We start from the raw sequence: 125,549 nt of genomic DNA, 5'->3' as shown, positions 1-125,549 counted from the left end.
ATTCTTACTCGGCGTAAACGAAAATCGGGCAGAGTTTCCTCTATAAATCGGACAACTGGGGATTTTCCAATCCCACTCAGAAGCATTTCCTGATAAACAGTTTATACAACATATCAATTCAGAAATACCAGATATCCAAATATAATCAAATACCCATACATGGGCGCATGCATAACATGGCTCCGTGCCACTAAATCTAACAGCATGCCATCAAAACATAAACCTATCTGAATACTACATCATCATATAACGTTCCTGAATACTCAAATGTACATGCATCAAACTGATAGACATGTACAAAACATATACAGGCCATATACAAAATAAAGGATCAATATCATGATCCATCAAATGCGAAAATACTAAAATACATCAAACACTCCAAAAAGGTAGTAGCCTACAGCCACTCAAAATCCGGTCTGTCAACTGCCTCAGCCACGTGTCGTGTCCCTGCCTAGTGAGGACTCACCGGAAATCTGGGCCCCTGAAAATGTGTCCCCAAAGAGGGGTGAGATTACAAATCTCAATAAGCTCCAGGTTTATAGAGAATTCTCCATACCCCTGGCTCACTCCTGCATGAAATTCAGATACAGAGTATACAAATACAACATATAACAGATATCATAACAGAACAGAGCATATATCCATATCATATCAGAGATGTGCGCCGTCATTCCCAAGGGAGGACCCCAAGCGGAAATCAACGCACGTGTTCCCGAGGGAGGACCCCAAAGCGGAACCAGACATATCAGAGGAGTACACCATCAGTCCCGAGGGAGGACCCCAAAGCGGACGTCCGGGTACTATACAATCAATGGCCAGAGATTGTTACAGAAATCAAATTACAGAAGTCATAAGCATACATTTTATCGCTTATTTTCCTTTCTTTATATTTTTGCCAATTCTATGCCAATACACAAGTCTAGACCTCTATACACCCGTTGGCGTTCTTTAATTTAATCAAGCATTTACTTAAGAATTTTTCACATAAATCATGTTATTTTTCTTTAAAAGTCGCGGGCGTACCCTTAGGGACTCAAGGTATTTTTCAACCATTTGTCAAAGCATTTCACTTCTTAGCTCATCCATTGGTATATTAAAATGCAACCCATTTTATTAGAATAAAATGTAACCAATATATATATACCCCTAAACATCCTATAGTTCGCAACATAGAGCAAGTATTTGTAGGATTTTTTCTAACTTTGGCATTTCCACCAATTAATCCATTTACACTACATTCCAACATATTTTACCTTTTCAAACATACAATAAAAATTTGCATGATGAACCCTATATAAGCCATGAAGGCCGAAACCTAGGGGAAAAGTGCACTAGGGCTTTTCAATTTTTTTATCACAAATTAATGCTTACTAAACACTATCATTCCTATACAACAACAATCCATCATAATTTTCACCTTCTAACATCAAATATTTCCCACTCAAAACATGCTCCAAATTTTCAAAACATAGATCACAAAATAATACCATAGAAATAGAGGTTTCTTACCTCTAATCACTTGTACAAAGCCTAGAGAATAACCTCCAAGCAAAGCTCCATCAAAAACCCACTTTTTCTCCTCCTATGAATAGTAATCCGAAAATAAGAGGAGGAATAACTCTTCACACACTCAACTATAGCTCAAATGGATAGGTGCAATGGATTCCTTGAGTGGTTCCTAATCAATTTCAAGTGGTGGGTCATAAGATTTGGTTGAGAATTCAAGAAGAAATCAACAAAACAAGCAAAACCCTAACCCCCCCTTTTCCATGGCTGAAGCTCGGCCCTTCAAGAGAGAGAAGAAGAAATTTTTGCAATGAATAGTGATTCATTTAAGTGGCCAAGCTATTTAGGCACATGTGGCCCTTTTGTCGGATGTTTTTCTATCGCGTATTTCACTTAAATTTACCGGAAACTTAACTTAAAGCTACGGATATATTTTTATTTTTCTAAAGTTATTTAAATTAATTTTTATTTCCTAAGGAACAATATTCATAATTCACAGTATGGTTTTTGCACCGTTTTTAACGAAATGCACTGTGAACCACTAACTGTACTTTATTTAATTCTGAAACTTAACACTTATAAACTTATCATTTTCTTGGGCCTATATTGACTTGCTTGGCATATATTGGACTTTCTTATTCTTATTTCATCAATTATTTATTTCTGGACTCTACCGGTTGCTTAAACAGCAGTACAAAATACCCGGTAGAAACACTATTCACGAGATTTTCACGGAAAGTGCCAGACTATACAATTTTTCGTTCTGAACTCATATTTGTCATCAGAATTTTCAAATTATGTTCCTAAAATTATTTTGCTCATTTTAAGCTCTACCGGTTAATTCACAAAACTGTAAATTCTCCGGCAGAACGCACTGTTCATAACATAGTCATGATTACAGTCAAAATACTCGAAATCGCTCACTGAATCTAATTATGGCATTTAAATCCTTAAATTAAATCTCTAACTAAGATTTACCAGTTAGGGTCATTATATTCACCCCACCTTTTAAGGATTTTGCCCACAAAATCAAATATCAAATATACATATACCTGACATCAAACTCAGGATATCGCTGGAGAATTTCATTCTCCCGCTCCCAAGTGGCGTCCTCAGGAGTCAATCCTTCCCATTGTACCTTGATCATGGGAATAGTCCTGTTTCTCAACACTTTTTCATCACGTGCTAGAACCTTAAACGGTCCCACAACAAACTTCAAGTCTTTTCTTACTTCGATATTGTCCGGCTGTACAATGTGGGATTCATCCGGCACGTATTTTCGAAGTTGACTGATGTGAAAAACACTATGCAAATTTGACAGATGTGGAGGTAAGGCAAGCTGATAAGCCACAGGTCCGACCCTTTTCATAATCTGGTAGGGCCCAATGAACCTAGGACTCAACTTCCTCACTCCTAGAGCACGCCCAACACCCGTAGTCGGAGACAAACGGATAAATACATGATCCCCTTCTGAAAATTCCAGGGGTCTATGCTTTGCATCATAATAACTCTTTTGGCGACTCTGTGCTTTCTTCAATCGATCCTTAATCATCATAATTTGATCGGTAGTCTCTTGGACCATATCAGGCCCAAATAACTGCCTCTCTCCAATTTCTGACCAACAAGTAGGCGCCCTGCACCTACGGCCATACAAAGCTTCATACGGAGCCATGCCCAAACTGGCATGATAACTATTATTGTAGGAAAATTCCACTAGAGGAAGATATTTATCCCATGCATTTCCCTGCTCTAAGGCACAAGCCCTCAACATGTCCTCCAGGGTCTGAATAGTCCTCTCAGTCTGACCATCAGTCTGGGGATGATAAGCCGTGCTCAGCCTCAACTGTGTACCGAAGGCCTGTTGCACTGCATCCCAGAGTCTAGAAGTAAATTTAGGGTCCCGATCACTAATGATACTTTCAGGAACACCATGAAGTTTCACAATCTCTCTTACATATATCCGAGCCAACTGCTCTGTGGAGAAACTCGTTTTAACTGGTATGAAATGTGCAGACTTTGTCAATCTGTCAATAACTACCCAGATGGAATCAAAACCAGCCTGAGTTCTCGGTAATGCTACTACAAAATCCATAGAAATACTGACCCATTTCCATTCCGGAATATCCAAGGGCTGCAGTAATCCAGAAGGTCTCTGATGCTCAATCTTAACTTTCTGACATGTCAAACACTTACTCACAAATAGAGCAATGTCTTTCTTCATTCCCGACCACCAGAAATTCCGTTTCAAGTCTTGGTACATCTTGGTAGCACCAGGATGGATAGTGTACTTACCCATGTGACCCTCAGTTAATACCTCATCTACCATCTGACCTTTTGGAACAATGATCCGATCCTTGTAAAACTTAAGACCGAACCTATCAGTGGACACAAAGTCCTGCTCTTTCATAGACTGAATCTCTTCATCAAGCAATTGAGCCTCTTTAATCCGCTCAACTAATGAATTCAGGACTACCGTAGTAGTCAATAAATGTGGACTATCTTCTGTATTCACAGGAATGTGGAGATCCCTGAATTTCTCAATCAAGTTATACTCGGAAATCATCAAATTGGCCATACCAAGCGTCTTTCTGCTTAAAGCATCAGCTACTACATTGGCTTTACCAGGGTGATATTGCAATTCAAAATCATAATCCTTCAGAAATTCCACCCATCGGCGTTGCCTCATGTTTAGCTCCTTCTGATCAAACAGATACTTTAGACTTTTGTGGTCACTGTAGACAATAAAATCGGCCCCGTATAGAAAGTGTCGCCAAATTTTCAATGCGAACACTACGGCTGCCAACTCAAGATCATGTGTCGGATAATTCTCCTCATGTGGTTTCAACTGCCGAGAAGCATAAGCGACCACCTGACGGAACTGCATTAACACACAGCCTAACCCAAACTTAGAAGCATCACAATACACCACAAACTTACTTGTAGGATCCGGCAATATTAATACCGGAGCTGTAGTCAACTTCCTTTTTAACTCTTGAAAGCTTACTTCACATTCTTGGGTCCACACAAATGGGTTCCCTTTACGGGTTAACCGTGTCAAAGGTAAAACCATCCGTGAGAATCCCTCAATAAAACGCCTATAATATCCAGCCAAACCAAGAAAACTCCTGATCTCTGTAACATTTTTAGGACGTTCCCATTCTACCACTGCTTCAATCTTGCTCGGGTCCACTGCCACTCCTTCAGATGAGATGACATGGCCCAGAAATTGAATCTCAGAAAGCCAGAATTCACATTTTGATGGTTTAGCATACAACTGATGCTCTCTCAGAATCTGCAAAACAACCTTTAGATGCTCAGAATGCTCTTCTTTACTCTTTGAATATATCAGTATGTCATCTATAAAGACCACCACAAACTGATCCAGATAGGCTTTAAAGATCTGATTCATATAACCCATGAAAACGGCTGGTGCATTTGTAAGCCCAAAAGGAATAACCAGATACTCATAGTGCCCATAACGGGACCTGAAAGCTGTCTTCGGAACGTCATCCGGCTTTACCCGGATCTGATGATACCCGGACCGGAGATCAATCTTAGAAAATACAGTCGCACCACGCAACTGATCCAACAAATCATCTATACGCGGCAAAGGATACTTATTCTTAACAGTAACCTTATTCAACTGCCGGTAGTCTGTACATAATCTCATAGACCCATCCTTCTTCTTAACAAAGATCACCGGTGCTCCCCACGGAGACACACTCGGTCTGATAAAATTCTTACTGGACAAGTCTTCAATCTGCTTCTTCAATTCAGATAATTCTAGAGGTGACATCCGGTATGGGGCAAGGGAGATAGGTCCCACACCAGGCAATAAGTCAATTGCAAATTCAATTTCCCTCTCTGGAGGAAAGTGCGGAATTTCATCCGGAAAGACATCCTCAAACTCAGAGACAATCGGAATAACAGAAATTGGCTCCTTGTTGACGCCAACCAGACCTCCCAATAAAACATACCCGGAATCTCCTTCCTTCAAGGCCTTTACCACCTGAAGTACAGACAAATAAGGAGACTCCATTTCTTCATCATGAGATGAGACATAAATGGTTTTACTGCAGCAGTCAATCTTCACACAGTACTTGGACAACCAATCCATCCCCAGAATTAAATTCACAGAAGCAAGGTGCAAGACAATAAAGTCGGCAGAATATTCCCTGCCTTCATACTTGAATTTCACATTTTCACAAACATAGTCTTCATTAAAAACTCTTCCCACAGCCGTAACAATACGCATAGGAGTTTTCATTTTTATCACATGCAGACCAAATGCTTCAGCTACATAATCAGCAATAAAAGAATGCGTGGCACCAGAATCAAACAAAACACTAAGCATTTCATCATGAATAGAAATCATACCTCGCACCAAACTAGCTGACCTCTCAGCCTCTTGCTGAGTCACTGCATATACTCGGGCAACTGGAGGTGGGAGAGGTAGAGATGGTTCCTCAACCACAATAGGAGCCGGAGTGGCCTGAATAGTAGAAACCTGTCCCCCATTAAAGGGGCAGTCCCTAATAAAATGCCCAGGTTGGCCACATTTGTAACACAGTCTTTGCTCTTTTCTGCAAACCCCTGCATGAACTTTACCACATGTAGCACATAGAGAAGCAGGCTTAATATTTCCAGGCTTAGAATTTCCCGCCTTTTGAACTTACCATCAGACTGTCTAACCTGCAACCCTTTTCCTTTAGAATTCCCAGAGGTGTTTTTAGGACCAGAATTAGGAGCAGATTGGTCCTTATGCTTCCTTCTGTAATATTCTTGAATATTTTTACACTTTTTAACAAGTGCAGCAAAAGTATCAAATGAGTCACCTGCAAGTTTTTCAGAGATGTTATCATGTAATCCTCTATGAAATTTAAAAATCAAGTCATCCTCTGTAGGTGGAGCTCTCTGGAAATGAGAGTATTTGGCCAGCTTATTGAACTTATTCAAGTATTCATCAATAGACATCTGACCCTGCTTTAGTTCTTCAAATTCACCCTTCTTCCTTATCCGGGCTTCAGCCGGAAAGTATTTCAGCAAGAATTGCCTTTCAAATAAAGGCCAGGTAATAGCATAACCCTGACATTCCAAGGGCAGACGGGTATTTCTCCACCAATCAGCTGCATCATTCTGCAACATATAAGAAGCATACAACACTTTCTGCTGATCATCACACTCCATGACAGTAAAAATGCGATCCAATTCTTCTAACCACTGAATTGCAGCAATAGGATCAATGCCTCCTTTATAATTTGGTGGTGCATGTTTTCGGAAGGCATTTAGCATTCTTTCTCTTTGCTCTCTATTAGTGGCTGGCTGTGCCACGCCACCCCTGTGACTAGATTCTTCATTCACATCATGATTTCCTTCACCCTCCACAACAATGGGATTTTGAGGAGGAGGAACAGGCTGTTGTGGTTGTGGCTCAGGCTGTGGCTGTGGACCTGTGGCTGTGGACCTTGCCCACCCGCCCTCACCTCAACCAAGAGTAATCTCATCATTTCAATATTCGCCATTCTGCTTGCTGCCATCATTTCTTGATTGGCCAACCTATTAGCCTCTAACAGATCTTGATTTGCTTTCATCATCACTTCAAGCTCTCGCTGCCTAGCTGCAGCCATATTTTGTTGCATCTCAGTTAAGGCCATTATCATTGGATCTGGCTGTGAAGTATTTCCCCGCGGGTTAAGTCGGGGTCTTGCCAAATCTGCCAATATTGGATCGGTCGGGTCAATAGGAGGATCAGAAGTCCTTCTTGGGCGAACCATAATTCTGCATATTTCACACAAAGGAATGAGTTAGCTACGCTCACACTCGGTGATCAGACATGCATATCATAGTATTCCAAGAAAACTCAAGAACATAACAACCCGAACAGTTCATGCAATATTTCACAGGCTCTCCTAGAGAAACTGCTCTGATACCATAAATGTAACATCCCCGTCTCGAGCCGGTTCAATTAACATACATATGATACAAACAGAAACAGCGGAAGACTTAACTTACAAAAATATGAGCTAACTTTTTCTTTTTCTAACTTAATTCTTACTCGGCGTAAACGAAAATCGGGCAGAGTTTCCTCTATAAATCGGACAACTGGGGATTTTCCAATCCCACTCAGAAGCATTTCCTGATAAACAGTTTATACAACATATCAATTCAGAAATGCCAGATATCCAAATATAATCAAATACCCATACATGGGCGCATGCATAACATGGCTCCGTGCCACTAAATCTAACAGCATGCCATCAAAACATAAACCTATCTGAATACTACATCATCATATAACGTTCCTGAATACTCAAATGTACATGCATCAAACTGATAGACATGTACAAAACATATACAGGCCATATACAAAATAAAGGATCAATATCATGATCCATCAAATGCGAAAATACTAAAATACATCAAACACTCCAAAAAGGTAGTAGCCTACAGCCACTCAAAATCCGGTCTGTCAACTGCCTCAGCCACGTGTCGTGTCCCTGCCTAGTGAGGACTCACCGGAAATCTGGGCCCCTGAAAATGTGTCCCCAAAGAGGGGTGAGATTACAAATCTCAATAAGCTCCAGGTTTATAGAGAATTCTCCATACCCCTGGCTCACTCCTGCATGAAATTCAGATACAGAGTATACAAATACAACATATAACAGATATCATAACAGAACAGAGCATATATCCATATCATATCAGAGATGTGCGCCGTCATTCCCAAGGGAGGACCCCAAGCGGAAATCAACGCACGTGTTCCCGAGGGAGGACCCCAAAGCGGAACCAGACATATCAGAGGAGTACACCATCAGTCCCGAGGGAGGACCCCAAAGCGGACGTCCGGGTACTATACAATCAATGGCCAGAGATTGTTACAGAAATCATATTACAGAAGTCATATCAGAGCAAAACATATCATGTTATCAAATAACTCTATATGAATGCATCTATACAAAGCATCTAAATCACAGTCATACAGTCCAACCATAGTTCACTAACCATGGTGGAGCACTCAAGTAGGAAAAGACTCCTTAAACATAGAGCTTACCTCTTGAAGCTTTACCAATACGCTTACTTGTGGAACAAGTTACTTTTATCGCTTCAAGAGATTTCCGATCCTTCTCAATCCCTAGGCACACCTAGAGAATAATTTACAATGCATCAATAAAATGATGCAATACCATGATTATTTCATAAGCATACATTTTATCGCTTATTTTCCTTTCTTTATATTTTTGCCAATTCTATGCCAATACACAAGTCTAGACCTCTATACACCCGTTGGCGTTCTTTAATTTAATCAAGCATTTACTTAAGAATCTTTCACATAAATCATGTTATTTTTCTTTAAAAGTCGCGGGCGTACCCTTAGGGACTCAAGGTATTTTTCAACCATTTGTCAAAGCATTTCACTTCTTAGCTCATCCATTGGTATATTAAAATGCAACCCATTTTATTAGAATAAAATGTAACCAATATATATATATACCCCTAAACATCCTATAGTTCGCAACATAGAGCAAGTATTTGTAGGATTTTTTTCTAACTTTGGCATTTCCACCAATTAATCCATTTACACTACATTCCAACATATTTTACCTTTTCAAACATACAATAAAAATTTGCATGATAAACCCTATATAAGCCATGAAGGCCGAAACCTAGGGGAAGAGTGCACTAGGGCTTTTCAATTTTTTTATCACAAATTAATGCTTACTAAACACTATCATTCCTATACAACAACAATCCATCATAATTTTCACCTTCTAACATCAAATATTTCCCACTCAAAACATGCTCCAAATTTTCAAAACATAGATCACAAAATAATACCATAGAAATAAAGGTTTCTTACCTCTAATCACTTGTACAAAGCCTAGAGAATAACCTCCAAGCAAAGCTCCATCAAAAACCCACTTTTTCTCCTCCTATGAATAGTAATCCGAAAATAAGAGGAGGAATAACTCTTCACACACTCAACTATAGCTCAAATGGATAGGTGCAATGGATTCCTTGAGTGGTTCCTAATCAATTTCAAGTGGTGGGTCATAAGATTTGGTTGAGAATTCAAGAAGAAATCAACAAAACAAGCAATGCAATGAATAGTGATTCATTTAAGTGGCCAAGCTATTTAGGCACATGTGGCCCTTTTGTCGGATGTTTTTCTATCGCGTATTTCACTTAAATTTACCGGAAACTTAACTTAAAGCTACGGATATATTTTTATTTTTCTAAAGTTATTTAAATTAATTTTTATTTCCTAAGGAACAATATTCATAATTCACAGTATGGTTTTTGCACCGTTTTTAACGAAATGCACTGTGAACCACTAACTGTACTTTATTTAATTCTGAAACTTAACACTTATAAACTTATCATTTTCTTGGGCCTATATTGACTTGCTTGGCATATATTGGACTTTCTTATTCTTATTTCATCAATTATTTATTTCTGGACTCTACCGGTTGCTTAAACAGCGGTACAAAATACCCGGTAGAAACACTATTCACGAGATTTTCACGGAAAGTGCCAGACTATACAATTTTTCGTTCTGAACTCATATTTGTCATCAGAATTTTCAAATTATGTTCCTAAAATTATTTTGCTCATTTTAAGCTCTACCGGTTAATTCACAAAACTGTAAATTCTCCGGCAGAACACACTGTTCATAACATAGTCATGATTACAGTCAAAATACTCGAAATCGCTCACTGAATCTAATTATGGCATTTAAATCCTTAAATTAAATCTCTAACTAAGATTTACCAGTTAGGGTCATTATACTTCTAGTTATGAAGGGGGAATTGGGAAACCTCCCATTGTGTAATCCCGTAGGCACAATGGGCATCCAATGGACCCCGAGAGGAAATGGAAAACCAAAAGGGGTACCTTCATTGACTTGCAGCTTGCTTTAAGGTTTGCAAGGCCCTCATCATCAATGCCAAGGCAGTGCTCAAGAACCAAATCTTCTAGATGTTTTAATAGGAGGATATGAGAAAGACATTTTTCTGTTATCTGCACCATCAACAAATTGAATGTTGAATTATTAGTGTTAGTGAAAATTCCTCATGTGTATTTTGATAAAAATCACTATAAACCTGCACATGCATGCTTCAACATAAGCCTGAAAAAAGGCTAAATGCATGTGCTGTTGTCTTAACTCTTGTATAAGAAGCAATAAAACAAAATAAAAACAAGGTAGGCTAGGCTACATGGTTATCTTTATGAGTTGGCTTTATCAGCAATAACATGATAACTACATCGGTGTCCAAGATGCAAATCACTACTAAAGCAACCAACCATCTCAATCAATATTGGTCAGAGCTTTGCCATTGAATCTGGCACTCAATTAATAATCATCATTAATGGAGTGAGACTTTCCACAGATTAAAACGATCACACATTCACAGTAGTAAAACACTCATGAGGCATCAAACTAGAACAACAACAGAAGCAGATTCAAAGTCAATTTCCATTGCCATTGGAACCCCAATCTCCTTGGAAATGACAGAAAGAAGAAAGCACTTCTCTCCTAAACATTTCATAATCATTAAAAACATCCGGATTTACTAAGCTACCAGAAAGAGGATCAAATTACAAAAAAAAAAAAAGGTACAGAGAAAAAGACAGTTACCGGCAAGTAAGAAAGATCCAAACTCCGAATGTCCTTGCACTTTATGGCAATCAAACCAACCCCAAGATCAGTGACACCAATACACCATCTTAAGCCAACAGACTTCAACTTAGTACACTTAACAGCTATGTGCCCAATCCCCATGTCCGTTATTGATTTACACCTTGTCAACGACAACCTCTCCAAGTTTGAAGCTTCTGCTATTGCCTTAGCAGCTGAGTCAGTTAGGTCTGTGCGATTAGACAAATCAATCTCAACCATGTTTGAGCAATTCAAAGCCAAGGAAGACAACCCCACATGTGTGAAGAAAGTCCTCGACCCAGAAAGGTTAATGGACCGCAAGGAAGAGCTCCATGCCAGTGATACTGAATCCAACATGTCATCATCCACGCAAGGACATAGTGAGAAATCGAGGCGCGAGATTGAAGGGTAGCGGTGAAAGGTTCTTGGAAGGAATTCAAGGCGACGTGGCTTCAGTGCTCTGCGGTGGTTGGACTCAAGGGATTTGAAGGACTTGCAGACCTCAGAGAATGATTTTCTGACAAAAGGGTCGTCGTCAAGGTGGTCAAGGATCATGTACAAGAGTTCCTCTGTTAGAAGGTTGAAGATATTGGTGATTGTTGGTTCCATGTTGTTGTTGTTGTTGTTGTTGTTCTTATTCTTCTTTGTTGGTGAATGGTTGAGGTGGAGCATCAGAATGAGAATGTTAATTTTACATGCAAGATTCTGATCGTAGCTATAACCGTTAACAGAAAACAGTGTCCTAATCGTGATTAGGAGTTTCGGTTAAGTCCTTAAGAGTTTTGGTTGCAGGGGATGATGATGAACAAGTCAGTGTCGTTGACTTTTATGTCACGGGAGTTTATTGTTGTTATGACCTAATTACCCTTGTTGCAAATTTTTTTAGAAAATTTATTTTAATTGTAATTTAAGTAACACTACAATTTTTTTTCTTTTTTATACTGAACGATTTTGATATCGAATCTTACTAAATCATTATGTTTGAATTTAAATTCACATTCTTCGTTAAACTTTATACTTCCTTGCGATAAAAAAACTATTGCAATCTTTTTTTTTCTGAATATGAATAATGGATAAACAAAAAGGGCAAAGTTTAATGGAGATGAAGATATACTTTTATATAAAAATAGCTAAAAGAAGTTGGGGATATATTTGACATTGCAAAATAGAGCAAATGAATGCTATATGGCGGAGTGGCTTTCTGAGGTAGGATAGTACAGCTCCAAGTCCACATGGTACGGCGACCACTACAACGTATCTTCACTCATTACGTTTATGGAAGTGAATTTGTTTGAACTCGATCACTTAAACTCGTGTTACTTTTACTATTTATTGGAACAACTTTCCGTTTTTTTTTTAAGTTCATTGAGAAATGTTTTAACGAATATTTATACTTACCACTATTTTAGAGTTATAACTCTTATTATCTATTTGATTATTGTTAGATTAACTTGAAATCAATGATTGAAAAAAGAGAAAAATTAATTGCTATTAATTTTAAATTGATCCAACAATAATCAAATAAATAATAAGTATAATAAGACTAAAATAATGATAAGTATAACATTAACGTATTTTAAACTACTTATTGCTAATCAGTCGATTGTTAAACAACCGGTGATTGAAATCAACTTTGTTTAAAAGGTTTTATTTGAGTACTAGATGGACAAGTTTCGAAACACCACTTTTTTTTTTCAACAAATAAAAAAAAAAAAAATCAAAAAAGCCTCCTTGTCTCACAATAGTCTGGTCTCCTTCATGCCCAAATCTTTGGACCCTGTTTGTTATACTTAGAAGGAAATGATCCCACTTAAAATGATATATTTTCAAAAAATTGATAATATGTTCTTAGACCCAAAAAAAATAAAATTGCAGACAAAGTTCCACCGGAAGTGTCAATCCAGTTATAAACCATAGCCAGGAGTGAAAAGGAAATTGAAGCACCTATATAGTACCAGTTGTAAGACATTGATTTCAAATTTTGTATACAGAGAAAAAAGTTTTCATTTATTAAGTTTCTTTTAGAGCAACTGCGAAAAAGAAAACTTGCATGAAACCCAGAGACTTCATTTTATTTTATTTTTTTTGTTTATTTTGCAAGAACCGCAAAACTGGAATTTAATCAAGGCTGAACAATTATAGCTCGTGGAACCTGGCTTACAAAATAAACAAAGGACATTTTTGCTAAGAAAATTAAAATAAATCACATACAATCAAGACATATTATACCATCACTATCTCAATCTTCCCACAAATATGGTTGAATTCTCACTTTGCACCTGCTGGTTTCTAACTTCCTGTTAACTTACAACTTCTCAATTAGTTTCTTAAAGATCTATACCAGTACAGTTTGCAAAATCTCTTCAAGTACCCCTTCCCAAAATACAGGCAGAGTTGGAAAAATACTGGCTGATGAAAAATCAATCAGCTACTTCTTAGCAAAGGTTATAATCATGGGATTCTGAGGGGTGATTTTAAAGCCATGAAGAGCCTGCATGGCCATGGATGATTGCACCTCATCTTCAAAATCTACAAACGCGATACCTGGCTTTGCTTCAATCAAGCGTACTTCCTTAAAACCCGGGTATTGTTCGAAGAGCATTTCAAGCATCCTACCAGTGGTTTCATGAGGCAAATTCTCTATGAACAAAATATTGTTAGGAGCAGCTGTTTCTTGAGCACCCGGCCCTTGGCGGAAAGTTGGCTGCAGATAAAGTAGACAGATTATATGTTAGTGCAAGAAATATCACAAAAGATAAGCGCAGGAAATTCAACATTACTATCTTATCCACAGACCAACAGTTAAACTGAAAGATGACTGATGGCCCAATCTCGTAAGAGGGGAGGGGAGAAATTGCTACAACAAAGCCAACGTTCTTACCAGAAAGAGAAAATCAGGCACTATAAGCAAATTGTTAGAGGAACTTACCGTTGGGCCACCATTACTTGCACCATGTGTTCCATTAGCCACAGAAGATTGTTGTCCTTCCTCAGCACGCCGCTTTCTTTCAGCTGTACAGGCAAAATTATGCCAGTCAAATTCAAACAATAAGAAAGTACTGCCAATTAAACAAAGGACCTAATTTTGATTCTCATGCAACAAGATCGGAAAGTGATGATGAAAGGCAGTTTAAGATCCTTAAACTATATAACAATGTCAGGTAAACAAATAATGTCCAAATGTTGAAGTTTTGATATTATTCTCTTAAAAATGTTTAACATGGGTATCCCGTAAACCACTCCCCATTAAACCCCAACTAGCGAGGATGGGATGAGGCCTTGTATAATTGCAAAGAGGCTATTTCTCGAATTCAAACTCGTGACCTTTCAATCACAAAGGAACAACTTTACCACTGCTCCAGGCTCGCCCTCAATTTAACATGGACATTACATGGCAATACTAATTTGTTTACTCTTTTCACACACATTAGTAAGTTGGAAAAACATTATCCATGAATGACAAATTTAAAATCTTTAACAAGGCATAAGCAGCAGCAGGAATTTGTGTATGAATCATAACTCATACGCATAAGATCGAATAATGAATTTGGAATTACAAACATGATATAATCCACTACTAGGAAGCTTTAGCTCACAGTAAACAATAACTTTAAAACAGAAAATTCAGTCATATTATTATCTTTAAGTCAAGGAAACCTGAGGATGATAGTTTGCTCAAATTCCCAGGCCAGGGAAGCATATATGCCTCAGAAAGCTTTATCAGCAGCATTCAAGAATAACACCAACAAAGGACCATTGGGTTCAAACCACAGTAAAATTACTTACATACTTTCAACTTTTAAGGAGCATTTTCAACTTTTTTTAAATGAAATAAATTATTTCTTCTTTACAACTGTGGATGCCTCTATCTCTATGTAGTTCTAATGACTAGTATTGGAACGCCACAATCCTATTATATATGATGTTTCAGCCATTTCAAACCAACATTACCACTTTAAAGGGACGGATAATAACTGTGCTTACAAGTGAAAGAAATCTAAAATATGAATTCAAAAAATGAGCAAGACTTTGGTATGAAAGGAAACAATAAATGACTATTGTTCACCTTTTTCCTCTTGTTTCTTTTTCTTTTCCCTTGGAACATAACTTCCCTCTTCTTTAGCAATACAATCTGACTTTGATTTTGCATATTGAATTCGCTGCATCAAATTATTTACATATAAAGCTTTTAGATGCATCTTATTGATCGAAAGATAGACAAATGAAAATACCAAGTAACTTTATTGAAAAGGGGGGAAAATAAAGAACATAGAATACATCATCCATTCTTCCACTCTCATTCTTGATAATGAACATAATGCCAACAAGACAATAGTGTTTGGGTAAAACAAAATCAAACAAAATATTTAAATAAGAATTCTAACAAGCAGGCATATTTCAGCACAAACATAAATATATGATAGACTATAGACAAGTAAGAGAAACTACAAGATGTGAAATCAAAGACAGTAAGATAACCTGGAAAGGCAATTAGAAATGGTTCCAAAAAGTTTGAAATGATATATAAGTATATAATAGATTTATGAATATAACTGTAATGAAATTACCAACAGCACTATAACTTGATTACCATAGGTTTTTCATAAAACGGGAAGTTTTGCATTTGTCGAACTGCATTGCTGGCAGCAGTGACTTCACTAAAACAAACCCATGCCTGTCCTCGAAGCTTGGGTGTCTTTAGAGCAACAACATCCAAAATCCTTCCATATTGAGAGAATAAGCAATACAGAGATCTCTTCAACTCTGCCAGATTGACAAGACATAGGTCCAACATCAAAATCATTAAAAAAAAACTAAAGTCATACCTACAAAATCAGCAAAGAACATATCTAATTACAATATCTGAAATGCAAAATCATTGGCAAACATCAAGGCCATTATATATATATACATATATATACATACATATATACACATAATGTATATATACATACATATATATACATATATATATATATTTTCTCAAGTTGGTGGACGTCCAACTAGGAATCATGATCATACAAAAATGGGTGAAAGCATTAAATGCAAAGAATAAATGAGAATCAACGATCAGGATTACTAGCTGGACATCCAAGGAGAAATGTTTTTACCTATATATATATATTTTCTCAAGTTGGTGGACGTCCAACTAGGAATCATGACCATACAAAAGTGGGTGAAAGCATTAAATGCAAAGAATAAATGAGAATCAACGATCAGGATTACTAGCTGGACATCCAAGGAGAAATGTTTTTACCTATATATATATATATATATATATATATATATATATATATGAGGTAGGATCATTTGACACCAGTGTCAAATTGAAGTTTGACACCTCATCTGAGAGCCGTTAGATCAACAAAGATCAATGGTGTCACATGCTTACAAATCAAAGTCATTAATCTTTTTTGATCTAACGGCTCTCAGATGAGATGTCAAACTTCAAATTTGACAACGGTATCAAAGGATCATATCTCTCTCTCTCTCTCTCTCTCTCTCTCTCTCTCTCTATATATATATATATATATATATATATATATATATTACATTATTTTAATGTTAAGTTCCATGTTGTCCAATTGAGACATGCCAAATCCAGTGAAACTTTCTTACACAACAATGAAAATCAATAAAATTTTCAGCATAAGAAATATAAGAATCAGGGAACCTAAGCCAAATCCACAGCTACCCTAATTCCGCAATAAACTCAAACCTAGTTGAAGTTTGTCGGCGCTACTCTCCTGACACCAAATTATACATCACAACTCACTTCAAAAATTACAGGCAGTAGTTGCAACCTCGTCAAGTTCAAAAATCATTGTAAACCCAGAATTAAACGACAGTGCAAAACATGGGAACACGGGTTTTAATGTGGCAGGCACAGATAAAAGATCTGAAAGGACGTTACCGTCTTTCTTGACCTTCTCGTTGATATTCTTTATGTAAATGGTCTGGTTTGGAGGTATGTCCCCTGACAGCATTCTGATGGAGACGAATGAACAACGCTTAACGGTGTAGCCCTAGTTTACTTGAGAGTCAAATGTTAGAGACGATGACGTTCTGTTTTGGGGCTTTTCAAGGAAATTCAAATTTCAGAAGGTGGGCCTGGCCCATCTTCACTAACCAAAACCAATGCCATATGATGAAATGGGGCTAAAATTTATTTTTAGTTCTTGCGTATATATTTATTTTTTATCTGAAAAAATATTTAATTTAATTCTTATATATATAGTCATTTCCAATGTCCTTTTTTTTCTTCTATTGCTATTATAATACTGAAAAATTGCTTTAGAGTTACATTAAAATATACGGATTAAATTAAAAAATTTATCAACTGAAAAGATCAACAATATATAATAATTTTTTGTCATTAATGTGTAACTTTTTAACCCCTATGAGTTAGGAGAATTCAATTTTATCATATATCATACCTAATTGAGACCCTGTAAATAGAGCTCAAATATACTCATATAAAACGCTAGTGACAGACATTACAATACAATAAAAAACTATTCCTCTATTCCCCTACCTTTCTCTTTTATCTATATTTTATTCTAGTTATTTTTTTCAGTTTACTTAATTTACCTTTGATTATTTTGTAGTTACCTATTATTTTACCCTCATTTTAATTTGGTCCCGTCATGAAACCTAAATTAACATATTTTTTTTAATCATTACTAATCTTCGGCTTCTACACAATTAATGGTGTTGCATAGATAAAGGGACAACAAAAGCGCATTTAATTGAATTGTTGAATCAGTTGTTATACAAAATTGGACAAGTTCAAGAATAAATGTATTAGAGGAAAACTTAGAATAACATCTGTTTAAGCGTGTTCATTAGTTCGGTTTAACTTAATTATAAATACATAAATTAATCAAAACTAATTAAATTAGTTAAGTTTAATTTGCGTCATTTGATTTGATGGAGTATCCAATCTAACGAAACCCAATCAATGATTGTTTGATTAACGGGTATTACAGATTTCAACCAATCAACCCGATCACTATGTATTTCATCAAAGTGATATACATTCACTTCTCTCACTCAACTACCCATTTCCCTCTCACATTCAAAGGCACAGTTTACTCGTTGCCATGCTTCCTTTTTTATTTTCTTTCTAATTGGCTAGGTTTGGTTTGTTTCTTCTTCTTATTTTTACCCTTTTCTCTTGAACCTTAATTAATTTGACATGCGAATACTCTTATATTTAATAAGAAAAAGTAAAAAAAATCTTACTTAACATGGTTTAAACATATAAAAAGAAGATTAGCTAGTATTTTTTCTATTATATAGAATAAGGATTCGTTTTTTTATAGTCAATGTAAATAACTTATCTACATTGAACCCAAAACGACGCCGTTTTGAGGCGGAAATCAAGGTATTTTTGTAATTATAATTTATTTCGGGGTTATAATCGTCTTTTTCATTATCATTTTTTAATTTTTCAACCCAAAACGATATCGTTTTGGAAGCGAATATAGATATTCACTGTAAAAACATTAAAGCCATAGAATAATTGATCAAAAGCAAAATAGTTTAGTAATTAAAGGTAAAATAAACTAAAAAAAGAGACTTTAAGTGAAATTATTAAAAAATAGGCTGAAAATTGATTTTATAGCACAATAACACTGTTTGGTTCATATAAAAAAAAAGCGCTTGATTGTTGATGTTGTAATCTTTTACTTCTCCAAATTAAGGTCTCTATTACCTGCATTTTTTTCTTTAATTTTCACCTTTGCGTACACAACAAGCTCTCACCTTTTGTAATATACATAGTAGACACTTCATTATTTATTTATTTTGTACGCAGTTATGATAATGATAAACCAAGGCCTTCCAGGCCGTGAAAAGAATCATAAATTACATGCCCACAAGCCTTACAGTTGCAAATAAATATATAGCATTTTAGTGTTCCCCCCATCTAAATGTCCCATTATTATTGCTTTTTACAAGTCTCAGTTATATATATTGAATATACAATGTTTTTGTGTTTATTTGGTGCTAGAATCACACCCACATTTGCCAATATTGCGCAGCATAAAATTAAAATTTTCATTTTTTTATACACGGCATAGCGACCCCGATTCTAGATATATGGAATGAACATATATACGCACAGAGTTATATAACTTCAAACTACCATAGTCGTTGAAACGTCACCAAACTCAACTTTTTCAATTTTTAGTATATAATATACATGTAAACCTTCCTTAATATATACAAAAATTGGGATATGTTTGAAATTAGTTTTCAAAGAAAGGGTCTTATTATCGCTTGTGTTATATGCTCAAGTGGTGATCTTACGTTTCATATTAATACTCACATTAGCCTAAACATGAACCAAATTAAAGTTGACCCGATTGAGATTTCATCCACATGATGACAATCAACGATATTGTGTCTTAACAAATCTGAGAAGGCACGAAACTTGATTATGATAAGTGATTAATATTTATTTAACCAGTCATCATTTCAACAAACCAAACCATGAAACCAAACATATAGCAGACAATATTAGAGTAGACAGACCAAACACACACGATTCTTTTAACCTAAATCACATAAGTTACGTAACCAATGGAACACCACTCACATATAGAGTGAGCTTTTGAAACCAAGGGTTCGAAGCAATGGCGGACCTAGAAAATTATATGAAGAGGGGCAAAAATTTTAACAAATCCAACTTATAGAATTTTAAATAAAATATAATTTAACAAGTATACTAAATTGACGAATTTAACATAGATTATTTCATTGCCATTGCCATGTCAACAATGAAAAGTAGGAGAATCACATTCTTAAACCAAAAAACTTGTACAGCGATCTCAAGAGATGCACCCATTAAATAATTTTAATAACAAATATAATCACATCAACATCAACATCAACAACACCTTTATCCCAAATTAATTGGGGTCGGTGGTAGATGAACCCACATGAAAGATACAAAACGGTTGAAAAAAAGTTAAAAAAAATAAAAAAAATAAAAAAAGTAAAAAAGCCAAAAATAAATAAATAAAAATAAACAAATAAAATAAAAATATAAAATAAGATAAAATAAAATAACAATATATGTATATATAAATAAATAAAAGTAAAAAAGAAAGGGACAAGAAGAAGTGGGGGAAATGAAGGGGAAAAGGACTAAAAAGGGACCATCTGGAACATAGGAATAACAGCGGGTCTAACCCTCCACCATACTTATAGCTTTTCTTCATTCCGTTCTAAGACATACTGTCCGCCAATCTATATCTCACTCCATTAAATCTTCTCCAGGACCCAACAAATATAATCACATAACTAAAATAAATCCAAAAAGAGGGGGAAGCTCGTGGAACCCAAATTAGGCAAACATCTAAAACTAACATCATAAAGTTCCATAATGCCCACAGCACTACAGACCCATCTACTTCAATTATCAAGCACCATAAAGCTAAACAAATAAATTCCAAAAATTATTGCAAATTATAATTATTTTATACCCATTTTTTTTCTTTCACTTTCTGTTGGTTTTTGAGCATTCGAACAGCATGAAACTACAAAAAGATCACAACTTTACAAAGAGAAAGTGAAAATACTCACAACAGGAAAATGAGTATCAAGCTTCTTTCTCATGCTAACAGATTTTGGGTATCAAATGAAGCAAAAGAAGGAGACTCAGAAAGTGAAATCGAAAGCTTTGAACAAAAACACTGTACCGATCGTCAACAAGGTGAAATCAATTCAACTCATTTCAGATCCAAACGACACACAATGCTAATTTTGTTAAAGTAACCCACTAGTTATGAAAAATAAAATATACTACGTAATTTTTTGGAGATATAGACATTTTTTTCAGATTTTAGAGGGGGCGACCGCCCATGCACGCCCCCATGTAGGTCCGCCCTTGGTTCGAACCTCACTTTCATGGCAACCCTTTTTTTGCTAGATTGCGAGAATAAGTCCAGGAACAGACTCATCACAAAGCTTGCTCTGCCAAATGCTTTGACACATGGAAGCAACAGCAACAACATTTGAGGAAGCCACCGTTTGGGACGGTGGTGCATGCAAACCAAGCTTAGTAACCGTCACCGAAGTGTTCACATACTCTCTGACCTCAGTGATTATTCCATCATCAGTGGCAGTCCACGCATGCACCCACCATACCAAGTTGGTCTCGTCGTACCCTTCAGCAACGATCACTGATCCAAACCCTACTATGACATCAGGAACCAAAGGCTTTGATGATGTAGAAGATGAAGGGGATCCTGTTAGGAGTGGAATCAAATGGTGGCGATGAGATGGTGGGCCATGGAACCACCATTCCAAGTCTGGGGCTAAAAGGCGATGCATTGTGTCTGTATCTTTGGAGATTAAGGCTTTGTATAACTCTGTGATCACTCTCTCGTTGCGATCCGATCTTCCTCTAGGCATTTTGTCTCTTGAGTCTGCCAGCTCCAGAACACCAAGAGTAAAATGAGTAATATAATTAATTTGTTGATTAATGTTTCCTTTGCTTTGAGAGAGAGAAGGATTTTAGAGTATATGGTAATGGAAGTGAAGGGTGGTGATGGGGTGTTCTTATATTGCGGTGGATTTGAGATAAGTGATGGGGACAGATGAAGGTATATATATATGATAGAGTAGTTCAGTCCACCACTTTGTGAAAATTTTACACTATTAATAAGGGCATTGATAAGGTCATATACCATGTACTCGATCGGTTCTTATTCAAAATCAATTACCTGCTTGAGAAAGTGGTATATAATGTATGGGTTTTATAAGAGTTATGTTATAGGAAAAGTGATTGTGTTATGTTATAGAGATTCGTTTTGCGTGCCGAAGTTTTTTTTGTTTTTTTTGCTGCGGGTCCCACAAAATATTGTGTGTGTAAGAAATTTTTTGTGGTCATGTTAAATGATAGATGATAAACCCATAATGTATATATTATAAATAAAAGGAATATGGAACAATCAATTCCTTTTATGGAAATCTAGAATTTTTTTTTGTTACAAATAAGGGACATAGCCCCATATGGAAAGCCGGATTTGAATTGGAAAAGAAAGTGATAAATGACCGGAAGAATGAGAGACTTAAATGATTGCACAGTCCTACTTAATTTAACGAATAACTTTATTTTTACCCTTGATTTATTACTTGGCGTGTGTGGTTTCAAATTTGTCACTTAAAACTCATTGTGATTATAAAATCGTATTATTTAACCTCTTGTGATTTCTAAGTATTATGTACGTATGTCCATTGTGGTTATAAAAATGTATCACTTACTCAAGGGATGTAGCTCATTTGGCAACACAAATTGAGTAGGTGAGGAGAGAACCTGAATTTGATTCTCACCAAATACATCTTTGGAGAGAGGTGATGAGTTTTAACTGTGACTAAGTCCTGACTCAAGATTAGTCTCATAGCCAACTAAAAGAGTTGAAACTTGTAGAGATACCCGAAAAGCCAACTCTCTTCAAAGACGTAATTAATTAGGGTCGGTATATATAAAAAAATGTATCACTTAGCTAGGTCTCTTGTGGTCTTATATATATGTAATTTTTTTTCATTTTTCTTAAATTTTATCTTGTATTATTTTTATATTTAAAAATAAGATCACAGGGGGGTTTAAGTAATATATTTTTGTAATCATGATGAGTGTGAGTAAAAGTTTGAAATCATGGGAGGTTAAATAATTAACTTATTTAATCACAATAGGTATGAGAGATAAGTTTAAAATCACAAGAGGTCAAGTGATACAATTTATACCACATGAGGTGAAAATGGAGTTTTCTCTTAAAATAAAAATTAATCTTTTATATTTTCCTTCTACATATTAATTAGAGGCACTATTAACTATTTAAAAAATTTTATTTCATTTTTTTTATTTTTCTATCAATTCATCAATTATCAAATTAGTTCAGTCAAATCGGACAGGATCATAGGGGGCAGTAAAATTTTTCCTACCAAAATTTTAATATAGCTGCATATCTAGGACTCGAATTTAAGATCAGTGATTAAACGAAAATGACATATTATTAGTTGATCCATATATTTAATGGTTATTTTATTATTTCAAGTCATGCAGCTGAATTTGAAATTAGTCTCATGCCTATATGAATCTCTTTTCGCACCCGAATTGTGAGTATAATTGGGGTACGTGACTTACTCCAAGGTAGTGTTTGGTTGAAGGTTTATTTTGGGATTGATGAGAAAGTATAAGTGGATATTGGAAAATATCACGTTTGGTTCAGGTTTTTTCAAAAAATACTAGACAAATAGGATAGATGGGAAAATAACTTTTGTGTTGATTTTTGGATGAAATTCACTGTTATAGAATACCACTTGAGATATGGTATTTTGAGATAACTGGGGAAGTGAAAAAACATGTGCAAAGTTTCTCCCGAACATAGATTTTGCATATTTAAATAAATTTTCCTGGTAATATTTCGGTCAACCAAACAATTTTTTTTACATTTTCCTACCAAACTTACTTTCTAAAAAATTTCCTATCAATTACATTTCCCTAGTAAAAAATTTTTTTTCCGAACCAAACACTGTCCAAAGAATAGTTAGGATCATATAAAAAATGTTATTGAAAAACACATAAATTACTCATTCAATATATAGTAATAGGTTTTTGCATAAATACCAATAAGCATTTATTGCTGTGGTTTGGTAGTTGTACTTCCATGAAAAGAAATGAAGTTTAAATCTTGAAAATAAAAAAATTGTAGAGAAAATCTTTTAATTAATCACAATACTCGATCAAAAGTCAAAAGAGTTGGCACAATAATTAAAGCCTGTACGACGCTTATCAGTCATCAGAAACAAATAGATTACCCTAGCACACAAAAATACTAAATCATGTATAAAAATTGTCTTTCTCAAATATGAGAAACAGATTAAAAGAATATGAATTTAAACATAAATATATGATATTAAAGGGAAAAGTCAAGCAATAAAAGAAGTTTTAAACTTCTCGATCGCAACTATTCATAACATCTTTTTTTTAATATAAATTAATTTATTGAATATCCAATAACACCAAAGGCCATCTCTTGCATACAAAGAAGTATAGACATATAGACAGAATAACTTCGATATCTAAGAAGTTATTGTTAAATAATTATCCCGAAAGTCGTGGAATTAAGTTGTCCGAAAAGAAAGTGATTACATGGATCAATCAAAACAATATATATATATATATATATATATATATATATACTCTCTCTTTTCAATATTTGTGTTTTCATTCAATGTTTAGATGTATTATTTATAATTGAATTGATGTTCGTATTCATATTATTTTTTTCTTCCCTTTCTCCTTCTCCTTGACCTATGATAATAACCAAAGAAGGTGGACAATGTAATTTTTAATATTATATATTACATACTAGTTAAAAGTTAATTTACGAGAAAAAGAGCTTGAGCGGGTTTAGATATAAATATGATAGCTTTTAAAATAGTTTGAGTGCTAGAATTTTATTTGCAAGCTTTGGATCTATTATAAAATAATTTTTACATTTTCCAATTTTTTTTCTTTTGTAAAACATTTTTTGAATTTACTTATATTAAGACTTTAATGGTGATCAGTCCACAACCAGTTGAGCTGGATTTAACCACATACGGTTGAAGATATAGGATGTTGATGAAGAGAAAGAGAAAAATTTGAGTTTCTCCAAGATGAAGTGAGCTTGGCGGGATGGTGTGACAATATACGAGATGGTTGAGCAGCACCTTTGGGTCTCTAGGTCCTTTGAAAGTGACTGGGGTACCTACAATGACACTTCGACGTTCAAGTCAGTTTAATGCTCAAGGAGATTCAAGTATTCAAATAAAGATAGCTATACTTAGGCCAATGACATCTTTATTTATAGCATTTGAGCACCTTGTTTGCCACCATCTTTTTTTAGTCGGTGTTCTAGTTGATTGGTTTGAGAGAGGTAGCCTCTCTCAGGCTATTCTTTGATGGATAAGTCTATGTTCTGAAAACTTGGTAGATATGTTGGCAAGTAGGAGTTGCTATCCTCTCACTTGTTCCTAGTTATATAATAAAATAAACTAATGTAATTAGCTAACGCGAGTTGACTTAACTGATTTACGAATTTCGGATAAAGCTTTGCATTCTTATATGAAAATCTCCTAATAGGGACTCTGAGTGAATAACCTTTCATAGAGAAACCCTTTAAATACATATCATAAAGACAAATTCTAAACAGTACCATACTGGTCTTATGGGATTATAAACATATCAGTCGCATCCTAATCATCAAACTTTACATTCAATTAAAAATAATCTCGTGATGCATGGATTGAATATAAAAGCATTGAGTCTTTAGGAGCTTCAGTGGATCAAGAGATCGTGGGTGATTTCCAACCAGATTAATACACCGACCTATTCATGACCTAAACATGAACGGATTAATTAGAAAAAGCTATAATTGGGCATTGTTGGCCATTATCACAAAAGCCATACACGCTATGTTCACCTTTAAATCTTGTTTGTTCACATGTTTGTTATATTGAATTCTTCATTCTTGTCATCATTTGACATTAATAATTGTCAATGAAAAGTTTTTTTTTTATTTTAAGAAAAAAAATTTAGAGGTGAAAATATCTCGTTCCAAAGTCTCACAAGCTAAAGTCAAGACTTATTATAACGGTCATTCCATAAAACGCACTTATATATTATCTGCTAATAAAAAATCATTACTAATCAAACTTACAATATTCTTTGCATTAACATCAAAAGTTAATTCCAAAGGGAATGCCCCACAAAAATATGGAGTAAAATTACGAGTGGTGACTTGCACGTCACATGCCCTTGTTGTGTAGCTCTAGTTTTGCAGTTTCGTGCCAATATTAACGGAATTAGGTGCGAATTAATGCTCTATCTTTTAATACCGTCGTAGATGAAATTTCGTATCTAATTCGTCTAGTGGTTCGCCTATGCGGGAGATATTGACATTCCACTTCCTCATCTCATTCCCAATGGATACCTTGTTAATTGTTTATCCACTTCCACCAAAATGCTTTTTCTTTTGAAAAATAAGACAAAATTGAGACGAAGATTTATTTTATTCTAAAATCAAAGTATACTATAGGTTTTAATAAAAAATTATAGTAATATAAATTATTTATAAGAAAATTATTGATGTAAACATTAAATATAAACTTTATAATTCATTATTTTTCAACTATCATCAGATGAATCGATACTTGCTTGGCTCCCATCAAAATGTTTTGACATTAGCTAGCTCACAATACCAACTGAGCATTATTATTTTTCAAGTAAACCAAAACTTTGAATAAGTGAAGTATATGATTATTTTTTATAAATACATTAGTTTTACAAAAATTGATTAAGTGGGAAAAAACTTACACTTACTTAAATAAAAGTAACAATTATATTCATGTTCAGAGATGAAATGGGCTGGTGAAACTAGACTTTAACTTAAGGGGAATTATTTTCTCTTTTTACAGAAGAAAAATTCTAAATGCGACCTACCTATTATTATATTTGCAGGAACAAAAAAGTTTCTCATATAAAAGGAGAAAATAATTCCCTTTAATTTAAATAAAGTTAGATTTATGTAACATAATACTTTCAGCTTGATTTCATCAATTAACCTAATACAAGTCAAGCTATAAGCCTGACATATTTTCAAAAAGTATTAAATATGACATGTTCTATTAACAGAAATCATGAAAATTATAATAAATTTTCAGGCTTTGAAACCTAGTTAGCTTATCAAGCTTTCCAGGCTTATTATATTTACACATACATTCTCAATTACTCCAAGCTTATAATTGGAACTGAATCCTGTTCTATGTTTAGTATGTGTTTGGCAATTTTTTATTTTTTTTAGTTTAGTCAAACATATTTTTATAAAAGTTATTTCTTATAAAAAATAAAAATAAATTATAAGTTCTCAAGAGAAGATGTCTATCAACTTTTTTAGAGCCCTCATTTATTTTTCAATTATGCCCTTATTCTAAATTTATATTTATAAATTTTATTCCCTACTCTATTGATAAATCATTCGATCTCCTCCCCCTCCAAAATGATGAGAACTTCATCAAGAGAGTGTTCGTCCCACTTGGAGATTTTGTACACTAGGTTATCGTTGGTTCATCTCCTGTTTGTATTAAACAAACAAAAAAATTATCAATGAAGGGTTCAAAAATTCATGTGTGCCAAAGAATAGGCTTCTCCACCATCTATTTTCTTTTGTTTTCTCCATTTTGTCATAAGGCTACACTGCATTTTGTACTGATACTTGAGAAGTATTACAAGCAAAAGAGTGTTGTTAGAGTTGGGGATGAGACAAACGTGATGTTGTAGCAGAATGTAGTGGTAGAAATGCTAGTTAGGAATTAGGTTTATCATGAGGCAATTAAAAATGGTAGATTCATCTGTATTATTTTGATTTGATGCATCCAAAAAAATTTATGATTGTAAAGAATTGGAACTTTATTCACTTGATATTATTACATATATACGTTACTGTGTGTGCATTTGAAATAAAATTTAAAATAAAACTATTCAATTTTTGATTTCTAAATTCTGTTACTCTAATCAGCTACAATCAATGTTATTAAATCCTAACAAGTGATTGATCCTTTCAAAGTATTGAGTTAATGGATCACTAGGCCAACCGGTCATTGGTTGAATTGCCTGAACTAAATTTATACAGTAATATAAAATAAGGGACAAAATATTCTTACACCAGATGATTTACTTGCATCCAACAACTCAAATATCAAATAAAGCATAACCATGAGATATAACTAATATTAATGATTAACCTAGTTGAGCTTTCCACCCATCCCCAAAACCGGTCATTGGTTGAATTGGCTGAACTGAATTTATACAGTAATATAAAATAAGGGACAAAATATTCTTACCCCAGTGTAAGAGTAAAATCTTACACTAAATCTTAATTATTGATTTACTTGCATCCAACAACTCAAATATCAAATAAAACATAACCATGAGATATAACTAATATTAATGATTAACCTAGTTGAGCTTTCCACCCATCCCCAAAGTTTAGAATTAGACTCCATTTGCAGGTTTTTCACTAAAATTCAAAAAACTAATTCAACGCAAAAATCAATACTGGGTCAATGCCCAGTTGATTTTTTTTTTAATACTCTTTATTATATTTCTAATTAGAAAAAGATTTTATGAAAATTATACTTTTTGTTTTTAAGTTCTTATTAACTCTAATTAAAAAAAATTAACTTAAAAAAAACTGCTCAATGCACATTAATGTGGCTCCGGACTGGCTTCCTTTTTGCCATATATTTAAACTTGATCGCTACATATCATATAGCATATAAGTGCCACAATATTTAAACTTCCAACTTGACCATATACTTTTTTTTTCTCAAAACCTAAATTGACCATATACTTAATGTGAAGTAATAAAATTACTAAAATGCTTGTACCAAAAAAGTAGTAAATTGAAAGTCAAAGGTCAATATGATTAAGCATTGCTATACACACCGAAAGTGTTTGCAAATTCTTATTTGGACATTACATTAAATTTTGCTGACCAAAAGTCATACATGGGAGCAATGCATACTATGCCTACGGTGAAAAGTACTTGCTCGGTATGTTTTCATGGCCAATATAGATAATAGTATCAAGATGTACAACTACTCTTATTCGGGCAATTCTTGATCTTCAATGATTTCATGGGGTCAAAATGAATAATCTATATGTACAAAACTACTCTAGTTCAGAGAACTTCCCATGATCAGAACTGACCCCTTCCAAACAGAACCAGAACACTACAAACAATAATTATCACTGCCACGAAAAATAAAGAAACACTAATTAGAGAAAAGAAAATTAACAAGAGGAAGAAATCGGATGTACTTCTCTTGCCTTAACAGAAAAGACAACACACCCATGTCCCAGCTGCAGAAACACTGACCAGCTTCCTCTTGTATGTCAAGGAGTAAAGCGTAATCTGCTTAACTAGAAGCTGAATGGGGCAAAGAAGCTGGAAATCATCCAAATTTCGTGAACCAGTTCTGGTTTGTAAGGCAGCCCCGCCTTAATCAGGGTCGAATCCCATTTATCAGCCCATTCTCATCATCCATTACTTCCAGTGCAAGGTATCACCAGCAAGCAAAATTGGTAAAATTCATCACTCCAGGTGTAACCTTAGAACGGAGATTGACACAATGGGCAAGACGATTTGTGAGAAGTTGAAAACCATTTATAAAGGCAAGCAGAATGAAATTTGTGTTTGCATGTCTTGCATGCAAGGCGAGGAAGGCTGTGGTTTGTAGTATGGATGACACTGTAACAGATCGGGCACTCCTCAACACCTTCAAATTCTTTATCAAAATTGCGCTTCCAAATCCCTATAGCTTCTGCCAAAGCTCCATTCTGCAGGACCAGAAAAAGAATCGTTAACTTTAGTGCGAACCTGCTCTAATAATTGTTACTTCTCACATTGATCCATTTCCCACTGTATTTCACGAAGTTAGATGTATAGCATTCAACAATGGAAAAAAGTAGTCATTCACAGGAAAGAATTTTTCACGTTATATGTGAATTAATCATGCACAGCATACAGAAAAGAGAAATTAATATCTATGAATTTTTGCCTCTACAAAAGTCTGCATAATGCTAGGCATTTTGCAAAAGTGGGCAGCAGAGGCCAACTGCAAAATGTAAAACTAAACCAAATCCATAACAAATTACCTGATTACGAACAAATAGCATCATTGACATCAACCATTTCCTTTGCTTGGTCTCACTAATCCCAAGGCTCCTTGTACAATCAACATCTACAGACCTTAGTGGATAAGATGCAGGGAGACGAATGACTAGATCCATTCCCGTGTCATCCTTAGTGTAAGTAGCAACAACTTCATTTGCTGATTTGCTTACACTAACTGAGAAATTCTCATCACGAAAGTTTGCTTTCTTAATCTGCATTGGAGATGATATAGAAACATAATATATCAGAACTAGACTATCCATACATTAATTGCATGCTACAACAACAACAGCAGCCAAAGCTTTTTTTCCCACTAGGTGGTGTCAACTACATGTATTAAACAATACCATTGTGTTAGAGACCATTTAGATCGAAGTCCTTTATATTAATTACATGCAAATCCAAAAAAAACAGAACTTCTGTGCTACGACATATTGATTCTCAGTAACTGTTACAGCACAAAATCAAGTTGGCAGTTGCACTTTATAAAAAAAAAGGGTAGCTTAGTGTTATAAAGCTCCAGCTCTGTGCAAGGTCCAGGTAAGGGTCTATAGTCGGCAGCCTTGCATTTGTAAGAGGTTGATTATATGAATCGAACCTGTGACCTAGAAGTCACATGGCTGAGTTTCACTCTATGAAACACTAAATAAATACAAATTTACAGATGTCCAAGCATTTAAGTTCCAAATATTCACCCAATTAACCTCTTTATATTCCTTTCCAATGCCATTATTGATGCAAATGAGGCAGTAGAATCATAAGGTGTACAAGGCTTGGGCAGTAAATATACATGAGAATCAGTACCAAAGTAGCATAAAATGTAGCTACTTACAATCACCAGTTCACGTTTAGAACATGTATAGAATTGTATTTATATTTATAATAACTTGGTATAGCAGTAGTGACCTGGCTATTGCACAAAAATTTCATTATTTTTTGCTTTTTCTCTCGTTTCCCTTTTCCCTTCAACAAATATGTACAGATTAAATCATGCAACTCTAGGTTAAAACATCTTCCCACTTGGTTAATAGATTCTGGTATTTCAATCAAAAATATTAATCAAACGACAAACTACTTTTTATGTGGGCAAGAAACCACAACATACCTGGGACAATTCATTTGCAATGAGATGAGGGCTGCAGTAAGTCCTTGTGAAGGATTCAATGACAGCTGAAGTGTTACGATCACGCAAGTCATTAAACCAGCCACGGACATAAGCAGGAAGAATATGAAGCATCAGGCCATATATTGCTCCAGCAAGTGATGAAATTTTCTCCGATTCAACTGGCCAAAGAGAATCCACAGAAAACAATAGTGAACCAGTGGTGGTGGCACGGGTTGCAGCACTTGCAGCTTCTGATAAGCCACCAGAAAGCTCTGCATCTTTCTTCTTCAGACTCTGAACCATAGAAATCTCTAGAGGAATATGCTGAAAAAGGCAATCTAAAATAGCTGGAGTTGCAGAGTCTTGTATGTACTGGATCAGTCTCTCCCTCAGGGATGATGATGAAGGTAACGACCATAGATGTGATATCAACAAAGACCAAGCAAGGAAGAGATTTACCTGCAATATTTTTTTGTAGACCATAAACACCCGAATGGAAAGACAAAGTAAATGGATAAATAAACAATAAAAAAAATTGCTTGACATATAGAGCATAGTTCAACTTTGTCCCCATATAAAGTATCCTTACTCGTTTGTGTGCAAGTAAGTCCATTTCAAGAACCTCATAAGGTGCCCTTTCAACCATGCAAGATATTTCCTCTTTCAAATGGACTTTTTCTTCTATTGAAATGTCAAGGCGGCTGGAATCCTCATCACTAGCAGCATTTGTGTCTGAGTTACAAGCATTATCTTCTACGACAGCCATGCTTAAAACCGGCTCATTTGAAAGAACAAAATATGCAGCAGACTGCAACAAAGGAATTGGCTTGGAAGTAAAAAGTATAGCATACAATGAGCTAATAGACCCTTTGCTTAGTCCCCAAAATTCAACTGATTTCACTGCTCTATCCCTAGCCTGTGATGAGGAATTAACAACACCAGAAGCTACCAATTCCCAAAAGTATGTATATTTAACACGTGATGATGCAATAACTGATGCAGCTTCTTTGCCGCATGCATTTGCAATAGCCTCAGAAATGCCAGTACAAAATAGTAAGCGAAGGATACCCTCTAGAATCCGATTTTTGACAGAATCCAACTTTTCTGATTTCAATGTATTTAAATTATCTCTCTCTTCAGCTTGTTGAAGTTTACAATGCTTAAGGAAAAGTGAAAAACACAACAGGGCATTTTCAGAAATATTTATGGGAAAAGGATCTGAAATTGAAATAATTTTCTCAATTTTCTTACACATCACATCTAAATTATCAGATGAACCATCAATAAGACCATTTACATTTTCCGCTACATCCTCCATCATAACAGCTGCTGATTGAATCCAGTACCTTAGGTTAGACAACAGGAAGTCCCAATCTTCTTCACTAAATTCGTTCCAGCAATAACCTACTGAAACAACCATAAGTTTCGATAGCAGCATCTGCACCACTGGAAGCTGGTTAATCATTGCAGATCCACCAGCAACATGCCTCTGCTTCTGGAATAATCCATATAAAAGCTTCCTCTCATCAGGGCTGACACTTCTCGCTGGCTTTAATGCTTGTGGACCACCTATTGCACTGAAAGGATAACAGGCAATAACCAACTGAAGCCAATCTTCCATGTCTACAAGAGTCATGAGCAGTTTCATTAATACCATCCATTATTCATGGCAGAATATAAGCACTATTTAAAAAAAGCACAAGCCCATAGATGCAATCATGTACACACAATACAGAATTTAACTCTCTATCCCTGTCTATTCAACACTATCTGATGAATTAGCATGTGGTGTTTTGATTTGAAGAAAGAGGAATTTACCTTGTCCTGTTTTCCATGAGACCAAAGGTGGGAGTTTTAGAGCCCTCTCCAGCCAATCCATCATAGTATTTTGCACGAATCTTTCTTCTAGAAAACAAGGTTGAACACCTCTACCAGGCTCCACATACAAATACAATGGTTCTAGAAGTACACTTATAAGCAAAGGAAGAATCTTAAGACAATTTGTATTTACTGCTTCACCAAGAAAGAGTTTATTCACAAGGATATCAATCAGAATCGATGCCTTCTCTGTCCCCCATATGTTCTCTTTGAACAAAGTGGATAGAAAGGTAACAAGTGCTCTTAAGAATGGTTCTTCAATACCTTCCAATTCATCAGCGGGAACTGGCCACATACTCACAGAACTCTTGGTGCCATTACGTCCATAAACAAGAGAACCATCAAGCAAGATGTTTGATATGCCATCTAACAAGCTTTCCTCTGGAGAATTACTTTTCTTGGCATATGCACACAGCAAAGGTAAGAAAGAAGACACAGCATTGTTTCCTGGCCATCTCCATGTGCACAGGATTTCAGCAGCTAGCCAAGCAGAAGATTCAACCTCTTGACTTCTTTCAAGCATAGATGGATTAGGCATTGCACACCAAGCAATAACCCTATCAATCCCAATTTTCAGGATTAACTTGTCAATTAAAGCTACAAACTTCTGGTGTCCTGAAGCCTGCATTTGGTATAAATTGGTGGTTAAAAGTAGAATTTCGTTTTCTTAAAATATTAGGCTGGAGCTTTAACTACATGTTACATGTCAGGACTACATATTCTCCAATAAGCAAACCATAACTAGTTTCATCAGTACATACACCACTTCTTTTGGATACGGCATTAAGATTTGTTTGAGCACTTACAGATAAATTTTGGGGGGAAAAAAAAAAACACTTTAGCATGAGTACTGACAACATTACAAGTCAATAAGCACCATAGGAGTCCTATTCACTATTATGCCTTGTCTTGCTGGTGAAGCCTTAGTCTTCTATAGCTCACTTAATAGGTCCACATTGATGTAGTCTTACAATGCATTGCTGTCACAATATGTATAGCAAAATAGACCAATAACACATACCATTATATTCTCCAAAGTAAACAAGAGTTCATATTCAAAAATACAAAATAAACTCACACGAATATTAACAGAGACAAATATACCAATACCTTTGTCAAGCTGAAATTTGGAACAACAAAAACAGGCCACATTTCACCCTTGGTCAGCAGCTGCTGTAGCAGATTCTGTTCATCATTTTCATCCACACAGAAACACTCAAGAACTTCAAGCACCCACGTACAGCCTAACGATGCGATTTCATCATTCACAAGTTTGTCTTCAACAAATATTGCTGATCTTATTGACCGAATTAAGATATTGAACAATCTCTTTCGGCTGTCTAAGCAAAGACTTTTAAGAAATTCAACATTTATCTTGTTACGGAAAGCGCACACACATTCACCAAATGTTAACCTGGCCTTGATTTTGGTCATTGATTTGTCATCAAGTGAATCATCCAGAGCTTTACTTAAATTACACTCCCATGCAATAACGAAAATTGCAGATAAAATTCCTGATACAAGTCCATTTTCCCCATCAAGTGTCTTCAGGCAAAAGAAACTAGCATCAAGTATCTCAAGAGCAAATTGAGCCATCTCCACAATGTTAAGAGCACCATCAAATTCTACACAGATCTTTGCATCATTGCTCAACATAGAAGCTGCATCCTGTACCCAAAAGAAAGACGGAACCTGAATAAAACTTAGTAACTTCCTGAAAATCTCCTTATAGATGAGGATCAATGCATTTCTGGACAGAAAAGACATAGATCTTCCTTCTGTTAAACCTCCAAGAAGAGAGCTGCAGGTGAAAAGTATAAGATCAGAGCAAATAATCAATCTTATATTTATCTAGGACAGGGTTTAAAATAAAATTAAGTACATGACATATATGACTTCACATAGTACTCTTCCATACCAGCAGCAGAAGCCTGGTTTTTTCTGTAAGCCTTAGCAGCTTCAGATGCATATTACCCAACTCAATTTTCAGAAATCACAAACTACAGAAAATATTCACTGTCCTATATCATCTAAAGTTAATTGCAGGCACATAGTCGTGATGTTGGTTTTAAGGTTTATCTGAACTAGCATTTTGCTCTTCAATGCATATTCAGAGAAAGGATGTTTGAAACATTTTGTTAATACATTTTTATAACAATTATGTCCGCCCTTTAACTCATACCCAAATCCCATCATGTATAGAGGATTGGAAAATATAAACTGTCATGTTGAATGGAAGCATAATCACCACAATACTTTGCTCCTCCAGGAGGCAACAAAACAGTAGACTCAATCAATTCAATCCTCACTCGATTTCCTTCCCCTTATTCCCAAACCCACCAAACCAAAAAAATAGACATAAGGTTTGGGATATATATACACACACGCACACACGAGATCAACTTCAACCGGTATAAGATTAACAAATCTTACATCCAATCTACGCCATTAACCATTCCATATATCAGCAAGCTGATTAGCGCTACATGTGTTGCCACCTGAAGCATTCCATTTCCCACACACTTCCTTTTTTTCATTTTTTGCTAGCTGTATCTAAATTAAAAAAATTACTCATCCATCCTGCGCAAAGCATAGGGACCAAGGACTAGTTTTACATATGAAGGTAACTGAATTTAGGATTTAAAAATAAAAAAGAATGTAACAATCACATTGTTGAAACATTTAGTTCTTAACAGGCCAATTCATTACTTTAGACATTACTGCATCATGCCTTTGAAAAAATTGAATTGACATACCACACAAGCTGCACATGAGAAGGGCTAAAAGGAGGAAGAGAACAGGAAACAGCAATAGCAGATGATTCCAGACATTCATGATGCCAATCTTCAGCATTCGTGCCTTTTCTATTACAGGATTCATCTCTCACCTTCCTCTTCATAATCTCATCCCTAGCCTTTTCCAGGAGCATGGCCAACATTGCTGCATGGTCAGCATTTAGCAACCCCGGTGGGCATCCTGAATAACTTTGGCTCATCACATAGTTGACAATAAAAGACCATTGTTCTGAGAAATACTCATCATCCAGAAGTGCCAACAACAAATCCAGTCGAGCATTGGTTGAGCAACTATTAGCCTGCAGACACCAAGGAACAAAAATATTTTTGAAGATTTGCATAAAGTCCTCAGTTTCCAATACTTTATCCCCATCATGTGAAAGCTGACTCGAATAGTGCCCCCTGTTTTGAATAAAAACTTCTTGGAGCACCTGCTGTGGTCCAAATATTGAAACAGCAACTGACAGAAGTCTCACAGTATCTGGTGAATCCTGAAATTGATAAATAGGGTGAGTCTGGAAAAACTTCATAGAAAGCACCATATCTTTTTAAAGTAATCGTTGAATATATTAAATTTAACAATACCATACGCCTAAGCAACCCCATATTTTTGACTGGCTAAATCAACAACAGTGGTGAAATCATAATTGATTCTCACAAATTGCTGATTTACTTATTGTGTTCTAATCATGCATAGAATCAATCTCCTTTTGAAGACCTAAAAAACAAATCTACATTTTGTATACCACCGGTGTCCAGATATAAATAAATTACTTTTGTTCAAAAGATCTTAAAAATAAATATACAGAGTGTACAGCAATTGAGTCCATTAAAACAATTATAATGTGAGGATGTAGGAACAGGAACTCTATGTTAACTATGATGAATTTATTGAAGAATATACTACATAACACAGATGTGTTAATACCAAACTTTTCATATCAAACCCAATAATTAAAATAACATATTATTAAATTATAAAACAAAAGTAGAAAATATTAAAGTGGCAAACAGGTTTGTAGAAATGTAAACTTACAGAAGATTTAATGATTGAGAAAGACTTTGCCAGCATCGGTCCGACAATATAGGCCAAGGGCCAGGTTGCATCTTTCATCACAGCATGTTGCTCCAGCAATAACAAGAACAAAATGATTCGTTGAACAATCTCCACATTACCTGCTTGATGAAGAATGCCCATGCAATTCTCCTCAAATTCCACAATAAAAACAGATAAAAGATTGCTATCTAATGTGTAAATGCCTAAAAGGATTTCAACAAAGCATTTCCCCAACTCTTGCAAATAGGGCATTGGATACTTTGTATTCAGCATATCCACTTTCTTGTTATGAGAAACATTTTCCTTAGATGAATCTGCTGCTTTTCCTGAGTTGATCATATCATAACCCTTCGAGCTTCCATTTAAAAGAAAATCCTGCCATAAAAGCTTTACTATGACCTTATCAACAAGAGTGACTTGGAAATGGCTGATTGACTCCCCTCCATCATTATACCTGATACAAAGAGAAGACAGTTTGGTTGCAGAAAGAAAAGGAACACTATGAATGTTTCATTTGGGGGGTGAGAGGAAGACAGGACTACATGGATACTCCAAATACAGGCAACCACAATTAAAAGGAAAAGTTTGTACCTTGAAGCATTTCTCAATGACCAAAGAAAACATTCTTTTAATGCCTGGAAAAATGCCAGTATATCTCCTGATAGAGAAGTTCTCCTTCCCAACCACAAGTTCTTGAAAAATTCAAGAAAAAATATATCCCCTCCCACAGCTTTAGGAGGCACATTGTCTAAGAATAAAACCAAAGCTGGATACGAAACCTGTTGGGAACCAAAGCACCCATTCCTAAGAAAATTCCAAAATGGATTCAGTATGCTTTTCTGGACATTTAAGGAAGTCCAACCATCTGGGAATCTTCTAGAGAAGAGTAATATTACTTCCCACATTGAGGGATGACAAGTTGGATCCTTCTCGTTGAAAGCACCAAGAATTGCACCAGCAAGAATTTTTATATTTCCTTCATTAATAGCCTGTGGCATATTTTTTATTAAGCTCTTCAACACACTATAAGTAGCTGATCGGATAGTTGGTCTCTGGGACTTCAAGAAGTCTAAAAAGTATTTATGATCTGTTAACAGCTTTTCAGCAAAAGAAACAGCAGCCACCCTGGCCTTTGCAGCATGTTTAGGTTCAGAAGTTATGTTCTCAAAACCAGGTCGCTCTTCTCGTAAGCAAATTAAAACATCAAGAAGAGTGGCCAATGCTAACAATGTTGATGATATCACCTGTAAAACCAAAACAGAGAACACACTTCAAGTAAAAATGCATGGTCAAAAATGAAATTTTGAACACTTCAAATATGTCAAACACTTAATGTTTAAACTGTAATGGAAAAGAAAGCCACCTGGAATGTAGAAAGATAAGAAGTATGCACCAATCAAATCAGGTACTATTTAGTCAGGACAATGAGCAGGCAAACTAGATATCAGTCATATTACTACTTGTTTACGTGGATTTCTAGTTTAAAGTAAAATTAGTCCAAGAAGAGGATAAAAGCTACCAATTAGAATAGGTTATACTTAAGTCTCACACAGTCACTTTGAAATATAATGAACAACCTTAACGCAAATATAATAATTTCAGTTTGTGATAGGGGATTTCAATGAAAATAAAAGTTAGGTAGTTTCTTCCCATTTTCTGGTAAATCTTTTTCTTCTACGGTACCAGGATAATCTGATACATTTGAGCAAAAGATAATATCAAAAACTTGACAATAGCTTTCTGCATAAAGCCAGTTTCTAATTATTTATCCAGTCATACCACGAAGCAACTAGCTATACAAACCTGAACATATTTCTTACTCAACTAAAAAGGAGAACCAGTGCAAATCAATAAATTCAAGACTTAGATTTACAAGTATATTAAATTGATTTTCACTACACACCTGCTGGTACATCTCTTCCAACTCATCCAAAGCTGCAGCTTTGTCGGACAAATTTTGCGGCGTGAGCTTTAGGTTTTCTTCTAAATACATAAATATCTCTTCTGTGCATAAAATTAAAGCATCAAGTCTCTTTTCCTGTGCTGGAAAGGCTGCCTGTCACAATTAAACAAATGATTAAAACACAAATCACATGGCATAAATTCTGTAACAAAGTTAAGCAAGTACAAAACATAAAAGCTGTTGTCAGAAAATATAACTAGGTAATCCATGCACAGTTGGAGATTACATGTTTCTGTATTGAACATACAACTGAACACAACATGCATATAACAAATATGGCATGCATTCTGACATGCATGTACATTTTAATGATACTTTAAAAATGAGTCCTACATATATAAATTTATAATTTAAGCATATTGATATTGGTGCAACTATACTTTCTTTTCAGGTAAAATATCATTGTACTCTCAAACCTAGCCAGGTACATTAACAAAAATATTAGTTAGTAGAAAACGACCAGAGAAAGTACAAAACCTACTTTCAAATTGCTAAATCTAATTGGCCCGATTCCTAAATGTTAAAAAAATTCCAACAGAGTCCAGGCTCTGTCATATTTTTCGGCATGTGATATGTAACACACGAATCTGCACAGGAAAAAAATACTTTAAGAGTTAAGGCTTCAAGTAATGTTGCCCTTGATAATGAGTTCAACCAACCCAAATCATTTAGAAGATTTAATTCAAAGTAACTAACTTAGGAATTAGGACAACTCCTTATTGGTTTCTGAGCTTATATTTACAATGAAACATATCAAAGAAAAGACATCTTTAGATGGTTCATCCTTGTCCTGATATCACAAACTGACACAATATCAGAATACCCCAGTGAAAGTCAAGCTTGATTGTGGATTGGACCTGTATCATGCTTAGCATATCACAAATAGCATGAGCCTAGGACCATTGCAAGAAATTTCGAACACTCAAATGCCAAAATAGGAATCATAAATTTCCCATGCATCAATAAGAGAACTACTCAAGGCCAATTGCAACTTTTCAAGCCAGGATAAGGCACTAATATCCAGAAAATTATTAGCCAAGTTATAAAACCTATATCCCAGCTTACCAGAAAATCTTATTTTTCAAGAAAGGGAGGGAGGGAGGGAGGGAGAGGGGGGGGGGGGGGGGGGGAGAGAGAGAGAGAGAGAGAGAAACACTAAGACTTCCAAGATATGATACAAACCCAAGAATAGCATCTTGCTACCCCACTACAATACTTGAAGGACTATGATCCATGAATCTATTAATTAACTGGAAAAATCTCAATGAGTCAACTGTTTAAAAACTAAATTACTAATTACATAAAAAGCTTCTCCTTTATGGCTCTCTCTTTCATTCCATAAGAAGACCTATTATATATTACCATAAAGTGGATACTTGTAGATATCAAACAATGACATGCGATGGATCTCCTAAATAGAATATTTAAAGTAAGCATCCAGGACAGATCATTTGTGTTCCCCACAGAAACAGGCTGAAAACATATGCATAAAGAAGCAACCAGGTATAAAAAGTTTCACACAAACTTTAATCTAACCTTTTCCATTTTCAACAAAGAAAAGAAACCATTTAAAACATAACTGTTAGACAAGACCAATGTAGCAAACCTGCAAAGACCTTTTTGCTGCCTGAGAAACTTCAGAAACTGGATCAAATTGAGCAAACCACCAAGGTCCCATCAGAGTCTTCAAATGTGGAGCTAAATCTCTCCTGAGAACGGTGTGGAAAGTGGTCAGCTATAAATCTCTGATTCTGACTGTGAATTAAGTTCACTCCAACAGATTCAGACTCCAGAGAAGGATCAGAGTTTGGATCAATTATACAAGTAAATAAAAGGCAAAAGGGTAAACCCTGGTGCATAAGGCTTCCCAACTTGCACTAGTAGGGGTGAGGGTCAATCATATTGATGAAACCCAATTTTATTGGCTGTAAATTGAAGGAAACAGTAATGGAGACAAGCTCCTTACAAACACTAATTGCAGAAAAATATACCACAAGAATCTTAGTTCACCCTTAGAACACACCTAGGCTCTAAGAGATCCCCAAATCCCCAATATTCACTCAATACAAGCATACCTCACTCCCCACATTCTCCCTCGTTTTATTCTATCCCCTAAGAATATTCTAGAACTAACTAACTCTCTTCCTTACTCTTTCTATGTTGAGATATATAAAACCATTAAAAAGCCCTCACCCACCAGCTTAAGCTTTTGGGTCGAATTGGTTCTTTACATGGTATCAGAGCCTCGTGTCCCGGGTTCGAACCTTGCCGTCGCCCACTTTATTTCTAGTGGAATTTCTTTCTTCGCACAGGTAGGTGGGCCTGTGCATTGTCCACCCTTCAAGCCCAGTGGGCTCTTGTGTGAGGGGACGTGTTGAGATATATAAAACCATTAAAAAGCCCTCACCCACCAGCTTAAGCTTTTGGGTCGAATTGGTTCTTTACATTCTATAACAACCCCTATCTGGTTATTTCATTTATCCATCAGACTTCAGGCCCATCACATATAAAGCCTCACCCTTGCATATTTTGCAAAGAGGTTGTTTCTCATTCTCGAATCTGTGACCTTCCGGTCACAAGGAGCAGCCTTAATTTTAGATCAAGAAAATGAAGACGCTAGAAACTAGTTGAAATGCAGCTTACAGCAAACAGGTACACCTTTGAAAAAAAAAACTTTTTTAATGTTTATTGGGTATACTAAAAAGTCCCTCCGAGTGAGAATTGGGAGAAGGCTTTTGTTGTTATTATTGGGTAGACTAAAATGTCCACACCATTTTCCCAAAAGATACTTGGCTTCTCCATAAGCTAGTGATGCAAGTAACTTAGAAGCTATAACCAATCAGAAAATTGAATAGCAGAGTTAAAACTAGTATGACCAGTGAGCATAAATGTTACTCAAAAAATCAAGCAACATATTTTCCAAATTCCCAAGTGTTCAAATACTTTAAATTATACAGCAGAAAAAACAAGAAAGAAGCATGCATAAATGTCCCTCAGAAAAGTCCTAACCCAATAGAAGTAACAAGAGTGGTCATGGTATCATGAGTGGCCCGCCGAACCTCCCTATTGTAGTCCAGCAACAGCCTTTTATATTCAAATCCCTGCACACAAACAATTTACATAGTCAAGTATATCAAATAAGTATCTTCAAAACTTAAGACAAATGAATTTATAAAATTCAATTTTAAAAGGTCACATATCCACTGGATAGCATGGATGTATATGATCAACACAAGATAAATGGAAGTCCAACATCCGCTGCAATGTCCCAGCTTGTTATACATACTAAAACTGGAAGTAGGTAGTGTAAGTAAATCAGGCTAGGCAAGATCTATGTAGAATGTTTTCAATCTGACCTGTCCTATTAGGCTATCAACATTAATAACACATTTATCCTAAACTAGTTGGAGTCAGCAGTAAATGAACCCAAATAAAAAGCAAGAAAAGATTGAGAAAAAAAAAGGAAAAATAAATAAATAATTTAAAACAAAAATACAAAAACAAAAACAAAAACAAAAAAAATAGAGTGAAAATAAAGATAGATAATGTAAGACCCTATTTTTTTTTTTAAAAAAAAAATAGAGAAAGAAAAGAAAAAGAGAAACTATCATCAGATCTCCTCTCCCATACCACACCCCATTACCCAAGTATATGTCTCTTTGTCATCCTCCAACCACAACACATGCAAATAACCACCCTCAGCCACTTCTCCTTGAATTTTACTCACAAAACAGAATTGCCTCTCAATCTCTTCCTCCCTAACCAGAACAAACCTCAGTGAATCAACTCCTTATTATTTCACATCATCTCTTTCCACATAAACACCACCTAAACCAAAAGTCATACAAAGATCAAGATACTCATAGGTTCTATTTCTCTAACTTGGTGACGTGTGAGCTGAAGGAAGAGGAAGGCATTTGGAGCAAGAAGGGGGCAGCAACAAGAGGAAACCCTACACTTCAAGGGGCATCAACTCTTAAGAAATAAAGATCCAACCCAAGTCATCTACTCTAGAAACTCCAAAAGAGGTAAGTTATAGAACTACTATATGTACTCTTACTCTTATGGAATTCAATGAGTATGTCTAAATAGATATTGCATGCATTTGTTCATCTGATTAAGCATCTAGTTGGGAGGAAAAGATAGATAAAATATAAGCTGTTCTTGGGTTGGAATATCATGCATGTATAGTTACACTACTTGACAATTGTCTCATGCATGAATTTTGATGAAAGTACTTTAGTATTGCATGCATCCTTTTCTGGACTTAGGAGATGTGATAACATCGGTTGGGACTGGTCTAAACAGGGTTTTGGACAAAGGGAACCCTTGGTAGGGGTTGTAGTTGAAAACTGCATTTCTACTAATGTTCGCTGAGAAGCTCGCTGTAACCCCTTGAGAAAAGGTCTCTCTATAGTTGCTCGCTGGACTTGCTCGCTCCAGCAAGCAGCCCCTGTTACCTGACTCCCTCTGGTCCTCCTCGCTGGTGCAGCTCACTCCAACGAGCAACCCAACGAGGGTGTCTATAATCTAGAATTTACCATGAAATGCTATCTAACCACATGAATAATGTTTAACTATCTTATTTATTTATTCGTTCCATCATAGCATGTTGCTCTTTTGAGAATTACAGTGTTTATTATTGTAAGAGATATATAAAAAAACCAATAATGTATCCTCACCCAACAGCTTAAGCTTTTAAGTTGAATTGGTTCTTTACATGTTTGTTGAGTCTCCAATTTATTATGTATTAAGGATTAATATGAGCATGAAATTGATTTAAAATTAATTAAAAGTTATAAGAATTATTATTGAAGTGTTATTTTATTCTCAGTAATATTCTTATAAAATTCTTATATTTTGCAGTAATTTTCAGCTCAATAAAAAGATAAATTGGAGAGCTCAAGTGGATTTGTTTTGAATTTCTAAATCATATAATTGATTGAAGATCTTATTGAAGATTCTCTTGAATGTTTTTTAGGAAATTGTTTTCTTTAAATATAAAAGAGAAGATTTTAAAGATTTGATTAAAGATATGATTGGAGATTATAGTAAAGATTCCATAGAAGATCTTGAAATTAAAAGATATGGTTTCATCACAATAAATAAGGGGCTCATTCAGAAACAAGGGAGCTTTTGAACAATTGAGAAGAGCAAATCCTATTTTGGAGAGAGAAGCGCGTCTTTCATCCTTTGGAGCATCGGGAGTGGTTTGAATTCAAGAACAAGTTGGGGGTTTTGAGGATTCTTCACACCATCACACCAATGGAGTTTTGGGGATTTTCTTTACTTTCTCTTGTCTTTGATTTCGCGATGTTAGGCTATATTTTTATGTAGTTAAGGGTAGATGGAACTCAATTGAATTATTATGTTTATAGATTAAATTGTCTCCGTAATTTTCCTTTTTATAATTGAATAAATTTATCTATGTTTAATGTTTTCTATGAGTTTGCTCCTTATAGATTGATTTAGGGGAATTGTATGACAATAGGAATGTTGGTGCATGAACCCTGATTTGATAAATTCGTCATAATCCTTGTGATCTAGGGATAGACATAGGGTAATTATGCAATCTTTAGATTCTTGTCGTTAATGCATGTTTTCTTGGGGAACAACCGGGGAACTAGTATCGGGAGTGGTTTGAATTCAAGAACAAGTTGGGGGTTTTGAGGATTCTTCACACCATCACACCAATAGAGTTTTGGGGATTTTCTTTACTTTCTCTTGTCTTTGATTTCGCTATGTTAGGCTATATTTTTATGTAGTTAAGGGTAGATGGAACTCAATTGAATTATTATGTTTATAGATTAAATTGTCTCCGTAATTTTCCTTTTTATAATTGAATAAATTTATCTATGTTTAATGTTTTCTATGAGTTTGCTCCTTGTAGATTGATTTAGGGGAATTGTATGACAATAGGAATGTTGGTGCATGAACCCTGATTTGATAAATTCATCATAATCCTTGTGATCTAGGGATAGTGTAGAAAATCAGAATTCAAATTCAAATATTATTCCGTTTTTATTTATTAGGAATAATTAAGATTAATTAGGATTGATTGTTTTTTATTTCCTATTAGTTAGGATTAATTGTAATTAAAGAGAATTAATTGTGATTAGGTTTAGTGAGTCATAGCTGAGTCATTCTTATGATTGTGATTAGGTTTGGTGAGTCATAGCTGAGTCATGCTTGGCTATTTTTTCTTGTATAAATACTCCTCATTTCTCATGTAATTATTCAATATCAATATACTGAAAACCTTTTTCAATATGGTATCAAAGCAGGTTGGTTCTGAGAAAACTCAGCCACCACAAACACCGTCAAACCGGCGGCACAACGCCGGAAAACTCAACCTCCAACCATTATTAAGGTTATTTTCTCTTCCTACAAAGTCCCAAGAGCAAAGTAAGGCTACCAATCACTGTAGAAGGCAAAATCCCAGCTTTCCACCGCCGTCAGCCACCGTCAGCAGCCGTCGGAAAAGAAGGATCCGATCTACAAGTTTCAAGAGGGACCATCGGATTCTGCTGAGCCACGCGCCCCCACGCGCTAGAGAAAGGACGGAGCGTCCGCCCTACGCGTTACCACACACAGCCATGTTGATTGAAAGTAAATTTCCATCCAGCAATGTTGCTCAACAAGGTATAGCGTTCCATGTTGATAATAGTAGTCAATGGATTCTTGATTCAGGGGCTTCAGATCATATGACAGGTAATGCAACCTTATTTTGTTCTTATACCCCTTACTATCAACAATCACGAATAAGAACAGCAGATGGCAGCTTCTCTACTATTGCTGGAAAAGGATCCATTAAACTTTCTGAACACATTACTTTGAACTCAGTCCTTCATGTTCCCTCTCTTACTTGTAACCTTATCTCTATCAGCAAACTTACGTCTGAGTTACATTGTGTTGCCAAGTTTTCTGTCAATGCTTGTGTTTTCCAAGAACAGGACTCGGGGCTGATGATTGGCAGTGCTAGAGAGGAAGAAGGACTTTATTATTTAGAAAAAGATTCTTGTGAAGGAAAAAAATTTGTGAACCACTCGGTATGTTTGTCTGATGATTGTAATGATGTTTTGTTGTGGCATCGTCGGTTAGGACACCCAAATTTCATTTATCTTCAAAAGTTGTTCCCAAGCTTATTTATCAATAAAAATCCCAGTTCTTTTTCTTGTGATATTTGTCAGCTTGCAAAACATTCTCGTGTTTCTTATCCTCTTAGAGTCCATCATGATTCTTCTCCATTTACCTTGATTCATAGTGATATATGGGGTCCAGCCCGTGAAAAAAATATCTCTGGTGCTCGTTGGTTTATAACTTTCATAGATGATCACTCTAGGGGTATGTTGGGTATACCTTCTAAAGGATAAGTCTGACGCTGCATCCATTTTTAAAAACTTTCATGCTATGGTTCAAACTCAGTTCCAGACCTCTATCCAAATTCTTCGAACTGACAATGGTACTGAATATTTTAATTCTGTTCTTGGAAACTATCTCAGCCAGCATGGTATTCTTCATCAAAGTTCTTGTCCTAACACCCCTCAACAAAATGGGGTGGCTGAAAGAAAAAATAGACATCTCCTTGAAGTTGCTCGAGCTCTTATGTTTACCATGCATGCCCCTAAATATTTGTGGGGGAAAAACGAAATGGAAATACCGGTATATTACTTAGTAAGAATGTTAATAACTGTTCACGCGATATAAAATCGAGTACATAATAATATCTTCCTTCCATGTAAGATAGAAAGTAAAAAAAAATTCCATCTAGCAACTTTTAAGTGAAATCGAAATACAATACACCGTATTGCACAAAAAAATTATTTCACTTCAATACCTCATCAATCGGATGCCTTCTCGTGTCCTAAATTTTCAATCTCCTTTATCTTGTCTTACCCACACCTTTCCTTCTTTCCGGGCTCATTCTTCCCTTCCTCTCAAGTTGTTTGGCTGTGTGGCTTTTGTACATGTTCCTCCCCATCAAAGGTCCAAGCTCGATCCTAAGTCCATTAAATGTGTCTTCATAGGATATCCTCCTAACCAAAAGGGCTACAAGTGTTATTCATCTTCACTTCGTAAGGTCTTTGTTTCTATGGATGTCACATTTGATGAGAGACAATCTTTTTTTCCTTCGACTTCTCTTCAGGGGGAGTCTATTGGGGTTGATGAAGATAAGTCTTGGAAACCAAATGATTCTGTTGTTTTGCCTTTGCCGTTGGAGACAGGGGGAGTCATTATGCAAAAGACAGGGGGAGTTAATGTGTCAGATAATGGAGATCCTCCCGGGAAATGGGGACAGTTTTACAGCAGGCGAGAATCACCTCAGGAGCCTCTAGACTGCCAGGATTCTGACTCGAGTCTTAGTTCCAGCAACACTGATGCAGCCAACCTAGAAGTGCCTATTGCTCTCCGAAAAGGTACTAGATCTTGTACTGCTTATCCTATTTCTCATCATATCACATATGAAAAGTTGTCCCCAGGTTTTCGTGCTTTCAACACTATGTTAGACAGTACAAAAATACCAAAAGATATCCAAGAAGCACTTAATAATTCAAAATGGAGGAATGCAGTCTTTGAAGAAATAGATGCACTCAACAAAAATGGAACTTGGGAGTCTGTAGCATTACCCAGAGGAAAGAAAACAGTAGGTTGCAAGTGGGTGTTCACAATAAAGTTTAATGCAGATAACAGCATCAACAAGTATAAGGCCAGACTGGTTGCTAAGGGATTCACTCAAACTCATGGGATAGACTATCAAGAGACATTTGCCCTTGTTGCCAAGCTTAATACTATCCGAGTTCTTTTATCACTTGCTGCAAATCTTGGTTGGCCCTTGCAACAATTAGATGTAAAGAATGCTTTCTTGAATGGTGATCTACATGAAGAATTTTATATGGATCCACCACCTGGTTTTGAAAAAGGAGACGATTCAGTATGCAAGTTGAAAAAGTCTCTCTATGGTCTTAAACAATCTCCTAGAGAGTGGTTTGAGAAGTTTACTCAAGCTATTAAGGGAAGAGGATTCCTCCAAGCTCAGACTGATCACACTTTATTTTTAAAACACTCTAATGGTGGTAAAATTGCTATTCTCATTGTTTATGTTGATGACATAATTGTCAAAGGTAATGATTGTGAGGAGATAAGCTCTTTGAAGAAATGTTTAGCTAATCAGTTTGAACTGAAGGATCTTGGATCTCTCAAATATTTCCTAGTCATGGAAGTTGCTCGAAGTAAGGCAGGAATTTCTTTAACTCAGAAGAAATATATTCTAGACCTGTTACAAGAAACAGGAATGCTTGGGTGCAAGCCAGCAGAGACTCCAGTTGAACCCAATATTAAATTGGGAATCGAAGATGGGAAAGAAGTTGACAAAGAGCAGTATCAGAGATTGGTGGAGAAGTTGATCTACTTATCTCACACTCGGCCTGATATTGCATTTGCAGTTAGCATGGTTAGTCAATTCATGCATTCTCCTAAGGAAAAACACCTGAGTGCAGTTTATAGAATTCTGAAGTACCTCAAAAACACCCCTGGTCGAGGATTGTTCTTTAAAAGGGGACACAAGAGGATGATTGAAATATATACAGATGCAGATTGGGCTGGCTCTGCATTGGACCGAAGATCCACTTCAGGATATTGCACCTATATTTGGGGAAATCTTGTGACTTGGAGAAGTAAGAAACAAACAGTTGTTGCCCGGAGCAGTGCAGAAGCAGAATTTCGGGCTCTAGCCCATAGTATTTGTGAAGGAATTTGGTTAAGAAGACTCCTTGAGGAATTGAAGATCTCTTTTTCCCCACCTGTCAGAGTGTATTGTGATAATAAGGCTGCTGTCAGCATTGCTCAAAATCCAGTTCACCATGACAGAACAAAACATGTGGAGGTTGATCGCCACTTTATCAAAGAAAAAATAGATGATGGAAGTGTATGTATAGTGTATATTCCTACCAAAGAGCAGATTGCAGATATTCTCACTAAGGGCCTACACCAGCCAGCCTTTGAAGACTTGATTGGCAAGTTGGGAATGATCAACATTTACCTCCCAACTTGAGGGGGAGTGTAGAAAATCAGAATTCAAATTCAAATATTTTTCCGTTTTTATTTATTAGGAATAATTAAGATTAATTAGGATTGATTGTTTTTTATTTCCTATTAGTTAGAATTAATTGTAATTAATTAGAATTAATTGTGATTAGGTTTAGTGAGTCATAGCTGAGTCATTCTTATGATTGTGATTAAGTTTGGTGAGTCATAGCTGAGTCATGCTTAGCTATTTTTTCTTGTATAAATACTCCTCATTTCTCATGTAATTATTCAATATCAATATACTGAAAACCTTTTTCAATAGATAGACATAGGGTAATTATGCAATCTTTAGATTCTTGTTGTTAATGCATGTTTTCTTGGGGAACAACCGGGGAACTAAGATTCTTTCAAGATTACATAAAATTATGGTAACAAGGGATTGAACGTTAATTACTTTAGAGGAATCGATTGGCATTATACTAAGGGTGGTTATTTGATTGTTTAATCCATAACATAAGAAGGACATTGGGGGAAATCAAAACCTTAACTATGCTCTTTCTTGATTTTCAAAACTAAATTATTTTTCTTTGCTTGCTTTAACTTTTGGAATTGCATGTTCTTGATTTTCTTTCTTTTCATCTCAAATTCGATTGTCCAACTAAATCGTTGTTAGTGAACTAGTACATGAAAACCAATCCTCGTGGGAACGATCTCGTACTCAGTACATTTTTATTACTTTTACGACCGGTGCAATAGTATCAGAGTATCGGTGTCACGGGTTCGATCCTCACTTTCTCTTGTCGAATTTCTTAGCACGGGTAGGTAGGCATGTGCATTGTCCACCTTTCAAGCCCAATAGGCTCTTGTGTGAGGGGGCGTGTTAGAGATATATATAAAATCATAACTGTAGCCAGCTTTTGGGTTGAATTGGTTCTTTACAATTACAATTATGAGTATTATATCTATGTGATATCAGGTGTCGCAGTAACAGTCGTGAGGAACGTCTCACTGTGTTTTAGCTCAATACACCTACAGGTCCATAATGGATGGGCACATATAGTAGTTATATGCAAGGTCCTAAGAAACCATACAGTAGCTTTAGACGACTAGTACAGTGAAGTTATTTGATGATGTACTTTGTATATTTTGGAATGTCTATAGTCAAGACATTTTGTTCTTTTTGTATAAAGATTAGTGTACCATGAATGTTTGGTGTGTAAGAATGTGTACAAGTATGTAAAGATATAGTCAAGACATTTTGTTCTTTTTGTATAAAGATTAGGGTACCATGAATGTTTGGTGTGTAAGAATGTGTACAAGTATGTAAAGATGTATACTACAGTTTAGCTATGTGTTTCTTTGTTCTGGTGTAAATATTCCCACGAGTTGGAGTGTTACATATAAGAAAGAAAAATAAATAAGAGGAAAAAAAATAGTAAAAATAAAAATGACAAACAAAAGGGAAAAATAAATTAGAGAGAAAAATAATTAAATAAATAAATGAAGAGAAATATAGATCTGGACATGATAAGCCTCCAAGCTTCGAAGCCTACTTAGCCTATCAGGCTAAAAGGGCAAGGAAAATGGAACTAAAGCACATCAGTGGCCAAATAAACTATGAAGCACCGACACTTCAAAATCTCTGTTGTGTCGTGTCCGACACTTCCCGACACCCCGACACTCCAACACGCATTGTAGAGACTCAAAAAAATGTTCAAAGGGTGCGTTGCGTTGCGTTTTTAGTTCCAACTATTAGATTCATTGGATTACGATTACTATTTTGGATTACGATTACCATTTTATTGAATTTAATATAAATATTTAGGATATCTTATGTTTCTTTGCAAAATTGATGACTATTATAAGTTTAGCTTCATTTTTTGTTAAATTATTGAATATTAAATATAATATACACTACATAAATTAAAAATATTATTTAATATCAAAACGTGTCCTAACGTATCGAAATCTAACATTTTTTAGAATTAACGTGTCAGAGTGTCTTATCGTATCGTGTCCCGTGTCGGTATCAGTGCTACATAGCAAATAAATATAATCTCAAATAAATATAAGGCGGCCAATAGGCTTGTAGACCAGGTTTTTTAAAAGTATGACTATGGCCTAATTTTTAAATAGGCTTACTCCTTGTGATGCGCATAACATCACATTGGGTTGATGTTGTGGCCTTAAATTGCAGTCACCACTTCAATCTAAGTGGGCGAAAAAATAGAGGAATTATTCAGGTGTTATTTGTGATAGAAAGGTGCCTATTAATCTAAAACGAAAATTTCACCACATAGTCATAGGACCAGAAATGGTTTATGATATTGAATGATGGGAGGGAGATAAAAGGCCAACAAGAGCAACAAATAAGTCTTGTGGAGATAAGAATGTTGCGCAGGATACCTGGGTAATGTAGAATGATAGAACCTAGAGTACTCCTCTAACTGAGTTTCAGATGATCTCTAAAGATAAAGATATCTCAATACTTTATTCTTATGCAGAAAAGTCTGTCAAATGCTTGCACTAACGGTATGTTTATAGACCCAACATAACCAAACACCTGAATAATATAAACTCTAAGCTAGAACAAGATAATACAAAATAAGATAAAATCCCTAAATAACAAATAATCCCAAATCAAAAACCCTAATTTTAAAATTAAAATCTTAAAATATTTTCCTAATTTACGGCGGTTGGCATAGGAATGAATGAATTAGAAAAAGAGTAAGAGTGTCACATATTAAGGAAAAGATGGTAGAATCGCACCTACGATGGTTTAGATTTGTGAGAAGACCAACAGAAGCCTCATTTAGAAGAGTTGATCAGATGGAGTATAGCCCAATAAGTAAAGATAGAGGAAGACAAAGAAAGACTCGGAGTGAAACCATTAAAAAGGATTCAGATCTAAATAACCTCTATGAAGAATTGGTTTTGACAAAACATAATGGCATAATTTGATCCATGTAGCTGACACCACCTAGTGGCAAGGTTCTGGCTGTTGTTGCGAATGCTTCCTATGGTGCTGCACCTAAAGCATGCTTATTTGTATTTATCCTATTCACTTATGCAATCCAGAAAATGAAATTTCCGCACAAATGATGCCCATCTCAGTCTAGCTAAATATGTAACAAATAAGTGAACGCCCTTTATTAGTCTACCTGAAGGTGTAAAATACATGGTCCAATCCCCTTCAATTCCCTCTCACTTCAACATGTTAAAGAAACAAAAGTATAGGCTTAATAAAATTGTATATCCCATGGCAAAAAGAAAATGCTTTCCATCTTATACATATCTTATTCTTATCATACTCATTCTGTGTTCCTGTCTTTTCCCAGTTCAACTTCCATAATGGTTTACTATTCAACACATAGATGTTCCTCATATGAAGTTTAAGAGAACTAATATAGGGAATAATAGAGGGACAAACAAGTAATATAATACAACTATAAATATGAAGACATATGAAATATCCATACCCATTGGGGAACAATTAGAGCAATTTCTTTTGTAGACTTCTGTTGAAGCAGAGTAGATAAAGCTGCCAATGCCTTCAGCTGTTTAATTATTTCAAAAGAAAAAGACAAGGGAAAATAAAGTCAATGATATTATGATATGTAAGAATAGATACATGAACAGCCAAAATGAATGTGTTCTGACTACTCCATTACAGCCAAATTAGACATATTTCAACTATGGATGACAAAATACTAGTATAAACAATAAATGAATGAACTCATGACAGTCACAGACTACAACAATATAAGGAGAAAGAAATCAACCATAGATTGACGAGTTCTGCAATGATGCCATAATGATATTTTTATGCAAATGAAAGGTATGGGCAAAAAGTATTTCTCAAAATTCTTGAATCATGGAAAAATAACGAGACATTATTTGACTATACACAGTCACAAACAGTGATACAAATATACAAAGTGCATTTCATCAAATATCATCTAATCAACCTACGTAGTCAACTAGAATAGTTATCATAAGAAATGTTCAACAACTTCAACCAATCATTATTCTCAAATAAAAAAACTGGTCAGGACCTTATCAACAGATGGGCCAACAATAATACAATGCAATTGCAGCAAAGAGTAATTAAAAATTGGAAAGGAAATTACCAATTCACAACGACAAAAAAGCAGTTAGCCAATCATAATGATAGTCCACCTCATGCATTCACATCAAACTACAGAAAAAACAAAGAATCAGAAAAGGACCCTATGTATTCTAGTGAAGCACTTCACTGGCACATTTCAAAAATTAACTCCCCATATTAATTTTTATATGCACATGAAAGTCTCGTCAAGAGCAGCAGGAGAATGTCGTTACCAAAACTTCACCTCCGCCATTCTCGAGTAAGGGCCAAGATTGAGCAATATTTGTTTTGGGGGATTTAAGAATAGGAAAAACACAAGAATTATTGAACACATAAATTCAGGGAACAATTTGGTACTTTATGGGCACCCATGGCCAAGATAATAAAGTGTGCAGCAAACAAGACCCTCTTCAACACTAAGACACCGCAGTTTTAGAATTGAAAACTAAAACACAAAGTTTGGGCAATGTGACGAATCAAACAGCCAGAAACCAGCTTCACCTATTAGATTATGTCCAAATCTCCACTGCACCTTCAACAGCTTAGCAAATCCATGATAGTACAGATGCATGAGCATGACCAAACAAACTCTGAAGAACAGAACAGAAATGCCAACTCCACCCACTCAATTACACGTACATCCAACATATCAATGTTATGCACCATCCGTTGTACAGCCATGTCTATGATGTCCAGAATTTTATATTCAATGCAAAGCGCCAAGATATAATTACCATAGTCATTGAATGAGCTTCACACAAACTCAGTAAACTTCATGTTTTAACATGGTAAGTCATAAGTAGCACCATGCCACCATCAAGTTTCAAGAGAACAAAATTTGAAAATGATATAGTTTTCTATCGACACTTTAAGCATGCTTGTATTCAAAATTCATCATCCATGATAGGCTAATTAATAAAGGCGTAAAGCCGCAAACTTAAATAGGAATTGGACAGGCTGCATCGAAAGTGGCATACAGAATCTTATAACTAGTTGCACATGAGCTTGTCAGATGTTCTCATCAAACAAGTACCATCCAAAATTACCTTAGTAATGGGATCCTTCCTGCCTAGCCTCTTCAAGTGCACCGCAATTTCACTATCTACATCCTGAGTACGAGAGCATTACATAAGGCAAGGCAAGGCAAGGCAAGGCATGAAAACATTTATCAGAAAGCAATATTAACATTATAGTCAGATCCAATAACTCAATTTGGAGCTGCAAACAAAGCCTCTTAGCATAAAACCCCGTGAAAACAAGCACATCAAACATATGGTTAATTCAATCTCAGCTCTGTCAAGCAGTACAATTCTAGTATGTTAATTATGAACACCAAACTGGACCTAACCAAGATTCAACTTATGAATACCAAAAAATAAAGGACATATAATCGGGAAGTCGTACGGCGAATGGTAGTGAATCTTCGGTTGAAAGAGAAGTATCGAAGCGCGAACTACCGACATAACCACCGAATCCGACGGCGGCGGGGGCGGTGGAACCGGACGGCAAGAGCGAGGCGGCGAGACTGAAAGGGAGAAAAATACAGATAAGATGATGAAATTAGGGATTGATGAAAAGAGAGGATTGTTGTTTACCTGCTGCTTGAAGGGCGTGCCTTGCTTCTTGCACCTTCTCCTTTCTGCCTTCCCATTGATACTTCTCTATTCGATGCGTAGGGGAACGGTGAACTCCTCGTATTACGTGAGGCGGTGCTGTGTATGTGAGTGTTCCGCTGTGCCACTTGCCGTTGCTCCTGCCTCGCCGATGCTCCTGCCTCGCCGATGCTAAAAGGCTATGCAGGTGAGGTAATGTGGAAGACAAGAGTTTGTACTTTGTAATATGCAGTCTTGTTAATTTGTCTACAAAAAAATTATATTCTAATGTGCATCTTCAATACAAGATTAGCATCTATCAATGTAGCTTATTCAACAATCACTTATTACGATATTGCCCACTCGAGGGATAATATTTTTAGGGCGGTGCACATAACAACATAAAGATGAACACCGTACGAAGCCAGTAAGAAAGGTCATGCATTTGATGTGCACTGAATAAATAAATAAATAAATAATAAGATAATGTTATTGTGATTAGTATTTAAGGTAAATCATATAGTGTTATGGTATAATATAAATAGAAAAAATATTTTTAGATAGAATTTTATATGATTTTTAAAATAAAAACATTACTTATTTACGTATTCGTTCTTATTTTAAATTGTTAGAAAATTTTAAAAGTCATACTAAAATACATAAATATTTTACAAAAATGTTCAAAATAAAAAAATATATCCTTATCAAATAAAATTTTAAAAATTAAGTTTTAAATTAAATGTCAATGTTGATGGTCGATGACTAATGACTAAGATGACTAGTTGTCAAGGTAGGTGGCAATGTAGGGTGGTGGTGGCTAGTGGTGTCTTGTACTTGGTGGTTAGGGATGGCGATGACCAATGACTACTATGGTGGTGATGGCGTTGGTGGCGTTAGCACAATGGCAATTGTATAGCTTACCTATGACGGTGGTGATTGGTATTTAATGGTCCGGGTAGTGGTTAGAACTCATGATGAGATAACAAGAGCTGACCTTCACGTGTCCAACAAAGCTTAGAACTATATTTGAGATTAGATGATATGACATTTGTTATCCTGAGACCCTCTTTAGAATAGTTTATTATATTTCGGACGGGATAAAATGAAAACATAATAAGTTTATCATATTCTATTAGCTCATCATATAATAAATAAGGCATGATATAATAGCCTATCATATCCTCCAAAAAAACATCAAACAAGCCCTTAATCAAAATTTCGTGTTAAATGTATTTATGATGCTATCCGAATTTTTGGATTAAAAGTCAATTATATTCCCATGAAATCAATTATTCATTAACCTAAAATCTATTTAACCATGTTTCTCATTAAAATTAATTAATGGTGTTTGCTTAAGGACATATTTGGTGCATAGTATAGGATAAGTCCTAATAGTATAAGACCTGATTAATTTTTAATATCATCCAGTGTTTGGTATGGTATTGTATAAAATAATATCCTCCAATATTTTAAAAATTAATAGATTAAAATAAATTATTTTAATATATTAATATTAAAATGTATATTAGTTCTTGATAATTGTATTTGTAAGCAATATTAATACATCTACCTCTTATTAAGCCTAATCTCACCTCCTTAGACCTGATTAAGTTATACATCATTTTGATGTATTAAGGGGTTCTGTTGTATAAGCTTATACTATACGATGGTCACACCAAACAACTGAAAATGTCACAACGTATAGTATAAGCTTATACTATCAAGCGTTATATACATCACACCAAACAGGCCCTAATAAACATTAAGAACAAATTAATTTAAAATGTACTAACAGTATTGATTACGTGAGAGGTTAATGAATTTATTTTGTATTAATCATTTCCTTATTTAATATAAATAGAAATATTTCTTTTACATAATCTCATTTATTATACTAACCGTTATTAATTCCCCTTTAGTGTATAGTCAACACTTATTTATTTACTTTTTAACAAATTTATGATTTTTTCTTTAACTTCTATATATACAGTTAAAATCATTTCTGCAGTGTTACCAAAAAAAAAAAAAAAAAAAAATCATTTCTGCAGCCGCTTTACATACAACAATGACAGATGTATGGTTATGATTTCCCACATTTAATGTTTTCATCTTTTGTATGATTATGATTTACTGCATTTAATGCTTTCACGTATATATATGGCAAGTATTTGATAGCTGCACGTACAGCAGCTGCAGAAATGTAAACCCCCTATATATATATATATATATATATATATATATATATATATATATATATATATATATATATATATATATATATTGGGGTAAATATTTCTACAGCCACTTTAGATAAGTTTATCTATAACTACCCAAAATATTACGTCGTTTTGATTAATGAAGGGTGTTTATGTAATTTTAGGTAAATTAATGAAGGTTGTTTTCATAATTTTGTTTATTTTTTTATCATATGCATTTTACTGAAACACTCTACTCAAGAGTGTATTACCGGTCAGTGTTGTTAAACTCGACCCAGGCATCGACCTGGTCGGGGTACTGGGTCACTGGTCGGACCGGTTGACCCGTATATATATAAATATATAAAAATATGAACATATAAATTCAATTATATTCTCCATATCTAAAATAAATTAAACAAGATTAACTAAATAAGCTAAAAAACATGAAGCATAAATAAATAAAAAAGCACACTATTACTGTGTCAATTTAAATTGCAACTCAAAATCTCCATGAACATACCTCTCAATGACATTTTTTTTTTTTTTTTTTTGAAGTTACCCAACCCTAATTATCTCTTTGAGACGAGTTGGCTCCCTCCGGTATCCCCACGAGCTTCGACTCTTTGAGCCGGCTATGGAACTAATCCGGAGTGCGGGGGAACAGTGATGGCTAAAGGTTCAGCCCCCTCCCCAATGACATTGAACTCATATCTTTCAAACAACTATATTAAAATGATATATGTCACATTCTTCAATTTATTATTCCGCAAATTCCTTCAGTATTGGAAACTAAAATTTGATATCATTGTAGAATAGTATACTAAGAAATAAAATTACAAAAAAAAAATTAAAATGAGTTTTACATTTTTTTTCCTGATAAGATGAAACAGTTTTGATTTTTTGATTTTTTTTTTTTTTAAAATGCATGACCCCACCGGGTCATCGGATTTAGTCGATTTTGTTCGGATTTGACCGGATCGATGCATGACCGGTCTAATGCTTGATCCAAACCGGTCTGATGACCGGGTTCCGAGTCGACCCGAGTTTTAAAACAGTGCCTATTAGACATAATATAATTTGTAAGAGTTTGTAAATAAAAACTTTGTAAATATAACATTCCGCTCAAATTTTAATTGCATACTAACAACATTCGTCTAACTAGCCAACTAGGTGCGCTACTTGCTACAACCATGCTAGTTAAAGGGTGTAATAGCAATTTGCTTAAGCTCGATGGTATACATCTTGGTCTCCCATCAACTTCTACTGGCATTTGAACCAGGACGATGAGGAAATTGTTCTACAATTGCCCTATCGACCACAAATTCCTGTGTAATGGTACACATCTTTACCATCAATAACATACGAATTGTCGCTCAACCATGCGTGATGCATCCTCTCTTCTTCTTTTTTATTGACGGGGGCCTAAGCCCAAAGTAGGAAAAAACCGGACAACAATATATAATTCTCGAGAGTAGAAACATGGGAAAAATCAGACATAATCAACAGGAAAACTTTCAAGAGGTTCATTGTCCAAGACTAGGCCATGCAAATTATTAGAAGCCAGGTTTGCTAAACAAATCTTCACATATGTTTGCTTCGCAACACGAGTGTTGAATCTTAACTTCCCACTCATATGTTTGCGTGATTCTGGAAATAAATAAATAAATTGATCGCAGAAGCTAATTTCAGTACACACGAGCCTTTAGCTGTCTGTGGTTCGATCTTCATTCTAATCTCAATTGTTACCTCCAAATCTATATTTGAGTGCATCGATGCACCCTTCTTGACTCAGTTGAATACATATTGGTTATATGCCATATGAATAGTGAGATGAAAACAGACGAAATAAGAGACTTATCTATTGAGGATACTGACAAATGTCTCTTAAGCTTCTTAGTGCACTGTTATGAACCAATTCTCCCAAAGTGTTAGAAGAAGTCATATTAATGATTTTATATTTTAACACACCACTCATACAATAAAACATGCTCCAACAATGAAAATGTTTCTGAGACTGCGATCTCACACCAGTTGAAATTAAATCAGATTAGATTACAGCCTTAATGCTTTGCATAAGGAACAATTCTTCATTTCCTCCATATTTTGTCATCGATCATGAACTAGTGTTACCAGCCTCAATCTGTGTGAGTGTGTGAGACAGAGAAAGATCATACATAAAAAAAAAAAAAAAAAATGCTTCCAGCTCTTACAGAGATACATGTAACTGTTTAAAATAAATTGCAATTGCATGCCGTCTGTTAATGATATTATTTTCTCCCATTCAAAAATATTACACACAAAGCCACAACAATAGCATGGTCAATAGTCCCGGGAAAGATTGTTAGGCGAAATTTACCCCTACTGACATATAGTTGGTGAAGTTTGTACATCAGGCTAGTCTGCACAAAAGTATAAATCAGAATCAATATTTTCCATCCACCAGAATGTAATGCAGCACTTCCTAGATTATAATCTTCTATAATGTAGACATTTTCTCTCTATTTAAGGAGTCAGTCATTACTCATGAAAACACATCTTTGAAATTTCCGAAGTTGTGTCCTCTCTTCTTCATGTCACCAAAGAGAAATATAATATCATGAGCAAAATTCTAATTTCTAATCAAGTCAAGCCTAGCCATGGTTTAATTTGTATAATGTACCTAATGTAATATTATTTGGGATCTGAATATACACACAAATAAATAAATAAAAAAGGATGAAATGATTTGAGTACCTGTGCTACCAAGTCAGCGTCTTTATAGATGCTGCATGATTTATTGAAAGGGGAACCTCTGACTTTCAAATCACAACCTTCATCGTTGGACCTCTCACCATAGAAAAACACCTCTAACTCAACTCTAGTAAGTGTTTTGAGGGTCCTCTGCACTCTAAACACTAACTCATTGTCCCCTTTATAGCATTTCCAAGACCCATTCTATCAAAATTATAAATAAAAAAAAAAAAAAAATTGTAAAATCATATCATGAAAATGTTCATATTGTAATATTTATTTTTTTCTTTAAATTTTTTGAGGAAGTTGCAAAAGAAAAGAGAGAGACAAACGTGATGGCCGTAGATGGAGAAGACAGGATTGCCGGAAGCATCGAGCAAGAGTTTCTTGTCGGAAGAGTCAGGATTGGGTGGGTGAGGGTTCACCTTGAAGAGTATGTTACCCGACGAATCAGCGAAAGCCAGAACGCCACGTGGGACTCCGGCGTGCTTTTTGGAACCGAATAGATCAATTGGGATCTGAAAATCTCCGGAGCCTGGATACACGCACTCTCTCTTTGACTCTGAGTTTGCCAATTCCATCTTTGCTTTTGTTTAGTTGTTCTTTCTTTTCTCTTTTACAGCACAAAATTATATAATAAAAAAAAAGGAGCAAGGTTCTAATATAGAGGGGGTTTTATACATGGATAACAAATAAAAAAACAGGTTTCGATTATGTCAGAATCGAATCAGATGCTGCGGCTTTGCAAAGATGGGGGTAAGACTTATTCATCAATCACATAAACTGGAAGGACAAACATGAAGGGAACCTTCTTCTTTTTTTCGTTTTTAATACAAGGGCAAAACAAAAAAATAAATAAAAATAAATATAAGGATAAATATAATATGATTGCTATCTACCAACGAAAGTTTCTCTTGGCTTTTGGCAGATGATAAAAAAAATTTATTCAAAAATTTAATTTTTTAAAAATATAATTTTTATATTCAATTTACAATAGTATTTGAAAATACAAAATTTAAAAAAAATTAGTTTCTCAAAAATATTGCAAAATTTTGCGTATCAAACGTCTGCTGTATGTAACTCTAGAAGCAGAGCATAAGAAATTGAAGTCTATGGCAAATACAATATGTATCAAACAAGTCACAAAAATTGCCCTCCTAAAACATGACAAATAATGACCTTGGTTTTCATGGTACATCATCCAAAAAAAAAACATTTTTACACTATGTATTACTTGGGGACAAATTTTGAGTGCGGCGGATGTAAGTATATCCTGTCAAAAAAAGAAAAAAAATTGGGACTTAAATAAAAATATAAATTAAAAACTGGAATTAACAAATTTTCGTTACTTAGATGTGCCACACCTGCCACTTTAGGTTGCTTCTATCCCACTTCAAGGATGCTAAATTTTGATATATAGATGTTTTTTTAAAAAATTGATTAGTTTAATTAGTTTTTGGTAAAAAAATAAAAAAGTTTTAAGCCAAAAATTTTGGGAGTTAAAACAACTAACCATTAAAAAGGAAAAGCAATAAATAAAAGAAAATAAAAAATCTGAATAATCCATTTAACACACGTGAAATAATATTGAATTGAGGACAACATATAATGAAAGAAATGCATGAAAAATTAGTTATTGTAGATAAAAGTATAAATTGATTAATAAAAATCATATTATATAGTAATAATAATATATTAGGGAGGTAAGTTATATTTACATTTTTTCTCTCCTTCCAATTACTTTTGTTATCATTGAATCAAAATTAAATGAATAATTTTCATTTGATGTCATTTTATAATCGTTAATTTAATGATATAACGATAATAACAACGATTATAAAGAAAAAGACATTCTAAATATAATCTCTTTGAATTAGAATGTATCAATTTTAAAAATTAAATTCTAAAATCAGTCTAGTTCAATTAGTTTTCAAGTAAATCAAATAAAAGTAACCAAACTTATTTGATTTCTAATTAGATTTCCGTTTTGGATTGAATTTTGGTTTGGATTGAATTAAAACACCCCATATGTAGAAAATACTTCTTATATACGAAGATTTCACATGAATACTCATGAGAGCATTCTTCAAGCCTTATCCTTATGGGGACTGTTCAAAAAATTAATCTATTAAGTAAAAGGTTCGATTTTTCTACGGTCAATGTAGATAACTTATCTACGTTGAGCCCAAAACGACGTCATTTTGAGGCAGAAATTAATGTATTTTTGAAATTATAATTTATTTCAGGGTTATAATAGTCTTTTTTATTATAATTTTTTAATTTTTCTACCCAAAATGACGTTGTTTTGGTAGCGAATGTAAATAACTTATCTACATTCACCTTAAAAATATTAAAGCCTAAGTAAAAATACATTAACAGTTTTACATAATATCTCTAAAAAAATCTATTATTGACATCTTTTTTTTTTGGTACAATGAAAACCCAAATTTAGCCTAAGGCTCCAATTCATAAGCCCACTGGCGTATAAATTCCCTTCTTTGTGGATATGCTTGACTCGAACCATTCAATCCTTGTTAATTAGTCTCCATATTCTTTATTAATATAGTGGATTGAGATGTTTAAAGATTTTCATTTGAACTAGTTGATCAATAGCATGAGCTGGGGAAATCACTCACCTTGATCACATAACTATAGCCAGATTCCCAGGCCGTCTTAAGGCCCAAAAGGAAAGCCCAAAGCTTAGCCCGAAAGGAATTACAAAAACCAATATGGTGGTGATAGGCCTTTCAACCAACCTCCAACAGTACACACTACATTCTAATATTTCACACACCTCTCTATTCAAAGTATGGTCCGATTTGTACCCAAAAAAAAAAGTATGGTCGGATTGATGTACTGAGTTAATGAGTCATTAGTTTAATCGGTGGGTTAGTGACTCAATCAGTTAAATTAAATTATATAATAGTTATATTAAAAGATGCATTTTAACCAAAAGTTGAGTATAGCCTAATGGTAAAAATGCTACACTATCCATTCAGATGAACTGGGTTCAATTCCCAGCGGTTAATACCAATTGAATCGCAGTTCATCACCGATTCATTGATTTAATACTGGATCAATTGTATAACCGATCTATTACTTGAATCGGACCTTGTTCGGTCTATAACTTAACTTTTTCTTAGAGTTTGAAACATGAAAATATATAAGTCCAAATATTTAATGATAAAATTATTTTTATTAAAAAAAGAGAGCGACAAACAATAAAAAAATATTTGTTTTTCATATCCTAAATATTTAAAACCAAAACCCTACTACAGAAATTGAAGCCTTGTGTTATCGTTTTCCCTGCAACTCACCTTGGTAGGCGAGGCATTTTAATGTGCAACTATAATGCCATATGCGTGTGCTCTAGTTTATTGTTTCTTTCCCTTTCCACTCTAATTAGGTGTATTTTTGGTTTATAGCTTCGAATTTATTTGGTATTTATGAGCGATTATGACTTCACTTGTTATTTGGGATTTTGGAGCAAAAGTTAGGGTTCAATTTGGAAATCTTAGAAAATTGAATTAAATAATTTAATTGTCTATGGATGATTTCTGTAGGGATTTTTATGTTATAGAGTGAGAATGGAGACATCCAGTTCAACTATAATATGCAAATTTTTGAATAAAGAAGACCTACTTAATAGTCAATACATACAGATAAGTTGTCTTTGCTATGCCGGTTTGAAAGCCTCTTAATTTTTAGTTGATTGTTGCTTAAATTTTGGATATTTTAAGTCATAGGTTCTCTTAGGACAAGTATTTTTTTTAATATATATATATATATATATATATATATATATATATATATATATATAGGTTTGCATTTGTCATTTAACATGACACAACAAACTTTCCTACACACACAACATTTTGTGGAGCCCACACTTTTTGAAGAAAAAAGAGAAAAAGAAAATTACGGCACGCAAAACGAATCTCTATAACATTACATAATCATTTTTCCTACAACATAACTCTTATAAAACCCATATATATATATATATATATATATATATATAAAAAGCTGTGAAGTACCGTTTGAAAATTTTAGTTATTTTGGACCATAGATAGTCATTTATATAGAAAATGGTTATGTCAATGATGATAAATATTTAGACAATATGGTTTGAATCAATGATGGTATTGGTTGCAAAATAGCTGTTTTGTGGTTCAATTTTCTGCTGCTGGCTAGGAAATTATTACTTCATATAATAAAAGTTATTTTTTGAGATTCATTTTTATGTATAGGATAGATGAGTAATAGGACAAAAAATGCAGAGAATACATCATTTTTTTGCTAAAGACACTTTAGATATCACTCAGCTATTTTTGTAATTATTTTTTGTGGGGTAAAATCGGTTAATTATATTTAAAATTGATGGCAGTTGGGTTTTTCACCGGAACATAAGGTCCAAGGTACAGCTGAATTTTGTACTTTCTTCTAGATGGGAAATATAGAGTTTGTAACTTTGAACATTTCGATGTTCAGAATATTTATATTTTAAAAAATCATCTCAATCCAAAATCTTAAAATATTGAGTGAGGATTTTTTTAATGATTTATATTATTCTCTGAGATATATATTCCTAATTGATCTACAATGGATATCAGAAGCATATGGAATTATAAATCTCATCTCCTGAACTCAGTGGCGTAGCCACTCCTATGCTAGCAGGCTATGTAGCACCGATACTGACACGGAACACGTGACACAATACGACATGACACTCCGACACGTTAATTTTAAAAAATGTTAGATTTTGACACGTTAGAACACGTTTTGATATTAAATATTTTTAATTTATTTAGTATATATTATATTTAATATTCAATAATTTAACAAAAAAATATATCTAAACTTATAATATTCATAAATTTTGCAAAGAAACATAAGATATCTCAAATATTTATATTAAACTCAATAAAATAGTAATCGGAATCCTACGAATCTAATAATTAGAACTAAAAACTCAACACAACTTAACCTTTGAACCTTTTTTTTAATTTTTATAACACGTGTTGGAGTGTCGGGGAGTGTCGGAGTGTCCGAGAGTGTCGAGAAGTGTCGGACACGACACATCTGAATTTTGAAGTGTCAGTGCTTCATAGCCAGCAGGTGCCTTGGCACCTGCTTGGTTTTAAAAAAAATTATTTGTTATATATAAATATATGTCGGGAAAAACTCGGTTCCCTCATATCGGCTCAGGGGCCTTTGTGCGGAAGTCAATCAATGAGATCCTCGATCTTAGATCTCAGCAATACCTTGCCTGAATTTCACTAGGTCGGGCAGCGCAGCGGAAAAAACAAAACGAAAAATCACAAAAAAGGAGAGAGAGAAGAAGAACACAACCAGATTTAACGTGGGAAAACCTTCTCCAATGAAGAAGTAAAAACCCACGGGACCTAGTCCAGATCAAAAATCCACTATGAAAATAATGGTTACAAAGAATCAAATACACCAATGTGGTGGTTAACTCAACCTCTCCAACAATGGTGATAATCAAACTACCCTAGAGATGTTTCACTCAAACTCTCTTTAGAGATGTCTCAAATGCAAAGCATAAAGCTTTGCTCAAACAATTTTCTCTCAAATATCTGTCAAATAAAATTCTCTCATATTTTCTCTCTAATCTCTTAACCTAACCTCCACACACAACTAATGAATATATAGAGGAGGTGAGATCTAGGGTTAGGGTTTTTAGGAAACCCCTCAATGGGCTTGGGCTTAGCATTGAAGGAGGAAGCCCAACAAATCTCCCCCTCTGACTTCAATGCGTCGGCTTCAGCATCAACCCGGCTCCTTCATAGCAGTCTTCAAATTTTCTTGCTGGAACCGGCTTCGTCATCATGTCGGACCAATTTTGGTCAGTGTGCACCTTGACGAGTTCGAGCTCTCCACCTTCCACTACATCCCGGATCCAGTGATACCTCACATCAATATGCTTAGTGCGGGAGTGATAGGTTGAATTCTTCGCAAGATGGATTGCGCTTTGATTGTCACAACCCAGCTCGTACTTGTCTTGATCATGGCCGAGTTCCATGAGGAACTTCTTCATCCACAGCATCTATTTGCTTGCCTCAGTAGCGGCAATGTACTCAGCCTCAGTTGTAGATAGTGCAACACATTTCAGAAGTCTTGATTGCCAAGATACAGCTCCTCCGGCAAATCTCATCAAATATCTTGTAGTCGACTTCCTTGAATCAGCGTCTCCCCCTAAATCAGAATCTGAGTAGCCTTGCAACTCGGCTTTGCCTTCTCCAAATCGGAGACATAAGTCGGTCGTACCTCGAAGGTACTTGAAGATCCATTTCACTGCTTCCCAGTGCTCTTTGCCGGGGTTTGTCAAATACCGGCTTACTATTCCAACAGCATACGCCAAGTCGGGTCTAGTGCAAACCATTGCATACATCAAGCTTCCGACGGCGGATTGGTAAGGGACCTTCATCATCTCATCTTTTTCTTCATCAGATCTCGGACATTGCTTCTGGTTCAGCTTTATGTGTCCGGCAAGGGGGGTGCTCACTTTTTTGGCTTTGTCCATGCTGAATCTCTTCAGAATCATCTCAATATATTTCTCTTGACTCAGCCCCAGTAGCTTCTTTTGTCTATCTCGGATAATCTTGATTCCGAGTATCTGCTTTGCAGGGCCGAGGTCCTTCATTGCAAAGGACGAGCTCAACGCCTTTTTCAGGGAAGCTATCCTCGATTTGTCTTTCCCTACAATAAGCATGTCGCCAACATATAACAACAAGATCAGAAAATCTCCGGCCTCATACCTCTTCATAAATACGCAGTGGTCGGCTTCAGTCTTCTCAAACTTATGATGAGTCATGAATGATTCAAACTTCTTGTACCACTTCCGAGGTGCTTGCTTCAAGCCATAGAGGCTCTTCTTCAACCGACATACCAAGTCTTCTTGGTCTGGAGCTCGGAACCCTTCAGGTTGCTCCATATATATTTCTTCTTCTAAATCACCGTGAAGAAATATCGTCTTCACGTCCATTTGTTCTACCTCGAGGTCTATTGAAGCCGCCATGGCTAACACAGTTCGGACCGAGGTCATTTTCACCACAGGAGAAAAAATCTCCTCAAAATCTACTCCTTTCTTCTGATTGCAGTCTTTCACTACAATCCGGGCTTTGTATCTCGGCTTTTGCCCGTTCTCTTCATTCTTAATCTTGCAGATCCATTTATTTTTCAAAGCTCGTCTTCCTTTAGGCAACTCGGTCAGCTCATAAGTCTGATTCTCGTGCAGAGACTTCATCTCGTCTTGCATTGCCTTTTCCCATTCTTCTTTCTCTGAGCTCGCCACAGCCTCATCATAACTTTGAGGCGCACCGTCTTCAACAACAACAGTGTATTCATCAGATGGGTATCTCGTAGAGGGTCTTCTTTCTCGAGTTGGATATCTCGGCTGTTCTTCAGCTTGAGAACCCGGTTCATCATTCCCATCCCGGATCTCATCATCAACTCGGACATCAGTGTCTTGGTCATCCTCAGCTGGTTGCTGGTCATCAATCTCTTCATTTTCATGATTTTCTCTCCCTGCTTCAGCTCGGACAGGAGGATTGGGTTCTTCGCGTCTGACAGTAACTCGGACTTTGGGCTTCGAGATGTCATGAATGTTCTCATCTTCATGAAAGATCACATCTCGGCTTCTCACTATCTTCTTATTGATTGGATCCCAAAGTCGGAACCCGAACTCATATCTCGGCGAACCAAGATAAATGCATTCTTTGGTCTTTGCATCAAGTTTAGCCCTTTCATCTTTAGGGATATGCACGAAGGCTCGGCATCCAAACACCTTCAATTGATTGTAGGCCGCTTTCCGACCTTTCCAGACTTCTTCTGGAATTTCTCCTTCAAGGGCCGTGATGGTGAGAGGTTGATCAAGTCAACAGCAGTTTTGACGGCTTCTCCCCAGAATGATTTCGGCAATCCGGCTTTGGACAACATACTTCAGACCTTCTCTTCAATAGTTTTATTCATCCTCTCAGCAAGTCCATTCAACTGTGGAGTCTTGGGGGGCGTCTTCTCAAGTCGGATCCCGGCCGCTCTGCAATATGTATCAAAAGGGCCGCAATACTCACCACCATTATCAGATCGGACCACCTTCAACTTCTTGCCAGTCTCCCTTTCAACCATAGCATGGAATTCTTTAAAGGATTGGAGTACCTGGTTTTTAGACTTCAACAAATATACCCACACTTTGCGCGAATGGTCATCAATAAATGAAACAAAGTATTGAGCTCCTCCAAGAGATCTTTCCGACATGGAGCAGACATCAGTATGGACGAGGTCAAGAATATACCTGTGTCGTCTTGGTTGATCCGGTCTCACAAAAGAAACTTGGTGCTGCTTTCCAGCTAGGCAATGCGTGCAACTCTCCAACGCTTGGCCTTTCAACCCGGTCAATAATCCTTTCTTGTTCAGGATCTGTAGCCCTTTCTCGCTCATGTGGCCGAGGCGCTTGTGCCATAGCTCCAAGCTAGGTTCATCTCGAACAGAATTGGCTTCTCCGCCATTGGTCTTTCCTTGCATCACGTACAAGGAGCCTTCCTTCTTACCTCGGGCCACGACCAAGTTTCCCTTGGCCAACTTCCATCTAACACTACCGAAGTAGTTCACTAACCTGACATCATCAAGTTTGACTACCGAGATTAGGTTCAAACGCATGTCAGGAACATGCCTTACATCTTTCAACACAAGTCGGCATTCGACATCCGTGGTCAGAGTTACATCACTGACACCAACAATCTTGCGGTCACTTGATTTCCCATCTTCACGACTCCAAAATCACCACCTCGATAAGAGGAGAAAAAACCTTTGTGTGGAGTAACGTGGAAGGAGGCACCGGAGTCAACAATCCAGGTGCAGTCATCATATGCAACATTCAAATAATTATCCTCTCCAAGGAGGAATATCTTGGCATTCGAGTTGGCAGCCACCGCAGTGGTGCTCTTGTCTTCCCTCTTCTTGGGAATAATCTGATCCGGCTTCACAGAGCCGTTCTTCTCATCATTCTGCAGGGTCCAGCAGTCTGGCTTCTTATGGCCTGTCTTTCCACAGTAAAAGCACTTCAACTCATATTTCGACTTTGACCGACCTCTGGACTTTCCTCTTCTGTCACGATCTCGACCCCGGCTTTTTCTTCTACCCCGGGAGTCGGATTTCCCTTTGTTCTCAGCAATGTTGGCCTCAGACGTGCTCGAAACACCTCGTTCTCTTCTCCTGACTTCTTCGCTCAGGAGGCTGTCTGTCAGGACATCCATCTTCAACTTTCCTTCTGGAGCTGAATTGCTCAAAGTCACCACCAGAGTATCCCAGCTTTCTGGCAGCGAGCTCAACAGCAGCAAAGCCTGCATCTCATCATCAATTTTCATCTCATCTTTTGACAGCTGATTCACAATACCTTTATAGGTGTTGAGGTGTTCAATCATGCTCATGTCGTCCTTGTATTCAAGCTTCACAAGTCGGCGAACCAAGTATGCTTTATTCCTGCGAGTCTTCTTCTGAATCATGGACTACAGCTTCGTCCACAACTCATACGCGTTCGTGAACTCGGACACGTGCTCAAAGAGGCTTTTATCAATATATTTCCTGATCGTGGCTACCGTCTTCCGACTCAGGATCTCCCACTCCTTATCAGTTTTGCCTGTCGGTCTCTCATCAAGGATAATAGGTTCATGTAAATCTTTGTAGTAGAGATGATCTTCCATCATCGGTCTCTAATAGGTGAAATTATCTGTGGTCAACTTGAACATGTCTCCATCATTGGTTATGCCACTGGTCTCCATCTCGTCTCCCTCAGAACCCGTCGAACTCGGGCTCTGATACCAATGTCAGGCGGGTCCATAGGGAAGCCCGTGGCGGGGGCCACCACCCATGAGCTAAGGCTACACCAACCGTAGCAAGTGGATCTGACACCATGTCTCAACCCAAAACCTTAAGGCATTGGGTTCATGGGTCCCTTCCACTTATATACTCTTCACTTAGCCCATTACCAACCAATGTGGGACTCATCACACTTGAATATCCCAACAATCTCCCCCTCAACCGAGTATCCGAAGCGGAAAGTACTCGACCCGCCTCATAGCCAATCACCAGGCTAGCTCGAGCCAAACTCGGCTCTGATACCACTGTTAGGAAAAACTCGGTTCCCTCAGATCGGCTCAGGGGCCTTTGTGCGGAAGTCAATTAATGAGATCCTCGATCTCAGATCTCAGCAATACCTTGCCTGAATTTCACCAGGTCGGGCAGCGCAGCAGGAAAATCAAAACGAAAAATCACAAAACAGGAGAGATAGAAGAAGAACACAACCAGATTTAACGTGGGAAAACTTTCTCCAATGAAGAAATAAAAACCCACGGGACCTAGTCCAGATCAAAAATCCACTATGAAAATAATGGTTACAAAGAATCAAATACACCAATGTGGTGGTTAACTCAACCTCTCCAACAATGATGATAATCAAACTACCGTAGAGACGTTTCACTCAAACTCTCTATAGATCTCTCAAATGCAAAGCATAAAGCTTTGCTCAAACAATTTTCTCTCAAATATCTGTCAAATAAAATTCTCTCATATTTTCTCTCTAATCTCTTAACCTAGCCTCCACCCACAACTAATGAATATATAGAGGAGGTGAGATCTAGGGTTAGGGTTTTTAGGAAACCCCTCAATGGGCTTGGACTTAGCATTGAAGGAGGAAGCCCAACAATATATAATTAATTATAATTAACTAAGATTAAATTTGTAATTTGGCACCACCTAAATAAATATAATTATATTTATGTTTTTCAATCAGAAAAATAAAACCCAATACCCAAACCCTTTTACCTAACCCATCAATTAAAATTATTTTCAAAGCCTTAATTTGTGACTTATAATTGCAATCATAATAAAGGCTCAAATTATTCTCAAAGAGTAGATGCTACTTACTTAAAATAATTCGTAGTGAAGGCTCAAATTACTCTCAAAGAGGAGATGCTACTGCAGCTTATAAGATGATCACTTCCTTTAAATTTATCTTTAATTTATTTTTGATGAAAGAGATAATGAGCATCACTGAAATTCTTTTTCAAGCATTACAACAAAAATCTCAATATATTTTGAATGATATACAATTAGTTTCAAGTACAAAGTAACTTATTCAAGAATTACGAGATTCTATCCTTGAAGATTTTGTCAGTTTAAAAGAGCGTCGTTTACAATTTTAGGTATGCATTTTTCTATTATATTTTAAATTATTTATTAAATGTTATTAAGCATATATTTATTATATTTGTGTGTTTTCATATCCTTAGGACAATGCTTGGTCCATTACTTATTGGAATAGGTTATTCTACTTACCATTTTTTATGTCTACCTTTGCTTACCACTCTTCAATACCATTGGATCAGGATCTCAATTACATTTATTATTTCTTTCTCTTATTAAGATTATGATCTAAAGATGTTGGAGAGTGATAGACAAAGGTAGACGAAAAAATGGTAGATAAAATAACTTATCCCCTACTTATTATTCTGTGAGAGGAAAATAAAATTCTTATGTTTGAAATGCTTATCGAAAAAGTTAGTGTCTTTTTATATGTTTGCTTGAATATATAATCATTGATAATTGTTCATTTGAATTTTCAATGTTACGTGATATTATTTAATACATAATTTAGATAACTATGTTAGAATTTATAGTAAATTTTTTTCCTGATTAATTTGTGTAATTATAATAAATATTTTAATAATTTAATATGTTAAAAAAAAATTGTCACCACCTAAAATTTTGGTGTGACTCCGCCACTGCCTGGACTTCTACAACTATTACGAAATGCGTGTTGGAGTCTTACATATGTGCATCTCTGATCGATCCTCAGATCAATGAACTATATTTATAAATGTTTGGATGGCTAATATAGGTTTAGGCTGAACACAAGAAAAATTGGGATCATAAAGTAGATAGAGGCACTTTTAGAGAGGCACTTCTAGAGAGGCACTTCACGTAATATATATGGGATGGAATAATCAAAATAGTTTTATAGTTAATGTGCCATCGAAAAAGATCTAAAACATTTCAACGAGGTTCGATGTCCATGCTAAGTGCCACTCACTTATTCAATTATTTATCATACATGAAATGAAAAAGGATCATGCCTAGAACACTGATAGATAAGTATACAACAAATTGCTGTCAATTATGTATGAAGTAACGCATTGTTGCAATATGCATGTGTGTGGACAAGTTCAAAATTAATTCAGCGTTTCAAGTCTTTTTACGTAGATGGTTAGTCAGGAAATAAATTTCAAAGTGGGTCCATGCTTTGTAGTATTAAAAACAATTTCAATAAATAGATAAATAAATCTGTCTGGCCAGCATCACTGATTACGTCAAAAGGACAATATATATAGGAGGGGTTTAATGATAAAGGGCTTGAATAATTTACCAGGTCATTGCTAATTTGTCACCATTATAAATAAAAAAACTCAAACTGAGATTTTTTTTTGTTAAAGGAAATAATATTTATTATTTTAAATGACATAACTTTTTATCATTTAAGATGAAACGACGTCGTTTTGGTACATAATTGATACTTTTTATCTTCTCTCTCCTTTATTTTCTCCCTCTTTCTGATTTAAGGATGAGAAAGAAGGTAAAAATAACCAATTATGCACCAAATTACATCGTCTCATCTAAAATGATACAAAGTTATGTCATTTAAAATGACAAGTAATTTTTCCTTTGTTAAATGATACTTTTATTTAAATTTAAAAACATCAAAAAGTCAATTTGAAAATAAAAAATAGAGAAAAAAGAATAATGTTAAAAAAGGAATATTTTAAAAATTATAGGGGGAAAATAGAGATATTGAAAATTTTAAAAACAATTATTTTAAAAAAATTCCTCAATGTGATGGTCTATTCGTTTGTGTTTTTTAATGTTTTTAATTAAAAAAAATATGATAAACATTTTTTTAATAATTAAAAAATTTAAGAAAATTGAAAATATTGCAAACTACTTTTTTTCTTTGCATTTTTTAAAGTTAAAAACAATAATTTCTGAAAAATTATATATATATATATATATATATATATATATATATGGGGGAAGGATCGGTTTATAAAAAAAAAATTATAAATTTTTATAAATTACACTATGTACTCCCGGAAGTACATAGTGTAACCTAGTCTACTTCCGAGAGTACATAGTGTAGTTTGTAAACAAAAAGTTTGTAAATATAATCCTTCCCATATGCATATATATGTATATTTCATAAAAGTATTGACTCACATTAATTTTTTACATTTTATTCGTGTTATGTAGTGTCGTGTTGATGCGTATAATAAATAACAGAATTTGTTGTTAGCAGTTTATTTGTATCGAGTCGTGTCAACCCACACAATAAGCAATACACTGTGTTCGCGAGTTATTTGTATTGTGTCGTTTAACCCGCAAAATAAGCAGGTCATGTTTATGTCAAAAATTTTAACTCGATTTTAAATTCGTATTATATTCGTATTAAATATATTTATATTCGTATCGGATCATGTCATATCATGATTGCCACCTCCAACGAACCAGGGTTGTATAGCAAAACTAACGGAAGAGGAGAGATCAATGAATTGTTCTATGTGCACACCTTGTCACCTAGCCGCCGCAAGTGCTCAGAACAAGTTCCCACTCAATAAAATTTCACTATCTCACGCTTGAGGCCAAATTAAGTTGCCTAGTTATGTGATTTCCTCACAAAATCTTAACTATCAATAAATGCACCAGAATTTTTTTATTTTTTTTTATAACAAACAGGAAAAGAAAAATGCACCAGAATTCATATCATAAGCACAGATGTCTTTTCCTCTCACACACAATCTTTTCAAGCCTAGGTGGTGGCTGCTAGAAAACCACATTTTACATGTACAGCCACATTATTCCGTTTAACCCGGAGGCATTTCACACGTTAGGCGTTTAATTTAAGTTTTGAATTAAATGTCATATTGATGGTCGATGACTAATGACAATAACCGGTGATAACTAGTAAGGGTGACCGTTTGAAATGAGGGTGGGGGTTGTCAAGCTGGTGGCAATGTATGGTGGTGGTGGCAAGTGGTGACAATAATGATTGGTGTCTTGTGCTTGGTGGTTAGGGCTGGCAATGACCAATGGCGACATGTTTATGGTAGCGATATTAACATGGTGACAATTGTGTAGGTTACTTATTGTGGTGGTGGTTGACAGCTCATGGTGATGGTCGGTGGTGTTTGGCACTTGGCAGCTCATGTCCAACAAAGCATAGAACTATATTTGAGGTTAGAAGGTGTTATAGACCTTATATAAAGCCCAACATTCTAGAAGGCAAAGGCTAACGGATAAAAAGGGAATTAAGGAAAGATTCCTTAATTATACTAATCCTAGTTCGACCGAAATGGATAGTGAACTGGACCCCCAATATTCGTAAGAGGTTTAGAAATCTGTTCATGCCAGATAATCCGTTTATAAATAAATGGTTAAGCCAATCATGTACACATATTCTAAACTCTTTCTCTCTTATCTGTCACTGTGCGCACACCTCACGCTTTGGCTATGCCGTCTATTATAGTGCACAATGATCCATTGATTTATAAGGTATCTTCCTCATAAATATCTGAGAGAGGACATTCAGATCTAATATTAATATGCCAGTCATTGACTGGATATCTCTGTCACAGGTAGGGGTGATAAACGAGCCAGGGGCCTTTGGCTCGGCTCGTGAAGGCTCAGGCTTATATGCCTAATATTGGTTGTTGGAACCAGGCTTGGACTTATATAAAAGCTCGTTTAGTAAAAAGGCCTCAGGCTCCAATTCAGAAGCTCGACCTTGGAGCCTCTCAGGCTGGCCTAGTATATTAATTTTTATTTTTATTTATATTTTTTATACTATTTGTAATAGCCCTCCCTCTCCTCTCAATCCATTTCACCTCTATTTTATTAGTTAAACAGACTTTTTGAATGATTTTGTTCTATATTATGTTGTTTCGAAATACATTGAATTTATGAATATTTATGGAATTACTAGTGTTGTTGATTGTATATTCTGTTTGGATAAATTTTTATTGTCTTATTTTTTCTAACAGGCCAAATCAGGCTTTTATTTTTTGTAAATAAGGCAGGCCACATGCCGATAGTTATATTCGTAATAGGTAACAGGCTTGGTAAGGTCGACACATTTAATCACAGGCTTAGCCTTTTAAGACCAAAGCTCGGCTCGGCCCGTTAACACCCCTAGTCACAGGAACATAACAAAAGAATATGACATTTGTTATTCTATTTCTAACCGTAGACCCTCCTTAGGATAGCTTATTATATTTTGGATGGAATAAAAAATAACATAATAAGCTTATCGCATTCTATTGAGTCACCAAATAATGGATAATGAATGATATAATAACCCATCCTATCCTCTAAACATCAAACAAGCCCTTAACCAAAATTTCGTGTGAAATTTATTTATGATACTATCCGAATTTTTGGATTAAAAGTCAATTATATTCCTATGAAATCAGTTACTCATTAACCTAGAATCTATTTAAACATATTTATCATTAAAATTAATTAATGGTGTTTGCTTAGTAAACATTAAGAACAAAATTAATTTAAAATGTACTAACAGTATTCATCACATGAGAGGTTAATGAATTTATTTAGTATAATTATTTCCTTATTTAATATAAATACAAATAATTTTTTTTATATAATCTCATTTATTATACTACCCGTTATTAATTTCCCTACAGTGTATAGTCAGCACTTATTTATTTACTCTTTTAGCAAATTTATGATTTTTTTTCTTTAATATAAATATATATATATATATATGGGGAAAATGTTTCTCCAGTTAATGCAGATAAGTTATCTGCATTTATTCACAAAACGACGTCGTTTTAATATTGAAATCTTAAAAAATTATAAATATAAAGACTATTATAAACCTGAAATAAATTAAAATTACATAAACACCATGATTTCCGTCCCAAAACGACGTCGTATTGGACTTACTGCAAATTTGAACTAGTGTTAATGGAAGATAAAGTTACATAACACTAGTGTTAAAATTACATAGTTCAAATCTGTAAAAAAGTGGAACTAGTGTTAAAAATTTGAACTATGTTAATGGAAGATAAAATATGTCAAATGAGGTGTCATTGCGTAGATCTCGAAAAGTTATGTGAAATCAAAAAAAAATTATATAATTTGAATACCCGAGTCAAAAGTTATGACTTTCCGAAATTTTACGGTAACAGGACTAACGAGATTGTGCCACTTGGCACAATCCTGTGAGTGCCCCAGGGGAGGGGCGTCACTCAATTCGGAAAAAAAAAGTGAGTGACGCGGGAGGAGTGTAGCGGCACTCAGTGCCGCTAGGTCCCTTTCGTGTCACTCGATAACTCCCGTTAATAAATACCATGAATCAAATAATAGATTGAAAAATTAAAAGGATTAAAATTCCAAATCAAAGAGCCCATCTTTTTTTATCAAAAAAAAAAAAAAAAAACCATCTTTACTATCAATAACATACGAATTTTCGCTCAACCATGCATGATGCATACTTTTTTTTAAATTTTTTATTTTGATTGATGGGGGCCTAAGCCCAAAGTAGGAAAAAATCGGACAACAATAACTCTTGAGAGTAGAAACTCGGGAAAAATCAGACAGAATCAACAGGTAAATTTTCAGGAGGTTCATTGTCCAAGACTAGGCCATGCAAACTATTAGAAGCTAGGTTTTCTAAACAAATCTTCACATGAAAATGATCAACTCCCCCATCATCTCCCGGAAATATTATATATTATATTTTTGATATGTTTACTCATGTAAAAGTACTTTAAATTTGAGACTAAAGCACCATTTTAAAATTTTTGGATAAAAAAAATTGTTTAGTTAAAGTTGTTTGGATAAGTTTTTCCAAAGTAATGCAGTCAAACATGTCACATATGCTGACGGGACTAGTCCCGTTAATGATACTGACGGGACTCGTGCCACGTCAGTGTCACGTAGGCAATATCATATCGTAAAATTTCAGAAGGCCATAATTTGTGACTCGGATATCCAAATCAGATAATTTTTTTTATTTCACATAATTTTTTGAGATCTACGCAATGACATTTCATTTGACATATTTTATCTCGCACAAATATAATTTAAATTTGTAACAATTGTACCACAATCATAAAAGTGTTTAAATCCAGAAGATCTTCAAACTATGTTTGTGGGAAATAAAATATGTCAAATGAGTTGTCATTGCGTAGATCTCGAAAAGTTATATGAAATCAAAAATAAAATCATCTGATTTGGATACCCGAGTCACAAGTTATGGTCTTCTAAAGTTTTACGATAACGAGACTGCCTACGTGATGCCGAAGTGGCAAGAGTACCGTCAGTGTCAGTGACGGGACTAGTCCCGTCAACATATGTGACATGTTTGACAGCATTACTTTGGAAAAACTTATCCAATCAGCTTTAACTGGACAATTCTTTTGTCCAAAAATTTTAAAATGGTACTTTTCCCTATATTTGAAGCGCGAATAATATATCGGCGAATCGCATCAAAACTTCTTCTTATAGAGTTTGAAACATGAAAATATATAAATCCAACTATTTTATGCTAAAAAAAATTTATTAAAAAATGAGAGCCGCAAACAATAAAAATAATAGATATTTTTTCATATCTTAAAAATTTAAAACCAAAACCGTACTACCGAAATTGGAGCATTGTGTTATCTTTTTCCCCTGCAATTCACCTTGGTATGTGAGTCATTTTAATGTGCAACTATAAAACCATATGGGTGTGCATAGAGCCGTCAAAATGGGCCAGCCCGGCCCGTCAGGCCCTAGCCCGCACGGATCAGGGCCAAAAAGCCCACATATTAAACAGCCCAGCTCGTTACGAAATCAACTTGACATTTCTGATAAAAAGGGAACGATTTGAGAATCTGGATCCCGAATCCCTCAGATCAAACAATTCAAATAGCAATAACAAACCAAAGCATCCAAGAAAAATAAACAAATCCAAATGAAGAAGCTCAAGACGAAAAATATCAGATGCAAAATATCCAAAAGGGAAGGGAAATTCGAAATGAAATGAAATGAAATTAGGCCGACTAAATCATCTTCTATGAAAGCAAAGGAAGAGATTGAAGACACAAAAACTGAAATTACCTTAAGAGATCTAGAACCAGAAAGCGTAGAGAGAGAAACGATACAAGAGAGAGAAAGAGAGAGGCGAAGAAATTGGAACGACATAGAGCAAACCAGAAAAAAGTGGGAATTAGGGTTTAGAAAAATACATTGGGTTGGCCCGTGGTTAACCCCATCCCAGCCCAAAAGATATGAGGCTTATTGGGGCTAGGGTAAAAAATGGCCCTATGAAATATGGGCTGAAATAAATGGGGCTGAAAAGTGGGGTTGTAGGGCTGGCCCGCGGGCTTTGACCCATTTTGACAGGTCTGGGTGTGCTCTAGTCTATTGTTTCTTTCCCTTTCCACGTTCAGGTCAATTTTGGTTTGAAGGTTCGAATTTATTCGGTATTTATGAGCCATTAGGACTTCACTTGTTATTTGGGATTTTGGAGCAAAAGTTAGTGTTCAATTTGAAAATCTTAGAAAATTGAATTATATTATATAAGGGAAAAATTTTTGTGCTTTAAAAATATATAAGTTATGACCTTTTAATTTTTTTACTGTATCTACTCTCGATAGTACATAGTTATAATATGAAAAATTATTTTTTTTCTATCTCCTCAGTCACATTAACTGACGTGAAAAGTGAAAAAAATTAACTTTTTATGTTATAACTATATACTACCGGGAGTACATAGAGTAAAAAATTAAAAGAGCATAACTTACATTCTTTAAAAGGATACACACTAAACTCATTATTTAATTGTCTATGAATGATTTCTGTATTGGGATATTTATGTTATAGAGTAATGTTGCGAAATCGGCAAGTATACCGTTCGTTTCAAGTAATAAAGTAATAAGTAGAGTATCGTTCCCACGAGGATTAATGCACCTAGTACTAGTTTAACTATTTCTCTTAAGTTGGAAATAAATTTGGGTTGAGTTGTGAAAGTAATTGATTTTGGAATTTCAAAACAGAATTTAAAAATACTTAAATTTAAAACAGAAAATTAATAACAATTAATTTTGAACGCATGCAAGAAAAGATTAAGAACGCGAGAAAATATTGATGAAAAATTTATAAAAAGGATTGAGCCAGGATGCACTTCACCTCCTATCCTCCCTTATATTCCTATATTGTATTTTATAATTTAATTAATTTGTTTATTTAGACAATTCATTATTTCCCTACAAAATAGTTGAACCCTAATATCTTAGTGATTTCAACCCTTTAACCTAATCAGAATTCTAATGTCTTAGTAATCCATCTTGAATTAAGCATTAAGCAAATGAATTATAAGTCTACAATTTATGTAAGCCTATGTCTAGATCATACACAAATTGTTATTCTACCCTTGTCCAGACTAAAATCTCAATATGTCTATTGTGAGTCTTAACCCTCAAAGCTCTATAATTTAGAGTGGCCAAATATAAACAGGATATGGAAAAATTAACACAGGTAGAATAAAACAAACTAACTAATTAACTTATAAAATATCAATACAGGAAATATAAAGGATTCGCATTGGGTCCGTGATCCCAACAACAAAAACAAACTAGCCAGACATAGCTGGCTTAAACAAATTAAAAGAATAAAAAGAATTCATAAAAGGAATAAAGAAAAAGAAGAAGATGGAAGATCAATGGTCTTCGGTCTTCAACTCCGTCGGAATCCTGATCTCCAGCGTGAGCCTCCGAGAATTCTCTCCAGCCAAAGATTCCTTATTTCTGGGGTCCGAGTCTCTATTTATAGAGTTTGAGCCCTTGTTTAGACATCTTGATCAAATCTTCATCGTATATCTTGGTCAAATCTCCTTTGATACAGTCTGAATCAAGGTTTAAAGATCACCATGCACCTCCTGCGCTACTAGCGCCAGTTCCGCGCTAATAGCGTGGGAGTTTTGTTCTTGAATCAGTTGCTTGACGCTACTAGCGTGAATCCCGCGCTGATAGTGCGATTGGAAAAATTGGCTGGCGCTACTAGCGCCAGTGCCACGCTAGTAGCATGAGAGTCTCTGGATGAAAAAGTTCATCTGGCGCTACTAGCGCCACACCCGCGCTAATAGCGTGGGGCTTCAGACTTGTGCTTCCAATTTGGGCTTCTTTCTAGTCCGTTTTCCTACAAAATTAGTAGAAAATCAATGACAAAATATCTGATTAAGATTTATCAATTTAATAACAATTTTAGCCCTTTTATCCAAGATTGATCAAGATTCTTTCTCTTTTTGGTTTAAAATCATATATATGCTGGAGGCATATCAAGTAAGAATGGAGACATCCGGTTCAACTATGCAAATTTTTGAAAGAAGACCTACTTAGTAGTCATACATACATCAAGTAACTTAAAAAAAAAATCTATTTATAGCTGTGAAGTACCGTTTGATAATTTTAATTATTTTGATCCATAGATAGTCATTTATATAGACAGTGGTAATGTCAATGCTGCTAATTATTTAGACAATATGGTTTGGATCAATGATGATATTGGTTACAAAATAGCTGTTATGTGGTTCAATTTTCTGCTGCTGGCTACGAAATTATTACTTCACATGATAAAAGTTTTTTTATAGATGCATTTTTAGTAGAAGATAAATGAGTAATATACTAATAAGACAAAAAATGCAGTGAATACATCTTAATTTTTTTTTTCTCAAGACACTTTAGATATCACTCAGCTTTTTTTATAATTTTTTTTTGGGTAAAGTCGCGCAGTTAATTATATTTAAAACTGATGGTAGTTGGGTTTTTCACCGGAACATAAGGTCCAAGGTACAGCTGGATTTTGAGTAAGTTCTAACTTATACTGAAATGTGGAATATGATAGATCATAAATACCTCCCGCCATTGTTTTTCTCTATTGTTTTGAATAGTTTCTGCAACTATTATGAAAGTCTTCCCTTGAGTCTTTCAAACTCTTCTCTACAGCCCAGATGATGTACAACTATGTAGTAGAGTGAACTCAGTAACTCATGAAGATGAAGATGCTCCTTTTTATAGACTCCTCCATCATAGAGTCTACTCAAGTGTGCACTGAAGATGAGTTCAGTTGATGGAAAACAAGAACCAAATTAATGGTTGATGATTACAGATGATTGCAGACCAGATACAAGAGTAGTTTAACCACTACAATAAGTGAGCAATAAATGGACAATGTTAGTAGACTATATACGATTCTCCATTATCAGTAGTGAACAATATAGGTGGACCACATAAGGTCACGCCATTAACCACTGGTACTTTTACTAACATTCTCCCACTTGGTCCACATATACCATCATATATTATAGCGAGAAACAAAATACATGAATCATGACGATAAGTCCTCTTATTTGTGCGAGTATTATCTTCCATGTATTACACTGTATTATATTTCTCAAGCCCATATAACTTAATGAATAAACCCAATGTTCATTCTAAGTCCAAACTTTGTGCATAAACTGAATGAGAAACATCATAGATAGAGTTTCATTAATACAATATCATTCTTACAATGAAAATCACATATGAGAACCAAGTCCCATCTTCTCTACATGATCCTTAAATTTAACTGGTGGCATACCTTTAGTTAAAGGATCAACAATCATTAATTCAGTGCTAATCTGTTCAATAACCATTGATTTATCTTTAACACGTTCTGTTATGGCTAGATATATAATGTCAATATGCTTGCTTCGACTACCACTTTTGTTATTCTTAGCCATAAAAACAGCAGCTGAATTATCACAATATATCTTTAATGACCTAGAAATAGAGTCCATAACTCTAAGACCAGAAATGAAACTCCTCATCTATACACCATGTGAGGTAGCCTCAATACAAGAAACGAACTCAGCCTCCATAGTGGAAGTAGCAGTCAAGGTCTGCTTGACACTTCTCCAAGACACAGCTCCACTGGCTAGCATGAAAATATATCCTGAAGTGGATTTTCTGGAATCAATGCAACCAGCGTAGTCTGAATTTGAGTACCCAATTACTTCCAAGTTGTCAATCCATCTAAACATAAGCATGTAGTTCTTAGTCCCTTGAAGACATCTCATCACTTTCTTTGCAGCTTTCCAATGGTCTAAGCCTGGATTACTTTGATGTCTTCCTAATACTCCAACCGCAAAAGCAATGTCAGGTTTTGCGCAGACTTGAGCATACATTAGGCTTCCAACAACTGAAGCATAAGAAATGTTCTTCATTTGTTCCGCTCAAGATCATTTTTCGGGCACTGGTTTAAATCAAACTTGTCACCCTTCACAATAGGAGCTATACTTGGTGAACAATCACTTATTCTAAATCTTTCCAAAACTTTGTTGATATAGGTCTCTTGAGACAAACCAAGAACACCCTTTATTCTGTCTCTATCTATCTTGATGCCAATAACATAAGAAGCATCACCCATATTTTTCATATCAAAGTTTTTAGAGAGAAATTGTCTCACCTCATATAGTAAACCCTTATCATTGGTTGCAAGTAAAATATCATCCACATACAGAATAAGGAAACAAATTTTGCTCCCACTGACCTTCTAGTATATACATTGATCCATGATGTTCTCTACAAAACCAAATGAAGAGATAACATCATAAAATTTCAAATACCATTGACGGTTGCTTGTTTCAATCTATATATAGATTTCTTAAGCTTGCAAACCAATTGCTCACCATCACTAGAGGAGAATCCTTCAGGTTGTTTCATATAAACCTCTTCCTCTAGATCTCCATTGAGAAAAGCTGTTTTCACATCCATTTGTTGCAACTCTAAGTCAAAATGTGCAACTAATGCTAGAATGAAACGAAGAAAATCTTTCTTAGATACAGGAGAAAATGTCTCCTTGTAGTCGATTCCTTCCTTCTGATTAAATCCCTTGGCTACGAGTCTTGCTTTATATCTCTCAATGTTGCCTAATGAGTCTTTCTTAATTTTGAAGACCCATTTACATCCAATGGCTTTTGCACCATTAGGCAACTGAACAAGGTCCCAAACTCCATTAGTTGCCATAGAATTCAATTCATCTTTCATAGCATTATACCAAAATTCTGATTCTTTACAATTCATGGCTTGTGAAAATGTTTCACGATCATTTTCGACTCCAATATTATAGTCAGCTTCTTGTAAATACACTACAAAGTTACTAGGTATCGCTAATTTTCTTATTCTGATAGATCTTCTTAAAGTTGTTCCGTTGTCTTCTTGAGGAACTTGTTGTTCAACAGGTTGATCAACAATTTCTACTCGTTCCTCATGAACAACTTGATCTACTAGATTATTAGCAGGTTGTGGACATTAAATGACTGGTTGTATAACACCTAATTGATCTGAAGGGGTATTAACAACCAATCTGAAACTTAAAGTGGATGGTTGAGCAACTGAATGATTTTTCTCAGAAACAAAGTCTCTGGATTGATTGCTCCCACTAATCAAGTCATTCTCAAGAAATTTATCATTTCTTGATTCCACAATCCTTGTACTATGAGATGGACAATAAAATCTATATCTCTTAGACCTTTCGGCATATCCAATGAAATACCCACTAATGGTCCTTGGGTCAAGCTTCTTTTCTTATGGGTTATAGATTCAGACTTCAGACGGGCATCCCAAACGCGTACATGTTGCAAACTCGGTTTCCAACCTTTAAATAACTCAAACGGTGTCTTTGGGACAACCTTAGTTGGAACTCGATTTAATATATACACTTTCGTCTTAAGTGCTTCAATCCACAAGGACTTAGGAAGCTTAGAGCAACTGAGCATACTTCGCACCATATCCATTAATGTTCGATTTCTTCTTTATGCTACACCATTCTGGTCTGGAGAACCAGGCATAGTGTATTGGGAAACTATCCCATGCTCTTCAAGAAACTTCACAAACGGACCAGGTGCTTGTCCATCTTCAGTCTATATACCATAATATTCTCCACCTCTATATGATCTCACGATTTTAATTTGCTTACCGCATTGTTTCTCTACTTCTAATTTAAATACCTTAAAGGCATTTAATGCTTCATACTTATTATTAAGCATGTAAAGATACATGTATCGTGAATAATCATCTATGAAATAGATGAAGTATTTCTGACCATATGTGTCCATGTCTGGACAACAAATATCTGTATGTATGATTTCTAACAATTTAGTACTCCTCTTGGAACCTTTTTTAGACTTGTTTGTTTGCTTTCCTTTAATGCAATCTATACAAGTTTCAAAATCAGCAAAATCTAAAGTACTAAGTGCTCCATCATTTACTAATCTTTTAATTCTCTGAATGGAGATATGTCCCAATCTCCGATGCCATAACATAGAGGAATCCTCATTCATAACACATCGTTTCATGCCAACTTTAACATGCATAGCATCATGAGTGGTGTCATTTTGCAAATTAATACAGAAAAGACCATCAGACAATGTACCATTCCCAACAACCTTAGATTTATAAAACAAACTGAAAGATGTTTCATAAAAAGAAAAGGAATATTCATAAGGTACAAGTCTTGAAACTGAAATTAAGTTCTTAGAAAAACTAAGAACATAAAAAGTCATTTGCAAATTCAAAATAAAACCACTATTGAAAATTCCCAATAGATCCAAGATATTTTTGGCTTAATGAGCATCACACAGAGCCGGTTGGATCTTTCCCATTTTTCATATAGATCCACCTCATCTGGCTCACTGTTCTCTGTAATTGCTGGTGGTTCAGCTTTCCTGATAGCATAATCAATATCCATATACCCTAATGTCAATAAAATTCTTTCCTTCCAAATTGGGTAATCATCTCCTTTCAATTCGGGAATTTCAATAGAATTTATAGGTTGTATATCTGCAAAATATGTAACATAAATGCTTATAATTAAAATTTGAGGCAAATAATATATCATGCTTTACCAATGTAAATCATGCTCAAATAATTATGAATTTAGTGACATAAAATTTGCCTATGGGCTAAAATTTTAATTCAATTAAATTCATATAAAACATAATAAAACTACCAAATTATATTTTTCTGATCCCTGTGGGTAAATCAAATAAATATAATTTCATATTTTATCCTAATTAATCATACAAAAAATATAATAGAAATTTCTGTGGGATGATATCTATTATATTATATATGACTAATTATAATTAATATTTTTTACTTTATGTGATCTAGAGGCTCTTAATATATAATTTAAATAATTAAAGTTGTTGTAGCTAAACTTTAATTAATTAAATTATATAGATCACTAAATATTCTTTATTATATTATTAAAATTAATCATGAGCAATAATATTAAATAACAAAATATTCACATTAATCATCTTAATATTACATGTATTAAGTGACTTAAATTAATACATGTAATGACAGATTAACAAATATTCATGTGAATATTTGACATGGAGTTATTATTAGGTTAGTTGGCAAAAGATTATCTATCCAACTAGGTGGTCGTGGGTTCAATACCCTATGATGCCCGGACACGGACACGGACACGGGTCACGGGACACGACACGACACGCCGACACGTTAATTCTAAAAAATGTCATATTTTGACACGTTGGGACACGTTTTGATATTAAATAAATTTTTTATTATATATAATATAATTTATATTTAATATATATAAGAGTCCATAATATAATTTATATTTAATATATATAAGAGTCCATAATAAGTCATATAACCAATCAAATATTTAAATTTCATAACATAAATATAAATATAAGTAATTTTTCGTATTTTGTTAATTTTTAATGTCAAATTTCATAACGGAAAAAAATTAATTTATAAATTATTTCTTTTATATTTAGTTAACAAAATAAAATTAAGATTTAAAAAAAAAATGTGTCTAAACATGTCCCCAAATGTTGACCACGTGTCCGAGCCTGTCGGAGCATGTCTATGTCGAACACGTGTCCGACACGCAAATTTTAAAAAAAATTGCATGTCTAGTGCATATGAGTCAATTCCCATATCGTGCACCTTTTTGCAATAAAGGTCCAATTAATGTAATGGTAAACATGCAGTCCACGGATAGCCCAAATCGGTAAAAAAAATTAAAGCCCATTATTTACGCTGGCAGTAATAAATAGATAATATGTTAAAGTGTTAAATCTATGTGCAGTGGTTCAAGCGGTCAGTTGCTATATTACCACACCACACGGTGGAGTGTTCAAATCCTACCTGCTCAGCTCAGTAAACAAACCATAAAAAAAATAACATTTAATTACTTATCAGGGAAGAGTAGTGATATTAAACAAGTGAAACTTCACACTTTAAGAAACAATTCACTCAACTTCAACCAGTGTCATCGCTTTTATTTTTCGAAGTTCAAACTGATTTCACGGAAAGAAGCAAACATGCAACAGCTAGTCAAATTAAACAAATCTGAAATCCACCAGCGTCATCGCTTTTATTTTTCGAATTTCAAACTGATTTCACGGAAAAAAATTGAAGCAAACATGCAACAGCTAGTCAAATTAAACAAATTTGAAATCCAAATGATCCAAATGAAACGCAACAAAATAAGTGCAGGGAAAGCTCAGCCAGTCAAATTAAACAAATTTGAAATCCAAATGATCCAAATGACACGCAACAAAATAAGTGCAGGGAAAGCTCAGCAAACAACCCATCAAAAAAATAATATTTAAGAAACAATAATCATGGAAGAGTAGTGATATTAAACAAGTGAAACTTCACGCTTTAAGAAACAATTCACTCAACGTCAACCAGTGTCATCTTCAACCTCCTCTAGCCGGTTCTCCACCAAATAAAAGACCCAATGATTTTCCATTCATTTTTGCACAAAAAATTCATAATTTTTACCCAAATATATCAGAAATCTTTTATCCCATATGATTTCCAACTTTACTTTCATTATAAGGCACTCAAACCGTGATTTTAGAAAATAAAAATATTGCAGAGACAATCACACAAAGCAAAGCAGAGATCTCGTACATGCTCTGATACCAAATGTAAGTTCTAACTTATACTGAAATGCAGAATATGATAGTTCATAAATACCTTCCGTCATTGCTTTTCTCTACTATTTTGAATAGTTTCTGCAACTGATACGAAAGTCTTCCCTTGAGTCGTCCAAACTCTTCTCTACAGTCCAGATGGTGGACAACTAACTATGTAGTAGAGTGAGCTCAGTAACTCATGAAGCTGAAGATGCATCCTTTTTATAGACTCCTCCATCATAGAGTCTCTTCAAGTGTGCATTGAAGATAAATTCAGTTGATGTTGATGGCAGACAAGAACTAAATTAATGGTTGATGATTACATATAATTGCAGACCAGATACAAGAATAGTTTAACCACTACAATAAGTAAGCAATAAGTGCACAATGCCAGTAGACCATATACGATTCCATTATCACTAGTGAACAATATAGGTCACACAACTAACCACTAGTACTATTAACCACAAGTACTTCTACTAACATTTTGTGCTTTCTTCTAGATGGGAAATATATTGAGTTTGTAACTTTGAACATTTCGATATTCAGAATGTTCATATACTCAACTCTAATTGATCTGCAATGGAGATCAGAAGCATATTAAATTATAAATCTCATATCCTGGACTTTTATAATTAATACGAAATGTGTGTGGGAGTCTTACATGTGCATCTCCGATCCTCATATAATGAACTATGTTTAAAAATGTTTGGATGGCTAATATAGGTTTAGGCGATTGTTTTAAAAACTGGCTCGGACCGGCCGGGTTGATCCGGGTCTAGGTGACCTGGTGGATTTCTCGGTCCAAGTGATCATTTGAACTGGTTCTGCAATCAATTCGGTTTGGACCGGTGGACCCGGCCGAGATCCAGTGACACAGTTGACCCGAGATAGATCGGTTGACCCTTTTTTTTTTGTAAAACTTTTTTCTTTTGTAAATATTTTTTTTAGTTGCTATGAACTCATGAATTAAATAATGTTCATATTTTGTGGTAAATATGATTAAAAAGTAAGGTGAAAATAAGAAGGTATTTTGGATCAGTGCAGTTCATTTATATAATTTAGTTGTATCTTATAATGATCTAAAGAAGTCAAGTGAGGATAAATATTAATAGTCTCATCTCAACCGTAGAAACTTTTTCCTTAGTGTATATTTCATGCCTACTGTTTGTTTTCATGATTTAGTTTATCTATATTATATCAAGGCACGAAAGGTGCATTTAGTTTACATTGCAATTTTAATCTAATTTTAGGATCTGGTCTAGAGCTAGAAGCCTAGAAGTATATAAAATTTGCTATTATTGAAAACCAATTTATTTTTTGAAGCTCATTGGTAGTTTTCTTATGTGAATTTTTAATATAAGTAATATGTTTATATTTTTTTAATATGTAAACAGTAAATCCGGTTAAACCCGATTGAATCAATGATCCAATAACTCAGTACCTCGATCGAGTCGATGATCGATTGGAATTTTAAAATACTGATTTAGGCTGAAGACAAGAAAAATTAGGATCATAAAAAGATAGACGCACTTTTAGAGAGACACTTTACGCAATATAATTGGGGGAATAATCAAAATAGTTTTATAGTTAATGTGCCATCGAAAAATATCTAAAACATTTTAACGTGTAATTCAATTATTTATCATACATGAAATGAAAAAGGATCATGCCTAGAACACTGTTAGATAAGTATATAACGTAAACTGCCGTCAATTATATATGAAGTAACGCATTGTTGCAATATGCATGTGTGTGGATAAGTTCAAAATTAATTCAGCGGTGTTCAAGTCTTTTTACGTAGATGGTTAGCCTGGAAACGCTTCTAAATTTCAAAGTGGGTCCATGCTTTGTATGGTTAAAAAACAATTTCAAAAAAACAAAATAAAAATCTGTGTGGCCAGCATCAGTGATGACGTCAAAATGATAATATATATAGGTGGGGTTTAATGATAAAGGGCTTGAATAATTTACAAGGTCATAAGTTGAAATTTCATTGCCACAACTGTAAATTAAAAAAAAAAAACTCAACCTGAGATTTTTTTGTTAAATGATGTTTTTTATTTAAATTTTAAAATAAATCAAAAAGTCAATTTGAAAATAAAGTTACTTTAAAAAAAAAACACACCCATATATATACACTTTATAGGAGATATTGAAAATTATTATGAGAGGGTTTTGGTAGACAAGTCCAGTGGTTCCCATTCCTTCCAGATGCTGAAATAAAAAAATTTGAGTCTGGAAATAGATGATCCTCAGCTGAATGAGAGACATGGTTGCTGGTTCCTCTAGTGTCACAAGACATTAGTTGTAGGGTTCTCTTGGTTACTTTGACCTTCCATTACTACCACATTACAAAAAAGAAAAAAAAAAGAAAAGAAAAGAAAAGAAAAGAAAATCTTTAGAGTAAATATCTTTTTTTGTCTCTGACAATTTTTACGAGGCACATTTCAATCCCTAGCAACAAAAAAGGGATAAATTGGTCCCTGAAATAACAAAAAAAGAGTCACGTTGATCCTTCTGTTGACTCCCCCCAAACGGCCCAACTAACGGTGCCCATTCGGCACGTTAGTTTGCTGACGCGGCTTGGACGTGGTACACCGTGGAAGAAGAGACGACGACGTTTTGTGAATGACATGCATCTAAACAGAAAAATTGCTCACAGTGAACCCTAATCACAAAAATCCCCCAAATGTGCAATAATCAACCCTAAACACAAAAATCCCCCAAATTGCTCAAATGAACCCTAAACAGAAGAATCCCCCAAACTATACATCCGAACGTTGATGACTAAAAATCGACGACAATAGAAGACCTCTATCGAATTTGCTGGGGCATAGGAGAAGATGAGTCTTTCTTCTGGCATGGGGAGATCAAGTGGGAGTGCTTCAATAGGAGTTAGATAGGATGGACAAACAAATTAGGAATGTTGGTAGGGTTGCTGGGTCTTAGGTGCTGCTTGTGTATGTGTGATCATCATGTGTATGTTTGTTGTTAGTGTTGTAACAATCAAAACAAGTGACCCCAATGTATTTTTCTTTCAATGAAGTGTAATGAGTACTCAGTAATCTTGTTATCCAAATTAATGAAGAAGGATGTATTATATGGCCTATTTTGTGTTGGTTCGAATCTGTCTACATCATACATATCTGGATTAATAATAAAGAAGCTTTCAATGTATTCCTTTATATCTGATAGCATCATATATATGTGCATCCAATGCCAACATCATATATATGGAATGAATGTGCCAGTTTGCTGCATTGTATCACAAACCACAATGTGATGAGAAATGTATCCCTAAATCCAGAAATTGCTGTAACAGAATAACCAAAAGGGACATATTGGACCCTGACAATTCATATCGGGGACCAAATTGGACCCTGACAATTGATATCGGGGCCCTAATTGGTCCCTGAAACTTGAAAAATGGGCATGACCTGTTTATTGCTAAAAGGTATTGCCTGTAACACAGCACATTGCAGCAATGGAATGCACATATTGCAGCAAAATGTGGACCACATATGTTACTGAAACCAGCAAACACCAACCATAAGCATTTCGAAGATTCATTGTAATTCATGACATAGCACTTAATCACACCCTTTATCCACAAATGTATACAGAGACATATTGCAGCAAAAAAAACAAGTGACCAAGGTTAATATATGTAACTCATGAAATGACCAACCACATTGCAACAAACACATATGTAACTTCAAACCAGCAAACACCAACTACAAGCAGTTATAGTTATCAAACAAAGGTAAGAAATCAATTGACAAAGTTTCTATGTAGACATTTACAATCCTTCAAAAAGTTTCCACAATAAGGTTGCATAATTACAGGCCTGCCTATACAAAAAACCATCCTTCAAACTTTTTCCACAAATGTTTTTTTTTATTCACAATAAACCCACACAGAGACATATTGGGAATAAAAAAACAGGTACTTCACCTAAAGGCCTTAAATACCAAAATATATGGGGTTACAACTGAACTTGCATACAATTCAAAAAATGGAAACTTTTAGCAGTGTTGCCTATACAAAAAACACTGAACCCCTATACAAAAAACACTGGACCTACAACTAGAGACAGCAAAACGGGCTCGGCTCGGCGGGCCAACCCGCCCAACCTGCCAAACGGGGCGGGGCGGGCTGAGTTTTTCAACCCATCTCAAAAACGGGGCGGGGCAGGCTCATTTTTTGGCGGGTTGATAGTGGGCATAGGCGGGCCGAGGCGGGTCAGTGTAAAATAGGCTCGTGCTGGCGGGCCAACCCTCCCAACCTGCCAAACGGGGCGGGGCGAGCTGAGTTTTTTAGCCCACTTTCAAAAGTGGGGCGGGGTGGGCTGACTCATTTTTTGGCGGGTTGATGGTGGGGCGGGACAGGCCGCCCACTTTGCCACCTCTACCTACAACTGATCAACTTCATTCAAGCTGACCTTGGTGGCCTAAACCCAGGTATGGTCATAAAGGCCATTAGCCTGCTCCTTGTGCCACTGCTTGTTGCATTGACAGTTTCAGTTGAAATTGTTCTGGTGGTGGAAGGGCAGTAGGTGGTGGGCTGTTGCCCTTTTTGGATTCCTCAGCTGCCTGGGATTGTCTTGATATCACAGAAGGTCCTCCTTGACTCAGAGGGAGCTCCTCTTCAGGTTTTGATGGTATGTTGACATTAACTGGATTTGAAGGAGGTGCTGCTCTCTTCCCTTTCTTGCTTGCAGCTGGTCCCTTACAAGTCTTTGCATAGTGACCAGGCTGTCCACATTTAGCACACTTTGCAGCATATGTCCTTTTTAACTTTTTTGTTTTGCTGTCATGCTCCTCACTTTGATCTTTCTTTCTATGTTTTTTGGGACGACCAATTGGCCTTTTGAGTGGTGGAGGAATGGGTTTAGGCTCAGTTGATGCAGACCAATACTGATAAGAGTTGACAGGGTTCAAGGTGTGTGCATATGTGGCATGCAAAGCATCCACTGTCAGCCATTGATGGACATAAAGCTCTGCTAGTTCATTCTTGTGACATATTGCAACGATTGCATGCTCACATGGCAATCCAGTGAGCTGCCACACATTACATGCACAAGTCTTATAGGTTAAATTGACTCCAACCCTTTCACCCTTGCCAGTCACTTCGTATAGATCTTGCTCCAAATTCCCTGTCCATGTTGGGGTCCAGGAATTGCTTAACACCTTCAAGAGATCCAGCTTCTTCTGTTGGGCTGGGGCAATTTTACCCCTAACTGTTCCAAGAATTCTTTGATAGGAAGCCATCCTCCTCATGATATAGCATCTAAGCTCTTCACATAGACTGATTATGGGCTTGGACCTGTATCCTACAATTTTTGCATTCCACACCTTAGCCATGTTGTTAGTTATGTTATCACATTTGGGCCAGTGACTAAAATAGGCTTTGACCCAGCATGAAGGGTCAATCTTGTGAAGGTATGCCCAAGCATCTTCATTCAAGTCTTTCAATTTCTGCATTGTTCTTTGGAATTGGGGCACAGTAGTGCATTGAGCAGCCTCCCATACTATTCCCCTAATGGCCTTGTCCTTTCATTGCTTAATGAAATTCTTCCAGACTTGCTGCACACAAAACCTGTGATGGGCCCCATGCATGACTTCATGCAATGCTGGTATCAAACCCTGCATTAATACATGAATCATCAACAAGAATCAGTACAAATGGCTATTTCACAAACGAGAAGAAACAACCAAAAAATAAACATACCTTTTGCTGATCAGAAATGAAGTTCCACCCATGTACTACATGGCTGCCAATGTCCTCTTGTAACAAATTCAGAAACCACTTCCAATTTTCTTTGGTCTCACTGTCAACCACTGCAAAAGCAATGACATAAAAGCTCTTGTTTGCATCCTCTCCCACTGCACTCAAGAGCTGTCCCCCATAGTAGCCTTTAAGAAACAACCATCCAGCCCAATCAATGGCCTACAACCAGCTTTGAATCCTTTCTTACAAGCATCAAGACATATGTACAGTTTAGAAAAAATAGGTGGGCTATTAGGCACTGCCTGTGGTATTACTTGCATCTGGCAAGTGGAGCCAGGATTGCTCCTCAAAAGCTCACCCAGGTAGTCCCTTAACTTGCCATACTGTTCCTTCTCATTTCCTTCTATTCTGCCCTTGGCTTTACGCAGTGCCTTGGTCACTTTCTTCAGATGCACATGGACCTTGTACTCCTCTTTTAAATGCTCATAAGCTTCTGCCCTTGTCATGTTGGGCTGTGTGACCAGCCTTTTCTCCAACTTTTTTGCAACCCAATCTCTGCTGGCCCTTTTATTTTTGAAAATTCTACAACAAGAATGGTTATCATTTAATGTCTTCACTTGGAAACTATTGGATTTGTTGTTCCAGGCACAATAAATCATCCACTCACAGTCTTCATTTGAGCATTTGGCCCTTGCTCTTACCTTGTCATTCTTAATCCACGTAAATTGCCTCCCAAGACTTATATTGTAGTCTTTCACACCATGTTTAAAGTGCTCTAAACTGACAAACTCCATTCCAAGCTCGAGCTGTACATGATCAAAAGAATTATCCTCATTAAACTTCGGAAACACATCCCTTTCAACCTCCTCATCCCCACTTGAAGGAGGAGTCTTCAATTCTTCAGAATTGTAACCATAGCCCTGCTCTTCAAATGACATATTCTGCTCATCCTCTTCCAAGTTTTCTTCCCTGTCACTCTTCTTAACTGTATTTTTTTTTCTTCTTTCCTTTCACCTTTTTTTTCAATGACATAAGTGGCTCATCCTCACTTGGATCCAGTTCATCCTCTGTTTTGTCATCAACACCCGGTGGAGAAGGCTTGTAAGGCTCATCTTCTACATTGTCATATGAATCACTTGACCGTCCATTGCCCTCTCCCTCTTCATATTCATCAGCAGAAGTCATATGGAAGTCACACGAACTCCCAATTGAATCACCTAAGACCCCCTCCTCATAAGCACTTTGAGGTACAAACCCATCACTCCCTTCTACAGGCCCAGCCAAAATCTCAGGAACAACAATGCAACCATCAAAATATATGTCTATTTTGTTCCCATTACTTAAGGCAGCCTTGACCATTTGCAAAACATCAGAATCCTTTTCAAGAAGATGCAACCCAACCTCTAAATCACTCTCACCAGGCTTCAACCACCACATCTGCCTACATTTGTGGTAACCATACCCCTTGAACAGAGCTTCAAGGTCACGAAGGTTTACATAGTCTGCATCCATTTCAGGTAAATCATCCACTCTCTCATTCACATAATTCAGCTTCCCTTCACCATTCCTAACCAACACACCCCCATGATGATATCTCATGACTATATATTCATCCATCTGCATAGAAAACAGAACTGCAATCAGTTTTTATACGACCAATAATATTATTTCACAGTATCATATAACCAATCATGTATTATCAAAATTACAATAATACCAGTCGAATATTTTTTATCATAGGCTCCATTGGTAAAAACTTGGGTCCACTAATCACTACACATAGTAATTTAAAAATCGACAAGGGGACCACATGCAACAAGTACCAAAAATAAAATACCAAAGGGGACCATAATATAAAACCCTAACAATCTCTTTCCCTAAACCGCACATGGGGGACCACATTAAACAAAAAGACAATGACCAAAAAGGGTAGAGGAACCACAGATAATAAAGAAATGATTTCTCCCACGTACCTTGAAGGAATGTCACCACACTCACAACCGTTTTAACGATCTTCAACAAAAACCACCAGATGGTTGCAACTGCGGACGAGACGTGCACCAACAAACCACCGTTCCACACCAACCTTGACCGAAAACGAAGCTCACGAGCAGAGGAAATGGTGGGTATGGACAGGTAACTTGTTGTCTGAGTGTGTGAAGTGAGTCAACACCAAGGTTGAAGAAGTCTCCTTTAACCAAATGATGTCGTCCGCTTGTAGTTACATATGAGGGCCTTAGCATATAATACAACGACGTCGTTCCTTTGTCCTCCACGTGGCCGTGACGTTAGTGACTCAGCTAACTAATGGTCCAGCTGTGCTCCGTCAAGTGGGTCGTCACATGTCAACTAACAGAAGGACAAGCGTGACTCTTTTTTTCAAAAATTAGGAACTAAAATGAGCCTTTTTTATTGTCGGGTACTAAAATGTGACTCGTAAAAATTGCCAAGGACGAAAAAGGGTATTTACTCAAATCTTTATACCATCTGCAACGAAATCATATATGAAAAGGGAGAGAAAAACATACAATAGATTATACACTACTTAACTAAAAACCAAAAAATTGTCAAGGCAAGAACTTTCTCACTACCAATAGAAGAGAAGCACAGAAAAGAAAAAGGGTATTAAGCAATGTAACAAGATTGAGATTTTTTGGCAGCCAAAGCGATAGTTTTAATTAAAAAAAGGGGAGGGGGCGGCGGCGGCATATTGCAGATATAATGAAAGGAAGAAAGAGGGAGAGTGAGTAATCGGGACTTAAGAATATTTAAGAAAGAGGGAGAGTGAATAAAAAAGTCAAATTCAAATATTCTTAGATATTGAAAAAAAAAATTTGAATACAATAAACCGCCTCTTTGCAATTATGTAAGGGTAAGACTGCGTACAAAAATTTCCTCCACCCCACACTCGCTAATCGATTTAATGGAGAGTGATTTTTTTGGTTTTTTTTTTTTCAAATTTGTATATTGAATATATTCGTATTTGTATCGAGTCGTCTCAACTAGAATTGACACCTTCAGGGCAACTAAGAGGATTGTAGAGCAAGACTAACGTAAGAGGAGAGATTAATGAATTGATCTATGCGCACATGCACTTTGTCACCTAGCCGCCGCAAGTGCTCAGAACCAGTTCCCACTTAATAAAATTTCACCATCTCACGCTTGAGGCCAAATTAAGTTGCCTAGTTATGTGATTTCCTCACAAAATCTTAACTATCAATAAATGCACCTGAATTCATATATAGCACAGATGTCTTTTCCTCTCACACACAATCTTTTCAAGCAAAGGTGGTGGTGGCTAGAAAACCACATTTTACATGTACAGCCACATCATTCCATTTAACCCGGAGGCATTTCACACCTTAAGCTTCAAGCCCTTCCTCCTTTTTTTTCTCCATATAAGCCCTCACACCCCATCTCCTCTTGTGAGTTAAGAAGTGCAATTCAAATTTTCTCACTAGCTTCTTTCATCATGCCTTCAACTGCTTTTCAATGGCTAAGCCTTATAGGTAGCATTTGGCTACAAGCCATAAATGGAACAAACACCAATTTCCCTGCTTACTCCTCTCAGCTGAAGCAACTCCTTTCCATGTCCCAAGTGCAGCTCAATAACCTTGCTTTTGCTTCTGATGCAGGCAAACTTTTTGGCTGTTTTTCAGGCATGGCAGCTGTTTACCTCCCCCTTTGGCTTGTCCTCATGATAGGTTCAACTCTGGGGTTAATTGGTTATGGAGTGCAATATCTCTTCATAACAAACCAAATTTCCTCTTTGTCCTATTGGCATGTTTTCTTTCTAACTGTTCTAGCAGGGAATAGTATTTGTTGGATTAACACTGTCTGCTATGTTGTCACAATAAGGAACTTCTCATCTGATCGCCAAGTTGCTGTGGGATTAACAACTAGTTACCAAGGATTAAGTGCAAAGATTTACACCAGCATTGTTGATGCTGTTTCTGAACACAAAAAAGCTAGAACCTTTCTCTTTTTAAACTCAATCTTACCTGTGATAGTTGGCCTAATAGCAGCTCCTTTAGTCAGAGAAATAGAAGTCTCAAGGCCTAAACATATGGGTGTAGGATTTGTTGTTATGTTTGTTATTACAATTGCCACTGGAATATATGCTGTGATGACCAGCTTGCAATTTGTATCTAACAAAATATCTCCACTGGGTAACCTTGTTGGTATTATAGTGTCCCTTTTCCTCCCTCTGCTAGTTTCAGTTTCTGTGAAGATCAGTGAACTAGTGGGGTCGTGGCAGACAAATAGAGAAAGACTGAGAGTCTACCATTTTACAGTAGAGGAGAGCACTGATAAAGAGAGAACAGAGAATGAGATGAAAGAGGGTGAAGATAGCAGAGAAGTTCAAGAGGTTGGCATTAGAGAAGAAATAGGAGTGATGTTGATGCTGCAAAGAATAGATTTCTGGTTATATTTCTTTGTGTATTTATTTGGTGCCACACTGGGTTTAGTATTTCTTAATAACTTGGGACAAATAGCTGAATCCAGGGGTTACTCCGATACTTCATCGTTGGTGTCTTTGTCTTCCTCTTTTGGGTTCTTTGGACGTCTCATGCCATCTATTATGGACTACTTTTACCGGTAACTTACACATTCTCTACCTTCCTCTTCCTATCTATCTAACACCAACCAATATCGGTGCATTTATATTGTCATATAATTCCAATAATTACTATAAATGTGTTAGTTGACAGACAGAGAATATTAAATTATGTGTCTCCTCTCTTTTATTGAGAATTTGACATGGCTCCAACTAACTACTTGGTATGTATGCAGGGGAAAGTGTAAAATATCAAGACCAGCTTCTATGGTGGCATTGATGGCTCCAACAGCAGGCGCATTCTTCTTACTTCTCAATAAAACTCACGTTGCACTCTATATTAGCACTGCAATAATTGGAGTTTGTACTGGAGCAATCACTTCAATTTCTGTTTCCACCACCACCGAACTATTTGGACCCAAGAATTTCTCCGTGAACCATAATGTGGTGGTGGCCAACATTCCAATAGGCTCCTTTCTGTTTGGCTACTTGGCTGCCCTTATTTACCGTAAGGAAGGTCATGGACATGGGAAATGCATGGGCATGGAATGCTACAAAAACACTTTCATCATCTGGGGTTCCCTTTGTTTCTTTGGCACTTTCTTGGCTTTGATTCTACATGCTAGGACTCGCAAGTTTTACTCACAAAAACAGTAGAGTAACATTTTATTTTACCATTTCATGAATGTATATGTTTTTGATAGAATCGAACCTATAATTAACTTCTATACTAATCTCATGATGTATCTTTATTACTTTGAGCTATGTTCAAATGAAGGCCTATAAGTGTATTAGAAAAGTAGGTAGAGCATTTCACTGGTTATATAATGAAACTATAGGCAAAAAGAGAAGCATATATGTCACAAGTGTACAAGTGGCTCTCGAGTCTCGCCTCTCGGTAATTAAATAATTGTATAAATTCTTAGTTATGAAGTGTTGTCATGGATTTGTGGTTCTATGCCTTAAATTGCAAATTCGTTTAAAGAATTCTTTTCAGCTTATATATATATATATATATATATATATATATATATATATATATATAAATAAGATAGGATCCTTTGTCATCAATGTCAAATTTAAAATTTGACACCTCATCTAGCCGTTAGATAAAAAAGATCAATGTTGTCATATGATTACAAATCAGAGTCGTCGTTCTTTTTTTGACACCTCATCTGAAATGCATTATATATATAAATGGGTCTACATCGTCTTCATTAATTATAATCAGCTGTCGTTCTTAATCAGTCTAATAACAAAGCCTCCATATGTAGGCATAGATGACCAAGTTATGCTTAGATATATACGTCTCCATTAATTAATTATAATCAGCTGTCGTTCTTAATCAGTCTAATAACAAAGCCTCCATATGTAAGCATAGAGGACCAAGTTATGCTGAGATATATATATATATATATATATATATATATAGCTAGGTAAGAATTAATGGAAGAAAACGAAGAGATGTTGACATCCACGCACCACCCTTTGTGGTGGGTTTCAAAGATTTAGCACCATCCAAGGAAGAGTTTGGGTTGCAACTTCCAACTTCCACGCCATATTCATGGATTGAGTTTGAATCACATACCATAGCACAAAAGGGATGAATGTAGCGGATTCCAGAAAAGAAGAGACCCAAGTGAAACAAACAAACGTGAAACAAGGATAATTAACGAGGGATGTGGAGAGTTTCTTGCATGTAGACATGTAGTTAATTAGTACATGAGACATCAAAAGGTTTTTTTCAGCAGGAAGTTTTTGTTACGTATGTTGAATATTGCCTTTTTTTGTTTTGTTTGAGATAAGTTAGATTTGTAATATTTTCCTAATCGTTCTCATTTGATATTTTATTACCAATTATTTAATTTTAATCTAGCAATAATAAATATTTGTAAGAGCTTATAAGGAAAAACATTTAGAAGTATAATCTCCGTCATTTTGTTTTCCCAAATATTTGCATAATCAAAATATTTGAGAACAAATTTTTCCGTAAAGATTTTCTCACTAATAAATGAATTTTTACATGATTAGTCGGAAGTAAATATGAAACTAACTCCTAACCACCTGAAAAGGGAGATGCTTGAAGCCACGCAACCGTTTTTGTAAAATGGCACACATGAAATTAAGAAATTTTGAATAAATGTGATATGTTTTGTGAAGTATTTTGTTTTTTTTTTTTTTTTTTTTAATTTACTATATTTTAACTGGGCGAGTATTTATGCTCTTGTGAAGTGAAAATTCTTTCTAGCGCTGTTGCCTGAAAAGATGTTTTTTCAATTTCACTATTTTTAGAGTATAGGTGTTCAACGGAATAACTATCCCACCTAACAATTATATCTTTCTAGGACCGACTGAATTGAATATGTCTGCTTTTTTTACTTTATGGTCAATTCTATCCATGACCGTGGTCGAGATTCTCAAAAGGAGCGTCCTGTATTACATTCATCCGGTCAAGTTTCAACCATAAAATTTGCAAATTAAATTGATTGAGATATTTATTATCTCAAATAATTAAAAATTCTCTATTTGCACGATATTTTCCTGTAAATACCAAACTTTTCTCCTAATGTTCCCTTTATTTACGGTCCATGATTTTAACAAGTTTTCTTTTAGATTTTGTTTTACGTGATAATTAGTGAGTTTTCAATAATTTTATTTGAAATGTGTCTGTGTGTTTGATTGTCATTTCATCTTGCATTTATTTAAATAGGACTATAACATTAAGTGGTGAAATTTTTATTACTTAATAAATTTAATTATGTTAAGAAGCACATAAAATGTTAAACTCGTTAAGTATGACGTGATAACATATCATCAAATATTAATGTAAAAAATTCTAAATTGAAAGTGTATCAAAATAAAATCTAGTCATATATGTAGAATAATATATAATTATTTTTCTAAACTCTTCAAAAAAATATAATATGAAAAATATGATTTCATCCTACTTATAAAATAATACCATTGCCCCCATGACCATGAACATAATTTATCTAGCTGAAATTTTGCATGTAAGTTTTTCAATGGGAAAAAAATTTAAGATGGTCCAGGACTTTGTAGTCCTTCTAATCAAAATAGAACACTTGTATTAATTTTTTATTTTTTTATTTTTTTTCTCTCTCCTCTATTTTTCCTTTCTTTCTCTTTCCTCTGCCTCCACTAAATTCAAAGTGCTCCGGGAGCACTACATTTCCACTCTTATGGGAGTTAATACTCATCCTAATTGATAGAATATTCCCTTGTCCTTTTCCCTCCTGGTCTCTCTCTTTGGATCCGTAGATGGGATCCAAGGCTCCCCTCAAGGGATGGAGTTTCAAACTAAAATAATATACATCAATTTTTAGGGAAATTCAGACAGGTGTCATGTTATATTGGAATAAATCTTTAGTGTTATTGTTGCACCTAGATTCAATACATCCTATCAATAAGAGCATTACACATCAGAAGAAAAAAAAAATTTGGCAAAAAAAAAGTAAATTTTTACTATATGTCATATTTTTATTGGTGAGATGCACTGAATCTTTGGTACAATAGTAATACCAAAGATTTATTCCTTAAATTGAAACGTATCCTATTTTGTGACATTTTGTATTATTTGCCCTCATTATGAGAGTGAAAATAATAGGTTCATCAGATGGGACCTATAGAAATTTATCAACAAATGGTTTTTCCAACAAGAATATCACCTATATGTTGCAGAAGAAACCATCATTCATCGCTCAAGCATATGCCCTCACATCAAACTCACTAATGAGTCAATGACGCACGCATGATGATTGCCATGAGTCACCCTGATCTGAATTTTAATTATATATGCTGTCGTTTTATTCCGAATATATTGTTACACTACAGTATATGTGTTTGAATAGTTAAGGTAGCCACAAGCCAGGATCTAGCATGTGACCGGTGAACCTTGGCTTATATGGTACCTTATATGATTTTTAAGATCAAGGGGTTGCTAACTTGATATTTTGGTACCTTATATGGATGGAGAGGCGGAAGACGATTTTCTTAAGGGGACCAATGAAAAAAATCCCATTGATCTAGAGTGTTATATGTTTCTAAAAATAATTACGTATAAAATCAAGTGTAACAAATTTTGGGTGAGGACCAATCCCCTCAAGTGTAAGAAATTATATAGTGTGATTTAATTATATTGGGTTAACGTATTATATATGTTACAATTTTTTTAAGTGAGTTTTAATTAATCCTGTGACATGTCACAAGTTGCATGCTATGAGTGTTGTCAAGGATTTGTGGTTTGGAAAACAACAAACCCCATGGCACTGTTTCTGTCTTAAATTTCAGGCAAGTCGATCGGTTTAAGTTTGACTTTCAGCCTCCCGAATGGATGGACCTGTCTCTTTCCCATCTGAATCCGTCAGTTATTGTTTTTTTTTTTTTTTTTTGCATGGTCATTAATTAATGTTGATATGATTTCAATTCGTGGATAGAAATGAATCGGAGGATTATTAGTACTTGTCTATAATGGAGCAGTGTAGAGCTTAATTAATCACCACAGTTAAATTACCCTTGTAACTGGTGAAGTTGATGTTGACGTCCATGATGCACCTCACCATCGCCATGTTTGAAGTTTCAATTACTTGCAATTGAAGCATGGAGTGAGTGGTGTTGTGGGTTTCAAATGAGGCAAGTTTAAACACACCACTACGGTTTTACATAAGTAAGTGTTTATATTTAAAGGGTTTTATTAGTGTTATGTAACATGATGTAAGTGTTGTTTCCAACTTTCATATCAAAAGGGAGAGAGAAAGTGGAATGATGAAAGAGAAGGAAAAATATGTGGACCCCACCTCTTTAATGTGTGTGTAGGAAAGTAAAGTTATATTATGTTAAATGATAAACATAAAACCCATATTTAAATGGGGGAAAAGAGAAAAGATAACTTGGTGGGAAAATTGAACATCAGAGAAAAATCAAACCCCATTTTGCACGTGCAGCAACATTATTCCATTTGAGTAACCAGCAGTTTTTCTGACTTGGGTTCCACACTTTAGGCTTCTAGTCCACCCATTCCTCCTTTTTCTTCTTGACACGGGACTAATGTGGATGAGACTATCATTGAGATTTGGTCGACTCACACTGAGCGAATTTGTTTAGTTTGGTAATGTGTTTTGATTTCCCTGTTGAATTGTTTGGTTCCCTCGAGACAAAAATCATGGTGGACGGCATCCCATGTATTTTTATCACCTTAAGAAGTTCACTTTTTTTTCTTTAAAAAAATTTAGAAAATCATTTTGTAAGATGTGTATCCTAGTAATTTTTAAAACATTTACAATTGATATTATAAAATTAATTTTAACACATGGGACTTAATAATTTTTAAAAAATTATTCTTTATTGAAGAGTTATTGGTCTAGTGACGACTCAATTAGACCTCAAAATTTGATCTACCCAAAAAGTAATGAGTTTGATTCTTAAAACTTGTAATTTTTGGAATCAGATAGTAAATAGATTTAAATCTAAAACCAAATTAATCGAGTCTGTTGGAACTTCAAACACAAAATTGATATCAACCAAAACATTTGGACAAGAGGTTTGATTCTTAAGAACAACAATTCTTAAAAAAAGCGAAGAAACTTAAATTCAAAATCGGATTCCACCATTTTATTTTACTGAATAGATCACACACATAAATTTTTCGACATTAACCCATCAAATGTAAAATAGATTTTGAATAAGATACCATGTATATAAAAAATCTCAAGAAAATCTTCATAATTTATGCCCATAAATTTTTTAATTTTTTAATTCAAAATTATAACATATATATGTTTTTAAAATTTTAAGGGAAATTTTTAACTTACAAATAAAATACTAATGAGTTTGCAGCACATACGATCGATACAGATATTTGGGAAAGCTAATGTGCGCTCTCCTAACTATAATTAAAATAATAATAATTTTCCATACTTAGTTGAGACCAACAAGAGAAAGAGTAATATTTTTCCTTTAATAGGGTCCATTTGGTAAGCGGGATTCTTGGAGATTCTTCGAAAACTGAATTTTTTTAAATTTTAAAATTTCAAATATTTTCGTAAATAAAAATTATATTTCTAAAAATTAAGATTGTCAGATAAAAAAAATTTCTCTCCTACTGCTACCTCAAAATTCGGTTGAACTCCTCAAATCAGTTGTTTAAAAACTGAACTTTGATTTTTCCAACAAAAAAAAAAACCTGAACTTTGAACCACCGCATCGAGCACAAATTACTTGTCGGTCACAATTTAATTAATGAACGGTTTGAGCGTTATTTTACCCAAAATAGGAAATATACATTCAAGTGCCCTTAGCACCTTTTACAACTATTAAGATGATCATGTCTTATATAACAACAGAGTGGTATAAAATGATCATATTATATACTTATACCCAAAATAGGAAATATACATTCAAGTGCCCTTATCTACTTATTTTCAAATATGCAGCATACTCCATGGTAAAAGTCAATTACATTAATATTGAAGAAATTTTCTGCAAGTGGATTATATTTATGTATGCAATAAAAATTTATTTTAAATATTTATAATTTACTATATATAAATAATTACAGTACTATAATTTGGCAAAAAAATTAAAAATATTACACTTTTAATAATTAATTACGAATAGGTTGTAATTTGGAAACTATGTGAGAATTTATTGCAGTCATTCACGTCTAAAATAGGCGGGACAATTCACGCCCAAGTTAGGCGTGAATTAAAGGAAATTCACGCTCAAAGTAGGCGTGACAATTCACGCTCAATCCAGGCGTGAATTGCTTGGCCTATAAAAATCCCAAAAATTTCACTTTTTCATCTCACACCTTCTCTATAAATTCTCTCTAAAGTTGGTCTGCCTTCTCTCTAGATTATTTGTGGAGCATTTTGCGCGGCGAAGCCCTGTCGAACAAGTTAGTCTTCATATCTGTTTTATTAATTTTTTAAATATAATATTATAGTAATATAGAAATATGTTATTATAGTGATCTAGAAATATGTTAAAGTAGTGTCTTAAACCCTAGGAATATAATAGTGACTTAGGAATATAATAATGACTGTGGAATACAATAGTGACTGTGGAATATATTAGTGAAGTAGGAATATTGTACAGATTTAATTAAATATTTTTTTGTAGGTAATGTAATTTAATCTTTTTGCTAACACATGTAAATGAATATTTTTTTGTAACACATGTAATTAAATATTTTTTGTAACACAAGTAATTGAATTTTTTTTAACACATGTAAATTAATAATTTTTGTAACACATGTAATTAATTAATTTTTGTAACACATGTAATTAATGTAATGACTTTTGAATATATTAATGAAACCAATTAATTTATTATTGTGTATAGTACACTATTATGGCTGACTCGTCATCGTCAGAGTCACCTCGGTCTACATCCGATATTGAGGCTCAGGGCGAGCCTTCGGATCCCAAGACCCACGTGCTTCCAGGACCATACAGGTGAGACGTACTTAGGAGGCGCACGCAGTGCACACATGTTTCACAGGTTGTGTGGAACGAGGAGAAGTGTCGCTAGTGCAAGACTAGACGTGGACAGATGCAGGGGGGCATCTCCTGATGATATTCCCGATGTCGTGGCAAACTACCTGCAGCAGGCTGGCTTCCTACATGTCTCCCGCATGCAGCATGTTCAGGTACGCATATATGAAAGTACCGGTCATATGACTTTTAATTTAATAAAAAATGTGAAAAACTTAGTGTATGCTTAAGCAAGTTTATTTTGATAATACATGTCTTATTTATTTCAGATTGATCCCATGCTGATCAGTGCTCTGGTGGAGAGGTGGAGACCAGAGACACACACGTTCCACATGACACAAGGCGAGATGACCATTACGTTGCAGGATGTTGCGGCTATATTGGGATTGCCGACTAATGGGAAAGTGGTTACGGGTGCTACATCCACAAACTGGCGAGTCCTGTGCGCGGAGGTGCTTGGCCACGCCCCGCTCGTTTAAGAGCAGCCGTACGGGGATGTCAAGCTCTCATATTTAGACAGACATTATGCGCATTTGGGTACAGGTGCTGCGGATTCACAACAGGTTATATTTTTTACTAAGGCACACATTGCGCGTATGTTAGGATCATGGCTTCTCTGCGACAAATCTGGAGGTAGCGTTATCGGATGTCGCTACATTGCGTTGCTTGCAGGAGATTTTGATGACATTGGTCAATACAGTTGAGGATCTGCTGTTCTCGCACATTTGTTTAGACAATTGTGCGAGATTACTGACCCGCGCAAATCAGACATGGGTGGGTGTCATATACTGCTGCAAATATGGGCGTGGACCAGGTTTCCACCTATTGCTCCTCCTCTTCCTCAGCCTACTCACCCAGAGTGGCACTTCGGGCACCGGTATGTGTCATTTGTATAAGAATTATACTTTAATTTATCTGTAACAAATTATTAATAATCTTGCATATGTTTCATTTTGCCTAACAGGTTTAATGGTTTAGCCCGCTTTAAACCACAACATCAGCTTCTATATCGGGGGGACTCTAGACACATTGACTAGGGACGAGGTATGTTATATTTTTTTGGAGAAATTATGATTATTATTTTCTCTTGTTGCCAAAATCATACGTTATGGAAATTCATCATATTTTTTGTAGGTTGTTTGGCAGCCGTACGAGGACTATCATTTCTTGGACATACCTGTAGATGAGCGATATCTTTGGTTGGCTAGGACACCGATCATATGTTTTCATACGGTTGAGCAGTGCAAACCAGATAGATGCTTGAGACAGTTTGGTTTGGACCAGCCGAGTGAAGCAATCACATCAGCATCAAGTTGTCTATGACCCTGAGAAATATGATCATTCAAGCAATTGTGGTCTCCACCCCATTTAGTAACCTTCCATTCTTCACCGTACGTTGGTTTTATTACCCTAACCCTCCACGGGCAATCCTGTTCATACTTAAAACATTTCATACTTAATTTGGTAGGCGTGCTCTCAAGGACGATCGCTTCTTGATGCTCTTTCATTAGGTTTCTCTTGATTGCCATTTGCGCCTCTCTTTTTTATTCAAATTCTTGCTTAACATACAACTTGTTACCTATTATCCATGGACCATTAATTGAACCTGAGCCTGAGCCAGAACTTGAACCGTCGTGGAAAGAATCTTGTTCCCTCAGATGATCCCAATTAATGTATGTGTAATGTGAAATTTTTTTCCAAAATGGAACAACGTCGTCCCCTGCAAGTACGAAATTAAACATTAAAACCCAAAAAGATGCAAATATAAATGTATTTTTCAGTTCATTAACTTACTTACCTTCCGAAATTGGCGGTAACTGAGTGGACGCGACGTTATGATGTTCCTGGACATGAGACCCCCCACAACATTATATTCTAGGATTTGAGTTTCAAGAATACCACATTCATCATCGTTGTCTGAAGCGCTAGCATCCTCAGCAAGAAGTTGATCTTCCATTGCATTTCATCATCGTCATCCTCACCATCATCTTCAATAACCCAAGTAGGGTCATTTTCTCCTTCCTCAGACAGATTACCCATCAGAGCAACAGATGATGATGCCTTATGTGCAAAATTTAAATCAACTGACCTCACGGGTGTAGCAACATCCTCTGTTTCAGCAATATCCACATATAACTCTAAAAAATCTTTCCTTGACTGGTTGAAAAACTCTCCGATTACCATTTGTACGTCTTCATCGTCAACAACTTGCATACTAATGTATTGTGATTCACACCATATTCTTGCAGTGACCATATTGATTGATTGTTTACCTTCAAGCGCTAACTTTTGACGAATTTTTTGATGTAGTTCGCTAATTGTTGAGTTTCGCATGATACGTGTTGGCCTTTTCTCGCCTTCAAAAATAACACCACATCGACCTTCCATTTTCCTACTATTATAATATAAAACAACACGAACAAAATCAGAATGTGAACTCATTCTTAACTATATTAATAAAGAAAAACACAAAACAGAGTACGCATAAGCAAGTGAGACTGTATCAAAGACTAAGAAGTTTAGATGAAGAGTTCTGATGAATGTGGAGATGAGAGGTGTTTATATAAGAAAAATAGGTGGTATTCACTCCCAAAGTGGACCGGAAAGGGGGCTGAGTCACGTCTAGATGGGGCTGGAATATCCTTTGATTCACGCCTGCATAGGACGTGACTAATCACGCCTATTTTGGGCGTGAATAACGTGGAATTCACGTCTAACATGAGCGTGAATTGTCCCGCCCATTTTAGACATATACTGTAATAAATCCAAAAATGATTTTGAAACTATAACCTATTCGTAATTAATTATTAAAAGTGTAATATTTTAATTTTTTTGTCAGTATAATTTTAAGCAATTTTATACTTAATTTTGTTGTTAACTGCTTTAATACAGATCCTGATGTACGTTGAATGTTGGTAAATGGTGCCATAAAAGTTGCATTTAAACCCTTGACCTAACTTGCAAGCAAAGCTTGACAATGAGTCTTCTTTCTTGTACTGTACGAGTATGACTATGAATGTTGTCTTCCCTTAAAATTCCGCATGATGTGACCGACCCACGTTATGGTTAAAACTACTTTGAAGGCAAATGTGAGTGGTGGCTCCTTTTGGTTCGTCAGATCACATATCAACCAGAAACAAAAAAAAGTTTATTCTCATAATTCACCCAAATTGTTTCAAAGGAAAACGCTATCAATGCCGTATTCAATGCATTGCAGGAGGTCTTAGTCACAGTACTCATTTACTCTTTTGTACTTAATTTCTTATTATATATGGATTTGTTACGAGAGCTCCATTACTTGTTACATTATAATCACTGCTTTAATTATCCTTTAATTCAGTTTAATTGATTATGTTAGGTTAATTAGTATCAGAGCAGATAAAACGGTAATGAATTAATTTAAAGGCAAATTTCAAGCATAATTAAGTATCTTTATATAATCTTGTAGGCAAACCTGCCCTGTGGTTGGTAGAAAAGGGTGAAAGTCTCAATTAAAGCTCTCTTATTGAAGTTATGATCATTGTAGCTAAGACCTTTTACGGAATTAGGTTTAATAGTCATCATTACAATTGTGTCTCGATCTTTCTACATATTCGCCCAAACATCTACGTCACATAGTAAGGTCTAATAATATATATTCAAATGAGTGATACTATAAAAATGGATTTTATAAGAGTTATGTTGTAAGAAAAGTGATTGTGTAATGCTATAGAAACTCGTTTTGCGTGCCGTAGTTTTTTTTTTTTTTGTTTCAAAAAGTGTGGACCCCACAAAATGTTATGTGTGTAGAAAACTTTTTTGTATTATGTAAAATGATAAATGCAAAACCCCTAAAAGATTTTATGCGTATTACACGTAGAGATGGCAAAACGGGCTGCCCGCCTCGCCCCAGCCCACTAAAAGCCCGCCAAAAAGCGGGTTGACCTGCCCCACTTTTGAAGGTAGGCTAGATATCTCAGCCCGCCCCGTCCCATTTGGGCGGGCGGGGCAGGCTGCCCGTCAAGCTCGTGACATTTTACACTAAAAATTAAAAAAAAAAAAATCAGCCCAGACGAGCTTGACAGGCAACGAATTTGAAAAACTCAGCCCGCTCTGTCCCGTTTGACGGGCCGGCCCGACGGGCTCGGCCCACGTCTCCCCAAAGGCCCCAAACATATGAAAAAGTTTTGAGATACATCGATTTTCTCTGTATAGAAAAAAAAATAAGGATTAAAAAATGGTCAATCAGGATAAATAAAGCCCAAAAATGGCATTCAAAAGGATTATAGGAATTTACAATTGAATTATGAATAATTTGGAGGGCATTAACATCAGGATTAGTTAGTTGTAATTTGTCAAATATAATTAAATTTTCGAGAAGGAATTGAAGATTCTGAAGTGCTTGTTGCTGGCTTGTTGCTCAGCTATCTGTTGGATCCAACAGCCAAATTATATAATAATGATTTCCGAAATATTTAATTTTCTTTAGTATAAAAACATTTAAATTGTTGACTTCGTAAATATAACCAATATTATAATATTTTCCCTTTTTCTTTTTAGCCAGCAGTGTAAGTAAGATGTGTAACTTTTTTGGGTAAATGTAACTTTACTCTTTTCATTTTACTTAATTGCGGTTCCTTCAACATACGTGTTGGCGTCAAACTTCATTGGGTCAAAGTGAAACTTAAAATGTGTCATCCGTGGGCATGCGAGAAGGCCCAATTATTCGAACGGTGATCATAAAGTATACACAGGACCTCATTCTGTGATTCATGCCTGTGAATTAGTTAAAATCAGCAAACTAATTATGTGATTGAATTAGTTTATTTTGTGTTTAAAATAAATATAAATAAACCTTTTAAAGATAATTTTTTGATGTGTGTTTGTGTGAAAATGTTAAAGAGTTTTTTTTTTGTCACATAATTTATAGTTAGATTCACGCGACGAAAGTAATGTAATAACATTCCCATATGGATAATTCCAAATCTTACAAAATTGATTTTGTAAGAAGAGTACACTAACCAATAAACAAAAGTAAACGATCGTTTTATCAGCTAGTTTTTTAATAACCTTACTGTCAAACAAATGAATTAGGCTTTGTTTTATAGAATAACAGAAAAATATTTTTACAGCCACTTTATATAAGGTTATTTACAGTTATCTCTTTTTAATTAAGTATGATCGGTCATACTTAATTATAACAATAAAGCTGTTTTTTTTTTCTCTTTCCTCAGATACTGTCGGCTGACGTGGCGGAGAGAGAAAATGTAATTTTAATGTATGACCGATCATACTTATTTAAAATGGAGTAGTTGTAGACAACCTTATCTAAAGTGGCTGCAGAAATGTTTTCCCCTTATATATATGGGATATATTTTTCTCATTCATGTTACATATATAAGATAATATTATCTTATGTGGAGACATAATTAGGTGGGTCTCACGACTAAGAAAAAAAGAGAAAAAAGAAATGTTGGCTCGGACTTTAATGGGTATATAATATGAGATAATTTTTTTTATGTAACATGAGAAAAATATTTCTATATAAATATATGGATATATTTTTCTTTTTTCTTTTTTTGAAAATTAGTATATTTTTCTTATGTTACATGAGATAACATATTATTCCTACTCATATATCAAAAGTTGTGCTAATATTTATTTAATTTTACTTTTTTAAAAGAGTGAGCGCCACATATTTTGTATCTATGACATGAAATAACAAGTCTCTTATAACATAAGACTTATATATATATAGGGGATGATTAAATTTATAAATTTTTTGTTTACAAACTTTTACAAACTACGTATGTGTTCTCGAAAGTACACTAGGTTACACTATGTACTTCCGGGAGTACATAGTGTAATTTGCAAAAATTTGTAAAAAAATTTTGTGAACAGATCATTCTCCATATATATATATGGGGTAAACATTTCTACAGCCACTTTAGATAAGGTTATCTACAGCTACTCAAAAATTATGTCGTTTTGATTAATGATGGGTGTTTCTGTAATTTTAGGTGAATTAATGAAGGGTGTTTCTGTAATTTTGTTTATTTTTTTTATCATATGCATTTTACTGAAACATCCTTCATGAATTCACCTAAAATTACAAAAACACCTTTCATTAATCAAAACGACGTAGTTTTTGGGGTAGCTGCAGATAACCTTATCTAAAGTGGCTGTAGAAATATTTTTTCCTATATATAATATATAATATATATTTATAGGGTCCCTCATATTTGTAGTAGTGACATACAATTTTATCTACTACAGACACAACAAACTAGGGGCCACTCGTTTTAAAAAAATAATAGAGAAATTTTTTAGGACTCGCATACTGTAACACCCCGTATATATCCGGTAATGTTATCATACTATCGTATTAAGCAGCGCTTAATTTAAAATGCGGAATATCTTTTTCTTTTCAATTATGATGACATTATCATTACCAACTTACTTATTAATCAATTAATAAAACATCGCCTGTATGTAATTGCAATAAAATAGCTAACTGAATATACCTCATAACATATATAATAAAAGTGTCGCTCTAGTTACGGAACTACAACAACGTAGGCCAGACCATCTAATAGTTTATACAACTCCAAATCAAAAGCACTAACATAAAGTGTCATGGACAATCCCCATGCTCACTCAAATAAGACAACATGCCAAACATCAGTCTCAACAACAACATAAACATAAATAGCGAAAAACATAAACAGCATTCATATCCAGTCATGGCAGCAAACAACAATAATATCATCAACTAAGCTCTGGCCTCCTGCCGCCAGAGGCATCAGTCACCAAACTACCTGAACCTGAAATAAGCATTCCCCAAACGTGGGGTGAGATCTCTAAACAAGAAATCTCAGTAAGACAAGGGGTCCTCAAGGATCTTCCACCCCAAGCTCACTTACATGTGCAATATAAGTTTAAAAACAGATATCATCATCAGTTCTAAAATAGTGCAATGCAGCAGATAATCATGTCATGTGTGTCAATTCTATTCTACTGGCCAGAGAAATGCAGGATTTATATACGTCTAATACCCACAAATAGTGAAAGACGCTACTTGCATTCACCCCAGATCATCATCTCGTATGACGCCACATACTCAGGTTTACCGTCAAGATGAAACAACACATGCATATTAAAAGCAATTACACGTAAAGCTCAACAACATTTCAAATATTCAAAGCATGTAACACAGCATGCATACAACCATACCCCCATGGGACATGGTGGAACCACAACATGGCTAAACCGAGGACACGAAAGCTTACCTTGCAAGCTAACACCCAAGGCCAAGAGTCCACAGCTCAAAGTCCAAACACAGCAGATTCACAATCTGTTATGGACCAATACTATATCAATAATAATGCAACACAAGCACATAAATTAAAGACAACGTCTTTCCTTACGTTTTACGTCTTAAGGCTCCATACCAAGCCATAAGTCCTTAATCACAACGATTCTGACTTAGTTCATTAATTACAGAAGTTCAACTTCATCAAACTAGGGTCCACAAACCCCCAATAGCCTACTGTACACACAACACAGCTACTGTTCCACGAAATCCCAGAATATTCGGATATTCCTCGGGACCGCAATATCCGGATATGCAATATCCGGATATCTCACTGGACATATCCGCATATGAAATATCCGGATATCCAGTATTCTATATCCGGATATGTGATATCCGGATACTCAAAACCCATATCCGGATATCACATATCCGGATATTGTTCGGGCACATATCCGGATATTTCACGACAGAATGCAGAAACTGTATTTCGTGAAGATATCCTTCCAAGGTTGGGTTTTTACCGATTTTAAACGCCTAAACATGCATTTCTAGGTGTGTTCAACATTACCCAACAACAAGTTATCATCTTTTAGCCATTAGATGCATCAAGGTACCATTTTTAAGCCATAGAACTCAAGTTAAAGGTGATGAAGCTTACCAAAGCTCAAACTCAGAAAAATGGTGCTCTTGGAGCTCACACAACAGCTCCAAGGTTCTGTCTCTCACAGAACACGAAAATACCACCCAAGCAAGGATCTTTCTTCACAAAGAAGACTTCTTGCACCTCAAAGTACCAAGACTAAGGCTCCCACAACCCACCAAGTAAGTCAACCCCCTTCAACAACCCAAACAGTGGCTGAACAACAAGAACACAGCCCCCTCCCACTCTCACAAGGGTCCTACTCACAAACACCAAGTGTTTAGTGAAGAGAAATGGAAGGAAAAGGACTCACAAGGCTCACAAAATGGTGGAGAAGCCAAGGAACAGAGCAAGGAGAAACTGGTCAGCCTCCAAGTCACGTAGCAAATGAGTGGCACCTAGGGTTGAGTGCCAACTAAGGCTTATATAGTCACTTAATCAATTAATACACAATATTAACTTTAATTGCTACGCTTAGCATTTTAATCCCAAACTTTGGAATCTGAAACTACACATTTTTCCAAGAATTATCATATTTTTCTTATAATTTTCTGAGCACCTTCCCGGTACGCTCTTTTCCAAGCCAATATCGATTTCTAGCACCAGTTCTCATTATTTGGACTTGAAACTCGTTTTACAAGTCCTACATATCATTCTAGTAATTATCATGCACTTACATTAATTTTCCGGGATACTTTTTTGGTACGCATTTATACCGACTAGCAGAACCGATATCTGCACTTTTCTTCCGAAAAATGACTTTCAGCATTAAGTCTCACTTATTATAATTATTAAAGCCTCATAATAATTATTAAGGTCAATTATGGAATCATTTCCTATTTTCTCATAATTTATTAATTAAATTCCTTAATTAACGGTGCAGGTTCTTACACATACAGATCTTGGAAGATATAAAAAAATTTGTGTCAATATTTCTACCACTACTGCAAAAGTAATTTTGCCATATATATGGGTAATATATTGGTCATGTAACATGAAAACAAAAAGTTTTCCAGCATATACAAGAATTGATGTGAGGCCCATTGACTTTTGTTTTTCTCTCTCAATTCTTATGTGTGTAGGAAAATCCTTTTTCCCTATTATATATATATATATATATATATATATATATATATATATATATATATATATATATGCGTATGTATTTTCTTTTGCAAAATGAGATATTTTCTCTTATGTTGCATACTCAAAAGTTATGTGCGTTCCACCACTTTAAATAAAAAAGAAAAAGAAAAGAGAAGGTATGTATTTCTACATATTTGCAAGAAATAGGAGAGACAATATTCCCATATATATGTGTGTATGTGAAGATAGTTATATTTACAAACTTTTTGTTTACATAATTGAGTTTGAAAAAATTGTAAACAAAATATTTGTAAATATAACATTTCCATATATATATATATATATATGGGTTAGGATCATTTTACACCAATGTAAATTACACTTTTAATCTTATTCGCTGATCTTACTTATATCTAAGGGCTCACAATTTTTAGTAATGTGAGTCATTGAATACAAGTGGATCAATGATCAAGATTAAGTGTAAGACTTCTAACTCTTACACCAGTGTAAGAATATCCTGCTCCTATATATATATATATATATATATATATATATGGGAAAAGATATTGTGACAACCAAGTTGTGTTACTACCAAGTGACTACCAATCAATCTTACCGTTAGATTGATTATATTGATCCAACGGTTATATTTATTTTTATCTTTGTATGGTCATGATTTCTCAAATTTAATACTTTATATTTATTTTCACCTTTGTATGGTTATGATTTCTCATATTTAATGCTTTCACTTTAAATATGGGGAATCATGACCATACAAAGATGGAAATAAATATAACCGTTGGATCAACATAATCGATCTAACGGTGAGATTGATTGGTAGTCACTTGGTAGTAACACAACTTGGTTGTCACAATATCATTTCCCTATATATATATATATATATATATATATATATATATATATATATATATATATATATAGGGTGTGTTTTACTATGTTTGTAAAGAAATTTTTTTGTAGCAATCGATCACAACTATATACTATAGGTAGTATATACTTATAATAATTAAATTATTATTTTTTCTTCAGATATTGTCAGCTGACGTGACGGAAAGAGAAAAAACAATTTTACTATTATGATTACTTTAGTAAATAATTAAAATCAGTTGCTATAAGGGAAACTTCTGTGCTAATTAACTGTGCGTTTCTGAGTTTACCAAAAAAAAAAAAATGTGCGTTTCAGTTACATGAACCTCATTTTGTACATGAACGATGAACCTAGGTGAAGTATTCACTCACATTAAACGTTTTATTATATTTCTTAGTATATCCTTCATACATGAGATTTTTTTTTTTTTGTACAAATTCAATTTTTTTTATTATCTTGTGCTTAAATTCAAATTTTTATTCGATGAATGAGGTCACTACAGATCTAAATTTAGACAATATGATCATAATATCTTTGATACCATATTATGCAACCCGCTCTCCCAAAAATTTAAGTTATTTGGAACAGACATATGAATAATTTTAAGGTTCGTTTTTTCTTCAGTTACTGCAGATAAGTTATCTGCAGTAAGCTCAATACGACATTGTTTTGAGGCAAAAATCATGATATTTTTATAATTTTAATTTATTTCAAGGTTATTTTAGACTTTATAATTATAATTTTTTTTTCAATTACAAAACGTCGTCGTTTTGAGAGTAAATGCTTATCTGCAGTAATTGCAGAAATATTTTTCTCATAATTTTATTATATCTCTTAGCATAAACTTCTATACTTGCAAATTGTCCATACACATAAACTTGTATTAAAAAAAAATAAGTTATTAATTTCTGGAGGGAAAAGCTCCCAAACTACATTCTAATGCTGTCGTCTGGCGGAACAGTGACCAAAATGCCACTGCTTTCTAATTTTTTGTCCTAAATGCCCACCACCAGTGGTAATTTCCAATATGCCACGTGGACAAGTTCGCTGGGCACTGTAGCGAACTCAGTTTGCTGATGTGTCACGTTCCTAGTGGACACCAAATTCCCTACCTTAGGTAGCGAACTTGGTTGCAATTAATGCATCTGCACATTTCCATTTGCCACGATGACATGTGGCAGACATGCAACGAAGCTCGCTAGGGCGGGCAACGAACTTCGTTGCATGTCTGCCACGTGGCGTGGCAGGTGAAAACATGCAGGTGCATTAATTGCAACCAAGTTCGCTACCTAGAGTAGGAAACTTGCCCGCGTGACATATTAAAAATTAACACTATTAACGAGGTATTTAGAGAAAAAAGTTGAGAAACTGTGATATTTTGTTCACTGTTCCGCCGTCTGACACCATGTTTAGCTAGTGGTTTGCACACAAGTTTCCCCAACGCAGGGTACTACAAAAATGGGCTGACTACTAGCCCATGCAATTTGCAAAGATTTCTAATATATATCTATAATAATTAGCACATAGCCCTTAGCTTAAAAAGAAAATAAATCTGTTATAAAAAAAAAAAAAAAAATAAATAAATCAGGGACAAGATGCAGATTATATAATTTTTTATGTAAATTATAAAATTAAAGAAGGCTTTATAAAATTTAAAATGGAGTGCTTATATATACATATATATATATTGTAGTATATGCTACGTAAGAGGCGGAGACCAGTAAAAATATTGGTATGTCATTGTCCCCTAAGTTTATAATATTTTGCATGTACTTGTTTATAGAATCAGATGATGTTTTTCATAAAATAAATGAAATTTCAGCATAATTACTTTACTTAATGGTTATTCTCATTTTATGGTTCTTTCGTATTAAATTTCTGATTTCGTCTTGCTATATATGGAGAACCACTTTAAGACAAAATCTTAAAGTGTTGGGCACTGAGGTCTTTTTAATAATTTATATTATTCTATAACACACTCCCTCACGTAAGAGCCCTTTGAGCTTGAAACGTGAATTTGTATAGGCCCATTTTTTATTTTTATTTTTGTTTTACCTTATGCTTATTTAATTTTACAAGTGAGGATCGAACTCGTGACCTTATGATCACGTACTAAAGCTCTAATACGATGTGAACGACCATTTCAACTCAAATTCTTAAGTGTTGGGTAAGAGCCTTTTTAATTGTTTATATTATTCTATAACATTGTCAATTATATATATCTTTTGCCAACTAATTATTACTATGCCAAAAAACAATGCAAAAACCAAAAATAATTTTCATGAACTGCAAAAGCTTACACTTGCCTAAAATTGAACAACGGTGTTCTATATATATATACATATATGGAGCCAGATAAAGACAACATATTAGTGATTCAAAGGACGAAGAACAGGAAAGTGGGGGGGCACCTATTACTGTTTGGTCGTGATCATTAACGGGCGACTCGTGTGAATAGATGGTTATTACTGTTTTTTTTTCTCCCTTGACCATAATTTTTTTCCTTTTTTTGAAGATCAATTACTCTTGATTTGCTCTGGCTAGCTAGGTGAAGACATATCTGAGACAAATCCAAAGTTCACTGACACACGAACTCCCAAATCCCAATCCCATCCTTCCTAAGAAATAATTCTTTTATCTTGAAGGTAATATATATGCTTGGGAATGTCCGTGCTACATTCTGTCCTACTCTCTGTAATAAAATCGTAGGTAATAATAAAGCAGTTGTTTGATTCATGAACTGGTCAAGTGAATGGGTAAATATGAAAGAAAATAAGTAGATAAATGCATTTTAAAACCATATATGTACATCACACATATTTTAAACAAGAAAAATGATAAATGTCATAAACCAACCATTTTAAATGTCATTTGGGCTTCAAAGTGTAGACAATATATAATAATATACTAGCCCAACCTTTATTATGCTAAATTTTTAACTTTTATTTGAAAATATAAGAATAACAACTAACAAGAATCAAATTTTATATCACATGGTCATAGAAATTTTGATACAGTGCCACAAATTAATTATCCTAGAGTTTAAGATGTTTTGTTAAATTGCGGATACGAGTTTTACCAGTACTCTCGCAATTAACATTAAAGGAGTGGCTTAAATTTTTTTGGGTCAGTGTAAAGCAAAAGGAGAAATATTCCACATTCCTGTAACGTTTATTTTTTTTGTCTCTAGTCTATATATGCCAAATGTGCAACCCATATACACCGTTAGTGTTCATGCTACAAGCCAAATGGGCAACGAGTTTTCAATTACAACAATAATGTAAGATGTTCCATTTGTTCACTAGATTGAGTCACATTCATGCTAGTTAATCATTGTAGTACGTAAACCCAAGCTGTGGAGCATATCGCAACTACTGTTATTCACGGTGTCACATATGATATATATATCTGATTGGATGGGTCGTGGGTTTGAGCTAAAAAGCTTCTGCAACAGAGGCATAACATGGAGCCATGGATAGATTCTTTTGCGTACACAAATGTACTACACTGGACCACCGAACTGGTCAGGTTTGTCACTGTTTGAGCCCCCACCTGTCCATACATGAAATGTGTCATCTGTGTCCTGTGTACATACATTTGTTGGTACATATCATGTTCTTTTTGTTCCTTCCCAAAAGCGTGTTCTTAGCAATTATTAGCTTCATTAATTACTTTGCTTCTTTACTAGAGATAGTTTCTGTATGAGTATGAGGGGTTGTTGTAAAATATAGAGGGACTCGAGACTCATATGTTTAACTAATGAAGAAATCTTGAATAGGCATGCATGGAGATGCAACTATTTGTGTGCTACAGAAGGAAAACCACTTTGTTTCACGAAGCCCGGAGAATCAACTAGAATTTTTGACGCATCCGAGAGGGGTTATAATATAAAACTGATGTAGCCAAATCCATATCAAGACCAAAATTAGCTAATCAATATACAGCACGCGCCGTTGCAGGTTGCCTTTTCGATAGATGTTGCAGACTCTGACTCTTCAGTCTTATCAGATATATCAGTTCTTGAGCTAAAATAAGAAGAGACTTGCATGAATAATCACCACCACACACTACTAGCTAGTAAATAAATTCTTACCATACAGTTATATTTACAAATTTTTTGTTTACAAACTACACTATATTCTCCAGAGAGAACACTAGGTTACACTATGTTCTCTCGGGGTACATAATGTCATTTGCAAAAATTTGTAAAAGAAGTTTGTAAGTTTGTAAATAGATCATTCCCCAAGTTTTTAAACCTCTCTCAAAGGTGGTATGTGGAGATCGAATAGAGACCCTTTCTTTTTTATCACGGGTCATTCGATCATTACCGCCCTCACTTTCTAGTGGAATTAAATCAGCATAAGTTAGAATAAAAAAAATTAAATGAACCTATGAGACTGTACAATATCTGCACTTCAAATTTAAAGAATTCTGGTTGACGGAGAGTATTAGAAATATTAGGACTAATATGCACATTTAAAAAAAAGAAGCAAATGAAATAAATGCAATTAAGTGAGACATATATTTCTAATTTTAATTTATAATGAGTCAAAGTATTACACGAATGCTGGGAGTTTATCCCTGTACCCACTCATGTTCTTCGACAACACTAGATGTGTAATACTATTTTCACAACACTAGATGTCATATGATAACAATAGGGTGAATTTTGCGCTTAAGTCTTATTTAAGTTTTTAAAATCGAAAACCAACATTTTCTAGACTTTAAAATACTTTTAAGTTCATAGAAGCTATATCCACTTCGGTGATCTCTCAACCTTGAGAGAATTAATCTCCAGTTGTCGTCGGCTAGGGATATCCTTGAAACAATTCAAAAAAAAAAAAAAAAAACTTTTTCAAATGGCTGTAAAAATGTATTACAATTTACAACACTTTGAAAAACATAACGTAATTTAACTTAAACAAGATAAGCAGAAAGTTAGATAATGAGAAATTTGAGTTAAGTCAACAGATAACAAAAATTAAAATACTAACCAAAAACATGCAAATGATGCTGGACACTGAAAGAAAGAGGGAAGAATTGTAAACATAATATTTATAATGAAATAAGTAAAAATTTGAAGATTTTGACACACTAATTGACAAAGGTTTCCTGAATGATCTTACAATTACAAGTTTCTGCAGTTCATCTTAAGGACTCTTCAAAGCATAATTTAAGCTTAAATTTGAACTAAGATTGCTAATTTTCCTTTCTATTACTTTAATCTTCAGCTTTTTGTCTATGAACGATGTTTATGGATGGTTTCTCAAGTCCTTGTACGTAGGCAACGAGGTTACTGTTGCAATTTTTCGTTGGGTTCGATCGTTGCACACAATTTTGAAGTGCTGATGAAATTAACAATTTGAGCTAGGTGATCAAGCTCTTTAGTTTTTTTTTTTTTTTTTTTTTTTTATCTTTGGTTAATGGGACAGTTTGATATGTGTTGGTCGGTGACCGTTTGATACCATGTGACAGATCAGTTATAGAAAAATTTGAAATATGAATAATATATATATATATATATATATATAGTTTTATTATATCTCTAACATATTTAATTATATTATCTCTAACGAAAACTTTAAAAACTGGTTTGGAGCTGTTTAAAATAAACTCATCATACAAATTCAGGTTATTTTGCAATTAGTTTTAACTTGAATTTGTTTTGTTTTAAATTCATTTAAAACCAATTTTTACCTAATATAATCTAATTTTAAATTTATTTAATCTCAAAAACTTACATTGCTTATTGATCATTAAATAAATGGTTGGTCCGTACAATTATATTTTACTCAATAATTATCCTTAAATTTAATTGAAGGAGAAAAATAGGAAAAATGAAAAAGAAGAGAGCATGGAAAAAGTTGGTCTAGAAAAAAAAAATCAACTTTATTATGTTTTTTAAGAATTTTTTTTTTCACAAAATTCATTTTAAAAAATTTAGATAATTACTAAACAATTTGGACCTGGGTTCTGTGGAGTTCAAGAAGAAACTGCACTCATCATGCAGTTTTCAACCGTCAATTTTTATTGAGCTATGTTTACAATTTTTTTTTTTTTTGGACTATATAATAAAACATGTTCCATACATTGTTTTTAAAAACTATAGGTGATCTCAATTATTACTTTTTAGAAGTTCCAAGCATTATCAATAACTGCATTTTAATTTGACCTAAATTTTGTCCTGACTATACTCATTTTGAGTTGGCCCGGTTGCAATGTTGGTAAACTCAGTCAGTTTCAATTTGCTTACTTCTAGATTGAGTTGGTTCACATATTCATATTTCATTGATCAAATACTTAAAAAGTTCCATCAAATGACTACTTGGTACCTGTAAACGACTAATGTAATACACATTTTGCACATGCCAGGTATATATATTAGATCAAATGAGATGTGATAATTAAATACTACATTTAAGGCATACAGAAAATGAAAGTATAAGCGCAAGGCCTTTAAACCATAATGTATATATCACTTTTAGTGTTTGTATCTCTATGAAATAAAGTATAAGCGTATATACATTATTATTATTTTATGGCCAGGTACATGCATGTGATATTATGAAACTAATTAAGATATTTATTCATAAAGCAAGGGTTATTTTATGGCCGAACTACTCGATAGTTGAGCATTTTGTTAAAGAATAATATAAATCATTAAATTAAAAAAGTCTTCACTCTACAATTTAAATTTTTGGGTTAAATTGATTCTTTAAATAATTTCAGAGCTTCAACAATTATAAGGTTACTAGTTCAATCCTTATCACCCTCACTTTCTAGTGGAATTAAATAAACACAAGATAAAACTAAAAAATTGGGCTTGTGCAATATCTTCCCTTCAAGTTCTGAATGCTGTTGCGTGAGTGGATGTGTTAAAGAATAATATAAATCATTAAAAAGATCCTCACCTAACAGCTTAAGCTTTTTGGTTGAATTGATTCTTTATGCATTTAAAATTCCATCTTGCATGTACAAAGTTTAAAATTCAGAATAATATTAGATTGATGAAAAGAGAATAGACAATAACTTCTATTGTATGGTCTTAGTATACTAATAAATATAAAATATTATGTCTATTTTTTTTTCTTGCATATTTTACCTATTTCTCTCTGTTAAATTCAATCTCAGTTACATATAAGTATCATATTCCACTGTTCAAATTAACCTCCATATTATCATTGTCTAAAAAAGTACAAGTAAAAAAATAGTAAAACACCACAAACCAGTAAATTTGAGTGTAAGCTGTTACAGGAATTTTAGTTTAAATATCATTAGTCATAAATTAATTTCTATTATTAAAACTTAACAATGCCTTAATTGAAAAACAACATTGCTAAGCACATGTAATTTTAAAAGTAACAGTATGAAGGATTTTCTCTATTGAGATTAGTTTAGGTTGATTAAGTGAAGATTATGATAGGAATCCTAAGTTAAGTATTTTAGTGAGGACAAAAAGTGGTTTGTTTTTCTACTTACCTGTTTAATTTTTTTTATAAAAATTGTACTCCAGAAATAACAAAATGCCACCACAAAATCTAAATTGATAACTTTTTTTTTTTTTTATCATCTTAATCGTTGCATAACAATCAGAATAGAAAGGACAGAAATGAACACGACACATCATGAAACCTTTTAACTATTTAGGTTTGAAGAAACTTGAAAACAATTAACAAATTGTATCATTTTTTTTTTCAGCACCTATAATAAAACCAAATATTATTTAACTTTTCTAGGTACATATGTAGCAGAAGCCAAATCAAGAATAGAGAGAGAAAGAGAAAGTAGAGAGATAATCACTTCCCCGTGAGAAAAGCTTGGAGGCATCCAAAGAAGGAACCCAAAAGCTGTAACATGTTTTTGACACTTAGCTTCGCTAGTTGCTATGCATTTGTGTCTCAATCAGCAATTGAGATTCCTTGCCAGCATTCAACTAAACCACACTGATGCCAATGCATCACCATCTCTTTCATCAGAGTATCACGTTCCCATGCAGAAGAATGTTTGTTTTCACAAACTTATATATATAATGCTCCCTTATTACTGACCCCACACGCTTATGATGCAACCATCCATGGCTTATTTGACACAGGACACGCCTACACCAGCTTGCACATTTGTCTATTTCTATTTTATCCATTGACTGCTATAGAATGTGGCAAATTACATTCGTCCTAAATAATTAATTTTTTTTTTTTCATGCAACTAGTTGTTTCTCTTATATCAAGTATTTGAAGAAGTAAAAATTTTACTTGTAACAAATTTAAAAAGCTGGGAGTTTAACTCTTGAGTTATTTGAAAGAATTATTCTTAAATTTGGTCCTATCACTTTTATTTTAATTTTTTTTAATTGAATCATCAAATATTTTGGTTTCTTTCCGCTACTTTGTGCAATCTAAATGTTTTAAATATCTTATATATGAAAATTTGTAGGATCACACAAAATTGACGAAAATAAAATATAAAAATAGGAGAAAATTAACAGATATGCTGCATATAGTTTAAGAAACAATAGATAAAATTTGTTATGCCACTCTTAGTTAACTTTTTTTTATTTTATGTAAACACATTTAACAAGAGTTTGTTTTTATTCGGTAAAAATCAATAGTACCCAAAAAATTTAAGTAGGCAGCGTATATCACTATATAGGCACTTTAATAAACAGTTGACAAGTGTAAAAAATACAAAATTAAATATACTTTTAACCTATCTTATACTACTTTATATATATAACATGGCTAAAGTAGGTGTTCATTAACCAATCCAAACCGATTCAAACCGCGGTGACCGAACCGAAAAACGGATAACCGAATAAACCGAAAACTGAAAAACCGAAAAATCGAATAAAAACCACAAATTTTAATTGGATTGGATCGGTTTTCGGATTGGTAGATGAAAATCGATCCAATCCAAACCGATCCAATATATTAATTTTCCTCTACCTACTTGAGTCTTTCTTCAATCATAGCCCAAAAATTTCTAAATTCAAGACCCATTAACCCATCAACTAAATCCAAGAAAAAATCTAGTCACATCTCATCAACAAAATTTCATCTATGTAGAGCTTCATATCTTATAGTCTAAAAAAAACTATATTATTTGATGCTTTTGTATTTAAAAAATATATTACAAAGCCAATATACACAAAATATGTTATTTGCACAATAATCATGAAATAAATTTTAGGATTTTCAAAAAACCGAAAACCGATCCAATCCAAACCGAAAAAAATTGGATTGGATCGGATCGGATTTGAAAAAAAATCCAAACCGAATGGATGATTACATGATCAAACCGAATGGATGATTACATGATCAAACCGAAGGGATTGGATCGGATGATTTTTGCTTCCAAAACTGATCCAATCCAGATCGCGAACACCCCTAGCTAAAGTTATATTTACAAAAAATTTGTTTACAAACTACATTATATCTGACCGGTCATACAATAATCAAGAGTGTATGACCAGTCTACTTAGTGTAATTTGTAAATAAAATTTGTAAACGGATCACTCCCTAACATATTGGATATTGATATTTTCACTTTTGACCAAAGAATTTCCATAACATCTAAAACTAATTAACCCCTTAAACACTTGTTACAACTAAGAAGTCTTGCCCTAAGTATGGATTTAAAATTTTATAAACCACTAGGATATGTCTAGTGATAAGAGATTTGGATAGTATGCATGAGGTTATAGGTTCAAACTTCAGTGCCACCATTGTATCAAAATATATATATATATATATATATATATATATATATATATATATATATATATATGGGAATGATCCGTTTATAAATTTTTACAAATTACCCCTTCTCTCGGGAGAAGATAGTATAACTAGTGTTCTCCCGAGAGAAGATAATGTAGTTTGTAAGAGTTTGTAAACAAAAAAGTTTGTAAATATAATCTGTCCCATATATATATATATATATATATATATATATATATATATATATATATATATATATATATTCAAGGCAATATATACCTACCTAGCTAAGAAATTCTCCGATATCTAAATGGGCCTCAATTAGCTTCACAATAACAAAGTTGGCTCGGTGACAATGAATATAACTAGAGAAAAAGAAACAAGTTTGCTCAAGAAGTTAAAAGTTAAAACAGTTCCTACCTACGGTAACTCCAAATCTGCATCACATGTGACCAACAAGTTTCTGTTCACGTCCTTATAATAAACCATTAACTGTTGTTTGGATTTCTTTATATATATAGTTCTCTTCACACACACACACAGAGAGAGAGAGAGAGAGAGAGAGAATTAAAAGAGAGAATGGTTTCCAGGGTTCACAAGAGAACAGCTATGTATAGGAACATACAAAAGCTTCGTTCAATCACTAACTCTCATGCGGTGATTACTCTAAAACATCTCTCTTAATTTTCTCCGTTTTTTGTTATTTCCCCTCATTCTATATTTTCTGCTTCATTTCTTATATATAACAGCCATCATCTTCTCCCTCTTTTTCTCAGGAGTCTTAGTTATCTGATGATTTCTGTTATATTTCATCTCCTTAAGTCAAAACTTCACCACTTAATTAATATTCATATTTGAATGAAACCATTTAACTTGATCACCTCTTTATTCAACATATAGTCAGTGAGATAAATTCTGATAACTTGCCTCGTGCTTATATTTTTTTTTTTATGAATTAATGTTCATATTATAAGATATGATGGATGTTTGGTTTGTTTATGCAGCGGCGTAAAACCTCTGTAATACTGGATGCATCAGAGTACATTCGAGGTTTAAAGCAAAGGCTACAGGAATTGAACCAACTAGCAGTTGACGCAGCCCAAAAATGCATTGACTATGGTCCAATGCCTATGGTATAATTAATATACAAATCTGATGCCAATAAGTAATAACTAAACTGATATATTTCAATTGAAAGGAATTTTTTGTCTTATATATTCCTGTCCACATAGGGGGCGAACTGGAGCAGTGGTAAAACTGTTCCTTCATGACTGAAAGGTCAAAAGTTCGAATCCAGAAAACAGCCTCTTTGCAATTATGCAAGGGTAAGGCTGCGTACAAGGATTTCCTCCACCCCACACTCGCTAGTCGAGTTTAACGGGGAGTGGTTTTATATATTCCTGTCCACATTTTTTTGTGTAATTACTTTGTGCTTGTTAATGTTTTTGAAGCTTAAAGTTGAACCACAAGAGGAGGGCTTTATGATCAAGGTGTTGAGTCAAAGGAGTTGCCAAGGGTTGCTGGTATTCATATTAGAAGCCTTTGAAGGGCTTGGTCTTGAGGTGGTTCAAGCTAGTGTTTCTTGTGTGGAAAACTTCTGTTTTGAAGCAGTTGGAATCAAAGTAATGATGTGAAATAGACACACACACACACACACAAATTAACATACATTTAAAACAGAATAAAATGCATA

At 34.8% G+C, this 125,549-nt stretch overlaps 10 protein-coding genes across 11 annotated transcripts in view; 3 read left to right on the top strand and 7 right to left on the bottom strand.

Moving 5' to 3' along the window:
* Positions 1–9,389: 9,389 nt before the first annotated feature.
* LOC133298927 (F-box/LRR-repeat protein 3-like) lies at positions 9,390–11,839 on the bottom strand. The gene is made up of 3 exons (XM_061498317.1): positions 11,147–11,839; positions 10,402–10,527; positions 9,390–9,536 (listed from the first exon to the last, which is right to left on the bottom strand). The coding sequence occupies exons 1-3, from the start codon at positions 11,837–11,839 to the stop codon at positions 9,489–9,491; spliced, it is 867 nt and encodes a 288-aa protein (XP_061354301.1). The 3' UTR covers positions 9,390–9,488.
* A 1,484-nt stretch (positions 11,840–13,323) lies between these two features.
* Positions 13,324–17,208, bottom strand: LOC133298929 (U2 small nuclear ribonucleoprotein B'' 2-like). Its single transcript, XM_061498319.1, has 5 exons — positions 17,082–17,208; positions 15,759–15,931; positions 15,234–15,327; positions 14,097–14,179; positions 13,324–13,871 (listed from the first exon to the last, which is right to left on the bottom strand). Exons 1-5 carry the CDS (start codon positions 17,152–17,154, stop codon positions 13,596–13,598), a joined length of 699 nt encoding a protein of 232 aa, XP_061354303.1. The 5' UTR covers positions 17,155–17,208; the 3' UTR covers positions 13,324–13,595.
* A 3,892-nt stretch (positions 17,209–21,100) lies between these two features.
* On the bottom strand, positions 21,101–21,589 carry LOC133298919 (senescence associated gene 20-like). The gene has a single exon (XM_061498309.1). The coding sequence runs from the start codon at positions 21,587–21,589 to the stop codon at positions 21,101–21,103; it is 489 nt and encodes a 162-aa protein (XP_061354293.1).
* A 7,074-nt stretch (positions 21,590–28,663) lies between these two features.
* Positions 28,664–54,677, bottom strand: LOC133298928 (E3 ubiquitin-protein ligase listerin). The gene is made up of 16 exons (XM_061498318.1): positions 54,429–54,677; positions 54,238–54,358; positions 53,880–53,942; positions 52,205–52,282; positions 41,709–41,800; positions 40,306–40,408; positions 38,640–38,792; positions 37,328–37,980; positions 36,716–37,190; positions 35,641–36,170; positions 34,006–34,685; positions 32,825–33,550; positions 31,596–32,629; positions 31,007–31,465; positions 29,883–30,113; positions 28,664–29,564 (listed from the first exon to the last, which is right to left on the bottom strand). Exons 1-16 carry the CDS (start codon positions 54,482–54,484, stop codon positions 29,337–29,339), a joined length of 5,682 nt encoding a protein of 1,893 aa, XP_061354302.1. The 5' UTR covers positions 54,485–54,677; the 3' UTR covers positions 28,664–29,336.
* A 4,037-nt stretch (positions 54,678–58,714) lies between these two features.
* LOC133298937 (protein LURP-one-related 7) lies at positions 58,715–60,131 on the bottom strand. Its single transcript, XM_061498328.1, has 3 exons — positions 59,686–60,131; positions 59,357–59,557; positions 58,715–59,022 (listed from the first exon to the last, which is right to left on the bottom strand). Exons 1-3 carry the CDS (start codon positions 59,932–59,934, stop codon positions 58,891–58,893), a joined length of 582 nt encoding a protein of 193 aa, XP_061354312.1. The 5' UTR covers positions 59,935–60,131; the 3' UTR covers positions 58,715–58,890.
* A 21,159-nt stretch (positions 60,132–81,290) lies between these two features.
* On the bottom strand, positions 81,291–81,686 carry LOC133298926 (secreted RxLR effector protein 161-like). Its single transcript, XM_061498316.1, has one exon. The coding sequence runs from the start codon at positions 81,684–81,686 to the stop codon at positions 81,291–81,293; it is 396 nt and encodes a 131-aa protein (XP_061354300.1).
* Positions 81,687–91,987: 10,301 nt separating this feature from the next.
* Positions 91,988–93,100, bottom strand: LOC133298925 (uncharacterized). The gene is made up of 3 exons (XM_061498314.1): positions 92,477–93,100; positions 92,163–92,381; positions 91,988–92,077 (listed from the first exon to the last, which is right to left on the bottom strand). The coding sequence occupies exons 1-3, from the start codon at positions 93,098–93,100 to the stop codon at positions 91,988–91,990; spliced, it is 933 nt and encodes a 310-aa protein (XP_061354298.1).
* A 2,296-nt stretch (positions 93,101–95,396) lies between these two features.
* Positions 95,397–97,614, top strand: LOC133298935 (protein NUCLEAR FUSION DEFECTIVE 4). 2 transcript variants are annotated; one of them, XM_061498325.1, is made up of 3 exons: positions 95,397–96,397; positions 96,488–96,761; positions 96,957–97,614. In XM_061498325.1, the coding sequence occupies exons 1-3, from the start codon at positions 95,635–95,637 to the stop codon at positions 97,375–97,377; spliced, it is 1,458 nt and encodes a 485-aa protein (XP_061354309.1). In that variant the 5' UTR covers positions 95,397–95,634; the 3' UTR covers positions 97,378–97,614. The 2 variants fall into 2 exon arrangements, with proteins under 2 accessions (XP_061354309.1, XP_061354308.1); XM_061498324.1 differs by having other exon boundaries at positions 95,397–96,761.
* Positions 97,615–104,088: 6,474 nt separating this feature from the next.
* Positions 104,089–104,935, top strand: LOC133298924 (uncharacterized). Its single transcript, XM_061498313.1, has 4 exons — positions 104,089–104,192; positions 104,296–104,386; positions 104,501–104,645; positions 104,775–104,935. Exons 1-4 carry the CDS (start codon positions 104,089–104,091, stop codon positions 104,933–104,935), a joined length of 501 nt encoding a protein of 166 aa, XP_061354297.1.
* A 19,500-nt stretch (positions 104,936–124,435) lies between these two features.
* Positions 124,436–125,549, top strand: part of LOC133298923 (uncharacterized) — a 1,328-nt gene continuing 214 nt past the window's right edge. The window contains exons 1-3 of the mRNA XM_061498312.1: positions 124,436–124,513; positions 124,861–124,989; positions 125,308–125,478. Coding sequence (XP_061354296.1) covers positions 124,436–124,513; positions 124,861–124,989; positions 125,308–125,478 — 378 coding nt within the window. The remainder of the gene's footprint in view (positions 124,514–124,860; positions 124,990–125,307; positions 125,479–125,549) is intronic.

Source organism: Gastrolobium bilobum, unplaced genomic scaffold (assembly GCF_033153095.1).
Source record: "Gastrolobium bilobum isolate Gb01-03AN ecotype WA unplaced genomic scaffold, APGP_CSIRO_Gbil_v1 utg21470, whole genome shotgun sequence".
Classification (NCBI taxonomy): Eukaryota; Viridiplantae; Streptophyta; class Magnoliopsida; order Fabales; family Fabaceae; genus Gastrolobium; species Gastrolobium bilobum.
The sequence above is the reverse complement of the archived record's forward strand: the minus strand, read 5'-3'. Positions and strand labels throughout refer to the sequence as shown.

Bases quoted from the DNA above. Each gene is read 5' to 3' on its own strand.
- LOC133298927 (XM_061498317.1), bottom strand. From the start codon at position 11,839: ATGCTCCACCTCAACCATTCACCAACAAAGAAGAATAAGAACAACAAC. The intron at 10,528-11,146 runs GTAACTGTCTTT...TTGATGGTGCAG, and splicing joins TGGATCTTTCTTACTTGCCG to ATAACAGAAAAATGTCTTTC. The intron at 9,537-10,401 runs GTACCCCTTTTG...GAAATTGATTAG, and splicing joins CAAGCTGCAAGTCAATGAAG to GAACCACTCAAGGAATCCAT.
- LOC133298929 (XM_061498319.1), bottom strand. From the start codon at position 17,154: ATGCTGTCAGGGGACATACCTCCAAACCAGACCATTTACATAAAGAAT. The intron at 15,932-17,081 runs GTAACGTCCTTT...TCAATCTGGCAG, and splicing joins CGAGAAGGTCAAGAAAGACG to AGTTGAAGAGATCTCTGTAT. The intron at 14,180-15,233 runs GTGAACAATAGT...TTGCCTGTACAG, and splicing joins AAAGAAACAAGAGGAAAAAG to CTGAAAGAAAGCGGCGTGCT.
- LOC133298919 (XM_061498309.1), bottom strand. From the start codon at position 21,589: ATGCCTAGAGGAAGATCGGATCGCAACGAGAGAGTGATCACAGAGTTA.
- LOC133298928 (XM_061498318.1), bottom strand. From the start codon at position 54,484: ATGGGAAGGCAGAAAGGAGAAGGTGCAAGAAGCAAGGCACGCCCTTCA. The intron at 40,409-41,708 runs GTTAGGACTTTT...CACCGTTCTCAG, and splicing joins ACTCTTGTTACTTCTATTGG to GAGAGATTTAGCTCCACATT. The intron at 37,191-37,327 runs GTACAAACTTTT...TCTTTGTATCAG, and splicing joins TCATTGAGAAATGCTTCAAG to GTATAATGATGGAGGGGAGT.
- LOC133298937 (XM_061498328.1), bottom strand. From the start codon at position 59,934: ATGGAATTGGCAAACTCAGAGTCAAAGAGAGAGTGCGTGTATCCAGGC. The intron at 59,558-59,685 runs GTTTGTCTCTCT...TAATTTTGATAG, and splicing joins TCTCCATCTACGGCCATCAC to AATGGGTCTTGGAAATGCTA. The intron at 59,023-59,356 runs GTACTCAAATCA...ACTTTTGTGCAG, and splicing joins ACGCTGACTTGGTAGCACAG to ACTAGCCTGATGTACAAACT.
- LOC133298926 (XM_061498316.1), bottom strand. From the start codon at position 81,686: ATGAAGAACATTTCTTATGCTTCAGTTGTTGGAAGCCTAATGTATGCT.
- LOC133298925 (XM_061498314.1), bottom strand. From the start codon at position 93,100: ATGTCATTTGAAGAGCAGGGCTATGGTTACAATTCTGAAGAATTGAAG. The intron at 92,382-92,476 runs GTAATACCACAG...AGCTGGTTGTAG, and splicing joins GCTCCACTTGCCAGATGCAA to GCCATTGATTGGGCTGGATG. The intron at 92,078-92,162 runs GTATGTTTATTT...GTATTAATGCAG, and splicing joins TCATTTCTGATCAGCAAAAG to GGTTTGATACCAGCATTGCA.
- LOC133298935 (XM_061498324.1), top strand. From the start codon at position 95,635: ATGCCTTCAACTGCTTTTCAATGGCTAAGCCTTATAGGTAGCATTTGG. The intron at 96,762-96,956 runs GTAACTTACACA...GTATGTATGCAG, and splicing joins ATTATGGACTACTTTTACCG to GGGAAAGTGTAAAATATCAA.
- LOC133298924 (XM_061498313.1), top strand. From the start codon at position 104,089: ATGGCTGACTCGTCATCGTCAGAGTCACCTCGGTCTACATCCGATATT. The intron at 104,387-104,500 runs GTACGCATATAT...TATTTATTTCAG, and splicing joins CCCGCATGCAGCATGTTCAG to ATTGATCCCATGCTGATCAG. The intron at 104,646-104,774 runs GTGCTACATCCA...ATTTGGGTACAG, and splicing joins TAATGGGAAAGTGGTTACGG to GTGCTGCGGATTCACAACAG.